The 144179-nt window shown below is 36.5% G+C and overlaps 2 long non-coding RNA genes across 2 annotated transcripts; both read left to right on the top strand.

Annotated features, from left to right (window-relative positions):
- Positions 1 to 39868: 39868 nt before the first annotated feature.
- Positions 39869 to 44302, top strand: LOC113833968. The gene is made up of 3 exons (XR_003482186.1): positions 39869 to 39908; positions 40887 to 40975; positions 42989 to 44302. It is a non-coding gene; the product is annotated as an uncharacterized LOC113833968 (long non-coding RNA).
- Positions 44303 to 54622: 10320 nt separating this feature from the next.
- LOC118238312 lies at positions 54623 to 95191 on the top strand. Its single transcript, XR_004768239.1, has 2 exons — positions 54623 to 54837; positions 93561 to 95191. It is a non-coding gene; the product is annotated as an uncharacterized LOC118238312 (long non-coding RNA).
- Positions 95192 to 144179: the final 48988 nt, after the last annotated feature.

Raw genomic sequence — 144179 nt, 5'->3', positions numbered from 1 at the left:
TACCCCCTAAGAAAATAGAGGCAGCTATTAAAAGTCTCACAATCAGCAAACGAACAAATACCAGGACCAGATAGTTTTCACAAAGAATTCTACCAGACTTTTAAGGAAGAGCTAATACTAATACTCTTCAAAGTAGTTCACAAAATTGAAACTGAAGGAACATTGCCAAATTTGTTCTATGAGGCCACAGTCACCGTGATCAACTGGCTTCATCCCAGTATTGCAGGGATAGTTCAACATATTAAAAACTGTCAATGTCACCCACAACTAATCACTGAACTGAACAGGAATCCAGTTGCAGAGAAGAACGAGTGATGAGCAAAAGAGCCCAGACAAGGCTGGTGAAACCCAAAGAAACAGCTGACCTGAACACCAGGGAGCTCTTGGTCCCCAGACTGATAGCTGGGAAATCAGTATTGCACTGATTCAGACCCCAGGAATATGGGTGTCAGTGAGGAGGCCTCAGAAATCTATGGGGCCTCCTGTAGTAGATCAGTACATATTCTTAGCATAGGTATGGACTTTGGGAGCCCATTCCACATAGAAGGATACTTCCTGAGCCAAGACAAACGGGGGTGGGCCTAGGCCCTATCCGAAAGGATATGACAGACTCTGAAGACCCCCCCTATGGAAGGCCTCACTCTCCCTGGGGAGCAGAAAGGGTATATGATATGTAGGGATTTAGTTGGGGGAATGGTAGGGGAGGAGGGGAGGGAAAGGGAACTGGGATTGACATGTAAAACTATCCTGTTTCTAATTCAAAGAAAAAAGGATATAATTGTAACTGTGGTACTGTTACTTTTATATTTGGATTTTCTTGTGTTTGGTACATAAATGTTTTTGCATTTTCTTTTTTATATAAATTCTCATATTTTCCTTTCAACACCTATGTAGTGCTTCCCTTAACTTTAATGATTTAATTTTATTAAAATATTAAATTATCTTTAAAAAGAATGGAGCTTTAAAGAGTTATTAAGTCAGAAGGCTCCTCATTTATGAGTGGAAAGAAGGGCTTTAAAAGGGGGGTTCATGAAGCATTCCATTCACTTGCCCTTCTGCCATGTGTGGACACAGTACTCCTCACTCCTTGAAAGGAGAGTGTCATACTCACTACAACCTGACAGTACTTTGACCATGGAATGCACAGTCTCTAAAAGTAAGAGAAAATAAAATTTTGTTCCTCTAAAAAAATCTGTCAATATAACTGACTATATAAACAAACTAAAAGTTAGAAAGACATGATAATCTCATTAGATGCTGAAAAAAATAACCTTTGAAAAATTCCAACTCCCCTTCATGATAGAAATCTTGGGGAGATCAGGGATACAAGGCACGTACCTAAATATAACAAAAAACAATATATCACAAGCCAGTAGCTAACATCAAATTAAAAGACAATAAACTCAATACAACTCTACTAAAACTAGAAACAAGACAAGCCTGTCCACTCTCTCCATACCTACTCAGTATACTACTTGTACTTTTAGTTAGAGCAACATAGCAATTGAAGAAAATCAAGGGGATACTGAAAAGAAGTCAAATTATCATTATTTGCAGATGATATGATAGTATACATATGTGATCCCAAAAATTCTACCAGATAACTCCTACAACTGAAAAACACCTTTTGTCAATCAAGTGGCTAGATATGAGATTTATTAAAAAAGATCAGCATCCCTGATTTTTATATGCATATGATAAATGGGATGAGAAAGAAATCAGGGAATCAATATCCTTTACAGTAGCCTAAAATAATGTAGAGTATCTTGGTATAATTAAATCAACACCAAGTGAAAGATCTATATGACAAGAACTTCATGTCTTTGAAGAAAGAAACTGGAAAAGCTATCAGAAGATGGAAAGATCTCACATGTTCATGAATCAGTAGAATTAACATAACTAAAATGGCTATCATTCATCTTATCAAAATCAATCTACAGATTCAATGCAATTCCCATTAAAATCCCAACACATTCCTTACAGATATTGAAAGAACATTACTCAACTTCATATGGAAAAACAAAAACACTTTAGAGCTAAAGCAATCCTGTACAATAAAGCAACTTAAGAGGTATCACCATCTCTGACTTCAAGCTCTACTACAGAGCATTAGTAATAAAAAACACATGGTATTGACATAAAAACAGACAGGCGGATAATTAGAATTGAATTGAAGACTCAGATGTAAATCCACACACCTTAAGGACACCTGGTTTTTGACAAAGAAGTCAAAATTATACAATGGCAAAAAGAAAACATCTTCAACAAATGGTGCTGTTATAACTGGATATGAGCATGTAGAAGAATGTAAATAGATCCGTAACTTTCATTCTGAACAAAACTCAAGTCCAAGTGGATAAAAGACATGAACGTAAAACCAGCCACACTGAAATCTGATAGAAAAGAAATTGGAAAATATCCTTGAATACTTGGCACAGGAAACAACTTCCTGAAAAGAGCACCAATGACAAAGACACTAAGATCAATATTTAATAAAGGAGACCTCTTGAAAATAAAAAAGTTTCTGTAAGGGAAAGGAAACTGTCATTTGATGGGGAAAATACTTCTGTGTATGTTTATAAATAAAATACTTGCTTGGCCAATGAGACAGCAGGTTAGGCTAGACTAGGAGTCAAAGAGGATTCTGGGAAATGTAGTAGAAAAGTTGTGTTCCAGACAGGAAATGACATAGCAAGGAGACTCATATTTAAGAAAAGGAAAAAGGAAGTGTCGCTCTCTTTTCCCCTCGGCTCCTGCTCCAGCAGCAGGATGTGATTCACCAGCAAGGAGGGATGCCAATAAGGCATCCGATAAGATAAGTCCCATAAAATATATAGATGTATGGTAACATCTATATATATTGAGACTGAGCTAACGAATGAAAATCCTAGTCATTGGCCAAGCAGCTTTGTAACTAATACAAGTCTCTCTGTGTATTCATTTGGGCCTAACTCGGGCGGGTGGCTGGCATAAAGCTCGCACGTGGTGGTGGGGCTCAGGAGGTTTTTGGCAGAAAGATTTATAGTAACAGTCATTAGGACAAAAAGGCAAACTAAAGAATGAGAAAAGGTCTTCACTAACTCCACATATATAAAAAACTCAAGAAGCTAGACATTAACAAACCAAATAATCAATTTAAAATGTTGTACAGTTCCAAACCAAGAATTCTCAACAGAGGAATCTCAAAGGGCCAAGAAACACTTAAAGAAATGTTCAGCATCCTTGGCCATCATGGAATACAAATCAAAGGACAGTGAGATTCCATCTTACACCTGTCAGATGACTAAGATTAAAAGCCATGCTAGAGAGGATGTGGAAAAGGGGAAACACTGTTACATTGTGGGTAGATGTAAAGACTTGTACAGCTATGTGTGTCAGGTTTTCAGAAAACTGGGAATCAATCTCCCATAAGACCTGGTTATACCCCTCTTGAGTTTATACCCAAACTCTGTTCAATCATACCACAAGGATACTTGCTTAAATATGTTCATGACAGCCTTGTTTGCAGTAGCCAGTACATAGAAATAACCTAGATATCCCTTGACTGATGAATGGATTAAAAATGTGGTATGTTTAAAGAGTGGAGTATTACTCAGCTGTTAAAGACAATGGCATTGTGATATTTGAAGGCAAATGGATAGAACTAGAAAAAATTATCCTTAGTGAGGGACCCCAGACCCAGAAAGACAAACATAGTATTTAATCACTCATAAGTGGATATCAGCTGTTAACTAAAGAATAATTATCTTATAATCCACAAACACAGAGACACTAGGTAACAAGGAGGACTAAAGGGCAGTCATCTAGATCTCCATGGGAAGGGGAATTAGAGGAGATTCCATTAGTGGCCTGGGGACAGGTGTGGATGAGAACACTGATGATCAGGTTGTGGGGGATGAAAGAGGAGAGAACTGAAGGAGACTACTGGAAAGGAAGGAATTTGGGGGTCAGCTAAAACCTGCCACAAGGGAATCTCCCAGGACTCTAAAAGATCGGCCTCAGCTGAGACTCCAGGAACAGCAGATGCAGAGCCTGCACTGACCATCTCTTGTGACCAGGCAAGAGTTAGAAGAGGAAATGGGAAACCAAACTAGTCACATAACCTTCTACTTAAAGTCTATCATGCCTATGGGATATGCTTGTGTAAAGAAGGCTTAGAGATTGATGGAGTGGCCAACCAATGAATAGTCTAGCCTAAAACCCATAGCAGAAGAATAAGCCCACTCTTGACACTTCCTGCAGCACCACAACCCACAGACTGCATGGCCCAGAGAACTAGGATAGAACCAAACATGACTGGAGGGGAAAATGTCAATGTATTGAGGCCTAATTATACTCTGTGGTGCTCATAGTTTGGTGCATAACCCGACTATCATAAGAGAGGCTTCATCAAATGGAACCAGATGAAGACATATAGCCAAACATTAGGCAGAGCACAAGGAAAACTGCAGCAAAGTGGGGACAAAGGATGGTAGGAGTCAGAGATGTCAAGGAAGCCATGAGAAAACCTACAGAATCAACTCACAGAGAGTGAACTGACAATGAGAGAACCTGCATGGAACTGACCCAGGCACTCTGCATACATGTTACATTTGTCTATTTGGTCCTCTTGTGGGGCACCTAGCAGTAGAAACAGGGACTGTCTCTGCCTCTTTCACTGGCTTTTGCGACTGTACTTCTCATACAGGATTGCCTTGCCCACCTTAATATATGGAGAGGTACTTAGACTTCCTGCAACTTGATATGGCATGTATTATTGATGCCCATGGGAAACCTGATCTTTGCTGAACAACAGTGGAAGAGGAGTGGAAGGTGCTAGGACAGTGGGGATGAGTGAGAGGGAATAGATGGAGTGGAAGAAGGAAAACCTGAGGCCTCCGGGCTGTAAAAATAAATAAACAAACAACTAAAATAAACTATGAACAAAATGTAAAGGAAAAGAGAAATTTGTTTTAAAAAAGTTCATGAGGGCCTGGACAGATTGCTAAGAGGTTAAGAGCACTGGCTGCTCTTCCAGAAGACCTGGGTTCAATTCCCAGCACCCAAATGGCAGCTCACAACTATCTGTAACTCCAGTTCCAGGAGAATTGACACCTTCATACCAATGCACATAAAATAAACATATATTATTTTAAAGTTTGTGATAATTTTGAGCAATACATTTTGAGCATATTAATACTCTCTTCCCCTAACTTCTCCCAGGTCCTCCTCACACACATATGCCCTCTTTAAAAAATAATAATACCCCAGTTGTTGGTTATGAGGCTATCTACTGAGTGTGATCAACTTACTAGGGGGAACACTCTTAAAGAAAACTGACTGTCCATTCCTCAGAACACACAAACTTTCTATATTTCCTCAGTTAGGGCACATGTACCCCTTTCCCATCTATTACAATGCTGATATCTTCAGCTCATGCAGGTCTTGTGCAGATAAGCACATATGCTATGAATATGGCCATATTTCCCCAAATTGGCTGATTATAGAAGCTAAGCAGAATAAGGCTTAGTTAAGACTTTCGAGGAAAATTATCTAATGTTAACACGTTTGTTTTGAAAGAAAGACACACCCTCATACAACCATTACCACTCCAAGTAAGTATTACTTTTTATGCTGGGTTTTAGAGATTTTTTAAATGTCCCACTTAAACTTATGTCCATGTAAAAACACATAACTCAGGCATGTTTGAAAGCAATTTTTTATAGATGCACTCAAGTTAAAATGATGTAGATGGTTAGGATTTGCTGTAGTCCAGTGATTAGTACCTTTATAAAAGAAAAGAGAATACATGGATGAAGAGCTAATCAAGAGGATATAGTGATGATGAAGCCAAAAGCCAAATAACACAATGCCCAATAAAGATAGCAACAGCTAGGGTAGGATAGCTCTAGATATTTCACAGAGAACATAGTTCTGCTGAAACTTTGACTTTGATCTTCTAGCCTCCATAATGAGTGAGAATAGTTTAATGCTCTGATAGTCATATATTTTTTATGCTAGTTTGTTATGACAGCACTAGAAAACCAATGCATATCATACCTCTACAAGCTATGATAGAGATAGGAAGCACATAACCTGGCATGTTTCATAACACCCACACAACATGTAGCAGGAGGATGTGAATAATACACAGATGATAAGGACACAGGGTTGTGATAATGCTGAACTCTCTCTACTTACCTATCATCAAGTAGATAATGTACAAGGAAAAATAACCTTGTTAAGGTAAATGGCACAAACTCCTCTTTATTTAAGATTGCTGATTGTTTAATAAAGGTTTGGCCACTTTAAAAATTATACCTCTTTTTAAAAAGTCACTCCCATCTTCTGAATACACTTAGGCAAAAAAGACATATATTTTCAGCATTGTGTAAGCATTATTTCAGAGAAAAAAGTCCGTTCACAAGCCTTTCTCATTTCATGCCTTTTCTTAAAGTCAACTTAAGTTGCTATTGTCAGGTTCTTCAGTATTTTACACCAGACTTCTAACTTCATTTACATTGAGGGTAAATATTGAGAAAATATGTTACTATTTTACTCCAAATTGCTACCATGAAAATCTTAGCTAAAGCAGGCAGACACAACTTTTTTTTTGTCATATACATTTGAATGTCTGAGAAGTGGAGAAGAATGTCTAAGATATTGATGTCTATGAGGCAACCAATCTTATCTGACAATTTCTAAAGACATACTCAACAAAATATAAAGTGCTGGTGATGTTAAGATTCAAATCATTAACCTTCCTCAGTAATTATACATGAATTACCCAGCTCATCAATACAGCAGAGATGCTCCGGAAACATTGCCCATAAGCTTTGCAGCCTCCTTTCTTAAAGCTAACCAAAGCTTTTAGGAAGCTAAGCTGGTAAAAGCAGCAACAGTTGCAAACACTCAGCAGTTAGCTGAGCATTGTTTGGATGGAGAGGAAAACTACTTCATTCATCACTTCTAAGATAGAATGTTTCCACTTGAGTAGCTCACAATATGTAATAAAAGTTTGGCTCAATTTTTTTTTCCTTGGGGGTGAGGAACACACTAGCAGTGGATTTTTTCAAGCTTAGAAAGTGAAGAAGTCTTCATTTATTTCCTTCTAAAATAAATCTTTTCGCTTTTGTTATGGTTTGGATCTGGAATGTGAATAACAGGCTCACACTTTTGAGTGCTTACTTCCCGGCTTATGGCATTATTTTGAAGGATTATGTAATTCTTAGGAAGAAGAGCCCAGATAGCCAACATAGGTGACTAGGGGCAAGTCTGTAAAGTCTATATTGATCCTGGTCCTCTCTACTTTCTCCAGGAATAGGACCATGTGAGATGCTACCACAGATTGAGTCATTGCACGCCATGATGCCATAAATCTCTGTCCTTGAGTTGCGGTGGTCATGTATTTTGTCACAGCCATAAGGACATCAGCTAAAGAACTCACCTTCAAAGCTGCCTCTGTCTATATTCTATACTAGTAACCTCACGAAAATTAGGGTGACAGAAAGTCAAGAACGATCTGAAGCTGCCACTTAGCAATAACGTATTTGTCACGTTTTTATTTTTATTTTTTTTTATTTTTAATGCCTTTGCCTAGCCAGTGTTGTAGGTACATTTCATTGATATAAATTACTTGAGTGTCTCATCTAATGGACTCAGTTCTCTTACTATTACAGCGTGATCATTATGAGTTACAGATCTACCTAGTCCTACCATTTAGAATAAAAATCACTATCCTCATGTTAGCACAAAAAAGCCCTTTATGAGCTACCAGTTAGTACAATTGGTAGTCTAATATGATTACTCAAACCTCATTGCCCCTTCTCTTCAATAGAAGCACTAAGCCATCAGATGACATCTGTAACACATTCCATCTCTACAGTGCCTTTTCCTGAAAACTCCTCTTTCAATACACAGACCTTATCCCATACTTACAATAAATGGATATTAAGTTATCCTGCAAAACTCCATTCACTTCTTCTCCTCCTCAGGGAATTCTTAACTGTCTAGGTTTTTTTTTTTAATATTCTACCACAGAGTAATTTTATTTAAATTCTTTAATTACTACTCATATTTATATATACATCCCCCATTCTCTTGCCCTCCCATCCTCCTATGTTCCCCACCAACCTCCCCAACCCATCCCCAAACTCCTCCCCAAGGATAGTGAGGCCCTCCACCAGGGACCTTCAAAGTCTGTCATATCATTTGGGGTAGGGCCTTGGCCCTCCTTGTTGTATCTTGGCTGCACTAGTATCCCTCCATAAGGAATGGGTTCCCAAATTCCATTTGTGCTCTAGGGTTAAAGACTGGCTCCACTGTTAGACGTCCCATAGACTGTCTTGGTCTCCTAGCTGGCACCCACATTCAGAGGGCTTGGTTTGGTCCAATGCTGTTTCCCCAGCTTTATGACTAGAGTCTCCATTCTCTCACGTGGTCAGGTCAACTGTTTCTGTGGGTTTCTGCAGCACCATCTTGACTCCTTTGCTCATCCCTCCTCCCTCTCCACAATTGGATTATAGGAGTATTGTTCAGTGCTTAGGTGTGAGTGTCTGCTTCTGCTTCGAACAGATACTGGATGAAGACTCTAGTAATAGTAACCAAGGTAGAAACCAACCTTATTATAGGGGAAGAGCATCAATGGCATTTTCTCCACCACTGCTTGGATTCTTAGTTGGGGTCATCCTTGTGGATCCCCTAAAATTTTCCCTGTGCCAGACCCCTCTCCATACCTGTACTATCTCCCTCTATCAAGGCATCTCCCAACTGTCTAGTTTTAATCTATCCAGTTAGGGACCTGAATATTTTACTCCATAACTGGGAAGAAATACCAGGTTATGTGAGTAGTACTATGCTATAAACTCTTTTCTTACATAGTGTGTCATATTTTGCGTTAGATTGTTAGCTGGGCAGTAGTGGTACATGCCTTTAGTACCAGTACTCAGGGGTCAGAGTCAGGCAGATCTTTGTGAGTTTGAGGTCACCCTCGTTTGCATAGTGAGTTCCAGGCCAGCCAGTGCTAGATAGAATAATTAACTTGAAACACACACACACACACACACACACACACACACACACACACACACACACACACAATCTTGTTAGATTGCTTTAAATGTGAAGTCCTAATATTGAAAATTTAAAAGTGTTGCTTCCTGAATTCCATTTAGAAATCTCAGTGTTCGACTTGGTGGCCATGCGGTTTACAGCTAATAATTTTCTAAGCCTCACACTGTGATTCAGTAATATTATTAACTTCTGGTGAAGAATTCCTTTGTTTTCTGGCCATTATGATTTTATATATAAAAACCAGAATTATATTGAAAGGAATTGTTTGTACACACAACTAATATCAAAAATAATGAGAGCCAAGAAAATATATGTCTGTTATAACCAAGCTTGGACAGAAAAATACATACACAATTCAGAATCATTTTCTGTGGCCCATTATAACGTTGCTTCTTCAGCCCAAGGAAGAAGTTGTACTAAGATTTCCCATTTGCCAGATCAGCCACACTATATATTAGCTGATGTTTGCCATCTAGCATTGCTATTCACCATCTTGGCTTTATCTATGGAAAGAATCCAAAGAATGGTTTGAAAACAACTTTATTTCCTATTTCAATGCACCTGATTATAAGAACAAATCACTAGAAGTTTATTTATATGTTAAATAGTTATTGAAATGAATATTGTGGAACAATCTTAAACAAGTACCACACAGGTCAAATATTTTGTGTTAAATTTTTATTCCATAAATTTATTTTTAAATTACTTTAAAATTCAACGACACTGCTGGTTAATTAGCACTCCAGATTCAAAGTATCATTACTGTTATTAAAGTGGAGTCATCAAATTATTCCAGTGAGATATACACTTCATATTTTCTTGAAAGATTATTTAATTTTTAGATGAAATGCCACTTGAAATCATATGATAGAAGTCATATCAAATCAATAAGTATAAATTTCATTTTTGTGTTTATTTGCTTTAAATGTTTTTGTAAAATACATTTGGATAATATTTCCCCCTTAATCCATATTTTCCCTACATTCTAGCCACTTAATTTATGTTCTTTCTCTCTTTATCTAAAAATATCCCCAAAACAAAACTGAAAACAAATAAATAAAAAAGCATAAAGAAAAAACTCAACACAACATATATAAAAGCATACAAATATAGTGGAGTTAGCATTCTTCGGCCAAATATTATGGTGCATCTGTCCTTCCATGAGTAGTGACAGTTATACCTATTACCACTACATTGAAGAAGAATTTTCCCTCTCCCAGAAGCTATTAATTGAAAATAGCTTCCTGGAGAGAGGTGAGAGTTTGTGCCTACTTCTCCTTCTCCATGATCGGTTTTTGTTTGACTTAAATTGTGCAGGTCTTGTTTGTGCTGCCATTGTCTCTATGAGTTCATTTGCACCCCAGCACTGTTGTTTAAGGAAGACACTAGTTTTTTGGAGTTGTCTAGCACATCAGGCTTTTATAATGTTTCTGTTTCCTCTTCCACATGGAACCATGATATATGAGAGGAGGGTGTAATAAAGATATCACCCTTAGAGATGAATACTCAAAAGTCTCTCATTCTCTATACATTGTCAGGTAACAGTAATGTGTCTTTGTGTTAATTACTATTTTTTTGCAAGACGTTTCCATGGCAAAGGTTGAGCAAGGTTGTGATCTATGGATATAACAGTATTTAATTGTGAGTAATTTTGTTGCTATGTACCTTATCTTAGCAGAATAATAGTAGTAGCTTTCTCCTAGGGCCAATGTCCTATCTAGTCCCAGGTTCTTGGTCATTTTATCAGTGTACGGAATGGGTTCAAACTCATAAGGTGGGTTTTAAATCTAATAAAAGGGGTGGGGGTTGGCTATTCTTGTAACATTTATGCCACTTCTACATCACTATATCTTGCAGGCAAGTAACTATTGTAGAATGAAGGGTTTGTGGATGGGTGAAATAGATGAGTATGTTTGCAAGCCAAATAGCATACCATTATCATGCTACCTTGCCAGTCCCAGATCCTAATAGTCAGTCTTTAAAGATTCTCTTCGAGTTCTGTTATTTACCATATTCCTCTTCCATGTGTGGTTATGCCATCTTACTCAGTGGTATATTTGTATGCAGCAAAAATTTGGTGGGTATTTTTCTTTCCAATTTAAGAAAACCATCTTCTAAAACTAACTCAACTCAATTTTTATGTGAAGTAATTTATAAAGCGCCCTGACTCTTTGAAAGGAGTCATGAGTTTCCCCTTCTCAGTGATGTGAACTTCAGTTTTTTCCTTTGTAGTATCCACTTTACAATAATGTTATTGGGTTTGAAAGTTCATATAAACTTCTCCTCCTATTCTAGCAGTCTGAAAATTGATTTAGACGATACTATTCTGAAGACAAATTCTTATCTGGAAGTGCCCTTGGGTATCCTTTCTTCTTGATTGTACATGTTGAGTCATCAGACTTATACTGGTGGAGACTGGTTTAGTTTGGGGACTATAAGTTGGAGAGGAAAGTAGAACAGAGGAAGCACTCAAATATTTGGTAAGAAAGTACAACCAAGTGTGCCACAGAAAGGATGACTATTGGTGAAGCTTGACTCCAGGGACATTTAAAGCAACAAGAGGTTTTCACTTATCTCATTTCAACTCTGCCCTATTTCCAGCCTCCTGACTACAGCATATGGCACTGCCATTTGCCTTGCTCATTGTTCTTTCCCCATTCTCTCATGTATGGGCAGAATTGTCTGCAAGCAAAATGTGCTGATGCCAACTGGTCCTCAGCTGTGTATAATAAGAGTTTCTTTCTTTCAGATAGATTAGTAAGTCTGATTTACTAATTGTGTCTTTGGTAGAAATGCAGAAATAATTGAATTTGAAATCTACTTACTGAACAGTGCTACTGGATAACTGCTACATGTTAAGCACTTGCACATGTACTTATATGTTTAATTCTAGCTGGGATGCCCATGGTGGGATAAAAGCAGCCACTCTAAGAAACATATATACATCTAAATACAAATACATCTAAATACATCTAAATACTCTACTATTTAGCCAACAACAAAATATTGGAATTTAAACCCATGTCTGAGTCCAAAATGGCATAGTGAAAAATAAGAAACTATGATAGCCAACCATCATTAGTACTTAGTGTAATCTGTCCTGGCAGAAGAGAAGATACTGTGCCTTTCCAATCTGACTATTGAAACAATGGTCCTCAAAGAATTAGTTTATGCAGGAATCACATGCTGGGAAAAGGAAAGTGCTGCAACCAGTCAGGGAATCTTATCTCCCAGGAAGAGTTTTCACACAATTCTAACAATGTTTTGGACAACAATTAAGGAAGAGTGAAGCTAAGGTGATGATGGGTGAACATACCTTAACCAGGACTTTTTAGTTATATAAACTATTATCATCTGTTAAACACCAAATCTCAAGTCAGGAATCAGAAGTTAGGCTTGGCAGTTTTATCATGTTTTATTTTTCTCTCTTCTTAATGTGGCCAATTTGAATACACCTTCAGCCTCTTTAACTCTTTCTTAGTTGCCATATGAGGATGGTTGGCCAAGCCTGTCTTGTGAGGACTACTAGGTTCCAAGCTCTGACCCTAACAACTATAATAACATCATTTGCCTTTCTAAAATTACCACAAAAAGCATAATGAAATGGTTTTATTTTCAGTTCCTTAGAAGAACTAGTTTCAGCAGCTGGCAGTGGTATCGAATACCTTCAACCCCAGCACTTGGGTGGCATCAGATGGATCTCTGCCAGCCTGGTCTACAGAGTGAGTTTCAGGACAGCCAGGACAATTTCATAGAGAAACCAGGTCTTGAAAAACAAGCACAAGAACAAAAAAATGAAAGAAATGAAAATCTAGCTTCAATACCATTAGGTAAGCAATGTGAGGCCACAAGGCCAGAAGATGAGGACATTTCATCACATGTTAAATATCAAGTCATTATGCCATATTGTCATATAATTAAAAAAATGAGTAAAGGATTTCAAGAGAGTTTCACATACTGGACAGTTACTGGCACATTCAGAATAAACAAAATGCTGATAAATGTTAACCACACTGGAGACATATTCCCACAATCTCCTGAAGCATGACTCTTATGCCACTGTTTTCTATACTCTTATTTTCAAATCCTGAATTACATTACCAGCACTCTCCAAAACCTCTGATGCAGAAGAAACAAGTAAGGGTTATTATCATTTTACATCAAGAAAATTTAGAAGACAGATGCTCTTTCTTGCATATGATTTTCTAAACTTACCCTGTAATTAGCTGTGAAAATGAGATTAGAAACTTCTAACACTCACATCCAAATCATTCCTTAATCTACGCTGTAATCATAGGCATTTGAAGCTTATATATCCACTATTATTTTAAATAGACTATAGAATCAAAACTCCCATTCTTCATTTGAAAAATCATTTAAAACAATTGACCTGGGCTATGTATGAGTGATGTTCATTGACTGCATCCTAAGGAGATAAAAATAGAATGTATAATTAATTAAACTGTGATCAGTAAACAATGTTCTGAACCTTACACATTAACTTTCTACTCCTGTGTCAATGCTAGATTTAAAGAAACATTAGGAATGATACCCAAATGCAAATGGATCCAATTGTATTCTAAGATTCACTTATTTGAAAATAGAAAAATGAAAGAGCTGTACCCTAAAACTCTGTTTACAATTTGAAGTATTTTTAATTTTAATCATTAAATTTAAATAGAGCCTCAGAGCTCAAAAGCATTGCATTTGATTTCATTGCATCAAAAGTGTTCTTTTTTTCTGTAGCATTGGGTATAATATGGAGAATCAGCTCCAGTGCACCCATTCAAAAGAGTAAGATTGACAGAATTAGACAAGTAAACAGGTATGTGTGAGAGCTCAGATGGCAATTTAAATACAAGCCTGAAACAATGAGGGTACAAGAACTAACCTCAGGAGCATGGCAGCTTAGCAAAAAGGCTGGTCTTCTCATTGTATTTGAGAAGAACAACTCATTAACTGAAGCCCATGAGAATATGTATAGACCTACTTCCACTGGAGTCATAGGGACTGGAAGATAATCTAGAAGGAGACACTTTTAGTAGGTAGTACACTTGCCCTGCATTATTTTGCATTACTACTAGGTAGTACTAGTTCTGCATGACTTTGACATACTGGAAATAACACAGAAATATATTTAGTGTATAGGTAGAGGAAAGGAAAACTGATCCTGGAATCACACAGCAAAGTAATGAAGCACTACCTTAAGAACTGTCTTGTGACATAATCTACACTCCAGCTGCATCTGACTCTTGTTTTGATAAGAGCTGAATGCATCTACCTAGCACACAATGCCTTCTGTACATTACTGGGAGAAAAAGTGGGTACCAACAAGGAACTAATCAGGAGTAATGCTTTGCTGAGAGCAGTTAGCCTTTGTTGTACTTAGACCATATCTGAAAGGGTCTCTACTCAAACTACTACCTCGGTGAACAGACAAAAAATGACAACATAATAATACACAGCAATAAGCAATAATTAGTCATGTCAAATAGCAATAGGCACTTGTGGAAGATTTCTCTACATCTTTAAACAGGAAAAATTTTGATGTTTGATTTTTCTGTGTTGATATTTTTATGTTGGCACAATGTCATCATAACACATGAAAATAAGACAGTTATTAATGTCTCTAGCCATTGCCCTTTTCCATTTACTCAATATAGTTAAATGTTAAAAATGTAGGTGTATTTTAGCTAGTTAAATGAGGAAAGATGCTGCTTTACTCTAACATATAAGAGAAAAAAGTTCATTTCTCAATAAAATTTCCTGGCTATTGTCAGTGTGGCATAATTTCCACCATTATTTGTTTGTTTGAAGGTGGTAGAGATATGAGCATGTGCATTATTAAGATAGTCTGAATATGGTAATGCTCATAATGAGATTTATTGTATACACCTCCTGGAATAAAGAGCAGACTGCTCAATTCTAAAGCATTTAAATGGCTGTAGGATAGTGAGATTCCATTATTTTTAATGGAACAAAATTTGTATTCTGGGTTTATTAGAAACTGAATGAGCTGAAGAAACAAGTTTCTTCTTATATCCCTCACATAAGGAGGTGGCTGGTATATGAAACATTTGGTTTTGCAGTGTCAAATGCATGGGTGGAATTTAAATGATTATAAATTAACATTAAATGGCCAATAAGGATGCAGGTGATTTTTTTTTAAGTTTGTTTGTACAGTTTCAGTAGTCCATGATTTCATAGCCAAGGTTCTAGCTTGAGAAATCTTTATCACATGCATATATAGCAGCAGGTGGCATCTGAGTTTTAAAGCTGCTTTAAACCCATCCCTCTAGTGCCTACGTCAGTGCTTTGTTTAGGATGGGAATGTGGTAAACCCATTCAACTAAAGCACACACACAAAAAAATGAAGCCTGATAAGATTGAGCTACAACTTGACAAGAAGATGCATCCCTAAGCTCTGAACCACAGTCAATAGGAATGGTTTTGACTTTCTCCTCTAATTCAGCAAAAGGAACCTAATGTCTCTGGAGGCACCAAGCATCCCATCTACTTATTTCTATCTAAGTGAGAAGTAGACTGAGGAGCCACAGTGAGCACTGGGAGCACGATGATGCTCTTGTGCTCCTGGGCCTCAAAGCCCGAATCAGGTGTGGCAATCTTCACAATGTCACTCTCAGCTTCCCCATCCTCCCTTTTCATCTGTTCAACGACATATAAAATCTCCCAGTCAAGTGCTTATTCTGCAACCCAACCAGCCTTTTAACTTTATTGTTACATTTTAGGTAAGGCCAATTTAATTTAAGTTTTCAACTGTGCTGATCTTTCACCACATTGCTCTGCAGTGAGGCTGTCCGCATGACTTTTCCTTCTCCATAGATCTGTTTCAGCAGATAAAGATTTAGAAGCCAGTCTTCCTCATGCTCTGTGCCTGAAATTCCCATAAAACTGTTCCCATCTTTTTGAAGATGACTTTCATGATCTTAGACATGTGTGTAAGTTAGGAAGGAGATTGGAATCCATGAACACTCCTCTGTGATAATTACCACACATATGACTGCACATATTTTCTCATAACATCTCTGCTAAGTAAAGTTACCTCTTATTGAAATAGACAAAAAAATTGTTGCAATAAGATTTTCTCCTTAACCAGATATTTTATTTTACTTTTTGGATAATATGTTTGTGCTTCTTTAAACACAATGAGTTTAAGAACTTAATATGTTGTACACACACACACACACACACACACACACACACACACACACACACACACAAATATACACACTATCCTATCCTTCACCATCCATAATTGCCCCCTCAATATCCCTTTTACTTTACACAAACTGAGCCTAGGGTTGAATCCTGGTATTTTTATTGGTATTTTGTTTGTTTTATTTTTAAAATACACTTTTATGCATGAGGGTAACAAACATATGAGCTAACAATTAACATAAGAAGTCAAATCACAGGAGGAATTAATGATCCAAAACTGGGGTTGATTGACCAATTTCAGTAAGTTCATTAATTGTTTTCTCGGGAGTTTCTTATACAGAGAGACAAAAAAAACTCAGCACTATGTGGTTTGTATGAGAGAGTTTGTGCCTTATCTAAAGATTTAAGTCCATAAAATGCCAAGAAATCTGTATATATTGAAGTCAGTTAAAATACTTCCACTTATTGTTTTATACCTGTATGAAACTCATTTTGTTTATTCATTCCTTCCTTATCCCTTGTCATGCTGGGCCTTGATTCAGAACAATGTACATGCTGGGCAAGTGATCTTCTGGTGGTCTATATCCTTATCACTTGAAGCAAATTTAAGATTCTTATATAAATAAATCTTTCCCCTCCCTTTAATATCACCAGCACCATTTTCACAGCTTCAACAATGAATAAACATTTGCCCAACCATCAATGGTATTTCTACTGTATAAAAGCTTTGAAATCCATAGATTAATATAAGTAATCCATAAGTAATGTATAGCTCATGAAAAAGTTATCAAGGTAAACAATCAAGACTTTTAGTAAGCTCACCTACAGACACAGTAAACCAGACATTGCTTTACCCAAATAAAGAACTGAAGATATCATTAGCTACAAAGACGTGTACATACCACATTGAATTTTACTCTTTCATTAATCTTCTAACAGGATTTGTATGGGAGAAATATGTTACCAACAAACAGCAGAGTCGCCTATGCCAGTTATCTCCCAAGGGTTCAGCATGAAATTAAGTGAGCAAAGATGGGTGCATGGGACGATATTCAGCATTTCTCACAGCCTCATAACTCCAATGTAACATTAAATAAACTATCAAATAAAGTAGCACAATCAATCAAATGTGTAGTTACAAAATTACATTCACTTCAAGGTAAATAATTTCCTTCTGGGATTCCATGGACCACACTGCAATCCTTTGTCTTTGCTAAGTGATCTGTGACTCTGCAAATATGTTTGCCTCTAACTTTATAAACAATATTCAGAGCATCAAGAATAAACTTTCTTCTTCTAAATAGAAACACAATGGATGTGGAAACCCTTTTCGGCTCCTGATATGCTGACAAAGCAGATAACCCTTCTCAGTTTGAAGAAACTCACTCAGCAGTGGTCTCTTCTCAGTCACATGTACTGATCTGGGGTCCTAGACTGGATGTTGCCTTCCTTTCAGAATGTTGATTCAATGTAGGACTCTGCAGCTACAATTTCATTTCCAATGTGTAAGACATGTTGTTTACCTATTCTTCCAAGATGCCCATCTTTAGATTCCTCCCTCTGCCTACTTTTGTACAGTTCCCGAGGATGGCACCATTTATGCTTATGCGACCTAATACCTTTAAGTCACTCTCCTCATCTAAATTCCCAATTCAGTCAACTATGGTTGATTACCTCCACTCTCTTAGAAGATGAACAGGTGCATCAAATTCAGGATTTCTAAAATACAACTTATTATTTTACCCTCAAATTCTGCTTTTCCTCCTGAAATTGCTACATTGGTGAGTAGAAGTTCCTCAGGCTTTCAGCAAGGATGAAATTGTCTATGTGTATCTTTCAAAGCTTTCACAGTTGAAAATTAGTTCTCCATACTGCTGTTACACATCATATCTATTTCCTTCTGTTTCCTACTCTGGACCACTGCCACTGCCTTTGTCGTCTTCAGACATCATTCCTCTAATGTATCTCCTCGTCTCAGGCTGACCCTCTAAAGATTATGGGTACAATGCTGCCAACAATATGTTTGTGGAAAAACAATTTTCTTTGTTTGTTTGTTTTTGTTTTTCAAGACAGGGTTTCTCTGTGGCTTTGGAGGCTGTCCTGGAACTAGCTCTTGTAGACCAGGCTGATCTCGAACTCACAGAGATCCTCCTACTTCTGCCTCCTGAGCCAGGATTAAAGGCGTGTGCCACCACTGCCTGGCTTGGAAAAAGAAATTTTTAATTATATTATTACTCATTCTGAAATATAACACCTCATCATTTTCTACTGGATAAAGTGGCAACTTATTTTCCCAGCCACAAGCTCTATGTAACCATATGTCTGCCTCAATCTCTAGTGCCTTTTGTGAAGCAAGATGCCTATACATCTAAAGATTCAAACTGCTTCAGTCAACATCTGAGGTAATTGGCTGCAAGGAATATATTCAATCAATAATCAAGTACACGGAAGAAAGCTGTAGCAGAAATAATTAATTTGCCACCAAAATACTTGCTTACAGTTCACTAGCATAAAATCATGGTTAGAAAAGTCACATTGCTTTTAATGTGCTTATGTTACAGGTGTTGGCTGATTGGAGGTGTAACTTTATGCCTCACTTTTGAGTTATGATGTCAAAGACTCATTTGCTTTTTTTAAATATTCTCTCTTTTCTATATCTGTTTTACAAGTACTGAGAACAAGTAGACACCAGGCTCATGTATGCCTTAGGAAGAGTGGTGAGATGTTGCTTGAAGAATAAGATCATTTTATCTCCAGCTGTTACTTAAAAACATGGATGTCTGTATGGTGCTACACTACTGACACTGTAGGGATCTAATTACACTAATGTAGTGTAACACAAATACAGTATATAAATTAGTCACATAAAATATATTCCTTCTATTGGAATGCTTCAATATAACCATATGATGGGGGTATTTTAAGTAAGTCACTCCAACATTTAATTTGATTAACTTTGAGATGTGTGTAGAATCTTCTTTCATTAAAAGATTTCATTTAAAACTTTTTATCATGATGCATACCAACAATTAGCTCAGATTAGACACATTGCTTCTTCTATGGAATTTCCATAATCTAAATTCCTTGCAAAGGACTGTAGAGCAAAGCTGAGATTTTGGTGAGTACAGTCTAATAGCACCATGTTCTCTAGTACAAGGACTTGACTCATAAAACACCTCTTGACAGAGAGGTTGGGTGAGTCTAAGGAAACAGTGTCTTCCAAACACAACAAAACCAATGCAAATATAAACTCACTGAGACTGTGGCAGCATGCAAGGGGTCTGCAGTTTCAACTCAGCTAGCGTCCTAGCAAGGAGAGTGGGAAGTGGTCCCATGTTGTTACCCCTAAGACTCTAGGCAAGACTCTAGCTCCATTTGGTATCCTCTTACAAAAAAAAAGTAAGTTTGCTCCAATGAAGTCTCACTGGGTATATTAACCACACTTTAAGCCCCTGACCAGCAGTAGATGGCTAACTTGAAACAAATTCAATGGTAGTTTATAGATTTTTTGTCTCATATCCTTTGTTTGGCCTTTTTTTGTTGTGGTTGTTTTGCTCGTTTATTATGATGTTTCTGTTTAAGTGGGTTTTCCTTTTGTGTGTGTTTGTTTTTTGTGTTTTCTTTTTCACTCTGGTTTGCTTTTTATTTACCTGTTTGTTTTCTAAACAGAGAAACAAAAAAGGGTGTGGAATCGGGTGGATAGGGAGGTGAGGAATGTCTGAGAAGTGTTGGGGGAGGGGAGACTGTTTTGATTTTGTTTTTGTTTTTATTAAGATCAGACTTGGTTTCTTTTTTTTTTTTCTGAGCAAAGTATGATATTTTATTTTTTAAGTCCCATTTCCCAATAGACAACCGTGTTATTTCCAAATATTAACTTTCAGAAAGTTTACACTAATCTTCACTGGGTACTTGTTATGCTGCAGATAATCCATAACAGACTGAAATAGGATGTTGCCTCAGCACTTTTGGAGAACAAAGTTGGCACTTCAGAAAACTATAGTTATGAAAGCATTCTGAAAGTGACACTTGGAGATTACAGAGTAGACATATTTATAACATCTGAATTACTGCATTAGATGAGCTCATATGAAGCTCAATAATAAGTTTCTAAAACCCCAACAAAATCCTAATTGATGAAATATTCTTTTGTCTCCTCTCCTTATCTCTAAATTCTCTTTTGTAAAATATGACCAAAGCATCGTAGAAATGGACGCAGCTTGTAGTATCCAGCCATTTTTCATGTGTCTTGAAAGTTATCATACTGTGACATTTTTTGTGCCCAAATTCTCAGTCCCAAAATCATGAAGAGACTCATTTCTATGCAAAAGCAGAGAGTCTTTCATTATTTAACAAGTTAACTTGGGTCTTCTTTCCCTCAGACATGGTAGATGGGAGAGAGAAGGACTTGGCTGAACCAGAAGGTAAAGAATCTATTGGGTAGAGCAAAAGGAGTGTCTAGGGGTACAAAACAGTCCCGGCATTGCTGCATATGTGGGCTTGGGCTACCTGTCCTGTGTTGATTGGTGAACAGGTTGCTTTGGCCTATAGGCCCTACCAGGATAGTTTTTATGCTCTGTATGTCACTGTTACACCATTGTTACATTAAGGCACTTCCAGAACCCATAAAGCACATCCAAAGCCCACCAGCTAACTTCTTGGTTCCTTGCCACATGGAGGTTATCTGGCTTCCTAGTGAAGGACAAGGTCAGGAAACTTAGCACATTTTGCTGAGTCAGAGGACTACATCTTGCTGGGTCTTTTCTGCAGACTGTCATGGCTGCCAAAGCAAGGGGCTGGGTGGGAGTTTGGTCCCTTCATATTCTAGACAAGAGATAGCATCATAGAGGGAGCCATTATATATTTAAAGAGAAATCTGGCATTAGGGAAATGGCCAGAGACCTACAAGGTTGACACCAACTAACAATCTAACCAATAGTCGAGAGGCTACCTTAAATGCCATTCTCAGATAATGAGATTGATTACTACCTTATATGCCATCCTAGAGCCTTCATCCAGTACCTGATGGAAGCAGAAGCAGACTCCTATAGCTAAACACTGAGCTAAACTCTGAAATGCAGTTTGCAGAGAGGGAGGAGTGATGAGCAAAGGGGTCAAGACCAGGCTGGTGAAACCTACAGAACCAGCTGACCTGCACAAGTGGGAGCTCATGAACCCCAGACTGATAGCTAGAAAACTAGCATAGGACTGATCCAGAACGCCTGTACCTGGGTGTCAGTGAGGAGGCCTTAGCAATCTATGGGGCCTCTGGTAATAGATCAGTGTTGATCCCTAGCAAAAGAATGGACTTTGGGAGCCCATTCCACATAGAGGGATACTCTCTCAGCCTAGACACACGGGGGAGGGCCTAGGCCCTGACCCAAATGATATGACATACTTTCAAGATTCCCCATGGAAGGCATCACCTCCCTGGGGAGCAGAAAGGCCATGGGATAGGGGGTCAGTGGGAGGCAGGGGAGGAGGGGGAGGAAGAGGGAATTGGAATTGACATTTAAAACAAGCTTGTTTCTAATTTAAATAAAAAAAAGTTTTATCCAGCACTCAGGATGCAGGGGCAGGCAGATTTCTGTGAGTTTGAGACCACCCTGGTGTATAAGAGCTAGTTTCAGAACAGGCTTCAAAGATACACAGAATTTTGTCTCAAAAAGCAAACAACAAATAAAAAAATTATAGGATCTAATGCAGATTCACCTTTCCTTGTAAACACAAACATCTAATAAAAAAAAATCTTGATCTCTGATTATATTCTATTGTCACCCTGAGTCTCAAATTGTTTCTCATAGCATAAGGCAAGTCCTGACAATAGATCCGAATGGGAGGAGTACAGAGTGGAGGTGGGGTCCTTGTCGACTTTCAAATACAGTGTAATCACACTGCACAAGCTCTCTGCTCTTCCTCCCACCTGCAGGCTTCTGGATGCATGCATTGATTTATGCTGGCTCAATCTTCCAACTTTTCATCAAGATCTTCAATATTCGGCACCTTCATTATGAGCTATGGTTTTCTCTATCATTAGAGAAACACAGTTAACTAAGCTCTCCTCAAACAGCAGTGATTACTTTCAAGTTCCTGAGCTTGTTGCAGTAGGCTTTACGACAAGGATTGATTTATTGCTTTTTAAATAGATTCTTAATCTGCAAATCAATAAAAATGCCTTCTTTCAGCAGTGGTACAGGGTGAATGACTCACCCTTGAAAGCAGAATGAACTAAAACTGCCTGTCTTCTTCTTTAGTACACTCAGATGAGACTGTGCTTTTCTCTGCTTAAGTTACTACCTCAAGTATGGGATTTCCTCTGAGTTCAGCCTGTTTTCTCTATAAATAAGCCTGGGACTGAACCCAACAAAGATGCTGTTTTAAAATCTACATTCTGTGTTATGGAGTGAGGAAGATTTGGCTCAAATATCGGGTAGTTGATCAAAAGAAAAGTTGAAAGGTGAAAACCCTCATTGTGGACAATATGTCCTACCAAAGATACAAAGATTTTGATGGGTTCTAAACTAGCAGAAAGTTTTGGAATTCAAACTTTGAATAATTGATTTAATAAAGACAATAAACTAAAAAAGAGTGAAATTATAGCTCACAAGTTCGTTTTTTCCATATGCCATTTCTTCTTCATGCTCTGCCAAAATAGCATTACATTGTAAACACTTCTTCCTGGATCATTTTAGAAATCTATGAAGCACAAAATGAAGAATCTTTTCAGGAAGCTTATGGGTAGAAGGCGTGTTTTGCATGCACAAGGCCTTGGTTTCAATCCCTAGTACTACAGCAAATACAATCCTTAAAGAAATCTGAAAAGGGACACAAACTGTACCAGAGCTATGGTTATTTATGATATATTATAGTGATAACAATGAACACAAACGTACATGGACACTCCGAACCATCGGGTTCCCAGATGCTTCCAAAGATCTGACTGAACCCCTGAACACGAGAGAGATCGAGCCCTGCTCCTCCTTGCCTTTTATCCTACCCATCTATGTACCTGTGACCACGCCGAATGGTACAGGTATCAGAGTTTCTCCCTACAGAAATCCTTTAGCCTTTAATTAGAAAACGTTTCCTTAAATTTTTCTAGGACCAGTGATAAATAAATTAGAAAAGCCCAAGATCCATGTAGCAATTATTCATGTGCTTCAAAATTTTTGGAAGTTTGTATTTAATTTGATGTCTCCATAGTATATATCCTTCCTAAATTATTTAAATGCAATAGCTGTTAAGATTTGGACCTTGCTTTAAAAGTTATGTCAACACAAGTAGCACTTTCATTTGGGTTATGCCATTAAATACTAAAATGTTTCAAATAACGTTTTTGGATCAAACAGTTTTGGAACAAAAGCACAGTTTAATGTGTGAAACTTGAGAAAATGCCTTCATCCTTTAGGAAAACATCCAAGTTGAGAGAAAGTAGTAGAAACATTATTCAGTTTAGGTAAACACAAATCAAATGTTTTTTTTTTTAATTGTAAAGTGTTTCATTTTGCTTTTTATTTTCTCTGCTCTTATTTTCTACTGGATGTAGTTAAAAGGACATTTGGTGTAGACCTGCTGTTCCTTTTCCACATACCATCATTCATAGACCACAAGAAAAAAAAGAGAATAGAAACATGGCATTAGGTTCTTTTGTGTAGCTGTATTTGGTAGCCGACTGGGGATAAAAGATATTTGAAAGTCTCCAACTATTTGAAAGAATCTTCATCTAAGAGGGCATGAATTAGAAAGAGAGCAAAGATTGCGGCATGTGGAAGGGCTTAGAGGAAGAAAAGAGAAGGAAGTGATGTGCTTACATTGTTATCTCAGAATGTAAAAAGGTTATTTAATAAAAAAGAATATTTAAAAAATGTATCTCTCATCTACTAATTAAAACAAAGAGAGGGAGAAGGAAAAACAAATAAAAGATGCCAAATTTTTATCTGACCTCCTAGCCTGTGGTCACTGTCCAATGACATTGATTCTTTGTATTGGCCCCCTGAGAGATACCATTTACATAAAGTTTCATGTACTAGAGCTCTAATCTTATTGCACTAAATAGATATTTTAGTTATCAATTAACAACTTTAATTAGACTATAAACAATGAATGATTATGACCATATTTCAATAAAATGGTGGGTAAGTGGGTACTTTACCCTTCATGACACAAATATTTTTGTTTTTATTTTATCATAAGTAACATTGGTTGATGAACTGGTTGATCCTAGAAAGATATCCACATTGTGATTTGATTGAGCACAGATTCTGGTTGACCAAACAGGATTTTCAAATTGTACAATTCTGAATTATTTACTACATCCCATATCAATTCCCCCAACATCTATGCAAAAGTATTCCTATGATGTCACAGCTCTTTACCCCTGAAATTTCAACTTTACATTAGTTTTACCTGAGACATATTTGAGAGCAAGAATCAATACATTCTATTTCCTCTTTGATTTTATCAAGAAGAATAATTGTTTTAAAAATCAGAAGTAGAGCAAAGGAGTAGCAGCCTACAATCCACACAGCCAAAGAAACTAGGAAACAAGGAGGGCCCTAAGAAAGACATACATGGTCCCCTGAGAAGGGGAAAGGGACAAGATCTCCTGAGCAAATTGGGAGCATGGGGGAGGGGAGAGGGAGCTAGGAGAAAGAGAAGGGGAAAAGAGGAGGGGAGAGGAGGACAGGAGAGAGAAAGAAGATCCAGTTAGGGGAAGAATAGAGGAGAGTGAAAAGACATATTATAATAGAGGGAGCCATTATAGGTTTAAGGAGAAATCTGGCACTAGGGAAATGGCCAGAGACCTACAAGGTTGACACCAACTAACAATCTAACCAATGGTCGAGAGGCTACCTTAAATGCCATTCTCAGATAATGAGATTGATTACCACCTTGTATGCCATCCTAAAGCCTTCATTCAGGAGATGATGGAAGCAGAAGCAGACAACTACAGCTAACTACTGAGCTGAACTCTGGAATTCAGTTGCAGAGAGGGAGTAGTAATGACCAAAGGGCTCAAGAACAGGCTGGAGAAACCCACAGAAACAGCTGATCTGCACAAGGGGGATCTCGGGGACCTCAGACTGATTACTGGGAAACCAGCATAGTACTGTTCCAGACCCCCTGAATGAGGATGTCAGTTTGGAGATCTGGTTAATCTATGGGACCTCTGGTAGTGGTGCAGTATTTATCCCTAGTACAAGAATGGACTTTGGGAGCCCATTCCACATAGAGGGATACTCTCTCAGCTTAGACACAAGGGGGAGGGCCTAGGCCCTGCCCCCAAATGGTGTGATATACTTTGAAGATCCTCCATGGAATCCCTCACCCTGCCTGGGGAGCCTAAAGGGGATGGAATAGGGATCAGTGGGGGCAGGGAGGAGGGGAGGGACAGGGACTTGGTATTGACATGTAAAAGAAACTGCTTGAGTCCAATCTTGTGTTGGACTGATATCACTATAGGCACTATTTTCTTGAGTAGTTCCATTATGAAATGAGAGTTTAAAACTTAACCTGTGTTTTCTTCTTGATTTTCCTCATGATTTTGACTATATGTAGCCTATATGTCAGTTTGGACACAAACTTAAAATCCTTCTCCAGGTACCTATATTCATTAAAATAGGCCTTTTATTTCCCCTTTCAGAAAACAGATACAAGTATCTGATGTTTCCACTTAATCATCATAAAATATCAATTAAAAAGTTAAACCTTAGTTCTAGAAACTCACGGTTTGCACCCTCATCCTAGGAGCACTATATCAACAAGGATACCTGCTTTATCTCCTTCTATACAGTTTTGTAATGGGAATAATAGCAGCATCTATGTCATGTGCTGAATGAGAAAACTAAATGAGACAATTGACACTAGATGCTTATCACACAGAAAACAGTAAATCAAGTTTACTATCTTATACTAATAGCTAATTAACTTAATTTTGATTGGGGCACTTTATTGTCCTCATTAAAAATATATATTAATCCATTACCTAATATTTATTGGCAAGACACTGTGGTAACTATCTTGGCCTTACAAGTATTTGCTATAAATAATTACCAAATCATTGTAAGTTCTGACTTCCTGAGGTCTGAATGGCTAAGCAGTTATTCTAATCATTCAAGACTCAAAGTGTAGGTGAATTCATTATCTGGAAAATGCCCATGCTACAGAGTATGGTTAACAAATGCCAAGAAGCTCAAAGATGGAGTTCAAAGATGTGTAACACACTGCACAAGAAGAGTGGTAACACTTTCATCATTGAAATCTGTTGACCTTGTACCAAAACTTGATAATATGATAATGACCACTTGTGAGATATTCATGTGGCACATGCCTTTAATCCTAGCACTCGGTAGTCAGAGGCAGGAGGATCTCTGTGAGTTTGAGGCCAGCCTGGTCTCCAGAGAGAGAAAGCCAGGATAGGCTCCAAAGCTACACAGAGAAATCCTGTCTCGGAAAAAACAAAAAAAAAAAAAAAAGGACCAGAGTTCAAATAATGTCCTCAAGCTATATAGCAAATGAAAAAGGCAATTTTAAGTTACACTTACCCATGTCACCTTTTAAACAGTTGGCCTTACTTGAAGATGCCATATTTATGTTACTTAATATAGCAGAAAAGGACTAGTAGTAACATATGTGCATGTCAGTATTGTGATCACGTGACTCAGAAAGCTGTGCTGCTTTATTAAATTAACAAACCAGTATAATGCCAAATGAACAAGTGAGGTCATTGGCAAGAGAGAATTTAGCATATTAGCATCCAACATTATAGAAAGGCTTTGAGGGTCTATTGAATCTGGTAATCTAGTTACTTCGATGTAAAAATTTCAGTATGTATCACCCTATTATATATGAAAATGAATCATTTAGAAAGTGTGGTAAATTCTCCCAAAGCTAGTGTCTTCATCTTGACTGACTTTGCAATATATTTTTAATATAGTTACTTAGGTCAGTTAACTTTTAGAAATTTCTATAATGCCCTATTTTCTGACTAAAAAATAAATTCATCAGGGAAATGAAATACCAGTACTGGATTAAAGAAATTACACCCAAAGTCACTCCAAATCTGTACTCAATTTTTACTGAACCCTTAAGGTCCATTCCCTTATTGGGCTAATGACTCCTTCTCTAGAAAAAACACTGCCATCTGACAATCAAAACTCATTATTTGGATAATTTGTCCAATCAGAATTTACCAACTCATCCTAGCAGACTCTTCCCTTTGTCCTTAAATCCCACTACTACAAAAATCACCTGTTTTCTCTCTGCCTTTAACCCTACCCACAGCTGGCTTGCCCCCTTGTGCTGAGAATTTGGTGTCTAGGTGTGTCTTGTATTGACTCAAAAGGGGCTGTTCTCCCTTACAAGGGCAATAATAACACATGTCATGTGTGGTAATATCTTGCTTATACAAATAAAGCCTATCAGAAGGTCAGAGAATGGAGCTTGCCACAAGCTAACCATAGAGATCTGGAGGTCTGTACGGATAGACAGGAAGTGAGTTAGTTGGACAAAAACAAGATATAAGCAGGGAGACACAGGAACTTGCTGGTTTGTTTGCTGAGATACTAAGAGATAAGGTGTGATGGTGGCTTGCTCCTTCTTCTCTTTGATCTCATAGCTTTTTCTTTATATGTGTATCTGGGTTTTTATTATCTAGACCAATTAAGAACTCTATTTACATTCATGTGGTCTTCTAATTCAAGAACAGAGTTCAAAGCTACTATAAAGTCTCACCAGATAACATGTGTATGATGTCCTCTTTACCACAGGCTGTGTCTAGTAGGCAGATAGCACATGTTCTCACTGAGTCAGAAAAAGCAGTTGGTTTTGATGACCTCTTTTACTATTACTTAGACCTATGAATTGTTGATTAGGTGGATGATAATGCAACATGAACAGTTAAGAATACAGAAATGACCAAAAATACTGTCATTAAACCTTGAATTCTATTTCAAGAAGCTGCTCATGGTGAAGGATAAGGGAACTGCTGTAATCATAGATACCCTGCCCGGAGTTCTTCCTGAGGTGGGCGCTGAGGGTGCTTCCTTCAAGATACCCCTCTTCCATGGTGCTGTCACAGCTCCTGTAACACCAGGATCCTTAAGGTGGGCCTAATTTAACAGCCTTTGTGTGTGTGTGTGTGTGTGTGTGTGTGTGTGTGTGTGTGTGAAGAAATTAGCATATACAAGCACATCCTAATTTTGTATCCTTGTAATTATATATACTTAACATGAGTTTCTGTCCTTCACTACAGATGCTTCTGTGAGGGGTGAGTTTGGAATCCCCTGATTCAGCATCTGTATTGCAATATTAGAGGAACCATTATCAAAAATTGCCCAGTTTTACTTTTTTTTTTTACTAGAATGGGGGAAAGACTCAAAAATTCTTTCTCTCTCTCTCTCTCTCTCTTTCTCTCTCTCTCTCTGTGTGTGTGTGTGTGTGTGTGTGTGTGTGTGTGTGTGTGTGTGTCAGAGATTGACATCAGTTTTCTTTTCTCATTCGCATTTTTCTTTCTTTTTTTTTTAGGGGGGGATTGAGACAGGGTTTCTCTGTGTAGCTTTGGAGCCTATCCTGGCACTCATTCTGGAGAACAGGCTGGTCTCGAACTCACAGAGATCTGCCTGCCTCTGCCTCCTGAGTGCTGGGAAAGGTGTGTGCCACCTACACCCGGCCCTCATTCACTCTCTTAACTCATCTTTTGGGACCAGTCTCTTACTGAAACCCAAACTCACTGATAATTCAGCTACACTGGCTTATAGTGGGGAATTACCAATATGGAGTCAGGTAGAAATATAAGGGTATTTAATAGGGAAAAGCCTTACTTACAGAGCAACCTAGCCAGCCAGCATGGTAGCGGTCTGTACAGCAACCAGCAAAGTGAAACTGAAAGTGCAAACGCAGTCACACTACATCATTCTGACCACGCCCTCACAAGCATGGTCAGGCACACCTGTAGCCAGCCCCTAAGTAGGCGTGGCTACATCTTCCCCTACACTGGCTAGTCAGTGAGCTTCAGCAATCTGCCTGTCTCTGCCCTCTCAGGGGTGGAATTCCAAACACATGTGTTGTGCCTAATGTTTTACCTGGCCTCTGGGATCTGAACTCAGTCCTCATGTATGTGACACAAACATTTGTATCAACAGAGCCATCTTTCTAGACTGAGAACAATTCTGTTTTATTCTTTAATTTTTCAGACTCTCACTCATAATAGCAGTGGCTCTTGGAAAATTCAGCCTTTCTCTTCTCAGAATCTCCCAAATTTTTTAAGAAATATATGCCAACCAGATTTAACAATCACAGGGGAGTCCTTCCAATTTGGAATAACAAAGTTAAGGTTGGCAGCTTTGTTATAAGTCTCTGTCAAGGAAAAACAAGTCACAGCATAATCATCTCTGAGATAAAACAATGTTCACTGTTTGATTAAAATCTCTAGAGCTCATCTCATCTTTTCATATCCCACGATTTACACAAAAAGCATGCATTATAAAAGCTAACAGAGCTGCATGTATGCCACTTATCATGAGATAACAGGCAATAGAAAATCATATTAGCTAGCAGACAATACAATGTCTGATAAAAAAATTTCAGTAACGATATTGAGTGCCTAAGATAAATTATTGTTATTCACGATTTCAGAAATGACTGAACACCTGCTGCTCTTCTAGAGGACCCAAGTTTGATTCCCAGGATCCAAGCTCCAAGCGATCTAATGACTCCTTCTGATCTTTGCAAGCATTCACACTTGTGTGCACATACTCACATGCATGCATACACATACACATACACATATAAAATAAACTTTAAACGACACCAATCACTGCTATTCTGTGGCTGAATTTACACAGGGAAGTAGGAAAAAATTTATGGCAGTCCTCCTTAGCCCAAACTCACAGCCTTAAATAACAAGAGCAACAAAAACTCCCTTTCATCTTCTGCTAGAAAGTAAGGAAAGCGAAGTTGGACATTGTCATAATGATACTAATTAGATGTCTCTAAAGTAACCTGGGTAATCGCCCAGAATTCCATTATGACTTAAAGGCCCCCTCCTTGTGAGCAGTCAGCTACATCTTCAGAATGGATTTGATATTTTACAGAGACAGCACCAGAACAAATGGGGCATTCACAGTATTCTTGGCCCTTGCTATGTAAATATGAGTTGTACATCCATTTACTTATGTTCCCTTTAGGCTTGTTCTGTCACTGAGAAAGTCCTAGGTCTAGAACCACTTCAAGCTAACACTCTGTGTATTACATGACATAGGCGTTCTATTTTTCCCATCACCAAGTTTTATAAAGAAAATTTGTATACTAAGTAGACCATGCTGATGATTTAGGATGGTGGAGCTGTTCAGTGTGCTACACTTTTACCTTTCCCCCTTTTGGCTGTCTGCAAGGGCTCACCTACTAGCTATGCCTCTCATTCGACTTCTCCTTTCCTCCTCTCTTCAGCATCTCCTGACACCCAGAATACATGCTCATTATTTAGGAAAAACAAGTTCTGTGTTGATTTTGCCAAAATCACATGTAATATATAAATCCCCCATTAACAAATTGATTTGAATATTATTTTCTTTTTTGACATAGGTCTCAACTAATCCCTGCTGGCTTTGAATTCATGGCAGTCTAAGTTCCTGACCTTTCCTCCCAAATGCTGACATTAGAAGGATGAGATATCACATCTAACTAAAACTATTTCCTTTCCATTATAAAAAGCTGAAGTTCTTCTCAGATGGCAGCTGATATGGTCTTTTGTGAAAAGGTCTTCTTTCATTTGCGTAAAGTACAGGAACTTATTTGCAGTGACTTATAGACTTTTTGTGTAATTGAAACTCTGAACTCACTGCAAGGAATTTTAACATATGAGTAATTCAGAAGAAATTTGTATTAAATTAAAAAACTAATAACGTTATTAAAATATGGTCATTGCATATATAATCTTTAATTGCATAAATATAGTGAATTCCATTAATAACATATATTGACACCATTTTATTAAATTTTGACAAATAATTAATTTTGCCATAGGATAATCAATAGCCTTAAATGGAAAAAACTCATATATGATATTGATTTGGAGCCAGGAAAGTCATTAAAAATGTTGCTTAGAGGAACAAATAGAATATAACATGAATATTGAAAAATATTAATTCCTTTTTTTTGGAATAAAACGACATGAGGAATTTTAATAATATTGACTTATAGAAAATTTCACACAGGAAATTTTCTTGTTCTGAAGAAGAATCTTTTGAAAATATTTGGTACCTTCGTAGCACTGAAAGAAAGTCATGTCTGTATTAAGTGTTAAACAAATGTTAGTGAGTGGAGTAAGTTAGGTCTTCTATGTGTATGGAGAAAAATCCTGAACAAAGCATGTGATAGCAGTCTAGGCAAACACAAAGACCAGAACTGTCTGCATATAGTTATATCTGAGACACCTGTGAGACAAGAGAAAGTGCTCCTGCCAAGACTCTACATAGAGATTTTCCTGTTCTGTTACTGACATCCAGATTCCACAGATCCCCTCCCTCTTCATCTCGTAGGTGTGTCTCAACCCAAGTCCACTCCAATTCTTGTGCCTCCTGCCCTTTTCAACTTTGCACTCAACTGTGTTTTATGTTTTCTCATTAAGAAATTATTAAAAGGTACTATGATTTCTTGGCTGTTTGTTCTTTGTTTATTCATGAGTTTCTGTTGTTTTTTGTTTGGAAATTAGTAAGTAGGTCATGGACAGTACTATGTATAAACTGTCCTTGGATAAACCAGATCTTTAATCAGAAGGAAGGGTTCTCTTGCAACAGCATTCTCAAGGAAGGATGCTTTGCTATGGACGGGAACTCTTAACCAAGGTGTCTGCAGATCTGAAAGCAGAGAATATCCTCTCCTGTACATTCTTACCTGGATCAAATAACTATGACTAGCTAGCACAAGACTTATAGAATCCTCCTCCTGTGCCACCTCCTATTTCTTTCCCAGGACCCTTCAGTCCCTGTATCCAATCTTCATTAGAAGGTGCAGTGACAGAACAGAAGCCCAGCAAACACAACAGGGGATGAGTAACATCCATAGTAATTAGTTAATTTTTGATGTGCTCAGCATGATAGCCACCTGTCCTGGGGAGACTGCTGGGGGACTTTGGGAAATTAATGTGACCTTTATCTGTAGCTTGGAGCACATGTTCCCACTCCCTGCTCTTACCATCAATGTGTGTGTGTGGGGGGTGGGGATAAAGACTGTGTTAATTATGAGCATGTCCCTCTCTGTGGAACACATGCAAACAAGGCTGATCAGTCTGTTCATAAGTAGAGATGGGGAGATTCACTCAGAGCTCACACAGAGCAACATACTCAAGGTGATTTCATGCTAAAAGGCACACTGTTAGGCAAGAGATCTTGAAAATAATTTTGTTTAGTCATCAGTTTCTTTTTCTTCCTGTAGGATAGTGAAGGCTATTTTGGCAGACGGAGAGGGTTCCAGAGAGTAACCAACTCCAGAAACCATAGGTAAACAAGAAAATTTGTTTCTAGTCTTCACACAATTTCAGTGTGGGTGGCCTGAGGAAATATTTGTTTCTCAGAAAAATGTGTTGTTGATTTCTCCCATAAAGTGTGTGTCCTTTTATCTAGTTGCTCTCAATAACTAGTAAACAATCACATAACATAATTATATGAAGATTTAAGACATAGCTATTATCTCTAGGTACCAAGTTAGAAAATAAACACTAGAGGGAAGAAAATATGTCCTATTGGTGCTGGAAATGAAAACAAAGTAAGAAAATAACATATAAGAACAACAAAGAAAACACCTCAGTACTGAGCCTAGGAGTCTCCCCAGGATTAAGCTCCACATTCTCTCTGATGCTAAGGATAGAAACAACCAGCTGTTGAACTTTGAAGTAATTGGTTCACAGCTGTGCTTATACTGAGATGGAAATATGGAAATACATTTGTACAGAGGAAGAGTTTTTTTTTTCCTTTTTGAGTTATAATGAGAGAGTTGTCAAATTAAACCCAAACTGCTGTAAGTAAAATAAATTACATGTGGAAATTCAGTTTCTGATATGTTCACTGGGTGGATACATTCGTTATGATTTCCAGAAAGAGCTCTCGTGTTAATCATCAAAAGCATGCTTATGTTATTCCCTTATGTTCCTATCAAGGAAGTAAGTGACCTGAAATGAGTTCTATGTGTTTTTGTATCATAAAATATGTAAGAACAGACTCAATGTAACACAGTGGATTTAAAGCATCTATTCAATGCATGGCCTCTTAGAGAGGGAAACAAAAGATGTTAGGACCACCTTCCTGGCTTTAGATATATTTGAAATATACTTGGGAAGGCAAGATTAGCACATTTGAAAGAAGGTGACAGAGAATACAGGGACAATAAGAATAGAAATCCATGGGAGCTGAAATAAGAAGTAAATGCTTTGTAGGAGAGAGAGAATAAGGCTTTAAAAGAGTTGATGTGGTGTAACAGAAAATCAGAGGAAACCATTTCTGAATCATATATGTATAAAGTCATGCATGCATCAGGAATGTGAGGTGAGGATGCAGGAGATGCATGATGAGTTTCTTAAGAGTGGTACTAATGCCTCTGAAACCAAGGAATTCATGTCCTGTGCTTAAAAAGACTCACAGACATAGTTTTGGTCCCATATGGGCTACTTAGAAACACACACACACACACACACACACACACACACACACACACACACACTTACTTCTGGTGACTCAAAATGGTCATATGATAGGGGTCAAAATTCATTTCAGAATAAATAGAAATCACACTGGTCCAAATGAAGACTTGGATCTTGATTTTAGCTATGACATCAAAATACTATGTAATCTCCAATATGATACTATTTAGGTTCTTGACACATGATAGGGGGATATTTTATTATATATTCATGAGATCAAATTATATTAAAGGAAAACACTAACTTGTAAGTGTTTGAAAACTTATACTGGATAGAATATCTCTGATGACTGATGGAAGCAGATGCAGAGATCCAGAGTTAAGCACTGGGCTGAGTTCTGGGAATCTTGCTAAAGAAAAGGAGGAGGGATTGTAGGAGTGGCCACAGGGGTGGCCGTTATGGTGGGGGAACCCACAGAGCCAGATGACCTGAGCTTGTGGGAGCTCATGGAATCTGGACCAACAGTTAGGGAACCTCCATGGGACCGACCTATACCTTCTGCCTGTGTGTTACAGTTGTGTAGCTTGGTCTTTTTATAAGGCTTCTAGCAGTGAGATCAGGGCCTGTCACTGGAGCCTCGCTGGCTTTTGGGAACCTTTTTCCCATGCTAGATTACTTTGACTAGCCTTGACACAAGGGGAAGAAGTTGGTCCTGCCATGCTTTGCTCAAACCCAAAGGAAGCCTTCCCTTTTAGTGTCTGAGTGGAGACAGAAGAGGAGCAGAAGGGAAGTGGGGAATGGGACTGAGGACAGACTGGGGAGAGAGGAGGGAGGTGAAACTGCATTGTTAAGTAAAAATAAATGAAAAAAGTTATTTAAATAAAATAAAAAATAAAGATATTTATATGATAATAAAAAAGTGATAGTTGCAATAAAAACAAACAAGCAGTTCTTAATTATTTTAATCTATACCTTTTTTAAAGAACAATATCCATTTAGTAAGTATATAACATTTGATGATGAAGGCTAGGGCTGAATTGCCTAGCCTTCTCAAATTCTTCATTTTATATGATAAGAACCTCTGTGTGAGGTGTGGATATGACTTAGTCCAAATTCCTAACAATGCCTAATGCACAGATAGTACTTAGAATTTCCCATGTTAGAAGTAATGCTTTAAGTTTGTATGTCTTGTTTATTACAATTCAGGATCCATTAACAAAATAGAAACACAGTCTTCTTCAACAGGTAAAATATTGCTTAAATTCATTTTAATATGACAACTGAATAAAAGATATTTAAAATAAAATCTATAGAACTGTTATAACTACTCTTTGGGAACCTACATGGAGTCCTAGTTCATCCAGAAATCAGCCAAGAATCAAAAAGACTATCAGTAGAAGTAGTAGGAGTTTATATTAGGATTCAGTAGAGGTCCAAGGCAAGCAAACAACCAGAGGGAGCTACTATTTAGCCATAGCTTCATGGAAATATTTTGGTAATTCACCAGCTGACCTTTCTATTGGGTGATTAAGAATTGTCATTCTTCTTTGCCTCTGTGTACTTGGTTTGTAAAATGGATCTAATCATGGTGCCTTCTTCATGGCTATACAAAAAAGGTTAATATATGTATGTCATTGAGTACACTATCTGATACATGAAAAGTATTCAGTGCAGCAGTGCCTATCATCCTCATCACCCCCCCCATCATCATCATCAACACCATCATTATCTCCTCAACTGTGATGGCTTTCTCAGGATTGCAGGAAAAATGCAAATCATTCAAAGTAATTTTTATGATAGGAAAGAGATCAACACAAGACATGTATTAATTTGCCCATACAAATCAAAAGATGAAAAAAATTAAAGCCTTGTAAAGACAGAGTAACCAGAAATGTACCCTTCTGCTTTGGCTTACCTGATGAGAAAAAGGAATCTACTTTAAACTCAGACTCCATGAGTCCATGAACTTTACATGCATGTTTGTCCTGTAGTCCACTATACCTACAGAGAAACCTCCCAAATGACTAAACTGTGTTATCTGAAGATGTGGCTTCTGCCTAAAATTTTGCATTAGCTCTGTAATTTTTAAGTCACATAAGCAGTTTGAAAAGATTTAAAATGTCACTGTTATTGCTGATTCAGTTTTCAATACAATTACCTATAGAAATTTTTTATCCAGTTGCAACTCATTGACAATCTGATCCTCCTACTATAATTAGACTCTGGTGATGGACTCACTCTGAATATTAATGCCAGAAAACCAGACTTAGGAAAAAACTGGGTAGAAGAGAGTTTCATTATCTATCAGTGATTGCAGACATTAGCTTTATAGTTATAGAAATTGTTCTTCATAAAGTGGAGAATTTATAATACATGTAAATAATTCCATATTTTCACTTATTGTAATTAGTCAGTTTCTTGCTAAGTCTACTTGATCGGTCTACTCCAGCATAGCCTCCTGTTGCATGATTTCTAATTGGTCTTAACAATAAAAACCCTGAGTCAGATATAGGGGTAAATGCTGAAAGATCAGAGAGACAAAGTAGCAAGTCACAGCCACACCTTACCTTCATAACTTCCCAGCTGAGATGAGAGCAAGTTTCTATCTCCTCCTGCCTTATATCCCTCTCTCAGTTCAGTTTAGCTCCATCACTTCCTTTCTGTCTGTACAGACCTCCCTACCCCTATAGTTAACTAGTGGCTGTGGCTTGCTCAGGCAAGCTTTATTCAATGGAGTAAAAACAAGATATCACCACAGTCTCCCAAACTTGGCACTTGTTTTAAATTAAATTAGTTAGAAGCCACAGGAATTTAACACAAATTCAAGTAAATTAGTTTTGATCATGTATTATACATAGAAATCAAAAATCCATTATTTCTTTCTATCCCTTCATTTTTAAAAAGTGTGTGTGTGTGTGTGTGTGTGTGTGTGTGTGTGTGTGTGTGTGTGTAAATGGAGTCTTAATTGATCTAAGTAATAAAAACCCAGAGTCAGACATAGAGTAAAATACTGAGAGATCAGAAAGAAGGAACAAGTCACTAAGGAGTAAGTCCACACCTTACCTCCTTAGTGTCTCAGCAGACAAGAGAACAATTCCTGTTTCTCCCTGCCTATATCTTGTTTCTGCCCAGCTATCTCACTTCCTGTCTGTCTTTACAGACCGCCAGAGCTCTATGATTGGCTAGTGGCAAGCTCCATTCTCTTCAGATAGGTTTTATTTGTACATGCAAGATATTTCTCTCTCTCTCTCTCTCTCTCTCTCTCTCTCTCTCTCTCTGTGTGTGTGTGTGTGTGTGTGTGTGTGTGTGTGTGTGTGTGTGTGTGTGTGTCCATATGAGGTCCAAAGGCTGCTGTTAGGGGTCTTACTTAGATCTTAGTGATTTGTCATCCCCAGCTCTGGGATTTCAGGAACATGTAGAAATTTGTATATGGGTTCTGGGAGCTCTCAAGTCCTTACACTATGTTTCAAGTAATTTACCAACTATACCACCTCCTGAGCTTCTTTTACTTTCTTAATTTTTTTGTGTATATATGGTGTGTACATGTGTTTGAGTATCTTCATGTGTAGAGGCCAGAGGTAGGCATCAGAATATCTTTCTCAATGTATTCTTCAGTTTGTGTTTTCAGACAGTGTCTCTCACTGAACCTGAAGCCACAACTTCTTATAGACTGGCTGACCACTGAATCTTAAGTGTCCTCCTCTCTCTTCCATCCCCAGGTTTTACGTAGATGTTAGAATTCTAAACTCAGGTCCTCATATTTGCACAGGATACACTTTACAAATTAAACCTTTTCCCCACACCCTCATTGTATGCAGTAAGGAGAACATTGACTCTTGTAAGATCTCTTTGAATGCTAGGTATATTTTGCAGCACATAGCTATGTGTGCACAAGTGAAACACACAGATGTGTAAATAAGTGCACTAAAATTTTAAATCTTTCATAAAAGACAAATAAAAATATAAACTCACAGGAAAAATTACATAAATGAAAATAGTTAAAATAATATAATTAATTTAACATTAAGGTGCTGGCTTGGAATCCAATTTGAAATAATTTAAAGATGTAACCTGAGCTTCCAAAAGGCTGAATGTTACACATTTTCTTTTCTAAGTTACAGTAGGAACTAATAGGGATTATGAGTGAATATATTGATTGTACACATTTGAAAAATAACATCTTTTACAATTCCATGACTACAAGAGAATCATAGGATATAAGATCTGTTGTGCTTTAAGAAAAAAAGAAAGCAAATATAGCAGTCTCAACCTCAGAAACAATCCACACTCAGAGAAAGGTTCAGTGGAAACCCAAGAAACTAGCCTTGAAAGGTATGAACCTTTAGCAGGAAGGGTGAAGCAACACCATTTCTTAAATATGCTTTCTTATTTCCATTGCATAGTTTTAGCTTCTTTGTCAAAGATCAGGTGTTCATAGGTGTGTGGGTTAATATCAGGGACTTCAATTCAATTCCATTGTTCTACCTGTCTGTTTTTGTGCCAATACCAAGCTGTTTTCATTATTATAGCTCTATAGTAGAGCTTGAAGTCAGGGATGGTGATGGCTCCAGAGGTTCCTTTATGGTACATGTTTGTTTTGTCTATCCTGGGCTTATTGCTTTTCCATATAAAGTTGAATATTGTTCTTTCAAGGTCTGTGAAGAATTGTGGTGGTATTCTGATGAGGATTGAATTGAATCTGTAGATTCCTTTTGCCAAGATTGCCATCTTTACTATATTGATCCTATTTATCCAAGGCTCTTTCCATTTTCTGGTACCTTCTTTAATATCTTTCTTTAAAGTCTCAAAGTTCTTGTTATATAGGTCTTTCACTTGTTTGGTTAGCATTACTTCAAGATATTTTATGTTGTTTGTGGCTATTGTAAAGGGTGATGTTTCTCTGATTTCTTGCTCAGGCCATTTATTGTCTGTATATAGTAGGGCTACTGATTTTTTTTTTTTTAGTTAATCTTGTATTCTGACACTTTTGCTGAAGGTGTTTATCAGCTATAGGATTTCCCTGGTAGAATTTTTTGGGTCACTTATGTAAACTATCATATCATCTGCAAATAGTGAAAGTTTGAATTCCTCCTTTTCAGTTTGTATCCCCTTGTTCTCCTTTTGTTGTCTTATTGCTCTAGCTAGAACTTCAAGTACAATATTGAAGAGATATGAAGAAAGTGGACAGCCTTGTCTTGTTCCTGATTTTAGAGGAATTGCATTGAATTTCTCTCCATTTAGTTTGATGTTGGCTGTTGGTTTGCTGTATATTGTCTTTATTATGTTTAGGTAAGTTGCTAATCATCCTTGATAACTCCAGGACTTTATCATGAAGGGGTGTTGCATTTTGTCAAAGGTATTTTCAGCGTCTAGTGAGATGATCATGTGGTTTTTCTTTTCCAGTTTGTTTTTATGGTGAATTACACTGATGGATTTTTGTATGTTGAACCATCCCTGCATCCCTGGGATGAAACCTCCTTCATGGTGGATGATTTTTCTGAGGTGTGCTTGGATTCCTTTTCCAGTATTTTATTGAGTATTTTTGCATAAATGTTCATGAAGGATATTGGTCTGTATTTCTCTTTCTTAGTTGTGTCTTTGTATGGCTTGGGTACCAAGGAAATTGTAAATAGATTAGCAATGACCCTTCTGCTTCTATTCTGTGGAACATTTTGCCGAGTATAGGTTGATGGGGAATGTACTTCTGTGTATGTTCACCTTATTGATTGTTGAATAAAGTACTGTTTGGCCAATGAGGCATCAAGTTAAGTGGGACTAGGAGTCAAAGAGGATTCTGGGAAATGTAGGAGAGAAGTGACGATCCAGGCAGGAAATGACATGGCAGGGAGACTCATACACAAACAAGGGAAGAAGGAAGTGGGCCCTCTCTTCCTCCAGATTCGCCATGTAATCCACCGGTAAGGGAGGATGCCAATGGAAGGTGTCCAGTAAGATAAGTCTTATAACACAAATAGATTTATGGTAATTAAGACTGAGCTAACAGATGAGAATCCTAGTCATTGGCCAAGCAGCATTTGTACCTAATGTAAGTCTCTGTGCATAAATTGGGGGCCCTAACTCGGTGGGCAGAATTCAGGGGGCTGGCAGAGACTGTCTATGTGGCAGTAGGGCTTAGGCAGCTTTTGGCGGAAAGATTTATTGTAATACAATTGGTATTAGCTGTTCTTTGAATTTCTGGTAGAATTCTGCACTGAAACCATCTGTCCCTGGGCATTTTGGGGTTGGGAGACTTTTGATGACTGCCTCTAACTCATTAGGGGTTAAAATAGGTCTATTTAAGTAGCTTATCTGCTTTTGATTTATTTTTGTTAAGTAGTATCTATCCAAAAAATTGTCCATTTCCTTTAGATACCTTCTTCTCAGAGATTCTAATTCTTTGCCATAGTGGATAAAGCAGTGCTAAAGATGGGATGGCAAATAGCTCTATGGTAGGGTATTGAGTACCTTGGGTGGATGCCCAGGAGTGAAATGGCAGAATCACAGGGTAGTTCTATGTTTTTAGAAATCTCCAAACTGATTTCCACAATGGCTCTGTTAATTCCCCCTCAACCAACATTGAATAGGGGTTTCTTTTTCCCAGCATCATCTGCAATGCTCCGAATTTTTGAACAAAGTTCAATAACAGGTTGTACTCAAAAACGAGTAACCAGGGGCTAAACAAACCTGGAACATAATTTCATGGGTCAGGAGACTTACCTGATTTTTGACTGGGCACTGAGTATGAATAACAGTTTACAGGTAAGAAACTGGAACATTGATGTGCCTACTGAGCACATTCACACCAAGCAGCAACTGAACTGATATTTCCTAACCCTGGTTTCTAGAGACACCAGCTGTTGTCTCTGTCCTGCTGAGGCCACAGGTGGAGGTTAACTGGACAATAGCAAGGGAATAATTATGTCTAGTGGGCCAGACAAAAGTCCCTATTGGTATTTATTCTTTTTGTTATAAGGTTTTTATTCCTTTTTGATAAGTGTGATAAAGCTGAATGTTTCTTTTAAAGCATCTTCCTCTCTGTTAAGACGAGCCTGAGGATGCTGACTGAGTTTGTATCGTGTAGAATGCAGCTTGTGGACTCTCTACTGCCAGAAGGTAGCAATTATTTAGTCTGAAACACTGTTCCTAATATCACCATTTTTACAACTAGTGATTTGCTGTCATGATTAGGTAGATTTTAAAAATTACTGTATTTCTTATCCAGCTATCTGCAAGCTTAAAATAATCATTTATTCATTAGCAAATGTAATATTTATTTTAACTGTTTTTTTCTACTTTGAGTTTCTACACGGGATTTGTGTTTATTCAATTGCCTTTAATTCCTATTAGTAAGGCACCAATCTCTTGTTCTCCATTATATCTCTAGCAGATTTCCTTTAATTTTCCTTCTATTTAATTCATAACTTTCTAGTCTTAACAGACATTGGATGCCGTATTATGTGTTCAATCTCAATGAGATTACATATCCAATGTCCTGGTTGTCTTTTTGCAATAAGGTATAGTTATCTGGGATGAGGAACGTCAGTGGAGAAAATGCCTGCATCAGATTGCCTATAAGCATGTCTGTGGAGCATTTCCTAATGATTGATGTGGAAGCTCCCAGCTCAGTTCGGGTGGTGCCACCCCTGGGCAGGTGACCTGAGTGGTATAAAACAGCAGGTTGAGCAAGCTATGAGGAGCAAGCCAATAAGCACTATTCCTCCACGGCTTCTACTTTAGCTTTTATCTCCCATCTCCAGGTTGTTGCCTTGTATCCCATCATGAAGTTCCTCTATGATGGACTGTAAACTAAATGCTGAAATAAACCCTTTGCTACACAATCACTTAATGCGATGTTATTTCCAGCATATTCTCTAAAGTAGCTTCACATATTGCACACCTCTAACTTCACAAATGATGTTTGAGTATACACAAGTTAACAAATGTGCCAGCTACAATATTACAGTCTGAATGGATACAATAGTTTAATTACAGTTTTTATCGTGTGTGTGTGTGTGTGTGTGTGTGTGTGTGTGTGTGTGTGTGTGTGTATTTGTGTATATGTGCACACTTTTTTCTGATAGTATAAGTGGGTGTGGGAGTCAGAGTGCATGTCCTGGTGGAATTAAACTTAGGTTGACAGGCTTGTAGGAGAGTCATCTGCCCAACTCCAAACTACTTCATATAGTGCCAATAAAATCAGAGAAATGAATGTAATGCAGTGATTCCTGAAGTTAAGGATGGAAGAGGCCCCTCCATATGAGGACTACGTGCCCATTGTGACAATGAAGGAGCAGGAAGCAGACAACCTTCTTTGAATGAGAAGGGAGAATAATGCTCCCTGCCACATTTTAAAATGGATGTTATTTTATAAAATTAATCTCTTATGGCTAAACAGCAAGAAGCAAATGCCTGGTGATATAAATTCTCAGGAGAATGTCTGCCTTTTTGGCAATTAAATTCCTAATTGTTCTTCCTATTATTGGAATTTCTTTCTCTTATGTACTACAAATATATCTGGATGCCAACTATGCTGAAAATGCTCCTCTCTCGATTGAGCCAAGATATTATATAAACCAATATATAAAGAAAGGAAATGGAAATGTGTATCTCTAATAAACAGAATGGACATATATATATATATATATATATATATATATATATATATTCATGCATTTGGAAACTACAGAATATGCTACATTAATTTTTTTCATGGGAAATGTCTTTGTAATAAATGGCTGAACAAAGAAGAAATCCAAAGCTATCATAAACAAACATATGTTGTTACTAGTAAGAGGACTTGACAAGTAGATGGTTAATCGTTTATGAAGACAGATGCTGCCCTAGAGTTCAGCCAAAGCTGACTAAGAACTACAAGTAACTATTGATTTTCCAGACAGAAGAGTGGTTTAATGTGTAAACTACCTTGTCACATTTTGACTCTTGCAGTAGAACTTAGAATTAAGTGGAGGTCAAAGTGCTGTGTCCATAGGTCCATCAAAAACATAATTTCCTTGTTAATGATATTTTGCTTATAGGGATGTACTCTTTCTTAAAAGTTCAAGTGTTTAATTTAGTAATTTGGTTTTTAACTTGTTATATAATGCATTTGTTCTATCTTTTGCACAGGTCAGAGCTTGCTGTAATGGATCTGACTTAAGCTGACTAGAACAGGCATGGGCATGAAGCATGGCACAGAGGCTCACATCCAGATGGAGGCACACATCAGGAATGGCCCTTGGCTGGTTATTCTGACTTAAAGTTTACTTACCCACAAAATTCTTTTTGAGATTTTCCTAATGCTGCCATTTTATAGATTTTCTTAAACTTGCCTCCCTGGAAGAGTGAGCATAATTATGGGACTCTTAATTTTAAGTGCCCCCAATCAGCCCATAGTGCTAAATTCATCCTTAGGTTAGATCATTATAAATTTTTGAAACATGTGGTTGATATACAAAGCCTGATATGGACACTTCTGTGTAATCTCAGGGGCATTGGAAGACTTTGCAACAGTCTTCCCTTCCATGAAGCAGACAATAGTATGACCAAACATAGATGAGCAGTAGACAAATTGCATTAACCAGGAAATATAAATTCTGAATATGTAACAGATCACAGAGTCTTCTTGGCGGGGTCTCTGGAAATTGCTTCTGGAATATACAGCTTCTTTCCTCAGATCTGGTCCTATTTTCATCACAGCAAAACTCTTTACTGAAGTGAAATTCCAGATTAAAGTACAATAAGCAAATAAATTGATTCTGAAACTGGAGAAAGTAGATTAGGGCCACATTCTGGAAGTTCCTTGTGTATGGTCACAGAATCTTTTGACTCCTCCAAATCTAACTTAGAAAGTACCTTTGCTAAAACATCACTTGGCTCACTTGGGTTCACAAAGCTGTTAAATGCAGGCTGATACTTTCATCTCTGTCTGCACTTTGTGTGTTTCTCCTTCACATTAGACCACTGGTTCACCTCTCCATAGAGGTATGTTGATTGCCAGAGGAGCATCTGTTTAGAAACCAACTGTAACTAAACTATTTTATTTCCCTTCAAACTCAAAGGTGCAATTATATTAATAATGGAGGCATCTTATTGTCGCTTTTAAACAGTGATTTTACAGATCACACAAAAGACACTTAAAAGTCTCCGTTTTTTTGTTTGTTTGTTTGTTTGTTTTTGCATGAACTTGCAGTCACTTAGGATACCAGGAAGAACAGTTATCAATTATGGTGAGGCTTTACTCCGAACCAGAGGAGACCATCTTATGGAAGTAGATTGCTCTTTTCAAACATTGAGGCCTTCTGCGAGTCACCTCATAGAACCAGAACTGAGACTTACTATAGTCAAATATACTGGACCATGCCCAGAATGCTCAATTATGTATGAGTTTAGTGCTTGCCCTGAAGCTTCCATTGAAACATAAAGATCATGTCAATGAAAATAGTCAAACTTGCATCCTGGAGACCTTTTGTCTTTTCTTCTTAGTGTACAATCTGTTTGAATTTGTTTTCTCTGCATTTCAGCATCAGGTATCTTTACAACTGGTATATTGGGTGGGTGACTGAACAACCTTTTGAGGGCTTCCAGACCAAAGCTTTGTTCTTTTTACTCTAGCTGCAAGAATATGGCCAGAAGACAATTTACCAGTGTTATCTTAATCACAGCATGTTTTTCCTCCACTATCATCACTTTTGGTGTCTATGGGAGTTCAGGAAATGTTCTTTTTACATTGATTTGTTTTTGCGATTCTGGAGATTAACCTATGGCCTTTTACAAAAAGTCCATCAGCCAACCAGTGAGCTACATGCCTAGCCTGGAAAGGGTAGGATTTCTAATAAAAGACTTTTTCAGTTATTCAAGAAAGAATACTGTCCAGTTAACACAAAACAGTAAGTTAGCAATATGGAATGTCCAGATTCATATGTCTCACTCCAAGTTCAAACTTGAGAAACAATTCTTTTGAAAGCAACCAAATGTTAATTGAGAGGAATATGTAAAAACTTTATATAGCTATTACCATAGTCATTACAAAGATCAATACCATTATGTAAGTCTATGGTGTCATTATAAGTACTGATTAATTATTGAGGCCTGTTTCAAAAATGAGAAGATGAATTTTAAAGCTACACAAAATAGCACTGAAAGAAAAATCAAAGGTAATATTCAGGGAGCCATTTTCTATCCCTAGAAAAATACACCTGATGTCCATTGATGTATGCAGAAAAATGGGTAAACTGAAGGAACTTCTACATTTGTCACTAACCATTCATGACTCTCTGGGGTTATTCAGAATTTCAATGGTGTCAGTAGCAGTTGCTGAGATTCACTTTTACTCATCTCAAACTTGAAGGCAATTAGCAAGTCCAGAGCAAATGAAACCTTCATTCCTTGAGTGTTACTGTTTCTCTCAAGATCTCCCCAAGTCCCTGGCGTGTGCTGTCCTTGACATGCTCTGAGAATATCAAAGGTCACTTTACCTAAGTCGATGTTTGGGTTTCAGTATGCATAATAAAAGACACTTTGTTCATGAATGCACAAAGCATGTCTCAATAATGAAGCTAGAAAGATGACTAACTTGTTCAGGCATTTACTCAATATTGCCAATCAATGGCACATTTAAATTTTTTTTTTAATCCATAGAACTGAAGCTACCATTACCCAGAGAGGATGTCAGTATTCTGCTCCTCTTTTTGGATGATCTTCGTTTCCTTAAAAAGTCATTTGGTAAGGTAGTTGCCACATCTCTGGCTCTGAACACTATGACTAGAAAATAGTTTTGTACTTTAAAATAAATGTCTTGGCTTTTCTCCAACATTTATTTTCAATAAATGCTGAAGCATTTATCTTGCAGCAGGAGACCATTATCCAGTCACAATGCTCAATTCCTTTGACATTATCTCTTAAGTAAAACAGTAGCGTTAAGAAAAAAGGACATGTTGATTGAAAGGCTTGGTGCGTGTGCTGGGTATGCGAACAAACACTGTGGGTGAAAATCACCCCTTTAATCATCCCAGGAAGTGGAAAAAGCACATTTTTTTTCTTTTCAGCACACTGTGTTAATGGGGTTTGGGGACAGGGGTTAGGGTAAAGCAGTTTAGAAAATATAGATTCTAGCATTTTCCTCAGTGAATGGCATTTCCACTCCCTTTATCACTTTGGTTATTTGTGTAGCTTCTCTTGAATATTTTGCTGTAACATGGCTTGGGTTTTCTATGAGGATCTTCAGGAATCCCGGCTAAGCTGTTCTCTATATGCCATCAGTCTGTAGTAGGACAGCCTATGCCCTGCTTCTCTTTGCCGAGTAATCACTGGGGAGTTTTTAACTAAATATTAGTGAAATCAGGGTAGGTTTCATGTTTGAATTCACTGGTGAATAAGAGTACAGGTTCAAAATCAGACTTGCTGTCTTTATTTTCTTGTCATTTATGATAACTGTGGGGTGGGTGACCTGACAAGTGACCCCAAGAAGAGAGATCAGTCATGAAATAAATAGGCCACCACAGATAGACATGCCTTTAAGAAAAGAAAAAAAAAAACCTTCAGATGCAGGTACGATCAGATGATTTTTCTGTTTAAATATTTCAAGCACTTAATCCCCTGCCATCTGTTCAGTGTTTTCAGAACTTTTTGATATAAAATGGAAAGAAAGTTGCTTCCATAGACTAGCAACATACATCACAGCTAGCTATACTCTTGACATCCTCCATTTGGAACATAGATGATTAGCTGGAAGCAAGCTACTATTTCCTAGTGGGGGAACTTTGGGAAAGAAATTTAAGACAAGTGCTTTGGAGCCAGGCATGGTTGGTCAAACCCATAGTTTCTACAGTCAAAAGAAGTTTGAGGCCAGCTTGAACTACCTAGTGAATCCCTCCGTCTGACATATGAGAAGAAGTTTTGTCTTCCAATAAGACAGGTATACAAATATATCCTAGTGTGGATAGTTTTGAAAGTTTAAAAATTCTATGCCAAATACAGTAAATTCAATTTTCTGTGGGGTAATCTTGGATGTTTCCCTATTTCTTTAAGGAAATATTTTTCTGGGGACCATGCTTCACAGCTCTGATCAAGCCTATTGGCCTTACAGAGATGCTTGGGCTGATTCCCAGGGTAATGATCTTTCTCTTTCCTAATTTATAATTCAAATTGTTTCGGCCACATAAATAGCATATGGCCCATGGAGAAAGGTCTGCATCTTGCAGACTTCAGTGGATCTGCAGGACTTAGTAGAGGCCCTCACATTTTGTAGGAAGCCATCTCATGATCACAGAACACAAGGAGACAGGATTGTCACTCACACAGGCTCATTGTGGTCTCAGTGAGCCAGCTTCTCCTGATGATGTCAACCTGGTCCCTGTAACTGTTCCTTTGATGGTTCTTTTCAGATAAGCAAACCCTTGAAAAGATAAGGAAAAAAGGGAGCCCAAAGCAGTGCCATAGCATTGGCAATGATGCTGTATGATCGGGAAACTCCATGTTCACCCTCAGGAGGAATATGTGTAACACCTCTTTCTAATCTCAGCATTATGCAAAATGTGCATCTTGTGAGCAAGTTGCATTTTGCCATAATAAAGAATATATCTTAAATTGGATTTTTTAATGTGTTTCACATTTGTCCAGTTAAAAAACTCAGAAAAAGAAAACTTGATTGTCCAATTTTGTAGGTGCAGAGGCAAACAATATGTGTATCTCCCTACTGATTTGATTTTGGGGCCTACTTTCATCAAAAAAATATCTATGCACCTGTCAGTAGCTCTAGTCATTCTCAAGCCATAGTCATAATATTGTAAAGTGCCCTTCACAGCTTTATTGCCATGAAGCCTGGCCACACTCTCAAATGACATTCCAGGAGTCTTGCCTTGAGTATTTTCCAAGTTCTCAGTTTGAAAATTATCTATATGTATGTACAGGGAATCTTCATTAACAGGCTGTAAATCTTTCTTTAATACTTTCTTTTCTACATTTCCTTTCTTTAATATTTTCTTTTATGGAACTGTTGGCTATACAGCCATTGCAGAATTCAAAGTCTTGGTTCTCTTGTCTGAGCCTTAAGTCCTAAAATAGTAGAACACACCACCATACCAGGCCCTGTAACTTACATTTTTCTCTTTTCTGTGAGAAAACAATATAACCTATATATTAGAAGCTTTATAAAAAAACAAACATGGAAAATGTTTGTTGTAAAGTGATGTTTTGTACATCCTTATGTGAAGACTTCTAAACCATTTTTTAATCTTATGATATGTTTGTATTCAACTAGCTCACATGTGAAATGTTAAAAAGTGTTTCTCTTACTTTCAAAATACTTTCTTGAATTCTAGAATAAATATGTAGACAAAGATGACAAGGATTTATATAGGCACATACATATATTCACAAATATTCACATACAAATAGATATACACAAATCCACACACATCCTCTCACATATGCATACACTTATATAAATATAGTAGCCATTCAATTGTCAACTCTTTTTACAGGTGCCTGCATTAATGGTGGATCCCATGTGTGAGAATGGGTGTTCAATCATTACAAAGGCAAGACAAAAGCCAATACATGGTCAAGTGACATTTTATTTGATGTTCCTGGTGGGGGGGGGTCTGAGAGAATACTCCTTTTCAGGCCATCTTTTGAAAATTTTCCAGTGAACGGTATCTAACACCTAAGGCAAAATCATTATTAAAATTTTCTGATCCTGAAAAAAATTCTAATTTGTTTTGTTTTATGAAATTTTATATTATTTGGATCCCAGAATCAATCAACTGAAAACTCCTTTGTGCTGTTGCCCTTACACAAAACAGCTGGACATATTTAGCTTGAAAACATTTTTAGGTTTCTAACATATTATAAGAGAAATAAAACCAACTTGGCATAACTTCCCAAGCATGTGGGTAACAATTTCTTATAATCATGTCAGACAAATGATAATTATAAGTCATGTGAACCTGTGAACATTTACATTAGACTATTGGAGTTCACAGAACAACCTTCAATTTCTCAATGTTTAAAAACTAAATTATTCAAGAGGAATGTAGTGTTGGGTTTGTAAGGAAAAGGGTGAGAATAAGCCATGCATGCAGAGACCCTGAGGGGATTTCCTCATTAGCTTTCTGATTGTGACTTGAGTGTTCATCTAGCTGCTTCATACTAAGTAGGAAATGTACCATAAAACTAACTTACACAAAAGGGGACACACCTTCTTTGGCTTGGTGACTTCGTCTTTCTTCATCTGAATTCTCACTTGCAGTTATGAAATCTGAATTCTTAAGAATGTTAATGCAAGAAGAGATTGTGTGGATGCCCTCTGGTGGACAAAGATATTGCTAACCCCTCAACAGAAAAGTCCAGGCATGACCAACCCCTTCCTAGTATAGTTAAACTTTATGTTTTTTCCTAAATTTCCTATCTATGTGTTTATAATATAGCAATTTAATTGACATCAGGAAAAGTGAAAAATAATTTAATAGTTGTTGTCAAATTCCAGTTTTTCACATTCAGAAGTCAATATTTAAGTTTCATGAAAAATATATTTTGGCTGAATATGGGTGTAAGTTTATAATCTCCCTATTTGGGAGTAAGAAGTAAAGGGATCGAAAGTTTGCTGCCAATCTGGGTTACATGGCAAGACAAAACACAAGCAAAGGACAAACAAATAGCTGGTACCTTTCCATGTGCATGTGGGAAAAGCCTAGGTTGGTTTAGAGTCACAAGTTACTGACTCAGCACTTCATAGCAAGGCTGTTGGACATCTAATGTAACCAGACTTCATTCAATGCAACAGACTTGGCTGGGTTCAGTCCTTTTCTGGTGGTTGTAGCACAACTGTGGGGGGAAATCCAGGTACTAGTAGCTTCACAATGCTGGATGACAGCTAATCTGACCAGTTTCTTTTATCTATTTCTGTCACATGGGGTTTTCACCCTTGTTCACTTCAGTCATGTTTCTTTTTCTTTTATTTTTTTTAACTTCACCTATTTACTTTATATTCCATCTACAGCCTACCCACATCCTCCCCTCTGAGACCCTATTTATCACACATTGCCCCCCTCCCATCCCCTCTTCCTCTGTCTCCATCCAGGAATGGGAATGTCTCCTATGAGTATCAACAAAACATGATATGTCATGTTGCACTAATACTAAAGCACTCCCCATTTATTAAGGCTGGGCATGATGAAGGAGTATGATGCCTAGGGTCCCAAAAGGCAGTAAAAGAGTTGGAGACTGTCCCTGTTCCTGATGTTAGGAAACTCATTTGAGGACCAAGCCACACAATTGTAACACGTATATAAAGAGTGCCCAGGTTCAGTCTCATGCAACCTCCTGCTTGTCAGTTCAGTCTTTTGGGGCACGTGTGAGTCCAAAGTTAGTTGATTGTTTAAACCTTCTGGTGATGTCCTTAACACCTCTGTCAGCCATGCTTATTCTTTTTATTTTTTATGTTGTTGTTATTGCTTCATAAAGCATTTAGAGACTAAGATATGTTTTATGGTTTAAATGAGAACAGAAAAATTAAAAGTAAACCAAAACAAGGGCCAGCAAGATGGCTGATCTGGCAAAGGTGCTTGCTGCCAAGTAAAATAACCTCATGTTGATTCATGAAACCCCACAAGGAGTTATCCACAGGAGTAATGGCTAACCCCATAAGTAAAACATCTTTAAAAGCAAAACAAAGCAATAAATATATTAGATTCTGTTATTGCATAATCTCTTCATACAAAGTCAGCACCTCAAAACGGTATCTTTTATTATTTCACAGCATTGCAGGTTGTAGCCAGGCTTTGCTCTACTCTCATGGAATCACAAATGTGAAAGCAAAGTCTTTGACTTTGGTCAGATCATGCTGTAGGATCTGAGGAAGCTTCTTTCTACACTAGTTTTATTGGTTGAATTCCATTTCAATGCTAGAACTAAGGACTTTCTTGTCTAACTTTTGGATAAACATAGCCTTCAGTCCGTGGAAGCTCAAATCAATTGGACTACACACACACACCACACACACACACACACACACACACACACACACAGATTATAAACGGGCAATAGTAATAACAAAGTCAATTAAGACTCTACTGCTGAAATGTATGCTAGAGGTGACCAAGACTATATATATATATATATATATATATATATATATATATATATATATATAAAATCTGTGTGTATGTGTGTGTGTATAGATACATATAGTATACATAGTTTGTTTTATATTTATGGATACATACACATACAATATATATGCACATATATATGTTTAAGATAGAAATAATAATAGGTTGGTGTGTGAATAGTGCTGTATGTGATTAAGGGTGACTTTAAGAGCTACTTTGGGGCATTGGTTGAAGTGGTTGACTAGATGGAGTTACTATTGTCTGAGATAGACTAAGCAAGAAGATTTAGACATTCATCTTTGGGTATGTTGCATAAATCATATAGGCAGCTAGACATTTAACCATGAATTATAAGACAGAGAAATAATGTGGAATTATACCTATGGAAATCACTGGCATGGAGGGTATCCCAAACAAAAGTACTAGATAAAAACACAAAGCATAGTCAAAGTTAAAAGGAAAACCAGTGATTGAGACTGCAGCATTTCAGCATTAAGACATCAGAACTATGATGAAAAATGAGTAGGCAAGATACTAAAAGAGAAGCAAGAACGCATGATATCACAGACTCTATGAGAAAAAATGGATCAAGGAGAAAGGGGTGATCAACTGTGTCACATGTCACCAATAAGATGAAATAAAATTGTCCTGAGATGGGTCATTAGCTTGTGCAATTTCAGCACATTGCTGACATGAATACAGCAAGTGGTTGAATGATAGGAGTAAAGATCTGAATAGAGAAACTTTAAGATAGAACATGAGAAGGATCATGGAAAATTAGTACGAATGATACTGTGCACTTGCTATAATAATGAGCCAAGGAAGGGGGTAGTGTAACTGGCAGAAAAAAGCAGGCAAAGGGAAATTATGTCCCAATGGTTAGACAAATAGACTAGAGACAAGATAAAAAGATGTTGAAGAGACAGTATTGCTAGAAAGACCCCTTTGACATGGTAGTTGAAGGGCAATCCAGGACAGCCCTTGTTGGGCTAAAATACTAAATGTCTTTCATGCCTACAAAAATTTGATTACAACTTAAAACAAGCCAAGTGAAATACAAAGTCACTTTCGAGATCATTAGATTATTCTCATTATAAAAATGTCACTCATTGCCCACAGTTTACTAAACTTCAAGATGCTTTTTTTTTATTTTAAGCACATTTAAATATAGTAAGTCTTATACAGAATGAAGAATGTGTAAATTGTGTTGTTTAGTCTATTGCAGTGAGCATAAGATATTGAGGACCCTTGCAGCTGGTCAAAGTACTAAGAATATGCTATTGTTGGATGCTCAATCCTTCATAGGCTATCTATAAAATATCTTATAAGTTTCAGGGAATATAATGGCAGAGGAAGCAGAAAAACTGTAGGAGATAGAGGAAAGGTTAGGTCTTACAACATAATTTCATCTGTCCATCACACTAGTAGCTAATACTTGATTAAAATAGGTACTTGTTACCAACCCATTAAGGGTGGAAGAGGAACACTGAAGCTGATTCTTCCATTAGGAGCTATTAGCAGTTAGGGAAGATGGCATGCTTCTGTAAATAATCTCTCTTCTATGGTTCTGAAATCAACCTTGACTAATATTATCAGATCATACAAACAAACAAATACAGATCCATACAAACAAAATATGTATGGAAGCAAAGTGGGGATTAGCTAGGAAGAAGGTGGGGACAGCAGGAGTGTTAGTGCATCAGAGTGGGTAATGGGGGCGATTCAAATTAAAATACCTTTTATACATGTGTGAAAATGTCATAAAAAATCCACAATTATGTATAATTCAATATGGAAATTTTAGAAAGAAAATACACAACACTGTAACATTTTGAGTCAGTAGATCATCCTGGTTTGGGTTTCATGTAACAGTGATGAGCATTTCAGTTTTTCCTGAATGCCTCATTGACATAAAGTCAGGTGCATTTTGTTGGATTTTCTCCAAATTCCATTACAAGAAATAATAATGAATTCAATAGAAAAAAGAAGAGACAGAACCGCTAACTTGTTCCTTTAAGATGAGATACAGAATTGGTGTCTTGTCATCCATCAGAAAGATGGTCAACAGAAAATGAGAAGGGACGGTATATCTAAAATATGCCAATGCAGCCAGATACCTGAGTCTCAGAAGCAGCAATACACTTATGCTTGCTTTCATTCACATTTACTAATCCATCTGTAGACATTCGTTCTAAACTCCTTTCTAATTATAAATGATAGGGCTTTTGAATTTAGAAAGGCCTTGCTTTAGGTTTCCCTGTGCCCACCATGGTGATCTGCTCCACAGATGCTATGAACATACATGTGCACATAGGGTGACACTGCTCCATTTGGTGGGAGTTAATATGTGCGCATTATGTTCTTCCATTGGACAGAGGTTCTTTTATCTCTTGGCATAATGTTGAATTTATAATAATACAGTTTGTTTCAGTTTATTAATTTTTCTCCCTTTCTTATTAGAAAGAAAATTATTTTACATGTCAATCCCAGGTCCCTCTCCCTCCCCTCCTCCCCTGCCCCCCCCCAACTAACGCCCTACCTATCCCATACCCTTTCTGCTCCCCAGGGAGGGTCAGTCCTTCCATAGGGATCTTCAAAGTCTGTCATATTCTTTGGGATAGGGCCTAGGCCAACCCCCTTTGTGTAGGCTCAGGGAGTATCCCTCCATTTGGCATGGGCTCCTAAAGTCCATTCCTATGGTAACCATAAGTACTGATCCACTACAAGAGGCCCCATAGATTTCCAAGGTCTCCTCACTGACACCCACATTCAGGGGGTCTGCATCAGTCCCATGCTGGTTTCCCAGCTATCAGTCTGGGGACCAAGCGTTTCTCCTTGTTCAGGTCAGATGTTTCTGTGGGTTTCACCAGCCTGGTATTGACCCCTTTGCTCATCAGTCCTCCTTTTCTGCATCTGGATTTCAGTTCAAGGTTTAGCTGTGGGAGTCTGCTTCTACTTCCATCAGCTACTGTATGAAAGCTATACAATGGCATATGAATTAGTCATTAATCTCATCAGGAGAGGACATTTAAGGTATCATCTCCTCTGTTGCTTAGATTATTAGTTGGTGTCATCTTTGTAGCTCTCCAGACATTTCTCTAGTGCCTCATTTCTCTTTGAACTTACAACGTCTCCCTCTATTTATACTATCTCTTTTTCTCCTAAAGGTTTACCGTCTTTCAGTGACCACAGACAGAAAATGTTTATGGCACCATTAGGCCTAAAATAAGGAAATCTTAAGTGTTTGGTACATTTTTTTTCAAATGGCTTTAGTGAATATGACAAGAAACCATATGTAAATCCTTTTGACTCTTTTGAAAGATCTGAAATGTGGCCAATGTACTTAGAAGACAGTGTAAGAGTCAGAAAACACTTTAAGTTACAAGTGAAGGAGAGGATGCAGCAGAGTGATGACAGGCACAGGTAATACTGCCAGACAATGCAGTATCACAGTGAAGTGAAGCTTGCTTCTTGGGGGCTTTAAAATAAAAAGAAGAAAGCCCACCATCACTCAGGAGACAATAGTGGTCTTGGTGTTACTGATCTTACTCTTCTTTGTGGTTTTCCTAGCACACTAATTCTTCTTTTAATAGAAGAAGTGTTTTATATAATATTTTTGACCATGTATTTCCTATTTCCATTTTCTCGACTCCTTACAGATTCTCTCTGCCTGCCCTACCCATCATAATTTTTTCTCTCATTTGTTGGGCACAGATGACACACTATTTGGAGTTCATTCTCTCCTCTGCTACTGGCCTCTTGGGCAAAGAACTGCCCCCACCCCGACTGCTAACCTTGGTCATGCTGTCCTAACTGTGCTTGCAGGAGATAAACTTAAAGAAGACTGCTTAACCCTGCCCAGTCAAAGTAAGACAGTTTTTCAATTTCCCTGCTTCTGAGATGGTCCATCTGATACTTTAGGCCTTAGCCAATGTTGGTCCCCCTGTGATACTGTGAGACTTTGGGTGACTGTACAGGTAGCCTGCTGTTTCTGTCTTTGTTTGCACCTTTTGGGAGTAGCACACTTGAACTTCCTGCCTACCCTAGTATTGTTATTTTCCTTCTCAGGTCTTTGATGAGGTTGAAGACCAGTCATAGCTATATCCTCTGTTAGATAGACAAGACTTAGACTTTTCAGATTAAGACTGACATATAGTATGTATCTATTGCTCAATGTTGTTCTCACTGGAAGTAGGTTTTAATTTGTGTATGTTTACCTTTCCTTTTCCTGGAATATACTTGACATTTTGTTGTCATAGTTGCATATAGCTTTTCATCAGGCTTAAAACCTTCTTGCTCTTTCTGGCTCTCTTTCCTGCTGTTCCCCTGGGGCAGACAAGACTTTTCCTATCTTTCTCTTCTGTGTTCCTTCTGGCTCTGTGTATTTTTACCTTTTTGTTTTCTCTTTCCTTCCCCCCTCCACTTTCTAACAAATCTTCTCACCAAAAAAAAAAAAATCCAAATAAACAAACAAAAAACAAAACCTTTTTCTTTATACTAAAAGAGGAATTGTAGCCATGTCTTGCCAATGAACCTGTAATGGTGGACATACCCCCTTGGATGTGGCTCTAGGCAGACAGAAGCAGGAAGAGCAAAGCTTGAGGCATGGTCTCACTTGTGTGGGCTTTTTTTCTTGTGTCAGCTGGTCTGACAGGAAGGGCAGAGAAGCACTCCTAGGGTTATTTATTGTTATCTGTGTAAGTGTTCCCCAATAAACACCCATTTAACTTTTATCTAGAGTCTAGTGAAATCTTTACACCTTCATCTTCACTCATTTTAATAATAAACACAATGGAAGTTTAACCATAAAATAAACAAAAAAAATCAAAGAAAGTCTTTGTCTGTCTCTTCCTTTCCTCCCCCATCCCTCCCTCTCTTTGCTTTCCTCTCTCCCTTTCTCCTTTCCTCCCTCCCTCCTTCCTTCCCCCCCCCCTCTCTCTCTCTCTCTCTCACACACACACACACACACACACACACACACACACACACACACCAAAAACTCCCTGCACAAACACATAATTAGAAACAAAAACAAGCAAACAAAAGAACAAAATACCAGTAAGATGGCTCTATATTAAACAACTGGCATTTTAGATACATTAAAGGGTATTTAATGGGTAAACTTGAAAGATACATCTTTGTTGCACTTTAGGGGCAATATTCTATCTGCCATAACTGTTTCTGTGTTGTGTTTTCTGTTAGCTCTACTATCAGAGCCTTGGAAATATATTCTTTCCTAACAAGTAAGCTGTTTCTTTGGGGTCCAGGTGAATCTACGTCTTTCTCATTCACATAAAATTCTAATTTTCTGGAGAGATTTTAGAAACAAAAAATTAAAAGCAGTTCCTGAGTACACTGCCTGGAAAAACTTGTTGTCTAAGAATTTTCATGTGCTCTGCCATTACTCTTTTCATTCTTGTTCATTAGTATTTAAAACACTGTGGTAGATATAGTAGACATGCTCATTTTTCTCCAATTATTTGTAAATTGTTTATATCCTGTCTCTTCTCATTTTAAATGTATGGATGGAAATAATCTGAATTATACCATATACTTTCCATTTTCCCAGGTACTTATATGAATTGACTTTAAGAAGCGTATATTATTTTTGGTTATGCAAAGATAATTGTTTAATATAATTAAATCATTGGAAGTAAGGTACATGTTCTGATATTTGTAGTTCTATATTTATATTCAAAGGTTTATTTGTTTTATGTATATGAGTGTTTTATCTGTTTGCATGTCTGTGAGCCATAAACATGTATGTTGCCAGTGGAGAGCAGAAGAGGGTATCAGATCCCTGGGAATTGGAGTTTCAGATAGTTGTGTACCATCATGTAGGTGTTGGGAACTGAATCTAGTCCACCGGAAGAGAGGCCAGTGTTCTTAAATTCTAAGCCATCTCTTCAATTGCTCTACAATTTTTCAATAATTTAAACACATAGTTTCAGTTCAAACAAGGTGAATTTAGAAAACTGTTTTGACATCCCAATGAGCTCAAAATTGAAATGAATGCCAACTCTTTGTTTTCAAAGAGAACCCTCCCAGTTCTCCTTGTACTTCTGAAAATAGTACCATGGAACACACTAATTGTCACAAAAGGATTGACAGGTTGAGTTTCCAGAAAACCTTCTTATCACCAGAGTCCTGGCAGATGCATGGGGTCCTAAGAGGATAACAGGTAGGTATAGAGAAAATCCAGTGCCTGCATCTGATTCAGGGCTTGTTATTAATCCACTGCATTTCTTCTGAGTACCAATCATTAACACTACTCAGCACTCATTTATTAATTGCATCTCTGTTCAAGGAACCCAACAAAACAAAATAAAACAAAACACCCTAGTTCCTAGAAGCTCACAGTCAAAGGTGACTGCTTCCATGGTGACTGCTGCATTTCTATTAATCTGTAAGCTGTACGGGCAGAACACGTACAAAGTTCCATGATAGGAAACACTGCTTACTTCAGATTTTGCTGTATTTGCATTTGCTATGAATGTTGTGGAAATTATGAGATAGAATTGCCAAAATTCTGTCAGTAGACAGCCATTATCTCACACAGTGAATATTGCTTGTCATCTGAGAGTCAACAGATGTCGACCTTAGGGTGGCAACTTTTCCTTCATTACATGAACCTAGTCAACACTATCCTCAAGTTTTATATAAAACACACTATCCAATTAGAAAATCAGCTTTTAAGAAGTGAGGTCTAGGGTTAAAATCTCATTTAAACTGCATTAGTCTAAATGTGGCTTTGGGCTGTTTATATTAGCTGAATCTATTTATGATTTCTCTAAAGGAGAAGAAAGGACACTTTGAAGACTACAGATAAATTGATTTAATGGCATGCATGAGTTCACATTCAATTTCTATAAAAATAGCTTTTGATGGGAGGTTGTGAAGATTTTTGACAAAGATCTCTGTTCATCTAAGTCTTGACTCTGTAGCTACACTGTTTGCAAACATGCAGCTGAAGTAGTGTCCAAGAGCACTGCTGGCATGTAGCAATTATTGCCCAAATTAAGATCAATTCATAACCCCCTAAACCTCATCATTATTCATGTGCAAGTGTGGTTCAATTCCTTGCCCCATTCTACTCTTTAGGTAACTATATAGCTTAGTTTTAAGCTAATTTGCTTCAGATGACTTTCCTTAATCAGAGTGTTTTTAATGCTGATTGGAAGCTGGTATTGGCATTGGACTCAGTTTCAATTTCAGGGTTCTCTGCTTTTATTTACTCAGCGGGTCTACTCAATGTCTACCTAGGAGAGGCAGTGTGTTGGGCCCATTTGAGGCCAGGAAGGGACAATCTATGTTCCTTCCTGTCTCTGTACCTCATAAGTTGCAATGCACAGAATATGTCAACATCCCATTTGTAGTATCAATGTTGTGTGTATTTTCTTAGGTAGTCTCTCCTGACAGGGTTTCAGTAATCTGTTATCAGTCATTCCACTAAATAGAAGTTTTCTGGTTTCATTGTAGCAGTCATTTGTCTAAAAGAAGTAATAATAATTTTCAAGTACAATATTTATAGTCAGTTTACAGTATTTTGATTTTAACTCTGTCTTTAATGGAAGGAAGTCTAAAAATCTGACAGTTTGATAATTCTCATTGTGGACATTGATTAGCTGCAGAATACCATTTCCTGTAGACTGACAGTTGTGTGACATAGGGGGAAATAGATGATTGTCAAGCCATACAGGAAAACCGAAAATAGAGTAACTTTACCCAGTTAAATAAAAAAAAATACAGGGGTAGAATATAATTTGTTATTTTAAAACTAGATTGAATCTGCATAGTCAAAGATGCATTTTCTGAAAGTAAATGTTTGAAGCGACTTAGTGACTTCACTAGACCAAGTGCGTGGCTGTTCCAGTGAGCATGTGGATTTGGATTTAATGGCATCAACCTGAAGACATCAATTGAGAAACCATTTGAGAGGTAGTTTGGTACTGGAAAATACCCAGCAATAGCCATTTGATGACATTATAAAATGGTGTTAAGAATAAACTAGTAAAGGTGTAGTGTAGCCACCAGAATGAAAATAGGGAGAGAGATCAGATTAATTAAAACAGTATCTGGTCTGGGTTATAAGATTTTGCAATTCCCTCAAAGTATGGTGAAGGCTCTGTAGCTGAGGCACTTTTGTTCTTTCATGATGCATATATGGATAAAAGAGGATGTCTAAACTTGTTATGTGAGGAAGCATTTGACATGCTGAGACAATTATGATTTTTTAATTGTATTGTTCCTCTGGTAAGACATCTTTTTTCCCCTGAGACAGGATTTCTCTGTGGCTTTGGAGGCTGTCCTGGAACTAGCTCTTGTAGACCAGGCTGGTCTCAGACTCACAGAGATCCATCTGCCACTGCCTCCTGAGTGCTGGGATTAAAGGCATGCGCCACCAACTCCCAGCTGGTAAGACATCTTATAAACTGCCTGACAGTCAAATAAAATGATAAACACAAGAGAATTGCTATGCAGAATGGACATGACAGGGTGAGTGATATTCTAATATATGGTTCAATACTTGTATCCATGAAGTCTTCAATATATTCTGTATATGAAGCACAGATTTTTTTTTAAATATCACATTTAAGCATGGTCTTTTTAAGTGACCATTGATTTGGTTACCATGGATTGAATGCTTAAAACAAAATCATAATCAGAAATGAAATTTCCACAGCACCCTCTATTCATCTAATTCTATTTTTATTCTTAAAGATGAAAATACCAAATATTCTCATTCAATTTGTACAATGCATTGCTACCAGGGATAATTTTTCAAATATGCATACTCATTACTTGGTAATGTTTTATTACTGCTTATTAAAATTCCATAATTTAGATGAAATTTGGGTTTGTGAAGATAGGTAATAGCAATGTCCATATGAGCAATAAGATCTGATTTTGAATTTTCAACATCCATCTAAAAACTAGTCATGGTTGCAGCTATCTGTGGCCCAAGTATCTGGAGGCAGAGAAAAGGGTATTTAGGAGGTTACAGGCCAGCAAGCCTGGGAAAAGTATGGTTTTGGTTTACTTAGAGACTTTGATTTTAAAAAAAGTAAGATAAAAAGGAATAGTACAAACACCTGACATTCTCCTCCTGGGTAAAGGTACACAAAAAACAGATGTACACATTTAACACCACCCCTCACACAAATAAAAAGAAAATTCAGTTTAAAAAGAAAGATGAAACTAAATTTCCTAAAAATTTATAGGCATTTGCATACCCTACATTTAGCCTTCCATGAAATGCCCAAGTTTTATATCTAATAACTTTTGTTCACATTTTTGTCTAATCCTATACTTTTTAATCCACAGCCAATAGAATTCTGGTTTTAATATTGTATCATTCAAACCAAGGGCAAATATTTTCTTATATGCATTTGTAAGATTTTGTTTATCCAATTGTGCTTTCTTTATAATAACTGTAATGTCAATTGTTTGTAATGAAACTACTGGTGTATGCTTATGACATGTGTGAAGCTCTTTTAAAAACAAGTGTACAGGAATGAAGAAGAAGCAAATATCCTGTCTTCATTGACTTCTGTAGAATGTTTTCAATACTTATCCATTCACCAAAATAATTCACAAAGCCCTTTTATATGAGACACCTTCATTGATTCTTCAAACAAATCACATCAAATTTATCTGTAAACAGGGGCAGATGGTATTTTTGCATTTGAGAATGAGTGGAATTAAACTTCAACCATTAAATTGGAAAAAATTATTTCACTTTTATAACAGAAATGGAGAGAAGATATATAATTGGTAATACCACTTATCATATATTGTCTTCTTCAAACTATTTCATAATTGTGAATCGATAACACCAAATCAATAACTTTAGATTGCACCTTTAATGTAAGCACACAGACATAAAAATCACAAGACTGTTACACTGGCAACTCTGAAAACATATTGAAGATTTTTCTTCATATTTGTAGAGACTATATTTAAAATTACAACCCAACTACAAATAGCAACATAGCATGATATCTTCAGTTCAGGGATGGCAAGTTTCAGGGATGACATGTATGACAGGAAGAATGGAATCCCTTGTGATCCTTCTTTGTTAACATTGCCACAAAACATCAATTAATGTGTCTTGTGTAACTTAAATTCAAAAATCAGGTAACAAAAAAAAAAAAACACACACTTTTCTGTTGTTGAAATTCACGCCTACCCTAGGTAAAATTGTAGCTGACTCTCAGTGGACTACATGATAACCTAGCATGTCAATAAGCTTTATGAAACTCTGTGCTAATTTTATAATCTATATATAATTATTCCCATAATAGAATATCAAATAAATAATTCACTATCAAGTTTAATTGTAATAGAATATTAGATTAACTACGTAAAGATGGATTACATTTGTTTATGTTGTAGAATATTTGTTAAAGTGTGTAAAGATGGTATTGCTGTTTTACCTTGCCTGCCTGTGCTCTTACAAAGGGCATCAAATCCCAGACTAAGAGATCTGAAACCCATGAACCTGCAAAAGACCTTATCTGTTTTACTAAGAAATCAAATATACTTTACTAATAGTAACAGGTCTTCATTTAAAGATTACAGAAAATGCATCATGCCCATCACAGATTCTGACACCATTGGCTTTAACGTTTTGTGGGTAGAATTGACTTTGCTTAAAGTGTGGATGTCAGCACACCTAATAAATTTGTACTATATAGAGATTTCCTGTTGAAGGGAGAAGTATTAGGAGGCAGACAAGGTCCAGCCCCTAAAGTGAGATATTCAGCAACCATTCCAATTCAGATCAATCCAGGTTTCATGCAGAGACCAGTGAACCTTTAGAATATCCACAAGTAAAATCTTAAAATCAATTGCTCTGATGCTCATTTTAACAGTTGAGAGAACTTATGTTTAGTCCTAATAGATAACATGCTTGATGTTGATGCTTAGTTACTTACTATGAATGAGAATTCTAAGCACTATTGTCCCATTAACTCAACTACAGGCACTATCCATTGCAGTAAATTTTGGCCTTCTTTGGCACAGTCTTTTATGGAAAGTTTCCACTGAAGGCAATTTATATTTTATGTCTTAATTCACATTATTAATATGATGCCAAAATTTTCATGTCTAGCACTTCAGATGAAGTCTAAGAAGTCTGTCTTAAGTTGCCAGACACTTTACATTGATAATAGATATATAGATTACCAAATAGTAAACAGATACTTTCCTCTTCTGGAAAAAGCCCAACAGCATGTATATGTGCAAAGTCTTTGCAGACATGCAGCCATTCAAAATGTATGTGCCGGTATTTGTTCTACATAGATTATATTATAAAATAAAGTTATCAATGTATCTTTCCTAAAGGCTTTTATACTCTAATACAACCCATAAGACACTATAAACATGCTAAAGAGAGAAGAAAAAACTCTTTAATATTGCTTAATGTTGGGGAAGGAAGCATACTGTAATCTATAGGCCATCACAAAAGGCAATTCAGGGGTCCATTGTGCAAATCTGTGAAAAATGCAACAGAATATCCATACTTATATATACAGAAATGGTGTTCCAAGAGGATGAGGGAAAGGAAAAGGGCGGGGATGGCAATTGTTGGGTCAGAGGCAGAGTAAGGAGTAGACTTGGTGTAGACAGAATGAGAGAAATTAGTCGAGGTGAGAAAGGAAAAGGCAGCAGACAATGTCAGAAGAAGGAAGAAAGAGATGCTTTTATATATAAGGGCATGTAGGCATTAAGGGTTGGGATGAGAATGGATGTGCTCAGACTTCAGTTTTTAATATCCTGTCTGTGCTGTGAGCAAAATTTGGTATAGACAGAATAATAACAGACATGAAATTAGGGGGAGGGGCTCTTTCAATGATCTAAGACCTGATGGTAGCTTCTAAGATCTGATGGTGGTTTAGAAGAGTGCTGAGAAGGTTCAGGTCCAGTTATATTTTGAATGTATAACTCATGGGGTTCTGATGGACTGGGTACACTATGACTGGGAATATTTAAGCATGACTTACATCAGCTGAGAAATAGAAGAAAAGATTTTGTATATAATGTGTTAATATATGCAGAAAATTATATATTAAGGTTTGGTAAGTATTCTCAATACAAAACAAGAAATGGTGTATTACATTTTTTGAAAGTTTTATAGCATAGAGTAGTTGCCAAGAAGTTAAGACTATGATTCTATATTTCATAATTGAAAACACTGACTTAGCCTCATATTCATTAGTGCCTACACTATAACCAAGAGTACAGTGCTTGACAGATATGGTGATCTAAATATCTTCATGGATATCTTTGTTTGTTTTCCACAGCTAAGATTATAGAATACTAAATAAGCGAAAAGACAATTTAGGGCAGGATCCAAAGAAGGTTTGGATCCTTTTATTTTCCAGTCTGGCACTCTATAGCTTATCCCACTTCCTCGGTGAGTGTCTCAGAAAGATGGCTGTATAATTGATGGCTTTGTCCTCCAAACAATAGTTCTTAGAATGTGTTAACTCTGGGAAAATAGCAGATAATTTGGAAGGAAATGTGAATAAAGCAGCTCATTCCTAGAATTTGGAAGGCAGAGGTGGGAGGATGGTCACAAATTAGAGGCCAGCCTCGTCCATATAATGAATACCATTTCCAGAGGACTTGGGGATACATAGTGAGACCCCAACCCTGCTCTCTAAACAAAGCAAAGCAAAACAACCCACTTCGTTTGATAGCCATAGTATGACCCTGTCTCAAAAAGAAATTAATAGCAATCCATGTTAGTTAATTAGAATTGTAATAGCTGTAGAGTTACTACATTGAAATACTCTTTTGATAATATAATGCAGCATTGATTCTTGATATTGACATATGCAATTTCTGAATCACTGATGAAAACAGCAATCTGGCAAACAACAAAACTGACAATCAATGTGACTGTCAGTAACATGAGGACATAATTTCTAGGAATAACCATGGCACATAAAAAATTAAAATGGAAAATTGTCCACATCACAACCATGAGGTTATATTTATGGAAAAACTAAAAAATAATTAATATAATGAATATTTCACTAACAAATAAAAATACTAAAGGCATCATAAGGTATATAACTCATTCTAGAAATGCAGCCTTACATGTTGAGGTGCTTTAAACAGGAATCCTTTTGGGTGAGGATTTATGGGATATTTTATTTTCTCTTTGAAAAGTATTGATTTTGAAGCCTTATAAATAAACAGCCCTGACCTATCTATTTGTAAATCATTGAGAGCAGGCTGCCCGTAGACATCAAATGATTTTCATTTCCTGGAGGTGAATCTTATTGAAGAGAAAGCAAAGGGAAATCTTAATTTCTAACACCATGTGCAATTCCAAGAATTTTGCATTTAGAGAGATGGCAGGCAGGTATGAGAAAGGAGGTATTTTAGAGTTGTAAAGTGAATGGCAGGTTATAAAACAAACCCAAACAACAAAATTCATAGGACACATAACTAGGTAACCCTGGTTCATACCAACCATATTTATTATATAATGGTGATTCTAATATGTAAAATTATACAACATTTAGTAACAGATTACTAAGAATATGAAAAAATAATTGTACATGAATGAAAAACAGATTATATAAAAAGAGATAAAATAGATCTTTTGACCCCAGTAAATGATAATTCAATAAAAATAAAAAACAGCTAAATTATTAAGGATAAAAAACCCAAATTGATCTTTAAAGGGATATTGTCATCTGTTGACTTTTGTATACTTTTTCTATTTACTTCTGTACTAGGTTAGCAATTTTGAGACATAAAAATAAAAGCTATTATTATACAAATTTTAATAGATTATATCCTTAATATGTCCCAAAATTATAAAATTAAACATCACTATAATTCTTTCTCAAACTTTCTAGCAAATCTATGTATTTATTCAAGTTACCTACTTGCTAGTTCAACTTTAGCTCCATAATTTCCTAATTGGTGGTAAAATGGAAGAAATGTGGAATACAACAATACATTCCACAACAATGAAGTTCATGAAAACAAAAAATATGAATTCCTTATTCTATAGAGATAAACTAAGAAAACTGATTTACCATTACAGTGGAGTTATTGCAATCTATGCAGTTTTATGTACAGTTTTATATTTTGTTAAGGCATATTCAAAGTTTCCACTAGAAAATATTAGGGTTTTGTATAAATTATAATATGGGGAAATTTAATTAGAAGAAAATGAATAACAATACAGACAATCATTATTTCAAGATTACATTGTGTTAGTTGGTTTTGGGAAAGAAAACTTGTATGGCCAAGGTTGTCTACCCTCTGATAGATGGGATTATAGGCCTGGGACAACTAGTATATTAGGTGCTGATGATTAATCTCTGGGCTTCATGTACGCTAGGGAAGCTCTCTCCTAACTGAGCTCTGTCCCTTGTCTAAGTTCATTAGTTTATTTAATCGATTAGAGTAAAACACTGAGCAAATTAAGAACATGGGAAGGGGAAGGGAGCTACAAGAATGAGAAGGGAAGAAAAGAGAGGATGCAGAGGTCATGAGGGAGCAGAAAGTTTGAGTCAGATGTAGATTAGAAGAAAGGATATGTGATAGGTAGGGTTTTTAGTTGAGGGGGTAGGGGAGGAAGGGGAGCGAGAAGGGAACTGGGATTGTCATGTAATTCAATCTTGTTTGTAATTCCAATAAAAAAGGACACAAGTACAAAGAATTTTTTTAAAAAATTGAAAGATTTCAAGTGGTAAAGAAGAAAATGGTCAAATTCAACCTAATGGATGTTTTGGTCTAAAACATCTCAAATATGTTATACTACCAATTAAATATGCAATTTTAACATCAATTTGGGAAAAATTTACAAATTCTATGCAAAATAAAGTTTGTGTTAGTAAAATTTTAAATGTAATATATTTGAATGGCTATCATGGAAACTTTGTTGCCAGGATATAACGTGATAACAAATTAGATCCTGGGACTTTGCAAAAGTGAACTATCCCTATTAAAACTGCCAAAGAAGTGTTCAGGTAAGAAAAGAGCTGCCATTTCTAAGTGCAGAGAGGACATCATGCCTTCACGTATATACAAACATAAATTGAGACACAATGTGAAAATCATTAAATCACAGTAATAAGAAAATTTGGCATTTCTACAGTCCATTCTTTGATTATGTTGAATTCTTAGCATAAGCTAATAGAATCGGCTTTTTTGTCTTTCTCTAAGATGTCAGGCAGACATCTTTGGAATGCTTAATTTAACAGTATTCCAGATGAGGAATAGGGTGGAACTTACACTGACCTAAGGGGAGGATTGCCTGAGTGATTAAATCATTGAAAATACACACTTGGCCTTTAAGATCTGAAACATACTCAGAATGCCTCCTGTTTCAGTTTGCAAGCATATTTTCCAAACTCCTTGACAACTTTTATTTTAATATTTCAACCAAGCAAAGCAAACCAACTGATCAAGGCTCCTACAAGTAAAATTAGTCCTGTGTATGTATGTCACTCCTCCACTTATTAACTGTGTGTCCTAGTGAGTTTGTTTAACTTATTTGAGCTTTAGCTTCTTCAGTTGTGGAAGCTCTGGCTTAAGCTGTGTGTGACTCTGAGATTGATCTGAATCAAAGTGTAATGTCACAGAGCAAATCTGGCACAGACAAGCTACAGAGGGCAATCAGTATTAGCTCTCTCATCCTTATTGATTTCCATCTACTGTGACATTCTGAGCAATACTGCTATTTGCTTCTAGGCTGAGCCAGTCACCAATGCAGTGATTTTCACATGTCTTAGATAAGAAATAAGGCCTCTAGGAAGAAGTGTTAGAGCAGTAGAGGGAGAGTGAGAACTTTGAGACTATTGTGCTATTTGGAGGGACTGATGAAAATCATAGTAGTGGACTAGGTTGAATTGCTGGTGATCACACTGTGAGTAAAGTTCCATCAGTGAAGTGTCAAGAAAATGTTTCTGCCTTTAGGTTTTACAATACTGTTGCAATGAGTGTTAGTAGAATGACTTACTGTGCAATTGCCATTTGGAAAAATTTTAGAATTGTCACACTCTAGGAAGGAACCCGAGTCCTCAATCTCACCTATGTGACATGGAGTCCTGTTTTCCCCCTTACCTATACAAGCTCTCAACATTACCACATTTGACAATATTCTCTTCTGAGAAATCAGCATGGTAGTGTATGTTTCTATCCACAATGCCTCCTTTCTAGAACTACTACTTCCAGAGAGCTATACAGCCTACAGGTCAAAAACAGAAGTCAACAACCATAGTATAACTCATTGTGTCCGATCTACACTAGTCACAAAATATTGTGCAGGTATATGTACTCCCAGGTTTCAAAGTTGTGCCAAACCTCTTGTGACAGTTTCTTAAGTTTATTTTGGTTTTGGTAACTTTTTTGTGTATGTACACATGTGTGTTCATGAGTGTTCAACATGTGAGCGTATGTGAATATATATACATGTGGAGGGCAAAGGACAGTCTCTGGTATATACTTTTCTGCTTTTGGGGAAATGTAGGGTCTCTTAATGGTGTAGAACTGGTTAAGTAGACTAAGTTGATTGGCAAGTGAGCTCAGGGATTTGCCTGTCTTGATCTCCCAAATGCTGTGGTCACAATTATCTTGTCAAAACATTTAGCTGAGGGGATAATTTTTTTAAAACAGAATATTTCCTGACATTTATAAATTTCGTATAACTATTTACCATTACTTTTTGTGTTAGTTTCTCTTTGCTTCTGCATATATTATTAGACACATGGTAGGTAAAACAAAATAAATTAATTGTTTTACAATTTTGGAGATTTTGGAGGTCACCAGTTGAATGCAAGCTAAATAAAGCTACAAAGTGTGAACAGGATTCTTTCCTCTGGAGGCTCAGAGGGAGAATCCACTGTTGTCATTCTGAGGTCACAATATCTGCTACTGTCATCAAACTTCCTCTGCTGTTCTCTGATGAAGATATATGTGTTGGCATGGAAGGTCTGTTTGGATAATGCAGGCAATCTTGGTACTTTGATAAATTCAATTACAAATGTAATAATTGTATAAGTTAAGACTCACTGACATCAAAAAATAAGTATCTTTGAAGGCTTTACTCAGCCCAATAGAGACTCCTAAATTTCTTGCTAAAATATTTATAACTCCTCATCTGTTTGTTGACTCTATATATTATGAATATAATATTTAATCATTTATAATGCAAACATGTCTCTAAATTGGCCTTTTATCTTTAATTGTGCTCATAGCTTGAACCATTATAAATAGTACTCCAAAGTAACTTAGTTTAATAGGACAAAGCTGTTAGGAATAATGATGAAGAATTTCAAACGGATTAAATCTTAGGTATTAATACAACAGAGAATAACAGAGAATAACATTTATTCCTGTTAGGTTAAGAGACTTAAGTCATAGTAAATAATAAATAATGGCTACCCATTTAGAGTGTTATCAAGATTACCTAAGATCTTTTAAAGCACCCCTGTACTTTCAATAATGTACTTGCCTGAGGGAGTAGGCAAGCCCTATACTGCTTTGGGCATGGCCTGTAGTGTCATTCATTTTTACTGGATGACCTATGTGCTTTCATGGGCTTACGACTGACCATCAAACTGTTGTTATGGATGTAAGGGTGTACTATCACTAAAATGAAAACAGAAGAGACATTAAAGAAATTTGAATATAGTTAGTGTAAAAGATTTCTCAAGTGAATATTTTGAGAACTATTCAATAAAAAGACTAAGTGATGGTGGGAAGGGATGTTCTGGGGGTATGTTGGAAGTGGAATATGAGAGTTAGATATGATCAAGATACATTTATGAATTTTTCAAAGAAAAAATAAAAATATTCCCAAGAATGCTAAGTGATAACTTCAATAATAAGGAATTTGAAAAAAGGTAGCCCAGGTAAATACATGTATATGGTAAAACTCGATTGTGCAATGAATGTGTGTGTACATATAAACATGAGTCTTTCAAATGAAAATTTAAGAAAGATTTTGTCTGTTTTAGAAATTTGCTATATTTGATGAAAAGAATTTTGCATCTGAAATACAAATATGTTCATTATACAGCCAAAGTAAGAATCCACCCAGTGTTCTCCATGAAAAAATAGAAAGTTTTATATTGTCACACTCTAAGAAACTTCAGTGGAATATTATTTAGCTTAGAAAGGAATACACATCTTACAATGACTTTACATATGTGAACATTCAATACAGCATGCTGAGTGAAATAAAGAAACAAGTAAAAACAATTGTTAACCAGCACCATTTGTTTAAAGACTACAGAGCAGTCAAATTCATGAACAAGAAGCAGGATGATGGTTACCAATGGTGCAAAAGCAGGGTAATTCTGTAATCTGTGCAGAATTCAGTCTAGGTCAGAGCAGAGTTCTGGAGCTCGGTCATGAGAAGAAAGGCTGAGTGGTGCTGAAACATTCAGAGTCAGTGGATTGAAGAATTTTAAGAGTTAAAATAGCAATTTTTATGCTATGTATATTTTGCTACAATAAAATAAAATAGAATGTGACAATTGAAGGAATGTCACTGGACGGTGACAGAATTCAATCATTTTCATGATACAAAGCTTAAGGATACTGAAATTGCTTGAAGAAGGCCTTATCGTCATTAGATCTTAACATTTTATTATACCGATTCATTTTTATTATACTACATATTTCAGTGCTGAAATGTCTGAATTCTCTGTTCAGTGTATGGGCTAGCAAAAATACTACATTTATATTCTCATTCCTGCAGTAGTCTGTATGGTGTGTAAAACAGCTTGTTTCCCACGTGAATGGCTAGAATTCCATTACTACAGAAGTGGTTCAGGAAGTTTGCACTTGTTTCCAGAGGTAGGCAGTTTTACTAGGATTACTAAAAGCCAGTCTCTCATTTATCAAGCAAATTATGTTTTAAATTACAATATGTATGCTAGTATTTCATAAGCTCTAGGAAATTACAAATTAAATTTTACTTATGAAATCAAACCTTCTAATGTAACTTTAAACAAATTTGACTGTAAGTATTTAATTACTGGTATACTACATAAATTGGCATTTGATATAGTGAAACATTTCTCAATACCCAGATGATGCTAAGATTGGGAGTAAAGGAGTCCCTATCTTAGAAATGACTCTAGTCTTAAAAGAAGCAAATATTAATACTTTCCAAAAGCTTTAACAATGTACCAAGCCTGGAGTAGAAAACCTTGGATCTCTTACTAGAAAGTGGCATTCGCTTAAATCTTAGCACAAAACAAAAAATAAAAAGGTCAACTCCAATTCCACTCTCATTTATACACAGTGAAATACATGTGCTTTATTTTTATTAAGAAACTCCAGCCGGGTGTTGGTGGTGCATACCTTCAATCCCAGCACTCAGGAGGCAGAGGCAGACGATCTCTGTGAGTTCAAGACCAGCCTGGTCTACAAGAGCTAGTACCAGGACAGCCTCCAAAGCCACAGAGAAACCCTGTCTTGAAAAACAAAACAAAACAAAAAAACAAAAAAAAAACAAAAAAAACAAAAAAAAAGAAAAGAAAAGGAAAGGAAAGGAAAAAGAAAGAAACTCAGTAATCATGTATCATTAAATACTAAGAGAATTCATAGATGTGCTCTGATTCCAAATTTCAGTCTTTACTGAAAGAAAAAATCTAATTCAAAAAGAAAATCAAAATATCCTTCCTGATAAAAATATCAGCAAATTAGATGTCAGATAGAGAACTGATATCAGCCGTGTTAATGTGGGAATAAAACAGTTTTCAAACATGGACATAAACTTGTTCATGGAACTTATTCAACTCTGTAAATGACTTCTATACACATGTTCATGTACATTCATATAGAGACACAGATTTGAAATACTGTGTACAAGTCAGAAGAACTGAAACCACACAAAATGAAGTAGAAATTCTGTATTAATAGGAAATATTTTTCATTTTAATTTGCTTCTGGTCTCAGAGATGTCATAAAAGCTGTCTATGAGATTCTCATAATAAAATTTTGGTATTTGTCACCTAATGAGGAGCAAGAATAACAATGATAAGAGCTTTAGTTTGGGGCCTATTAGTGCTGAGCCAGTCACTGTAAAGAAAGTCTCAGTTCATACAAGCAGCTCCACAAGTGGGGTGATTCCAGGTCTCACTGGCTTCTTCTGGTGGCTGGTCTGGACTTTGCACATTATGATAGCTACATTTGTCATGGAATGCTCCTGATTTCACTATCATATCCCTGGTTAAGGTGAAACAGCTTTCTCTAAGGTTGCTTACCTGCTCTGTATGTTCTTCCCTAAGATCTTTGGTTTCTTTATTAATTGAGTTATTTTATATTGCTCATTATCTTGGACAATAATTTCTCATCAGACATCTACAATTATAGTTGCTTATGGCTTTTCTTCCTTGTCTCTTGGAAGATTTCACACTCATGAAGTAGGTATCTTTAATAAGTCATGGACCATGCTTTGTTTTGTATTGGAATTGTCCATCCATGCCTGTTATGTTTGGGATATCACTCATTTTGAATAAAATAAATATGTGTAAGTATATAAAATTTATATGTCATCATCAATAGTTAAGCACATTATTGTTTTACTATTCTACAAAAATCTTCTTACCCATTAGACTTAATAATAGGAACATTATTTTTTATTTTACCTTGACTTATTTCTTTTTTTATTTTGTATGATGACCTGGGAAAACTATTTATATTATTCTCTTTCTTCATGAACAGCTTTTAATTTCTCTTTGTATAAAGATTGACTGGAAAAATATTCAAAGCAAAAGAGCACTAAAAAATCCTAAATCCTTCAATTCTCAAAGTGTGTATTTCTGAGAAATACTGTTGTGCCATTTCTTTCTCAAGGCATTATTTTGCAGGTGAAGAGCCTATTGCTTAGTTTATGCTCTTGATTTCCTTTTGTTGGTTTATGCATGGAAGAGGGTTCAGGGAACTCTGTCCTTATGCTTGACAACCAATTGGGGCTGCCTCCCTCCTGGATTCATTGTTTTAACTTTTCCTTAAATTTCACTGTGTGACATTCTGGAATATTGGAATATCTTGGATCATTTGGGAAATTTGCTTTAAAAAAAAGTATTCTTGGAATTGCCATGGATGCTCAAGAGAGGGGTGTGCATTTCTGATAATTGTAATTATGGAGACAGCATAGTGTATAATAAATATATTGTGTTATATAAAACTTCAGAACTTGTCCATTGAGCTATGTTGTTAGCATTAGAATATCCCATTGCTGTTTTCTGGGGAAGACTTAGATGCTATTCACAGACTGGCCTAGAAGCTGAAATGACAGGAAGAAAATCTCTTGTCAGCTTTAAGGAACCCTCTGGTCTCTTAGAAAGAGGAACACCTTGCATGTGCCAAATAGCCACCTGGGAACAACATGTTCATGGGGTGGAAAGCTTGGGAATTCTTTTATGTCAACCTATATCTTTAGGCCTTCAGCATAGACTCAACTAATTTAAGATGGGCCTTGTTTTGCCTTGACATCAGCAAATAATTAATATGAAATGAAATGTGGAATTCCCAGTGATATCACTGAGGGAGTAGCCCTTCAAAAATGTAGTGGTTCATTTCTGGCTCATGGATTTTCAGATTACCAACCCTGTTACTGCATTGCAAGGCTCAGCTTTCAAAACTGCTGAGCAGCATTGTAAAAATGGCAATCTTGCCAAAAGCAATCTACAGATTCAATGCATTGCCCATCAAAATTCCTGCACAATTCTTCACAGACCTTGAAAGAACAATACTCATCTTTATATGGAGAAACAAAAGACCCAGAAAAGGCAAAACAACCCTGTACAATAAAGGAACTTCAGGGGGCATCACCACTTCTGACTTCAAGCTCTATTATTGAGCTATATGGTCCTGAAAACAGCTTGGTATTGGAACAAAAATAAACAGGTAGACCAATGGAATCCAATTGAAATCCCTGATATTAATCCACATACCTATGAACACCTGAATTTTGACAAAGAAGATAAAGATATACAATGGAATAAAGAAAGCATCTTCAACAAATTGTGCTGGCATAGCTGGGTGCTAGCACTTAGAAGACTGCAGATATATCCATGTCTATTGACATGCACAAAACTTAAGTCTGAATGGAAGAAAGACCTCAGCATAAATCCAGACACACTGAACCTCTTAGAAGAGAAAGGGGTAAGTACCCTTGAATTAATTGGTACAGGAGACAGCTTCCTGAACATTACACCTTTAGCACAGACACTGAAATCGACAATTAATAAATAGGACCCCCTGAAACTGAGAAGCTTCTGTAAGGCAATGGACACAGTCAACAAGACAAAACAACAGCCCACAGATTGGGAAAAGATATTCACCAACTGAATACCCGACAGAGGGCTGATCACCAAAATTTACAAAGACCTCAAGAAACTAGTCTCCAAAACATCAAAATATCCAATTAAAAAGTGGGGTACAGAACTAAATAGACAGTTCTCAGTACAGGTATCTAAAATGGCTGAAAGACACATAAGAAAGTGTTCAACATCCTTAGTCATCAGCGAAATGCAAATCAAAAAACCTCTGAGATATCATCTTATTCCAGTCAGAATGGCTCAAACAAAAACACCAATGATAACTTATGATGGAGAGGATGTGGAGAAAGGGGAGCACTTCTACACTGCTGCTGGGAGTGCCAACTTGTACAGCCACTTTGGAAATCAGTATGGCAATCCCTTAGGGAAAAGGGAATCAGTCTACCACAAGTTCCACTCTTAGGCATATACCCAAAAGAAGCACATTCATACAACAAGGACATCTGTTCAACAATGTTCATAGCAGCATTGTTTGTGAACTTGAAAGCAACCTAGTTGCCCGTCAAATGAATAATGGATATAGAAAATGTGGTACATTTACACAATGGAGTACTACTCAATTGGAAAAAATCAATGGAATCTTGAAATGGATGGAATTAGAAGAAACCATTCTGAATGGGGTAACAGTCACAAAAAAAACATGGTATGCACTCACTCATATATGTATTTTACACATAGAGCAAAGAATTACGACACCACCAGAGAAGGTAGGCAACAAGGAGGACTCTAAGAGAGACATACATGGTCCCCCAGATAAGGGGAAAGGGACAAGATCTCCTGTGTAGTTCAAGCTCTCTAAATTGTCCTTTTCAGAATGCTCCATCAAGACTCTTGTGCTTCTAGTGCTTTCCAACTCTGATAGAACATTGTAAGTTGCCAAGTGTGATCAACAACTGTGTCTAGTCAAAAGCAATAGAATTGTTTACAAGATGTATATTTAACAAATGTTGATTCATTTTGGCTTCAGTAGTGGAAAGAGAATTTAAACAAAGTGCTTTAAAATGGCACTCCCTATTTCAACAAACCTATTTCAGAACAGAAAGACCAGGGAACAGAGTCATGTTTTATCACCCCTTTATCATCTTTGCACATTTCTTAAAGATTTGATGAATATGTCAGTAAAGTGAAGTAATTTGGCCAGGAAATATATTTGCAATCAGATATTAGCATGTTTTATACACATGGCTGCACTAATTGTTAATTGAAGCGGTCACAAAATTTGAAGAATTACTTTACTTGTATTTATTAGTGAGAACATGTTTGTTCTGAAGTAGCATTTAACCCTAAACTTTCACAGCCAAACAGCAAAGGTGTCAGTTCACAACAGATACCCAAGAACCACTCAAGAGGAACAGCTGTCATGAACCACAACAGTCACTGTTATACAAAGAAGAGAACACTTGGTGTTTTATTTCTGCAAGAATAATTAAATACTTGCCCTGGTATATCAGAAACCTCTCTTCATTTTGAGTCGGAATTAATAAGAAATTTCTGTCATATACAAAAAATTTAATAAACCTATGCTTGGTTATACTTGGCAGGCAAGTGCAGTATCCTACAAGCCACCTTGACTTTAGGCTGTGATGGAAATGAACACATTTGATACACTCCAAACATTTCATTCACAGGAAGATGCATTTTCCCCCAAAGGGGAAAAACAGTAGCAACAAAATGACCTTACATATTTCACTATTTTATTTTTCCAAGATAATCTATTGCTATAAAATTTGTACATCTTTACATTTTATGTGTCATTTAAAAGATAAATAAAGCAAAGTTGTCAAATAAATCCAGGTTTGGCTAGGTTCTTATAATGACTTTTATAAATTATTTGAGAATTTCATATAATGTGTTGTGAGCATATTCACCACTATCCCAATTCCTCCACCATTTCTTGCCCCATTCACCCAGAACCACTTTCTGTCTGATTGTGCTGTCCCTCACTGCCTTCGCATACAGAATGTAGTAGCTGAAAATCCTGCATATTGGGCTTGAGCTGGAGTGTGGTAGATATATGAGGGATCACATCATTAAGGAAAGTTGACTTTTCTTATCCGAGTAGGAACCAGATGACAGGAGCTCATTAGCTCTCAGTGAGGCTTTGTACTACCTCCTGTGAGTTCTGGAATTTTTGTCTGGCTTGAACTTGTATGGGTCTTGTGCATGCTGACACAATCACTGTGAAATGATATTTGCATTCACCGTGTGTGTTTTATAAATAGTTTCCGTGAAGTCACCCACCACTTCTATTTCTTAAAACCTTTCCACCTTACAATCACCCCCTCTTCCTCACTGATCAGTGAAGCTTGAGGGGAGGGATGCAACACAGACTTGTCAATTTGGTCACTCCAAAGTCTCTTATTTGTATAATGACCAGTTCTGTACATTGCCATCCACTGCAAGAAGCTTCTCTAATTGGGACTGGATTTAGTTGGATTTTAATTGAGATGCAGCTTATCACAGGATTCTTTGTTCAGTTTTCCTTGGGATTAATTTTTTTATGTCAGAAGGTGACATTTAAATAAAAACAAGCGTGAATATTACAATCTGAGGTCTTTATTCAACTTGGCCACAACATTTGTATATTCATTGAATCTGCAGTTAAAATCTGCACACATTTCCACTCACATTACAAAACCCTTTACTAGATTTGGGGACTTATGATAAGGTTTCTAATAATTTTACTTTCTCGAATGTAAACAAGAAGACTCCTTGACAGTTCTAATTGATTGCTTTTTATAAATGACAGTCATTACTATGTCTTGTCATGTGCAGGTGCTGACTGTTGCCAACTCCACACAATAAATTGAGGCCTCATGACTGACTAGGGCCATTGGGACCTGCCATTGTGATGACTTTTTCATGCTTCAATGTGTTCACTCATATATTGTAATGATGCTTTTTTTGACAACTTGGAAACATACCGAGTGTAGAAGACACTAAAATGTAAAAATACCTCTGTAATAATCCTGCACTTCTCAAGTACTTTCTGAAGTTATTAGGGATAGGGATGGGGCTCACTGGTAGAAGACTTGCCTAGTATGTGAATAATTCCAAGTTTATCCCCAGCTTTGAAAAATCTAAGCAAAAGAAAAAACAAACAAACAAACAACAAACAAGCATTTGTCCATAGCTCTTCTCAAAATTTCCTGACTTATAAACAGACAGTAATCATGGAATTTTTCAGATGTGGTATTTCAAATTGTGAAATCTCCATGATTTTTCTTCTGTTAGTTGGAAAATAGATATTGTGTTGCCTTCCTCTATCTTTTTTGTAGGTTGAGCAACACAATGTCACAATGTAGATATAATATCCCCAAAGAAAGAAGATGACTTTAACATTTGTTCTGTTTGAACACCATTGTTGGATACTTTTACCTGCATGCAGACATTATAAAGACTAAGAGATTTAAGCCAAACCTCTATGCTAGCTAAGTCTCCCCCAGGATGACATTCTCACCTCCCTTTAGGGAAGAGCCTTCATGGTCCCAGAGGTTTGATAAAACAGTGAAAAGTGAGACAAATGATAAAAGAGCAAAGCATGTAATGTCTATCAGGCAGCTTAGAACACTAGTAATGCTATCCTTGAATAGCAACATAGCAAGTCAAATATTTCACATACATTTTCAGGAAAGCATGTGAAGGAAGGTCACTGGCTCTTTTAATACAAAAATATTTCATCCTGCAGGTCTTCTATCCACTTTAATATGACCGTATGTACAGATGTTCAACCCAGAATAGCCCTTCCAGATAGAATTCAGGAAAGGGTGAGGGGGAAGGCACCCCCTAAAGCACTCACCATTCTGTACTTATTATATACATTAGTTCAATTCATCTTCTTAACTCTGAAATGGATAACACCTTTAAATTCCATTTTCAACTTGAAATTGCAACTCTCTGTTATTAAAGTGAATGCAGCAGAGATAAATGAAAGGCAAAGGTACAGGTATAGCTCGAGTCCTACATATGATGCAGTTTCTTACTCTAAACATCTGAGCATTGGCTGCAATAGGAAGCTTCCCTAACCACCTCCACTTCTGTGGTCTCTTCATATATTTGCTTGAGTTTCTGAAAATGGTGCTTTGAACTCTGTATCTTTCCTACCTTAGAATAAAAGAATTATTTGAAAGATAAGTTTTCAGTTTTTCCAATTGAAAAAAAAGCAAAACAAAAAATGCTCATAACTATCTGTGTTGAGCTTAGATGGAACATATGCTCAGTTATAGTGACAACTTCCAATATATATTTGCAATGCATGGTGCCTTCTAGCTTTCTGATCTGTAGCTGTGAGCAACTGGTACAGAGGTGGAGACATTGGGCAGGCACCAGTGACACGGACAATATATGGATAATTTATCCCTGGGAGAGCAAACCTGCTATGCTTCACATGAAGTCAAAGAACTCCATCACTAACAAGGAGTTGTGAAACTGTCTAGCAACATGTTTTAGTAGAGAAACCAGAATAAACAGTTAGGTAATTCCCTGGAAAAATAAGTGTTGATTGTTACAGGCACACTGGAGCCTGCAAGAGTACAATGCAAGACTCTCAGAATTCATTATGATCTCTAAGAAATTGTTCCCCCAAATACCAAGAAGTTCCTCATGGGAGAGTAAGACTAGGAAGATGAATAGCAGACAGGAACATATCAGAGACAATAAAAACATCAATTTTCTAAAAGGTGAAACTTTTGTGTGTAAATAAAACTATGCCAATGTTGGGATAAGAGTTCCTGTGTACATTTTCTAATTAGGACCTTTACATAAAAAATAGAAAAGGCAGTCAGAAGCAGGCTTTGGATATCTTAATTCCTAGGCAGTTGACTGTATCCATTTGAGAGTTAAGAAAGATCAAGTACAATTAGCTCCCTTGTGCAGTGAGCCTAGTTTGGTCTCCTGGAGTCTCCATAATTGTAGGTATAGGTTTCATGAGTTTTCACAAGCTTGGACTATGGAAGGGGCCCTGGCAGAAGGACGGCATTATGAACCTGGTACATGAGCTAACTTGTTGGAGCCCACTCCCTGTGGTGGGATGCTATGCTCAGTTTTAATGCATGGGAGAGGGGCTGGCACTGCCCAATATATTGTGTCAGACTATGTTGACTCCTCATGGGAGCCCTTACCCGTGAGGAAGAATGAACTGGGGGTGGGATGAGAGGAAGGTAAGGGTGTCAGGAACAGGTGTGGGAGGGAGAACTGTGGTTAAAATATAAAATGGAAGTAAAAACTGAAAAATATGACAAAAAAAAGAAAGCTCAAGGAGTGCCTTAGCCTCATTAGTGCAGCATGGCAATGGAGATTCCCTTCATGTGATAGAGAAGAGAAGCAAACATTTGTGTCAAATTTGTAGATCTGAGCCTTTCAGAAACTTCTGTCCAGCACAGCTCGGCTGGAAAAAAGCAGAGGCCATGGTGGTTATGTGCCTGGCCAATGCCAGGAGGTAGCAAGAACCTTATTATGATCACATGGTTACAAATTTGGTTTCTTTTCAGGAAGTTTCTATAAAGCACAGTTTAGGACTCTTGTCACACTAACATTCCTGAGCATATTTTATGCCCCCCACTGGATTTAAATTAATCAGCTCATTTTGAAATTAAAGTAAATTATTAGAACACTTAATATTTGATTAATTTATACATAAGGTATAGAAATATTTTCATTTTAAAGCAAAAAAAATGTTTTTCTTTCTCCACTATTTTTGTAGCATGGCTTCAGTGGACATTGTATTCTTAGCTAAAATGTCCTTCTGCTATTTGCCCTTTCAGGCTTTTTGTAAATATCTACTTTAAATAGATGAATATAAAATGTATTGTCTGTGCTGGGCACTTTTGAGAGCAAAAGTTCATGCTATTGTTAGTATTCTTTCTCTCTATAAAATACATTAACACTGTCATGGGGCATCAGTCATATCTTCAGTTCAAGTATCTGCCAGGCACAAAAGGGGAAAGCTGCCTTCAATCATGTACTTGCTCTAATATAAATTTATAAGAAAGTATAATTTAAAAATGCATTCTAATAGGAAATCTTTAAATATAACTGATGCAAAATTGCATGGGGTTTAAAATAAATAAATTTTATGGGCATTAGTCAAAGTACATGATATATTGCAACACAAATTATATTGGTAAATTTTTAACGTGTTGTCTGTGCTCATTGAGGCCTGAGTCTGAAAACATGAGGCAGTCACCCCGTCTCCCATTAGCCTCAGTCTCAAACAGGTTTGTTTAAAGTACCCTCCAAAACTCCCTGTGCTGGGTATGCTACCATTGTCCTTTTACAGGGAAGAAAATCTTCTCAAAAGGATAAGGATGTCAAAACATCACTCCTTGGAGAATAAGTTGAAGGTAAACCATTTCCCGTAGAGGTTATTACTGTTTATTGCACTTTAGAGAGATTCCTATAGTGGGGATGAGAAACGGTAAGTTCATTTCAGGAGAATCTACTCTACTCTACCTGGAAATCTCTCTGTCAGTACAGAAGAATATCTCCTTCAGCAGGGCTTCCTCAGTCTTTCCTATTCAATGATGCAAACCCAATCTACTAATGTTATTGATCTATCTGCTACTGCTAGTGTTCTTTAGCTTTTGCTCCTACATGATTAATCAACTTACTTACTCAAACCCCAAAGTAGATCAATCCCCACACATAGCATATATGTTTGCTAATGTATTTTAAATTTTTTGAAAATAATATATGAGAAAGAATAACTTAAATATGGCTTTCTGAGATAATGAGTAAAAAGATTTAACAGTATTATCACCATTTCAGAAAAAAGGCCAAGAAAGTGCATATTCTCCTGTGTGTGACTCTGTGTGTGCATGTGTATTTGTGTATTCAGCTTACAACTGGAGGCTGTGGGATTCTTTGTGAGATTAAGCAAGTAATTTAATATTGATTGCCTCAGCTTTATCATAAATGAAGCAGATAAAATGATGTCATTCTCATTATATAATGTTGTACAGGCAAAGTTAGTATTTATAAGATGTATAAAATAAAAACAACATAGAGTCATATAGTATGACATAGATAGCCACTGCTTTTGGACTGTGATGCTGAAGATAGAACATTATATTTTCTGATAATTTATTTTTAATAGCATTAATTTTCATTTTTACCTCTCTTGGCTTGTCGTGTAGATAGTGACATGTAGCTATCATTAGCAAACACATACATGTATATGTGTATTATTATACTGTGAATTAAACCACTTAATGCCATATTTAGCATTCAGTCCTTCATTCTAGCAAAAGATGAGAAATAGAACCTTGGATATCAAATGATAGTGTATATTTACTTGTTTCCATCCATCATTTTATTATTTATTTGTTCATGTACCCTGTAGTTAATATGCTTTTACTGTGTGCCAGGCAGGACCTAATGATTCTGTAGGGAAATTTTCTAGACTAAGTTGCCACTTACAGCTTTTTTGCTTTTAGTAAAAAGAGTTGGACAGATAAACAAATTTCACAAAGATGTGGTTGGTAAGAGCTCAAAGGAAAAAGAAAAGAGGAAACTATTAGCTTTAAGATCATTAATGGTGAAGGAGGGTCATGGTAGTAAAACCCATTGTGCTAGAATGAGCCCTGAGCAGTGCCTTGAAGGTTACTAAGAAAAAAAAATAACTGTTGATTCGAGGGAGATCTGTGCAGATAGAGGTCCTCAAATTCTGAGAGCTTCTGGGAGAGTGTAGAAGCCAGAAAACCTTAAGACCTCAAGCAATAAAAGAGTGGGAAGGAGGATGCCCTTTTGGAAGCAGAGTGAACAACTTGGAAAGATGCCATGTGGAGGCATTGAATGGAGGGATTGGAGCAAAGATGGCAGGAGCTGGAATAAACAATTCCACTATTTCCTTTAGTTATCATGGGGCACAGAGAACAAGTCTGAACTGTAGACGAAACATGCCTGTTTAACTGAGAGTCTGTCCTCTTGTGCCATCTTTATAAACAGCTTCCTAAATATCCTTCAGCGCTCATAGCGTAAGCATGTGAGGCAGGGAACAGGGGTGATATGTTTACAGTTGGTTTGTTCAATTAATGAGTATTACTTTGTGTTGTGACAGTTGAAAGAGAAAGGAAAGAGTAGGTAATTCTACATGGATGCTTCTCATCTCAGCATTGCAGTCAGTTACACCTACCTCATGGAATCCACACAAACATGGTGCTTCACCTGAGGCACAGACATAGTGATTTCAAGTTCTGAATTTACAGCAGCTGTGAGAGTGTGGAAGAATCATGTAATTTGTTTCTCATTCTCCTCATTCATAACATAGTAACTACCCACAAGCTGGTATGTGTGGCTGTTGCTTGTACACAGTAATCCAATGGAAGTAGTATTGATAATGAGGTTTGTAATGAAATGGATGGATTGTGTATTGGAATTTATCAAAATATCTTGATAACTAGATGGTCTTTCTTCAAAATACCACTCATAGTTGTCTTGGTGGTAAATAGATCATTTTAAGTGCACAAATTGTTTTACTTAAAATTGCTAAAATGTTCCTGAAAATAAAGGCTGGATGGTGGGCTGAGAGGCATACTTTGTATATAGTACCAATTTATCTGACTTCTGATTTTAAATAAATGTCCAATTTGAAGGAGATTCAGTGTATGATAAGTCATAATATTTTGTAAAAGATTCACATAACTAGGTATCAAAAAAGAGGCTAAAAAGTATTTGGATTTTAAATGACATCTATAAAGGGGGGAAAGTCATCTTTGAACAACAGCGATGTGATTAGCAAAAACAAAATAGTAGTCTACAATTTTTGGCTAATAGGCATAACATGAAATCTACTGTATCAGGCTATTTCTTCCACTAGAGAACCCTAATTAGAAATCTCCAATTATGTATGCACATGCCAAAATATGAGTACTCCAGCAAATGAACAATTTACATATACAATATTTTTAATCAAAGCACCTATTTGATTGTACAATTATCTGTTTTGCAACACAAAATTTGAATTCTGTTCTTGTAATTCTGCATTTATACAGGTGCCCAATTATATTGTTGGTGCAACTTAGAAATGCCTGCTTGATGTACTATGATGTCACCTTTCTTCCATTTATAATAAAATGGATAAAATTTGTCTTGAATCATAAAACAGAACACACTGGATCAACATAGAAAATGCATCTTCTTTCTACTTATAACAGGAGAACTCTGTTTCACTTCTATTCTCTGTTAAGAAAGCAAAATTATGGGTTTTTTACTCATTCAATTTGTTACTTTCTCCCTTCTTATTTGGAATTTGCTTCAAATTTTGAAGATGACTCTGGTTCACAGGGAGAAACCTTCAGTGGCAATCATATTGAGTTCACTCAATTTTCCACATTGTTAGTCCCTAAATGATGGGAGTAGGCTGTTGATCTCTGCCACTAGTAAGCAATAGAGAAACTTTAGAGCTGGTAAAATACCAGATTTATAGTCCTGAAGACAGATGTTCTCTGTGGAGATGCTGGTAAATGCCTTGAGAAGCAGTGAGGCAGAACTGTATTTCATTGTGGTCTTTCTGGACAATCAAGATTCTCCTTGGCTCTCTGTGAGCGAGGTACAGACAACTGGGTGACCTGCTCACAGTGACAGAACTCTGGGTAAGTGAGATGTTGCTTTCTAGTTATTTCATATGGGCAAGTTAACAGGGATATAGGATGCTTCAGTTGCAAAGTGAGTCACCACCTCATTTAGGGGCTCCATATTTCATATGGGCTACTGTAACCTCAACAGTCTCTTGTTATTGGAATCTTTCAGAAAAGAACTTCACTCTATGCCTATTACACATTCTTGAGGATTACACTGAGACATGATGTGACAACACAAGCACAAAGGCACTGGATTTTCTTCTCACTATTTGTGAGTAAATGTGTGCAGGAAAGGAGTTTCTGAATTACGCATTGGTGGTGGCACAGGCCCCCAGCACTCATGAGGGAGAAGTAAGCAAATCTCTGTGAGTTCAAGGCCAGCTTTGTCTACAGAAAGAGTTCCATGAAAGACAGCCAGAGATACACACAGAGAAACTGTCTCGAAAAAAACAGAATAAAAGAAGGAAAACCAGCTGATAAATCTCCAGCCTGGATCTTTGCTTTGGTTCCAGGCATGTTTGTAACGAAACTATAAAAGAATCCTTTCAATGCCTCTGGATTCTTTAAATGTACTTTGTCATCCCTCTCAATATAGAGTTTTCTATAACATTTAATCTTAGGTATGAGATGACTCAATGCTATTAGCATACACATAGATCAAACTATCTGTGGTCTCACCAATAAAAACCCTTTATTTTGCTTTTAGTTTCTCTCTGACATAGGGATACTCGACATATCTTCACTGTACTGGCACTCACCAGGAAGGCCAGGGTAGCCTCAGATTTACAGAGATACCCAACCCCCAGGGTGGTGCTATGTGTACAGAATGCTGAAATGATTAAAGGCAAGCACCCCAATGCCTGCCTCTGCTTTATTTTTCAGTCTTTGCTTTTAACCCTCCAAGAGAGCAAATGTACTATTGTAGTAAAAACTACTACTGGATTGAGCTATGGTCAGGGGACTGGTTCTAAGACCTTCTGTGGAAACCAAATCCTACAGACACTCATCATTTATTTGAAATTCAGAGTATTTGCACATATTATCCTGTATATGATTTACAATGCCTACCAGTGTCAATATCAGTATCATACTGCTAAATCATCTAGAGTATAAAGACAAAGGAAAAACCAGGAACTTCTCCAGGGAAAATATAATCAGTCTTTTCTTAACTAGTCTCACCCTAACAATAGACCTCTAATGCAGCTTCCACAACTACCAAAGGCTGACAACGTACTTAAGAGGTCAGAATCAATGATCTAGTGTCAGAGTTTCAACCATGTCTCCAGGTATTCTTGCTGTTGTGTAGTCTCTCTCTGCATTGATTCTTAGCTCAACTATGTCAATTAATATGACTCAACTAGAGCACTTGCATTAGGCTTATTCTTCATAACTTTCATGGAACTGGCCTGTGCAACGGAGGATACTCTGCTAGAATGATATATCACTTGAAATGCCTCTGGAGTATGTTCTACCATGTAGGAAGAGAGGGCATAGAGGAGAATGTCATCTCCAGGGACTTAAAGTGGCCTCATGAGGGACTGACCAACACCTAATGAACAGAGTACTTTGTTCAGTAAAATGTGCTGTTCTCAGCATCATGAGAATCATGATCTCAGAAAAAATGTTATGCTTGTGAGAACAGCACATGGGTACTACCTTGAGCTAGTGCAGTGAACAGTACTGATTGGCACAATTTGGATCTGTTGCATGCTCTGTTATGCTCTTTATATGGCGACTAGTGAATTGTTTATCTCACTTCCATTGGGACACTCTGAAAAATAATTGCAGCATCACACAGGACATGGGATGACCTAAATAAATAATCAATGTGAATAATTTAGCATAATTGCTGAGTCAGAGTAGCACTTGATGAATGATAGCAGTTATATTAATTACAATACCAGTCATTATTACCATTATGATAGGTTCTACAACTACCAGTACCAATGTCTACATTGACAAGGCTACTTACAACCAAAGGTATTTCAAGTGTCCTTAATATCCATCACCATAGAGAAAATGAATCTATTTATTACAATTTTATTTATTTATTTATTTATTTATTTATTTGTGTTCCCCTTCTTGATTTCTGAACAAGTTGAAGAATCAGACTAGCAGCTTCCTTGACCATTAGCAATGGTATGTAAAACCAGAAGGGGAAAAGTCAAGTATAGTCTCAAGAATGCAATGGTAATAATGTCTGCTTGGTTAAGATTATAGACTCCCTGTTAGCACTGCTTTTACTTTCTGTAATTTTTCTATTGCAGTACAATGATATGAACACGTTTAAATAGGTTGAAGTACTAAAATATGTTTAAATACCATCTTACATTTCACTCATTTTAGTATTAGTTCACTCAATGATATTGACTTTTGAGATTCCTTAAATTTACCTTGGATTAACTAGAAATGGAAGTGAAAGTGGTCATGAGGGAGCTAGTTCCATATCCAGGTCTTTTCATGTGTAGTTTAACCAAAACTGGGCAGTTTGCTCTAGTCAAATACAGTCAAATAGAGTCCTTTCTAAGAACACAAAAATATATTTTAAAACTAATATAATAAATCCAAGTCAAATATGTGAAAATTAATTTTCTTAATACACAGAGGAAGAAAAGGTGAGAATAGTTTGATGTGGTTCTTTCCAGAGTGTCCATTAGACCAGTGGCTTTGACATCATCACTTAAGAATTTCCTGAAATTTGGGCTCCATCATTAGATCCACTTCACCAGAACTGACATGTACAAAGTTAACTAAGGCAATTCTCATGTATATTATTATTGATAATCTCTGATACAATAAATAATTTTTCTACATCTATTCCTCTTTAAACCATGTTTCTTATAGCATCCTATGTAGAACTTTATTCATTTAGCTAACTGAACATTTATGCAGACTTTTTTTCATCCTGTTTTCTTTCTACTGTGCTTCTATTTTGGCCATCTCATTTTATGTCAAGCAATTTAGGAAGAGGAAAAGGGGAGTCTATATAAAAGATCCCTACTTAAATTTCCTATGTATTGCATTGCTTAAGAGAAAACTTACACACTTTTCCTTTTAATTTTCTTTTAATTTTTACTACACCACAACATGAGTAACTTTATTAAAGTCATGCAGCATGAGAAAAGTAGAGAAACACTGCCCTACATTTTCGTTCACTATACTACCTTGTATTTTAATATTTCTAAACTGGTAAATCCAATGCAGTGAAAGTTTATCATCCAGTAGAGAGTCTTCTTTTAAGCCCATCAGTATGAAAAGAATTATCAATATGAGTTCAAAAGTATATAGAAGTATAGTGATACCATGTTTACGTAAAGTCACAAACAAAAAGAGCAACTTCACTGAGATGAATTAAGTTGATAAGAGCTATGACTCTAATATTAATGCTTGATAACAAATTATCTAAACTTGAAGTAAATTAAGTAAGTTAAGATATATTTTCTTTTCATCTTACAAATTAGTAGAGAAAACAAAGCTTGATTGTGTCACCATGTTTGGGTGTTTTGCTATTGATACAAACTAATATATCTGAGAGATACATTAGTTTTCTAATTGAAAGATCTGATGTAGCTTGAATAAGTTAAAACTTCTCTGAAAACAACATTGTCTCATGGCAAAGTTGTTTCCCAACCTTTCCAAGTTTATTTTTAAATGGAAGGAAACAAAAGGCAAAACCTAGTACTGTAAAATGCATTATGGATTTCTTGCAAGGTAACTTATTAGTAGCATAACCCCAATTAATGCAAGCTAATAAAATTATTTAAATGTTAGAATAAAAAGCATTCCACACATGTTGGAGGAGGGGAAGAAAGAGGAGGAAAGAAGGAAGCAGAAAAAGACCTAGGAGAAGCAGAAGGAGTGACTCACCTCAGTTGTTTAGTTAATGGACAGGCACCATCATCTGCAAAAACAAAAAATTGTTGTTATAATATGATCATGAATACCATAAAAAGTGCAATTGTTTTAGAATGCATTTTGCAAATCTGTAAGGATAAAATAGAACAAGTAAATAACTGGTCTGGTCTTACATATTTATGTATTCTATCATCACCATTTTAGAATCAGGCGACTTAACCCATTGTTTGTCAAATTTATTTTCAGAAATATATCAGATGCATGTATATATTGCATAAAATTTTATAACACACATGTTTAAAAGGTAGGCAAAACCACAGAGAGGCATATATAACAGTGTTGGTCCGGGTATGAACACAATCTTTAAATACCTTAATATACAGCTCTGATACTTTGCTTTTATGAGTTATGATCCTAACAAAAGATGCCAAAGTAAATAATGTAGTGTTTAGAGTGTCCAGTCACGTACATATTCTCTAACTTTATAAGATTGTTTCTTTATAATCTATCTCCCACTATTTTTCATTATGCATTTTCTTAAAACTTCTGTCCTTCCTTTTTTCTTTCCTTTGTCTGTCCTTTCTTATTTTGTTCCTTACTTTCCCCTTCCCTCTCTCTTTCACTTCATTCAACCTTCTTTCTTCTTCCCTTTCTTTTTTCTGATCTCACCTGTTATTTCCCTCCTTTTTTTCTTTCACAGTTTTTTTGGTTTACTCCTTATGCCCTATTTCAGTTTCACTCATCATATAGGGACAAGTTAAATGATGTCTTCATGGTGACACTTATCTTGATAGCCAGGGAAGAAATTACTCTATAGGTATTTTGTCAATACTTAGTACTTTTACTTTAGTAATTTGATGGTATCTTGTGTTGTAGACATGGGTATTGGTGCCTTTACCTTGTTCATCATATGAAGCGGAAGAATTCCTGCTATGCTTCTGAAATGGTGGATGCATTGAGTTGTAACTCTGGAGATGTAGACATGTCAGCAGGAGTATGTTAATGAAGTCACCCAAAATTAACTCATGAGGTCATGTGTAATAGTAAAACGTTTATGCTTTTTAAGATCTATTTGTAGCCTGGAGAGATGGTCCAGCAATTAAAAGCACTGACTGTTCCTCCAGAGGACTTGGGTTCAGATCCCAGCACCCACATGGTTACTCACAACTGTCTATAAATCCGGTTCCAGAGGGATCTGACTTGTTCTGACCACCATGGGTACAGACAAAACATCAATGTATATAATAAAAATAAGTAAATTAAAAAAATTTTATATGTAAGTGTTTGTATGTGTGTCCCACATGTTTATAAGTGCCTGTAATGCCAGCAAGTGACATCGTATGATCTTGAGTTGGAACTATATGAATAATCCCAGTTGTTAAAGAATTTACTATAACTAACAAATACAAAAATTCTGCTACAACCTTTCTCTTCTTCACTGTATTATGTTCTGTGACTATTTTCTTCTGTCACAACCAGTTAGGTTGAATTCTCCCAGTTCTCTTGCTGAATGGATTACTTTCAAATGTTTTCTGCCAATATTTGCAAGGAAAGCACAACTACTCCATTATTTTATAAGGAGCTACACTGATTCAAACTAGGAAAGATTAAAAACTTAATCCAAATAATTTACCTGACCCTTGATCAGGAAAAAATAGGTTTGTCTAGATTTTCAGCTGACATTCTAGGTGTCTTATGCCTCAAATATTTGAAGAGCTTTGGACTTTTATCCATTTTCCTCATTCTTTTATTCTTTTAACCTTATATTTTGAGAATCACAATAGTCAATCTCTATATCTCTAATCACTTTCATATCTGCATTATATTATTAAAAGTATTTAACTGTGTACTAACTCAAATGAGCCAACAACAGGATAATATTATTAGTTAAAATATATAGGGATAATTCATTCAAAACTTCCTTAATCATTTGTTGAGCAAAGACTTTTGTTTATTAAAGAATTGTATTGCAACTATCCACATCTCATATGTTGTACTGGGAATTTCAGAGAAGATGATAACCATGCATATCTCTCCTACTTCCTATGTTGTGCTATGGAGAAGACAGGAAAGAAACTGCATATACAGCTAAACACAAGACAAGGAGAAATTGCAATTATTGAAACAGGAATTTGACTCAGCAGACAAATGCTTAAATTGGGTAGTCAATAATCAAATCAGAATAATACAGAGAAAACCATCTTTGCAAGATGGGAATTAATAGGTAAGCAATGAATAAAGCCAAAATATTACTAGTACAAAATATTACTAGTATCTAGTACAAAAAGGAATGATAATGGTAAAACTGGGGATGTATGTGGAAACAGAATACAGACTACATGGAAGACCATTGATATAAAGTTTGCATATGGCTTAAGGGTCTTGAAGTACCGCTGGAAAGTTTTAAATGATAGGTACATGTCATTTGTGTTTGTCATATAAATAGGAGCTGGTATGTTATAAGAAATATAGAAAAGTTGCAATGGAAGAGCAGGTTACATTTTGAAACTTCAAGGTAAAAATTAGTAGTGACTCATATATCTAGTCAGAAGAAATAAGGAGAGTCATGTCATATACATCAAAGGAACAACCCACCAAGAGAATGCTACAATTCTAGAGTAATCACACCAAAAACAGGTGTACTAAATTTCATACAACAAATATTATTAGATCAAAAAAAATGTCCTGTAGATCAAACCCAAGAGAGTGATGGTGGGTTATTTTCCTATCTCCTCTTACCAATAGACAAGATATCTGAACAAAAGCCAAACAGGGAAACATTGAAGTTAAATGACATAATAAACTGAATAGATCCAATAGACATCTATAGAACATTTTATTCAAACATGAAAAAATGAACATACTTTCCGCTATTCATGAAAATTTCTCCAAAATAGACCATGTATGAAGATAGAAAACAAGTCTTAATAAATATAGGAAAACTGAAATACCATCTGATATTCTGACCACACTGTAATCAATCTCTATATCAACAACAATGGAAAATAAATACAATGCAAAAACTCATGGAGATTTAACAGCATATTACTAAATTAAAATCATGTGGTGGAAGAAATCATGAAGGGTATTTAAAAACATCTTAGGATTTAATGGAAATGGAAACTCAACCTACCAAAATTTATAGGACACAAAGAAGATATCCTTCAGAACAAAGTCTATATCACTAAGTGCCCACATAAAAAATATGGAGAGCTCTCATATTAATAACTGTATGAGGTCATAGAAAAAAATAGTAAACAACATGCAAACATTGTAGATTAGAAGAGTTGAAAATTAGGGCTGAAATTGATTAAACAGAAATGAAATAAAAATAACAGAATCAAGAGCTGGTTCTTTGAAAAGTTTAACAAGACTGACAAATTTTAGCTAAATTAACCAGCAGGAAAATAGAGTATCCAGATTAATAAAATCAGAGATAAAAAGAGGTATTACAACAAATATTGAGGAATTTTGAAGTTAAAGGAACACATTTTAAATTCTATACTCCACCAAACTGGAAGATCGAAAAGAAGTAGAAGAATTTCTAAAAGTGTATGACTTGCCAACATTAAATGAAGATGAAGTAAAAACTTTAAGCAGGGCCACACAAACCAATAAAACAGCAGTAGTAATTCAAAAAATCTCCCAAATACAAAAGCTTCAGGCCAGATTAACTCAGCACAAAGATCTACCAGACCTTCAAAGAAGAAGTAGTACCAGAACTTTTCAAATTACTTGTGAGGAAAGATGCTCAAATTTCTATTTATGAAGCCAAAATTCCCATGATACTTTAACCAGATAAAGACGTAGTGAAAAAGTTAAATTATAGGCCAATTCTCCCTTATGTACATAGTAAAACTAATTCTCAATAAAATGTTACCAAATTTTTTCAGTAAAATTCAATAGCATATCAAAGGTCACCCTTCGCAATCACATCAGCTTCACCTCACAAATTCAGAGAAACTTTAACATACACAAATGAATCAATGTCATCCATCTCATAGTAGCATTTTAGTCAGAATGTATTATATGAGAGAATAATATATTTTCAATTTAAAAAGTCATATCATTTGTAAACAAGGGTACTTGCATTTCTTTCTTTCCTATTCATTTACTCTTCTCTGATCCCACCCCCCCTCTGTCTATGTATTCAAGGACCATGTTGAAAACAAACCAAAAAAGAGGCTATCCTTTGCATTTTTCCCACTTAACATAATGTTGGCTAGTTGTATATTGTCTCTATTATTTTGAGGTATTCTCTCATGTTGCTAGATTTTCCAAGACTGTTACTGAGGACACAGATAAAAGTCCACATTCTTATAGTTACCTATTTTTTTTTATAAAATGGCCGATAAGCATGCATTAGAGAAAACATAAAATTTTTAACAAATATTTGCTAGTCAAACTGTAAGCAAGATGCAGAGGAATAAAATTAAATCTTTACCTCCCACCTGCATAAAATTCAATTTCAAATGGATCAAAGACCTCAACATAAGGCCTTATACCCCAAATCTGATAGAAGAAAAATGAGGGAATACAATCTAACTTACAGGCACAGGAAATGACTTTCTGTACAGGACATGGATAGGTCAAGTGTTAAGACCAATGTTGACAAATGGGTCCTCATGAAATGAGAAATCATCTGGAGAACAAAGAACCAATAATTTGTATAAAGAGGCAGCCTACAGAATGGGAAAAATGTCTTTACCAGCCTTAAACATGCAGAGAGTTTCTGTCTAGAATATACAAAAACTGTAAAACCAAACATGAAGAAAATAAACAACCAAAATAAAAATTGAAACATGGAACTAAATACAAGATTTGTAAAAGAAACAATATGACTGAGAAATTGCTAGTTAAAACTGCTTTGAGACTTCGTCTTAACACAGTCTGAATGGTTAAGAAGTTTTTAGCATGAATATCTTTATGGAAGACATGTATTCACTATTATCATAGTGTAGATTGTTGCGGAGTTTCTACAAAAAGCAAGAAATAGCTATCAAATAACACAGTTTTAGCACTTCTTGGTCTGTTCCCAATGGAATCTATCCTGCTATAGAGATACCAGACCAACCAAGTCCAATGCTGCTCTGTTCATAATAGCCAAGAAATTGAAAAGGCCTAGTGGTCAATCATGGATGAATCAATAATAAAAATGTGGTTCTTATGCACAATAGAATACTATCCAGCTGTAAAACAACATTTTCTGGGATTTTGTTTTTTACTTTTTTTTTTTTATTAAATGGAGAGTGAAGGATGTCTCTACAATTTTGTTCAAATGACTGCAGAACCTGGAAAAGCTGTTGCTGCTATTGATGCATAACATACTGCCATTATTGGTCATTTTATATAAATATACATATATAATTTGAATTTTTGGAAACTTTATCTGTGCTGTCAAGTTTGGAAAAAAGTATCACAGTTTACCGCGTTCAGTTGGCATTGTACAAAAATTAACAGCCATATTGTTCTAGAAATGTTGAACTTAATTTTTTCTATTTGTACAGGGGTAACTCACTGTATTAAATATGTAAAGTCTTAAAAAAAGAAGGGATTTTGAGAGCCCATCGCATATTAAAGAATGCTCTCTTGACCTGGACACATGGGGAAGAGCCTAGGCCTGGCCCAGGATGATGTGGTAGACTTTGGGGAGCCCCTTTTGAGGGCCTTACCCTGCCTGGGGAGTAGAGGGGGGATGGCTAGGGGGAGGTGGGATGTTGGGGGGAAGGAGAGGAAGAGGGAGAAGAAATTGACATCTGAAGCAAGCTTGTTCCTAATTTGAACTAATAAAATAAAATAAAAATAAAAAAAATATATTCGCCAGTAAATGAAAACACCTGGAAATAGTCATCCTGAGTTACGCAGTACTCAGAAAAACATATGTCTCTTTCTCTATCACATGAGGCTACTGTTTTTTTTTTTATCTTTAGGTATGTTCATTTCAATTGTAGCAATCATCAAAGATAAAAAATCACTAGTGGGTGGTTGGGATGTTCAAAGTAAGGGTGGTAGACTACAAAGGCATGGATGGAGAAAGACGAATAACAGAACAGAAAGGGTTAAACTGGGTTTGGAGTTAAAGGTAGAAAAGAGAGTGTGGGGGTAAAGTAACTAACAACAAAGACCTTTGAAAATGTTGTAGAAAAACCTACTTCTGTAAGTTTTCTAAAATGTACTCTTAAGCATATATGGGCTAAAATGTAGTTATCCTATAATGAGGAGACAATGCCTCCCCAAGATACCACAGTGTATTAGATAAAAGACCCAGTGTTAGACATAAATTAAATCTTTTCTAGCTTTAAATCTTTTCTAGTTCATCAGTGAGGTCCCATAAATCCCCCAGACATTACAGGGTTTTGTTATTGCTCTTAGTTACTATCTTCAATCTTGATCATACGACCCTATTGCTGAAGATTCCACATGCCTGAGTCATAAAACATAAGAAAAATTAAGCTGGTACTAACTTGGAGGCTTCAGTCCTACTGCTTAGCTTTCATAGTGGTGGAAGACACTGTATTCATTACCAGAGAAGAAATGTAATTATCAATATCACCTAGCTGTGAGCACTGAGAATTACAGTAATGATTGGAGTGGAAAGGCATAGTCACTGATGCATTCATGACACAAATGTTAGAAAAGTAATCAAAGACCTCTGATTAGACTTCAAGTCTGCTCTATAGATCAAACCCATGCCATTTACTATTAACTATATCCCAAGTCTGACTCTGACTAGGCCATAGGCCCTAAGAGAAGATCCACTCCCACTATTCTGGCAAATGTACATAGTAATAAGATGTTCTCTGCATTCTTATCATTATACCCACAGAAGAATACATCTCTCAACTCTCTTCATAGAAGTTTCTTTTTGGAGAAGATGGCAATTAATAAAGAAACACACAACCAGTCAATGTTAACATGCAAAGAATAAGAGACTTCGAGAGACTCCCCATGCTAAAGTAGATGACCTCATTCCTATGAGCATAAAGACAGCACTGGATGGATTCATTAGATATTAATTTTAAAAAATGAGAGAATGAATCTAGGATATACTGATGTGGAAGCTGTGGAGGTAAAGAGGGGTAGACTTGATCAAAACATATTGTGCATGTATGAATATGAAACAAAATATTACTATAGCTAATGGCTGTTTAGATCAAAGTGCAGTTGGCAATGGAAATACGTGGATAAATGCTGACGATATGTTGTAGATAGCATCAACAGGAGTTACTGAGGAATTAAATTGTGTAGTGATTTAAAAATGAATAAAGGATGACTGTTGATTTAAGATTTTAGTAACTGAATAGGGATTAGAAATGTATAGAATGTATTAAAGGGTCAAAGAATATGCACAGAAAATAGAGGTTGAATATATCTATGTTAAGGTTTATTACATATCACCTTTACTCTAGACATATTAGGGTAAGATATTTCTAGTCTATATGAAGGCAAATCTCAATGTATAAAGTAAGCGGGAAAATCTGTCTTCAGTGGGAAATTTGTGGCTGTCAATGCACACTGTACAAACTGGAAATCATTATCATAAAGATATGCTTTCTATGGATGTTCAGAGTGGGGGAAACCAACTTATTAAGGAGAGGGGAGCTTAGGCTGGAGATTAGGAGCCAGCCCACATAGCAGTGCAAACAGGAGATTGCAAATTAAGAACTTAAAGACAAAGTACAATCCAGTTAGTTGTGTGGCACTGATCAAGATGGAAAGATTGCAATCTTTACCAGTTCCCAGCTTCATGCTACAATTTGATGGGAGCCATAATGAACACAGCTCATTGGCTTACAGTTAGGACTCCATAAAATTATATTTTTTTCTTTGCCGTTTCTGGAATAACCACACAACATGGTAACACTAATGATGTGCCAGCTATACACAAATCTTCATTATTGTAGACAGGGAGCATTTTTGAAGGCTGTCATTTGGCCTTCATTTCTATCCAATTCCTTTAATATCTTAAAAGCCCAGTGATTACTTATTTTCTATGGAAACAAAATGGTTGATGGTTTTTTTTTAACTGTATGTTTCATAATAATTAAAACTGTACCTGCAGCTTATTATCATGTGGTTACTTTCTTTGGTCCCCGTTTGCATTAGTGTGTGGAAAACTGGAATGGCTTCTTAAGGCAGTGTGGTCTCAGATTCCATTAGGGTTCCAACCTCTACAAAAGTATGTGTATTGAAACAACACAAATTGAATGGGAGTAGAAGAGGTCAGGTAAAATAAAGCATAGTGAGGCATCATGTAAATGGACAGTACTGGAAACAAATCTCACCAAAACCTGTGCTCCCTCACCCACTTAATAGTATTAGCCAGGGAAACTCTCCCTCCATTTTAATCAATAAGTTATAAATTTAAGATCTGTGTTGTAATAACGTTTCAATTTTATTTGTTCAATGTAGGAATTCTTCGTTGAGGCTAAATAAAACATGCTTTCTAGAAAACAATATTATACTTTGTACAAAATTGATTTTAATGCTTTTTAACTACAGAGTGACAGTTTACTAGGACGTATTTTTACTGTTTTCATTGTCTCATCTAATTTTATTTTTCATTTTCCAAAATCATTTGTACAAGCCTGTGGGAAATGGTGGTGTTTATCCTCTGGCTTCTCTTTCTTCTGAGATAATTTGTAATTTGCTAACACACTGTAAACGCTACAGCTTTGCATAACTTCTGAATGGTTAATCTGTTTGTCCTCGAAATTACCAGATTATTCATTTAAATTTGCCATCATTTTCCTTGCACATTAAAAATGTACTCAAGATAAGTTTAGTATGCAATGTTAAGGGCTAACATAAAATTCACTTTTTTATCCTTTAGAGGAGCAAACAATATTGAAAACACTGAGTACCTAAGAAATGATTTCAATGAGAATTGTGAATGCCTAAGAGGGTAGATATTTTCAATACATATTAAAATTATGCCCTCAAAATTGTTGTGACCAGTTATTTAGGCCAAAGTTGAATTTGGGTTTAGGAACAAAAAAAGTCAATCTTTTTTTCTTGTCCTTCGTTTCTTCTTTCCTTCCTTCCTTCCTTCCTTCCTTCCTTCCTTCCTTCCTTCCTTCTTTTCTTTCTCTCTCCCTCCTCTTTCTTTGTTTTGTTTCTAATTAGAAGCTCTAGTATGTAAACTCGTGGTAACCATGCAGCTGTGGTTCTGTTCAATGAGGAAATGATATAATGAATACTGAATAGAAGACACGGGAAGACAGGGTCATACGATGGTTAAAACATGAGCCTTAAGAAACAGCGAACATATCCTTCAACTACATTCAGGTATCTTCCTACTTCCTACAATAAGGAATTCTATTAAAGCATTCATTTGTCTTCCCAATGGAGGCCAGTCTCCCTTTCTTTAGAACTACACATTTTTAGTCATGGGGTAATTTGATAAATGTTTTAACTTTCAAAACTAATCTTGTAAGGAGAGAGGAAAAGGCAGTGGTGAGAACATGAAGCAGAAATGAGACAACACATGTGAGTAAAATGTATGTTGAAACCTGACAGGGAACATGGGAGAGGCAGTTGGAAGGCAGTCTTGGAAAATAAGTCAGACATAAACTCTATCCATGTACAACCCCCTTCACTGCAAATTCTGACTTGAAAATCTAGGGTAACATGTACTAAAAACCTTAACAGAGTAGATAAAAAAATGTTGGCATAGATTTTAATTATTCTTGACATATGAAGAAGAGGGTAACAAACTTACTGAAATACTGTGCCATTATAAGATACCATATCACAAAATATCCATGAACAGAAACTGTAGGACAGTGTGATTGATGCACAGAAAAAAATATAAGCAACAAGAGAAATTAGCACTGGCTGTACCAATGAGCATGGGATCTGAGAGCTGATTGAACCACTGAAGGGGGAACTGAGTACCAGCTGAGTCACTGTAGTGGGGAATAAGTGTTGACTGAGCCACAGCTAATGCTCTCACATTTTCATTTCGATGTTAGTTCATAGCCACCTTGGCAGAAGAAAAATGATCATATATTCCAATAGGATGTTCCTTTAAATATTTGCATCAAGTGGGCCATATACTCAACTAAACCAGTAAAACTTTAAAACAAGTGAAATGCTTTGTGTTCAGAAGTAGCAAAGCCAGCCATAAATAATTGGAGCTTTCACCAGCTGCTTTGCTCCTCCGTGGTCCTCCCTGCTGTGAATTGCTGTGCACATTCTCACAGACAGTCATACCTGCACTACTTATTCAAAGTCATAGAACCCTGTGATGGGATATAAAAGCTGGTTGACATTGTTTCAATTTACGATTCCATTTCAATTAAAAACATAATAAGGTAATTTCTATGTGCTTCCAATTTTCTTAATAAATGATGTAATACAATACTCAACAACACCAACAAAACCAACTTTGCTACATTGATGGATTGTACCAGGAAAGAACAGAAATTTGGGTTTTATATAATAATAGGCCTATCTGCTAGCTATACGTTTCAGCTTATTTTCTTCACTTCAACAAGGGTTCCTGATAAAAAAAGCTTAAAGCAGATAATGACATCCTTTACTATGCCCAGTAGGAGATGAATCTCTCAATATTTTAACCATATGCTTCTTGTCACCTGATTCTTTGTATTTTCTTTTAAGTAATAGAAATACCCCAGTCTGGCATTTTGCCTGACTTTTGTGATAGTATTCAATATATTATAAAATGTAAGAAAAGCTTGCAAAACTATGATGAACATGAAAATAGAAGACATACTTTGACCAAAATAGTGAGCAACTTAGAAGTATGTTCTGTATTGTGCTATTCTGCTCTACAATATTCTCAATTAACAAAGACAAATGAGTATCATCATTACTGTGTTTTCTGGTTTTATCTGTATGATTTATGGAGTGTGAAGAGTAGTGTGTGTGTGTGTGTGTGTGTGTGTGTGTGTGTGTGTGTGTGTATTCTTTGATGTGTGCTGCTGTATTTACCAGGGAAGCTAAGCTGCAAGCTTTGAGAGCTTTGAGGACTTTCCTTTCTTTGATTCCATCTTGTTTTAGAGGAGTTGAAATTACAGACACATGCCAATGTGCCTGATTTTATTTCAGTTCTGGGAATTCAAACTCATATCCAAGCTTGCATAGCAGGCTTTTTACCCAGTAATCTGTCTCAATAGCACCTTTGTCTGATTTAAATCGAAAGACACATATGTCACATATTCATGAACAGATCTCATCAGTTTTATAATCAGAAATATGGCACCTATGACACTGCTTTATGTACCTGTCATTTATGTCTTATATGATGTTCTCAAGAACCATTCAATAGCAATTATAATAATATTTAACAATGAACTTATTATATTGGATTTATTTCTTTGCAGACTGAACCTAGGCACTCATACATGTTAGGCAAGGACTTATTGCTGAGCTACAATCCCAGCACTGTTTTCACACTGTTTTTAAAAAATGTATTTGAAAAAATGTATTTGTTTCACTTTATTTTAAGTTTTCCAAATCTTCACTTATGTGTGTGAGTGACCAGTGAACATATTATATAATAGGATTGTTTATGCATTATTATAATTCAATTACAATATATATATATATATATATATATATATATATAATGTATATATGTATACATATAGACCTAGCCCCAAGAATTGTCATATCCTCATATTAATACAACTCAAAAATAGCAACCCATATGGTGAGTTATAGAAACAATTGTGTAGGGCTGGAGAGATGACTTAGAGTTTACAAGTTCTCATTGCTCTTGCAGAGGTCCTGAGTTCAATTCCCAGCTACTATATGGTAGTTTACAACATCCATAATGATATCTATTGCCCTCTTCTGGCCTGCAGGGCTATATGTAGGCAAAATACTGTATACACAATAAATAAACAAATCTTTTTTAAAAAAGAAGAAAGAAACAGTTGTGTAAAAGCTCTCAAGGGGGATTCTGATACTCTTATCATTCAAAAACTTAATAGGAAAACAAAACAAGCAAAAGCTGCCTGAGACCTGAGACGAGTCCACACTATAAAACTTACAAGTCACAGGGGTAAAAGAAAACATCATATTAGTGGAAACAAGAAACATAAAAAAGTACATTCCAGAAATACCAGAAAACTAAGGACTGATTGTTTCCAAATCCTAATGGACTCACAGGGGAGCATTTCAGGCTCAAATTTACTGGATGGCTAGATCATGAAGATTTTATTCCATATAGAAATTTGAACTTGAATTTTTCCCAAGGTTTCAAATATTTTTCCAGTACTCACAATATGGTTAAATCAAAGTAAAAAGCCTTTCATCTTATATTGGTTCCAAATATTTTATATGAAATATATGAATGCTTCCTCTTGACCTGCCTACCAGAATTTGCTACCTTTAAGAGAAAAAAATGTAAAATCCATTTTGTATTAAAGAATCTGTTCGTCAAACATATTTGTAAGATAATACACAGCAGAGGAAATCATAATAGGGTTCACTAAGCAGCCTTACACAAATTCAATAAGTACTAGATTTCTCTAAAGACATTGCCAGTTGTTCAGATGAATGAAGTGAGCTTCTTGACCAGAGGTTACTGGCACAAATCAATAGACAGCCGTGTGCACTCAGCCCATATCATATTTCAATAACAGGTGCTTGGAATTCAGCACACAGCTCAACCATAAATCACAGAAAGAAATGATATTAAAAGTTAGATTTGAACTCAGCAATCAATGGAAATATGCACCAAAGATGAAATACATCTAGACATACACTAAGGAGATTTGTGTCCCTGCCATCCATGTTTTGTAGTTTCATTTCCTACAAGCATTTTGTGAAAAGAGCAAAATCCAGAGTAAACCAGATCCCAACTTACAGATTGCTTAATTTGCTGATTGAGGTAAGGAGGTACGATTGTTGTTCATATGGGGCAGAAAAGCTTTTAAACAGGAAGCTGAAGGACTGGTAGTTCAGAAAGACACTATAAAACAACTGCTACTATGTGAATTTGACACTGTATTTTAGTTATAATTATATATGCATATATCTCATATGCTTGGATAATGACAGTGTTTTATTTTTTTATTTTTTTTAAGTTTTTTTCCTGGATTTTTTTTATTAAATTATTAATATTTTCACATGTACTATATGATCACAACATGGATCACCCAGTGAGATTGCTTGTGAACCCAAGTGGCAGAAATACAAATGGCCATGACTTCCAGTCATGCTACTGGAAGAAGTTGCTGTGATGAACAGACTGGGTTATGTTCAGTGACCTAAATTGGGGCTTAGAAAAAGTAGGTGTGTTCTTGCCTTTAGCAAAATAGGACAAGTGTATGTATTTATTTTCCGACACATCTGCAAAACTTTGTGAGTGTGTGTGTGTGTGTGTGTGTGTGTGTGTGTGTGTGTGTGTGTGTGTGTGTGTGTGACTATAAAAGTAAATGTGCCATTAACCTGAAAAACAAATGAACTGTAAGGTGGATTTCCATCAAAATGGGAATGAAAAGGATTAAATGTTAAATCAAAGACTGGAGCATACTTTGTCTCCCTTTACAGTTTTTCTAGTAATACATTAGGATGCTCAATACATACCCTGAGGATACAGGGTGTCATTGTCTGTTGTCCCCATGACAGTCAAAGCAGGATAAGAACAAAGCTTTGTGTCTGCAACTGGGCTTACTGACATTACCACCTCAATAGGAAATAAACCCCGAGCTGAAAGACAATGCTATTTTCTTAATAATTCTGTGGGCTTGTATAAAAGCACATCTGTGACTATAACCATTAATATAATTGGCTAAAGATGTCAATAGATATTCTTTTTCTAAAAATACAACACAATGAGACTTGTGCCTACTACCCTGGTAAACAATGAAATCATTGTGTATGGGTGGCATTGCCTTCCCTAGCATTGCAAAACTGAGAGCTAAACTGCTTCATGTTGCAAAAGTGATGTCTGCCAACTGATGTCTGAGGAAAGGGATTAAATGGGTAAGTTTCATTACCACCAGAGGTAAGAGGTGAGAGTGCCTATATGCAACATGTTCCTCTTCATATTCCAAATTAACCCAAGAACTCACATTAGCCCAAGGAATTATACCACTCTGCAGAAATGCACTCTATGTGGAAAGAAGCAACATATCAAATTTATAGTAAGTCAGTGACACTCAGAACTAAGGGACATCCATACTTAGTTCTAAGGCAACACTCATTTGACAAGCATAGAAGCTAGGGTTAGGGGTTGAAGAACTATACTACAGAAACAGACACATTTTTTCTTTTCTTTTTCTACATTTGCTATTGTCAGGGTCTCTGCTAGTGCCATGGCCATTAGAGTAAAGATCCATGGAGGGAAGAAGTCTGTTCTAGTCAGCATGATTCAGTAGCCATTGTTGGGTCAAACTTTAGGAATATGACTCAGGGTAGTTTATTTTAGGCACATTTAGCAGAGCACAATTTGGTGAAATTTTTTCTGGTGATAATTAGCTCAATCCCGCATGCACAGTAAGGCATATATACATCCCCTTGAAAAGCAAAAAGCTAAATAAAGATCAGATATGACTACATTGAAACTCTTTGTAAAGTAAATGTGATACCTTCCATAGAGACACATTCTACATATTGGCTAAGAAAAACAGCTTATGATAAGGGTATGTTGATGGGGAAGTACTTCTGTGTATGTTTATCTTTTTCATTGTTAAATAAAATACTGTTTGGCCAATGAGACAGCAAGTAGACGGGACTAGGAGTCAAAGAGGATTCTGGGAAATGTAGTAGAGAAGTGCTGATCCAGGCAGGAAGTGACATAGCAAGGAGACTCATATTTAAGCAAAGGAGAAACAGGAAGTGCCCTCTTTTCTCATCCACTCCTGCTCCAGCGGCACGATGTGATCCACAGCAAGGAGGGACGCCAATAAGGCATCCGATAAGATAAGTCTTATAACATTTATAGATTTATGATAGTTAAGACTGAGCTAGCAGATGAGAATCCTAGTCATTGGCCAAGCAGCTTTGTACCTAATACAAGTTTCTGTGTATTCATTTGGGCCTAACTCGGGCGGGTGGCTCGTATAAAGCACACACGTGCGGTGGGGCTCCGTGGCTTCTGGCGGAAAGATTCATCATAACAGTATGAGGGAGTGTCTGGTGTGGTCTCTAGCCATACAGATAGTGCAGAAGTCACCAGGCTAGTAAAGATGTCTGTTTCCAGCATTTTGGGAAGAAAATAGATTATGCATTCCTTCATTTGAAGGGACAACCCTGTATTTTACCATTCCAGGTTGCTCTAGTGGTTATCTATATACACAAAGAACTTCTGCTTCCTAGCTATTTCTGAAAACAGCATCATCATGGGAGACCACCTAGCTTCTCAAATAGACAGGCCCAAGGCTATATCTGTGGAGCTGTCTATGTGCCTTAGTTTTCTTTCCTGTGTCTATTCTACATTAATCCTATGTATGTGGGCTCATACCCATGATCACAACACCAAGGAGGAAAAGGCAAGAGGATTACTTTTAGTTTGAGTCCAACATGGTCTCTATCATGAGTTTTAGTCCATAGTGAAAATCTTGAAAAAAAAGCTTCTAAACAAGAACAGTATCAAATTATAGTGTTATAAAGGCTCATCTCAGAGCTCCTACCTTCAAGAGTTATTCCATCCTTCATTACTTTTCATTTCTTATTCTCCACAACTGTTGTCTTAGTCCTCAGCTGCTCTGTTAAGTTAATTCTGCTATTCATACCACACTAGAAAGGTGTTTCGCTTGACTATCCCACTTCTGCAAGAAAGTTATTTTCATTTACACCCACTTACATTCTTTTAAATATATATTTTTTCATAGGAACACATAGACATCTCTCTTATGCACTATACTTCAGAAGTGTCCAATCTGTCAACAAATTTCTTCAACCATTTGATGTAATAAACAAATCAATAGTCTACTCTATGGGCATGGTAAAATTTTGGTTACTTTTTAAACTCTTTGATGAAAAAGTTCTGACACAGTGACTTAGAGAAGGGGTGCAACGGAGTAATTTGAATAAATGACAGATGCAGTTTAAGGGCATATTTTAGGTATTGGAATATAGCAGCAAACTGTTAACTGTGACAAATGTGACAAAGACCATCAATGCAAGGTTATTTCTTGGGATCAGTTGGGATGAGAGCATTATTTTGAGCAGCTGTTAAATACTTCAAAGCATCGACTTTTAAATCACATTTCTTCATTTGATTGGTTACTAGTTTAAAAGAAGTTATTTGGACAAATATAAGTAAATGAAATGTTATAATGGGCTATGTTGTCAACATTTTACTGGGTAAAAGTTTATTTATTCATCGCTGTCTATAAAACCAAAGTTGAAGTCATCACAAACATAAACTTTCAGGATAAGAGCCATGGATACCAAAACCCATGTTAGTAGTCAATGGGACTTTAGTTGTAATCTTGTTTCTCTAGTTTTTAATATCATGGCCATGGAATATAAATCAGATTTTTTAAAAAAAAAATCTGATTCCATGGTTTGTAAGGTCTTTGAAGGATGTTATCAGTACATTTCTATATTAATAAATGAACTTTCAGGAATGAAATGGGCACCTTTTAAACCGCAGGTTTTATTATACTGACCTCGCCCTATCTAACAATACAACCACTAATACTATTGTAATCTTGGACTTCAGGAGACAAATCTACATTTTTGAAGAAGAAATCAAATTTCTAGGGAAAGCAGAATATTCCATTGTAGCACCATTTTCCCATCTTAAAATACATCCTGTATAGCTATGTTGAGAATTTACCTACTATTATTTAAAACAATCTTTGATTGGATTCAAGCTCCCTTCCTACACCCTCTCAAAGGACAATCCAAACTCTTCAATTATCTTTTTCACATACATCTCAAAAGGTATTTTGAGTGCTTGAAAGGCCATAATTCTTTCTCTACCTAAAGTTTTGAATTCCTTCTGATGAAATTACCACACTTTGTAGAATAGTGCCGTGTCACAGAAACAATAGCATCAATTAACCTCCCCTGCCTTCAGTCAGGTTCTTTCTTTTCCTTCATAAAAGTTAATTTGGTGCTTTTGAAAGAAGTAAGATTGGAGGGGATAGGGAATCAGGGTCTTTACGTCATAAAATAGGTACTGACTAGAATGAGTGGAAATATCCTTAAAATTGCTGGCTTCAGAATCTCAGATACATGTACATGGTACATTCAGTCCAGGGAATCATTGGCATGATGATAATCAGAGCTTTTCAACATCCATGAAAGTTAGTTTTTTAATTAAAAAAATATTGTCATCAATTCTTAGGTGTATTGTGTAATAGAGATTTAGAATTATCTTGTCCAATCACATGGAGGAGAGAGTTCTATCAGGATAATAATCCATTGAAGTCTTAAAATGTGATCTTAAAATATCTTTCATTTAGTAAACAATTCTGAATCTATCATCTGCCCGTTTTGATTTCCCAACTGAAATGGAGACTAATAAGAGCATTCCCAGCAATCTATGTGCTCATGGAGGAAAAGTTTGAAACTCAAAACCAGAAAAACCTTAAGATAATTTACAGGCTGACACCATGGGCACAGCCTGGTTTTTAGAAGAGACCCACATGAGGGTCAATGCTTTTCAGGCATCCTTAGTCATTTATTTCTCAATGAACTGGAATTTATGTATTACACGGTCAGTTTTGTTCAGGTAACAGTGAATGCTATTGCAAGCACCCCTCCACAGGAATGAATGATCTATAGAAAAACAGAGGTAATGAGTCATCAAGTTACTTTTGTATCATTTAACAAGCCATTTTTGATGAAGTGAACTATGATCAAAGAATGTATTTGCTACTGTAGTGGATTACACTCCACTCTCTAAAGACAATTGGGTTTATTTAATAAAAAATAACAAACTTTTATTCATCACCTATTCTATATAAGAATCCATAAGAGTACTATCAGAGATTCAAAAGTCACAGTACTTGTCCCATAAATTTGAAGTGAAAACCAGATTTAAGTAACTCTTAGAAGGTTCTTTAAGACCTGCTCTAGAATACTAGAACAGCAGAAGTCCTGGAAGATAGAGGGAGTGTTCTCGAAAGCCTTTTAAAGAGGGAAAGTAGATTGCATTACCATCAGTAGAACTGATGAGAAGAGATATTCTTTTGCAAGGAGGACAGATGGAGACCAAAGGAGAAGGACTGAGTGCTTTGTGCTTAAGTAATACATATATTTAATTACCAAATGGGATGCTGGTGGATGCTAGTTTAAACAGAAGAGGATATGAAATCTTACCTCCTATTTTTCTCAACTCAACCTGCTAAGGCACTGGCCTTGATTAAGTCCCACAAATAACACTTGCCTGAATGTAGAATGAAACCTCTCTAGGTTAGAGGTTTCTATGAGCTTCCTACCTAGTTTTCTCTTCTCCAGTTAGGCATCTTTAGAAGTGATCTTTTCTGATTGAAAGTGAAGGCTTTGCTTCAAAATGAAAAACTGATTCTGCAACCATTGGAAGTGTGATCTTTCAATGTAGGACTAGGAGTGAAGGTTTTCATTCTGTAATAAGGGGAAGAATCGAGTCCCATGTCTCTAACTTACATCTGTACTATCTAATGAATTTCGTGGCCTGCATGACTTCTACTTTTCTCAAAGGATGTTTTGTTAACTCAATAAAATAATGATATAAATAAAATAAATACACAAGATGGTAGCAGGGTCTAATCAATACAGAATGAGTGTCAATGCTCAGGGGATGGAAAATTCCTTTTTGCTCTGGGGTTTAAAACAAAATTTGTCTCTAGTACTAAGTTTGCTTCCTAAGGTCTATTCAGTTACCTGGCATTTTGTCCTCCAATATCCTAGCATGCTGAGATATCTCTGGCGAAGAATTCTCCACTTGTGTCTCTCCCCTCATTTGTCAGTGTCCTTCAATTTATTATGTCATTTCCACTTGACAGAACAAAAACTCGGGCAATGATTGGCCCAACAGATTTTTCAGCTAGCAGGTACATAGCAGAATAAAACCTGCACTTTGTTTGCTTTGATAAAGAGCTCATATTTTATACCCATGGTCTCGCTAGTCTTTAATATTCTTTAGGAAGAAATATTTTACTTTAGCTAGTTCAATTACAGTAGCTAAAGATGTGCATTTTTTATCTACTGCTCATGAGTTTTCCCATACCTTCTTTCCTTCCTTTTGGGAACTAACCTGAGTTTCTATTTATAACTTATACATTTCAAGTAAAGTCAATGAATAAAATTAACCAATAGCCAAAAACCTAAACAACCTCTTCCTTCCAGGATCAAAACTTGATTTTTCAAGTAATGGGATGTTAGTGAGTCATTGGAGGTGACATTAGATGGTGGCATGTGCAATAGTTTCTAATATAAACTAATAGGACAGCAGCAGAAAATGTGATTTTTAAAAGTAACTTGGACAGCTGTCACAGATAGAAATTAAATGGAATGCTAATCTCCTATAAAGTCTGGCCTAAAGTAAATTCAGATAAATACAGATTTATTCCACATATCTGTAAACTTCTATTATGTTGGATGCAATTCCAAAATTTTACATACAAACAGAAAATTCAGGTAAAAACATTAGAGCTTTGTGTTTTATTACAAACATAATTATTTACATTGGTTGCAAATCTGAAAATACTTGAAACAGCTATATTCTCAGAATAGCATAATTCAGTTTTGACAGAAAAAAGAATAAAATCCAGTTTATAGTTCCTATTTAGCCAGAGCATGTGGCTTTTACTGTGATATTCAGAAGGGAAAAAATTCTGACCAAAAGTAAGAATAAAAAAATGTATCATGCAAATTCTCTCTCTCTCTTTCTGTCTCCACACACACACACACACACACACACACACACACACACACACACACACACACCACACTTTAGGAGGCCAATTAGTATCTTCACCTTTCCAGAAAATGAAATGAGGAGAACAGCTTTGCTTTCTCCCCAGAACCTGTATTAGGAGGAAATGGAGTAGTCAGTAAGAATTCTGAACCTGTACATGTGTCACAAACATTTTGAGATCACTTTGCCATGGGAAAGGACTTCAGTTCTTTTCAACTGATTAAGAAATGTTACTTGGGCATTTCTCAGAGTGTCAGGGGTGCTCCCTTCTTTCCACTCCCCTTCCATTTTCTATGTCCTCTCTTTCCCTTCTTTCCTTTCTCTTTCCACTTTCGCCTCTTTCTCTTCTCCCCATCTTTTCCTTTCTCCTTCCTTCCCCTCCTTTCATCTCTTCTGTTCATCCTCTCCATGAGAATTCCTTAACAATCTATTTCTTCTATACAATATAGTCTGCTTCTTGTAGCGCAAATTTCTCCTGTTATCTGAAACATCTGACTTCGTGTTTGCTTGAGAATCTTTAAAAGTCCATTCTGTGTATGTTATGTGTAATCTTATATCTTACAAGTCATTCAAAACAGCTATTTCCATGTTGCACAACAGAGTTCAAAGGACATGCTCAGTAATAAAATTATGAATGAATCCATTACTGCATTAAAAAGCCTGCCTGAATTTCCTGTTTAAGTATACTAATTCAAAAGAAGTGATTTGTTTATCCCAAGATGTATCTATCCCAGAAATAGGCATATAGACATCACACCAAGGAAAACAGTCAAGTCTTACTGGTGGGGTTATGGTTCAGGTTTTTCTTGAACATTAAGTTATTGAAAGATCAAGTGCTATTTGAATGTGGGTATATTTGTAAAATCAAATAGTAGTAAGAATTTTCCTTTGGCTTAGGCAAAATCACATTTTCAAAACTAAATTTAATAGCTAGAAAAGATATGCATTTTTTTAAATTTTCAAGACAGTGTTTCTTCATGCAACAGCTCTGGCTGTCCTGGACTCACTTTGTAGACCAGGCAATCCTTGAAGTCACAGAGATACACCTGCCTCTGTCTCCAGAGTACTGGGATTAAAGGAGTACACCGCCACCACCACCACAACCAGTGGGCTTAGAAAAAAAATTATAATTAATTTCTTTATTTTAAAATCTTACCACATCTTTCCCTCCCTCCTCTACTCTCACTCTCTGTCCCTCATTCCAGGGAGTGAGGGGAGACATAAAGGTTGGGGACCTAGTCTGGGGCTTCTCCTAATTTGCATTAAACAGCACATTCCTATCATAAGGCTTCTATTACAAGCCTAATTACCTGGCAGCAGGGGGGGGGAAGCTTAAGGTGGCTGTGTCCAGGGCTACACTAGAGATAAGGCATCTAGGCATAAAGATATTCTCCAGATAAGGTCAGGTAGAGAGCAGAAAGCCCTACCACCAGGGAAACTGAGAACACCATGTGTCCTGCTGAGCTCAGAGAGAGCTTCCAGGCCATGGTAGACTGTAACCTCTGACCAGTAGGACTTCCCAACACCATGCAAGTTCCATGGTGGTTCGTTCAGATTTTCTAAGTTCCCATGAGCCAAAAGAGGATTTCTGTCAGTTTTCTTGAGATGTTCCTGACCTCTCAGTTTCCTATAGTTCCTTCTCTCTCCCCTCAGCAGGACTCCTAGAGGGAGGCACAGTATTTAACCATGGGTCTCTGAATTTTTTATCTTCAATCACTAGGTTAATGTTCTCTGATTACAACCTGGATAGTAACCAATCCCATCAGAGAGAATGGCCAGTTCAGGCTGTGCATCATACTTAGCCATCAAGGAAATGCAAATAAAAAAGACTCTGAGATCCTTTTTATACCCATCAGAATGGTTAAGTTAAAAACAAAAATGACAGCTTATTCTGGAGAGGATCTTGAGCAAGAATACTCCTCCACTGCTGGTCAGATTGCAAACTTGTACAGCAATTTTGGAAATTAGTATGTCAATTTCTCAGAAAATTGGGAATCAATCTAACTCAAGACCCAGGGATACACCAAAATAGTAACCAGTCATACCACAAAGACACTTGCTCCTGTCTTCACAAATAACCCCCACTAATATTCCTGACTGCAGTAGAAAGTATTTCAACTTTTAAAAATCCAAAGGATAATAAAATAGAAACTATCACCCTTAGTGATTCAAGCCAGAAACAGGTTACATTCCAGCATCTATGCACATCTGCTTGTTGGTAAAGGCTACTCATACTTAGTTAAATTATTTAATAGAAAGCATATTTCTTGTTGCTGAAAATAGAAAGCAAGGGTTTTAATTTTGTTCAACTGATAGAGCCTGCCCCATTTGTCACTGTGATAGATTCTACCACATCTGCCAGGGCACTTAAAGCAATGCCTCTAGGTCATTATGATGCCATATATTTACAATACCAATATTTGGAAAATACACCCTGATGTCTTATAAACTTTGATATCTTGTACTGACCAATCTCAATCTCACTACAAAACAGGTAACAGTGCTGACATGTATACATGTTTCTTCAATTTCTACTTCATTATATTACTGAAAATGGAAATGACTTATTATCCATACATGAGAAACTGAGCAAGTAGTTTTGAGTGTATATGGCATAGAATGTCACACAACACTATTGTGCTTGGAAGACCCTGTGATGGTGCACCCCTTTATCTCACCACTCAGGAGGCAGAGGCAGGCAGACCCCTGTGAGTTTGAGTTCAAATTGGTCCACGAATCAAGTTCTATGACAGCCAGACTGTTACACAGAGAAACCATCTCCAAAAAACAAAGCAAAAGAGAAAGTTCCTGTTGTTCTTATATTTGTTTGACCCATTTGTATCAGATGTACTCGATCACATGTTGGTGGGATGTACATGGGTAAAAAATACACCACACCAGGATTCATGCTTGCTCCTGGTTGGACTGGATAGGAAATATGGTGTCCTTATGTGGTTGCCTTTTTAAGCCTCTGTAAATCATGACTTGGGGCCACTTCAGGATACTCAAGAAGGACCTGGCCAGAGCCCATCAATCTGGCCAGTATTTAATTAAAACATTACTAAAATTTTGCTTTAAATTGTGTTGTAGTCTCATTCTCAACTGAATGGATTAACAGCAACTTCTTAAATATTTCTAGGAGACACAACCACATAGGCAATTCTCCATTTCTTTGACTCTTATTACATCTTTTTACTACTCTTCTGAGAAAGATAATATTATTTCTTGATGAAAATATTTAATCAGTGTTATATAGGACATAAACAAAAAGCAGAATAGAGACAGGTGGTGTTTGCCTTTGTTCACAGCAGTCAGGAGGGAATGAAAGGAAGATCTTTATGTGTTAGAGATTAGTCTGGTCCACATAGTGAGTTCCAGACCAGCCAAGGCTACATATGGTATATAGTGAGTGAAAGCAAGACCTCCCCAAATAATCACAAATAATAAACACATGAAAAGAAGCATCATTAATGTTAAAACAATAATGAAAACCCTAAACAATATTTTAGGCTATTTCAGCTTCCCCTTCTCTTAGGCACCAAGAGAAGTGTCTAAGACTAGATAAACCATAAACTATTTCTGAGCATGAGCTAGAAAAGATGAATTGCTTTAAATGTCATTGTGTGCTTCACCTGTGGTACTACCAATTTCAAATGCTGCAAAATGTTTTCTCATTCTTTGTTCCTAGTAAAAGATAATCTGAGCTCAGGAACACACCCCACGCTTCTCAGCCAGGAAACCCACTTGGGATTTAATGTTCTTTTTTATAAGCTTTGTCACAGCATTTTACAGTGAACACTGAACTAACCAAAGGTAAAAATGACACTGCCCAAAAGAAAAGATTTGTGAAATGCAGTTAGCTGTGCTTTCCTTAAAGGAACTTGGGTATGGCAGCTAATGGGAATTGACTCTAGCCAGCCAAGAGCTATGCCATATTTTAACCACCCCTGGCAAAAGACAGACACTCAAGTATTATATCTTCTTCATAAGAGTTTTTAGATGGTGACAAAGGGCACATGGTAAAATGTTCATTGGAAAATAATAGTCTAACCCAGATATGTTTTAAAAAGAAAAGTTTGTAGAGTGTATTAGCATTTTACAAATGAAAAGACAGCAGAATATAAAGGAATAATCAGTATTGTGGGGGTTTAATGTGTGGATATGGTCACACATCTGAGAATAATGTCTGCAACATTCCCTGAACATGTTGTGATTTGCACAAAGCATAAAGCATGTTTTCATTGTATTTAACATTCTTCAAAATCAACAAACTGAATCAATTTATCTTTATTTTGCAGAAGAGGGAGCTGAAACATAAAAGCAGGTTAAGTTGCTTCCAATAGGGCTCAGAGCTTAGTATCCAATGGTGTAATGAGAGTTTTGATTCTCAGACACCATGTTTATATGAAATACTATTTGTGTACAGAATTTAAGTTGAATCATTTCCGTATCTATCTTGGTTGAGAAGTTTATACCAATCCAAAACTCTTGTTTACATTAAGTAGAAATTGTTTATAACAATACATACAAGGAAGCATATTTAAAACACTAAAAGTCTTTTTTTGTATATTCTAGGACTTTAAGTGAATAATTTGTAAAGAAAGAGAGCTTCCTGTCAGCCAGATCAAAACTCTACCACTCTATTCCTAGGGAATTCAATAGAATTTTGCTAAGTAGTCACAATGTTGCAGTTGTGAGAACAGGAAGACACTCAAGCAACAAAATCTTTCTATACTGTCAAACAGCTAGTAATGTAAAGCTTAGAGTGTGCTAAAGAAGAGGCCACTGAATGGAAATAGAGAAGAGTAATAAAGCTATCCCAGCATGCTCAGTGTACAGCATTTTCCTTCTGATACCTTTGAAGTTCAAAATCTTTATCAGGTCCAAAAATATGAAGCCAAACACTCCAGCAGGTGAAAAAGTAAATGGTGCTATAGCCATCTTTAGTTTACTAAGGATTTAATTTCATTGAAGAATCAATTTGGAAGAATACAATTTGAAAATATGACAATATCCTTTCAGGGGATCTCCAGAGGAAAACAGAATCTGTGGGGAAGTTGGAGGCAAAGAAGGGTAGTCTTACAAAGTCTAATACCATTCTTTTGGTCTGTAAGTCCTGGCTGGAGGAAGACATTCTCTTCTTACTGCAACTACCTACTAGAGGACAGATGGACATCACTGTACTTATATAGTTTTATAACACCCAATGATTGTCTGTGACATACTAAAAGAAAAATTCACAACCTGCATGGATTAAGATTTGAAGGTGCAGAATGCTCCTGATGGGGGTAAGACAGAAAGGGAGAGCAAGGAAAGAGATAATCTTGATTGAGGGGGTTATTATAGGGCTAGCAAGAAACCTGGCACTAAGAAAATTCCTGGGAATCCACAAGTATGACGCTAAGAATTACCGGAGAGGGTGCTTAAACTGTCCTTCCCTTGAAATCAGATTCATGAATACATGAATTTTCATCATAGAGCCTTAATCCAGCAACTGATGGAACAGATGCAGAGATCCACAGCTAAGCACAGGGCCAAGCTCCCAGAGGACAGTCTGAGAAGGAGGATTGATAATATGAGTAATTTGGTCAAGATCATTTTGGTAATGCCCACAGAAACAACGGACCTGAGCTAGTGGGAGCTCACTGACTCTAGATTGACAGTCAGGGAACCTATATAAGATAAAATTGGGCCCTCTGAATAGGTGACAGTTGTATGGCTTGGGCAGTCTCTGAGGCCACTGGCAGTGAGACTGGATTTATCCCTAGCCCTTGAACTGTTTTTTTTTGGAGCCCATTTTCTTTGGAGGGATACCTTGCTCACCCTAGATATTAGGGTGGGGGGCTAGGTTTTGCCTTAAAGAGATATGCCAGACTTCCTTGACTCTCCATGATAAGCCTTGCTCTCCCTGAGGAGTGAATGGGGGTGAGGTGGGAGGAAGTTGGAGGGAGCAGGAGGGGAGTGAGTGGAAATTTAGATCGGATTTAAAATGAGAAAAGATTGTTTTAAAATAAAAAATACATGATTAAAAAGATTTGAAGGAAGGACATGACAGGAGGCAGAAAGGTTTTGGTGAGAAGAAATTATTTGGTAAAAGACAATTATCAGACCCAAACTTGCTTTCCTCTCAATATGGAAAGGTTAAGTAAACCAGGGAAAGAGCACTGCTCTTTCTGAAGTACTCTTACTGAAGTAAACCAGCATTTTGAACATGGACTTCTTAGTCTCCAGAATTATGATAAGTCTGGTTGCACAAGCAATCTGGCCCATGAAATTTCATTTCTAGTGTCCAGAGGTGATTAATGCATCCATTGTTAAATATGAGAATTAAACAAACAATATGATGAACCTTGATGCTTATATAGAGACAAGGAAAAAGCAAAAATGAAAATTAAGTGTCATTAAAATGTCTCAGACGGCAATAAAGATAAGTATATGAGAATGATTAAATCTAGTAAAATACTGAAAATTCTAAAATGTAATAAACATTAAAAAACAAGAGCTCAATATAATATTTTGAACAGCAAACAGATAGTAGGCAAGGTAGAACTGAAAAAAGAATTGATGCTTTTAAAAATAAAGACACATAAATATTTTCAGTGATATTCAGAAGAAAAAACATGGTAAAACCAACAAAACAAATGTACAAGAGAAATGTATAAGCAATGACAGTATCTGACACACAACATACATGTAACCAGAATAACTGTGTGCTGTATTCTATAGCAAACCTCTGCAGGCATTCAGAACAAAGGCATCATTTCCTAGTAGTGGAAATGTTGGCAACTTGAGAGTCTTCCTAATAGGCTACTCTAGAATTTCAGGGTGCCAAAGAGAGAGCAACTTTTCCAAGGTCATGTTCCAATCTGAGAAGAAATAGATGCTTTATTCAAGATTATAACTATCTGGACCCCTGTAAAGTTTGATGCTCTAGCTGTAACTCTCTAGACCTGAGCTCTTTGTTATCCCTTCTGAATACTTACACTCCTCTTTTACCCACTTTTGTTTATCCTCCTTCCTGTAGTGGTGCCACTCCAGAAAACCTTTCTCACTCATTGTCTCAGAATAAGTTTTTCAGGGACTAAGCTTGTAACAAGAATATTGCAAGACACTAAGATAGAGGTTTGGATTTGGTTGACTTATCAGCTGTCTGGCAGTGAGAGTTTTACCACTGATGAAAGCCAAGCTCTATACTGATCAATGCCATGTGACAGGAAAGTCATTAAATGACTTCTGAGTTCAAGCTTTCCATTGATGAGTTCATGCTTGGTAGTGAGATTTCAAACAAAAAAAAAGCTACAATAAAGAAGAATAGAACACAAGAAGTGAGGGAGAGATAAATGAAGGAATAGCACAACATTCTAGAAACAGACAAGTTATTTATCCTATTGAGGATATTGTGGATTCCAGAAGAATCACAGTAGGTATCATCTTCTGGAAAATGGGAAAATCAAATGTTCTGAGTCTTTAAAAAAAATCAGAACCTCTCCTCTGTTGCTTAGATTGTTAGTTGGTGTCATCTTTGTAGCTCTCCAGACATTTCCCTAGTGCCTGATATCTCTTTGAACTTATAATGTCTCCCTCTATTATATTATATTATCTCTTACCTTGTTCTCTTCTGTTCTTCCCCCAACTCAACCTCCTTGTCCCATCATGTCTTCCTCACCTCTCCTCTTCACCCCTTCTCATTCTCCTAGTTCCCTCTTCCCTCTCCCCATGCTGCCACTTTTCTCAGGAGATCTTTGCCCTTTCCCCTTCTCCAGGGGACTATGTATGTCTCTCTTAGGGTCTTCCTCGTATACCAGCCTCTCCCGCAGCCTGGGCTGCAGGCTGGTAATCCCTTACTCTATGTCTAACATCCACATATGAGTGAATACATACAATACCTGTATTTTTTTTGTGACTGGGTTACCTCACTCAGAATGGTTTCTTCTAGTTCCATCCATTTGCCTTCGAATTTCAAGATTCCATTGCCTTTTTTCCCACTGAGTAGTACTCCATTGTGTAAATGTATGACAATTTTTCTATCCTTTCTTCAGGTGAGGGGCATCTAGGTTGTTTCCAGGTTCTGGCTATTACAAATAATGCTGCTATGAACATAGTTGAACAAATGACCTTGTTGGATGAATGAGCTTCATTTGTGGATATGCCTAAGTGTGGAATTGCTGGATCTTGTGGTAGACTGATTCCCATTTTCCTGAGGAATCGCCCTACAGATTTCCAGAGTGGCTGTACTAGTTGGCACTCCCACCAGCAGTGGAGGAGTGTTCCCTTTTCTCCACAACATCTCTAGCATAAACTGTCACTGGTGTTTTTGATTTTAGCCATTCTGACAGGTGTAAGATGGTATCTCAGAGTTGTTTTGATTTGCATTTCCCTGGTGGCTAAGGATGTTGAACACTTTCTTTTGTGTCTGTCAGCCATTTTAGATTCCTCTATTGAGAATTGTCTATTTAGTTATGTACCCCAATTTTAATTGGATTATTTGATGTTTTGGATTAGCTTCTAGAGCTGTTTGTAAAGTTTGGAGATCAGCCCTCTCAGATGAGGGGCTGGTGAATGCCCTCTCCTGATAATGATATTGATGACTAATTCATATGCCATCGTATAGCCTTACTAGAGCAGCTGGTGGAAGTAGAAGCAGACACCCACAGCTAAACATTGAATTGAAATCCATATGCAGAGGAGGACTGATGAGCAAAGGGGTCCATACCAGGCTGGTGAAACCCACAGAAACAGATGACCTCAACAAGGGAAAACTCTTGGTCCCCAGACTGATGCCTGGGAAACCAGCATCGGACTGATCCAGCCCCCCTGAATGTTGGTGTCAGTGAGGAGACCTTGGAAATCTATGGAGCCTCTTGTAGTGGATAAGTACTTATGGTTACCATAGGAATGGACTTTAGGAGCCCATCCCACATGGAGGGATACTCCCTGAGCATAGACACAAGGGGCTTGGCCTAGGACCTATCCCAAAGACTATGACAAACTTTGAAGACCCCCTATGGAAGGCCTCACCATCCCTGGGGAGCAGAAAGGGTATGGGTTGGGTAGGGTGTTAGTTGGGGTGCAGGGGAGGAGGGGAGGGAGAGGGACCTGAGATTGACATGTAAAATAATTTTCTTCAAATACAAAAAGGAGGGAATAAAAAAAAAAAGAAAAAAACTGACCCTTCAGGATCATGGGCAGAAGTTTTATTTGTACCTTAGGGGTGATTTTCCATGTGGCAATAGTATATTAGTATAGCTACATAGATCATATTATAAGATGTAACTCATATGTTGTAATATGGTTAACATCTGAATATGCTATATACTGTATATGTGCAATAGAATTTGTGATTGCATTTTTGTATATATTATATATTTTGTATATATAAAGGGCATATACACAGACAGTCAACTAACATAGTCAACTAATAACCACAGACGGAAAGCATTCAAAGAATAAAACACTGCATTAATATTGAGTATGGAGACATTATCCTAGTCATTATTCCCAGTCAACTCAACATTTCCTCTACTTTTAGAGTGTCAGTTTCATGCCTGATGCTATGATACTCTGACAAAAGTAGCTTAAGAGAGAAAACATTTATTCTGACTCAGAGTCAAGGTTAAAATATGTCCTTGAAAGGGATTTAAGACAGTAGGACCTTGAAACAGATGGTTAAATCACATAAATAATCAGGAAGCAGAAGATTATGAGTACATGTTGCTGTACAGCTCACTTTTGACTTAAAACGTTCAAGATGCTAGCCACAGAATTGTTCCTTCCATATTGGACTTGTATTCTCACCTCATTTAGTGCAATCAGACAACCACTGGGAGTCGTGATTAAAGATACATCCCTTGGGTGGTTTTAGATGATGTCAAGTTGGCAACACTGATCATCACATAAATATTTACATTAACATTGAATTAAGGAATAAACTGAATGAATAGGATCATACCATGTATGGAAAGATGCATATTAATTATATGCAAGCAAATACTATACCATTTGTCATAAAATTCAGAATATCTACAGGTTTTGGAATCCACAAGATGTAATGGAACTGAAAAAGCTAAACACATACACATATAAACAAAAATAACACATACATTTTATATTGAGTGTCCTGTTGTACTGGATAGTTTACATACTGATCCATTACAAGGAAAATATGTGGACGAAGAAACATAAATAATAAACCCTGATGTAAACTTACACTTCTGAACTTTGTATTTGAAATTACATTAACATTAAAGCAGAAACACAGTGTAGGCAATGAGGCTTCTGGGAATACTTCTTTAAGCACACTGTGGGTCATTATCTTCAGTCAATATTAAGTATGAATTTTTTTCAGCAGTTACTTCCGAGGAAGATATAAAATCACACCAAGTTGATTTTTATGTAGTGTTAATGTAATGAAAAAAATGAACAAAAACTCAAAGTGAGCTAAAATAAAATGATCAACTGAAGTTACAGAAGCAATACATGATTGAGAATTTTTGTCTGAGATTCTGAGAGATTCTTCAAACCAAATTGAGTTAAAATGTGGTAGCAGTCCTGAAATCTAGCATTAGAAGCAAGAAAAGCCTCAGCCATAAATACAGATGTGTCACATCTGAAGAATGTAAGTTCTAATTTATGTCGTCTCAATCACTAATGGTGCATAGTTTTATTTTAATGTAAGACATAGTTCTAAAATCTAGTTAATGTGACATATTTCTAAAATCTAGTTAATGTGGTATGAAAAAGAGGGAAATGACTCGTTAGCTGATTAAAGACTGATTCTCTAGATACCTGGTTCAATCTGTCCCTGATGGTAGCCCAGTCCCTCAGTTTGAAAAATGGCAAAAAATAGCTGATTTTGTGATTTGCTGGACCCATATTTTTATTTACTTTGCAACTTCCAGAACGGATCTTTTGTTCTATTGAGTAGCACTGAAATAAAAATCCCCTACTTTGGGGAAAAATGCTTTGTTCAAATAGATATTAGCTACCATATTTAGGATTTCACAGTGCTGTGTAGTATGTATGGAACTTTAAAGTATTCTTTAATGAATGATAGAGCCACTTTAATACCCAGTAAAGGAATAAGCCTCCAACATTCAAAGAATCAGTTTAATTTGATTCCCTATATTTCCTGTACCATAACAAAAAAAGGATTATAGTCAATGCCTACGAGAGACAAAAAGAGTTTTAGCAAGACCAGGAAATCACTATAATTCCCAGAGATATAGACAGTGCTTGGCTTTCAAACACTAAGGACAATCTCCAGATTTGGAGGCCACTGAAATGGGAAGTTGAGCAGAATTAAAAGAGGTAGAATATGTGTGCCCTTGTGCTCATATATGTGTTGGGGAGCACAAATGACTGGAAAGGTAAATGAGAGGCAATGAAGGACACGGAAAAATGATGAAGAACTTTCAAAGCAAATTCATGCTTATTGTAAGAAATTTAAAAATTCCTAAGCTTCCTCCCAACATATTTTCAAGGATTGAAGAAGCAGACAGATGCTTAGAATAAGTTTGAATGTTATCAAGAACAGTTGAAGCTTAGCAAGTTGTAGATTCTAGATAACTAGGAAATAAATTTTCCTTCCATAACTGACATAGAAAGTTGGAAGAAATTTTTTGAGAATTTACCACTGACCCACTTTGCAGGGCAATGGTTAAATTTAAGATAACTGTGTTAAGCAGGTTTCCTCAGGTCATTCCTTCAAAGGGATTAACAAAGGCAGTTTACCAAGATATATATCTTGGTATATATATATATATATATATATATATATATATATATATATATGTGTGTGTGTGTGTGTGTGTGTGTGTGTGTGTGTGTGTGTGTGTGTGTGTGTGTGTGTTCTTGTTTCATCTGTTTTAGCTATAAATAATAATTAAATGGAAAGCAGAAATATACAAGTTAAAGGAAAACATACATTGCTATTAAGTCTAACTAACCCACAAATTATGCCTTTGGTTTAATATCAAGCTTTGTCCTGTCCTATTTCTCTCATACCACTCAATAATGTGGCGCTCTCCTAAGAATCAAAACTCTGTCATTACAGTTTGAAAAGAAGCATAGTATTTTCTCTTATATACCTTCAGACTCACATGTAACTCTGGTCAATCTTTCTTGTTGCAATTTTAATTTCAATTCCAAAATAAATTCCACTGTATTTGAAGGCAAAACATCAAATCAAAAATTTCTACTTGAAAATTTAATGACCATAAAAATTGAGTCTGATAAAGGCCAACCTGTGATATTCCCAAGAATCTAATTTGTCAAAAACTTGAGCAGTTTTTTTCTGATAAGCCCTAAAACGTTATCCACTTACACTTTTGACACAGCCCAGTTAAAATAAGAAGAATCACTTGAAAATCTACCTAACCCAAAATATGCCTTGTTAAAAATATCCAAAAAGGCTGCATTACAGGGACATCTTTAGTCTTTCATACTTAAAGCAAACTCTTGAGAACATTGTTCAAAATTGGCCTTTCAGCTGGTCCTTGTAGTCCAGAGGTTCTCAAGCTTCCCAATGCTGTGGCTTTTTAATATAGTCCCTCATATTTTGGTAACCTCAAATCATAAAACTATTTACATTGCTACTTTATAACTATAATTTTGCTACTTTTATGAATTAAAATATAAATATATATCTTTTCACATGATTTTAGGAGTCCTCTGTGAAAGGCTTGGTAGTCACCCAAAGGGGTTACTACCTAGAGATTTAGAAACACTATTGTGGAGGCAAAAGGAGGTACTTAAGCCCCTTCTAAGCAGCAGGAAGCTTATACCAGACACAGATATGTCTTAAAAAGCAGGGTGAAAATCCAAGTTGATTCGTTTGTAACAAATGAACTTTCACTACGATGGGTCCTTCAATCATCTGGTGCTAGGATTCGAGATTGATAATTAATATTATTGCAAATATTGTCTATACTTCTGAGACTACACAATATCAAAACCAGAACACATTTTAACCTACAAGGTGCCTACTTTTAAAATCATTTTTGTTGCCAGGTGTTGGTGATGCATGCCTTCGGCAAAGGCAGGTGGATCTCTGTGAGTCGAGACCAGCCTGGTCTACAAGAGCTAGTCCCAAGACAGCCTCCAAAGTCACAGAGAAACTCTGTCTCAAAAAAACAAAAAAAATCATTTATGTTAAAGTTATCAAAAGGAGCATTTTATTTTGGCTGTCAATGAGCTAAAGTGTAAGTAATGTTTGATGTTTTAACCTCTAATGTTTAATGTTGATTATAAATTTGAATAGATACAGAATCGCTTAGGAAGCAAACCTCAATGTATTTCTGAGGGAGTTTATAGATTGGTTCCACTAAGATGAGAAGATCCATCCTAAATATGGATGGCACCCATCTAAGCACTGAGCTTCTGCACTGAATAAAAAGGGAAAACCAGAAAAAAAGCACCAGCAACCATTGTTGACTGCAGATGCAATGCTACAGCTTACTCATGCACTTACTGCCATGCTCCCCTGCTATAATGAACTATACCTTCCAACTCTAAGTCCGAGGCTGACTTTGTCAGATATTTTGTCAAAGCAACAAAAAAATTGATGTCATAAAATTGGTACAGCGGGAATATTTTATGGCAAACCTAATTCTATAGTTCTTGTGTCCTTGGAACTTGTTTGCAGGAGGAAGGTGGAATAGTTTGGAACTTAGTGTAAGAAAAGCTCAACATAGAATACTTTAAGCTAAGCTTCTTGTGCTGCTAGCAATTTGGAAGAGCATAATGCTCCCCAAAAATATGGATAATAAAGTCCTACCTTTGAAGATCTGTAGGGACAAAAGTACTATTAGAAATTGAAATAGGGACAATAAACATGATATTCTGTCAAAGAAATGGATTCCTGAGAACGTGAGGCTGAAATCGGAAATGATGGACTGATTTGTTTTTGAAGGTACTCAGGTGATTAATTGGACATGTGTCATGGCTAATACTTACTTCTCTTATGTAGGTCTACAGAAGGAGAGAAAAACAACAAAAGCAAATGATGAGAAATAATTTCTTTGGGGAGGAGTTTTAAATTGCAGGCATAGCATGTTCTGAGAAAAGAGTGTTTACTGTTAAAATATCATATCATTAGAGAAAACTCTACTTTGTTGGTTTGAATGATGATGTCCTTCATAAACTCAAATATTTGAATCCTTCGTTATCAGGGAATGGAAATATTGGGAAAGGATTAGGAGGTCTGGCCTTTTTGGAGGAGGTATGGCCTTGTTGGAGGAAATATGGCCCTGGGAGTAGGCTTAGAGTTTTCACATGCTCAAGGAAGCCCCTACCCCAGTATGTATATTGTCTGCAGATCAGGATGATGTAATCACTCAGTTACTTCTCCAGCATCATGACTGCCTATCAACTGCCACAATACAACTAAGATTATAATGGATTGATCTGAAACTGTAAGAAAGCCCTAATTAGAGGATTTATAAGACAAGTTGTGTTCATCTTGTTGTCTCCTCACAGTGATGGAAGTGTAACTAAGACACCTTCCATTCTGTCTTAGGATATAAGGGGGTTTATACTCAAAGTTAGGGAATTGCAACTTATGTAGGACAATGGAATCTCGACCAGGTAAAATTATATTCATAGAGTGGAGATTGATGGACAGATCAAATTGTGTGAGGTGTAAACCCTCTGGAATCCAGATATTATATTATAATACCCAAATGCCAAACATGAAACTTCAGATTTTGGAGACTTCCCTGTTGAATTTCCCTTGCTTTGTAATGGAATTTCCTTGCTATGCTTCTATCCCTCCCTTTTAGAATGGGAATGCTTACTCTACTTCTGGCTAGAAGTGTAGAACTTGATTTGTGGCAACAAGCATGTTCACTGTTAACTGATTGCCTAAGTCCCAAAGGAGGACATAAGCTCATACTGTGGAGTCTGTTGAAGTTAGATTGAATGTACTTTTCATTATAAGATGGATGTGAGTTTATGGGGGAGGTAGAAAGTAAAAGCATAACGTTATATATTTGTCAAGATTATAAGCTACAGAATGTGATTGCTAATACTGATTGTCAACATGACACCATACAAAGTCACCTAGGAAACAGACCTCTGCACATATCCCAGTGAGTTTCTGGAATGGGTTAATTAAGATGGGAGTAGCATCCTTTGGGTAGCATTAGAGGGCCTGTTGCACTACACTGAACAAAAAGTACAGACCTATTTAAACACAGGAATTTCTGACAGTTTTCTTACTGTAGATACAACATGCTCTCATGCTCCTGCTGCAATCCTCCTCTCCATTGTTAACTGCACTCTCCAACAGTGAACTGAAATAAACTTTTCTTCAGTTGCTTCTGTCATATTTTCTATATCACAGCAACCATAAATGTAGTTAATCCACACCACAAATTCAGACAATGTTCACATCAGATGGCCCTGATTTAAACTAGCCCTTATTGTCATTAGACCTTAAAAACACAGCCTCATAAAATGCCTTGTTTTAACAAAACACAAAGCATAAGGGTATCGTTTTGCTGGGCATTGGTTATGAAATCCCAACACTAGGGAGGCAGAGGCAGGTGGATCTCTGTAATTTCAAGGCCAGCCTTATCTACACAGTGAATTCCAGGACAGGCTCCAAAGTCATAGAGAAACCCTGTCTCAAAAAACAAAAAAATGATAAGGCTATCCAGTTAAAGGTACAATGTATTTAAAAATTCATAATTAGATAGAGTATAAATCTATAATTAAAAATTAGAGCAATCAAATTATTTTAATCTGTCTTTTCTGATTTTGACTAATTTTGGATAAAACTTTTTGTTAACAAATACTGTGAGGGTTTGAATGAGAAATGAACCCCTAGGCTCACAGATTTGCATGATGGTTTCTAAGTTGGTAGATCAGTTAGGAAGTGTTTAGCTTTATGAACTTGTCCTTGTTAGAGGATTTTTAAGAGTAAGTGTATCACTGGGCTATGCTTAGAGGTTTAAAATACCCATGACAAGCCCAATCTCTCTCTCTCTCTCTCTCTCTCTCTCTCTCTCTCTCTCTCTCTCTCTCTCTCTCTCTCTCTCTCTCTCTCTTTATGGGCCACCTACAGATGAAGATGTAAGCTCTCAGTTAATGATCAATGCCATACCTGCCTACTAACTGCCATGCTCTTCTCCATAATGGAAATAGGCTCATTATCTGAAATGGTAAGCAAGGCCCTCAAATGGTTTTCTTCATAAGTTGCCTTGGTCATGGTACTTCATCATAGCAATAGAACAGTAACAAAGACAAATATTAAGTAGAAATGAGTTTTTTCTTTCATTTAACTTCACTACCTTTGAGCTACTATTAGACAACTCATTAAAATTTCAAGTATCATTTATAATTGTTTTCCAAAAAGCTCCTATTCTCCAGAGAATTTATCTATTGTTAATATCTATAAATTATTGGAGGTAAATGAAATAATTAAGTAACATAATATTAATATTTTCTTTTTAACAGTTACAATTAATAATATATTTATCATCTCAGTCAAGTTTGAAAACTATTTTACCTTCAGAAATTTATTCTATAAATTTAGAAAAATAAAAAAGCTCACATTTGAGACCTTAAACTCAAATGGCATGGCCACAGAGGCTCAGTGTTGGTACTAAGGAAAAAATCCAGTAGAAGAGTGGGCACCACTTTCAGACAGTGCATTCATTTATTCCTTGGTTTCCTAGTTTGCATTGCTTCCTGGGTCTTTTGCTCCATTCTCACTTCCTTTACATCACTTGGGTAACACAGATTTTAATTTCAAAATTGGCTCACATTCAGACTCTGATATAATTTACTACTCACATAAGTGTTTTTAAATCAGGGTCATTTTTTTTTGTACTTGACATAGAAAGGGGTCTCATATCATTTTCAAAACTAAAGGAAATCACATGTTAGACTAGTCATTGTGCACACAAATTTTTTCTTTGTATGTTAGAAATCACCATATCTCTGTTCCTCTTACACTTATTAATGCTCACTCCATTCAGTATAATTAGTGTCCTGAAGGGCTATGCAGAAACATGCCACCTCAGCTGTGTGTGGGATTCTGATTCTGCCATCACTCCAGCACTTCCAGCCTGCAAGCACATATGTTGACCCTGGAGCAGTGTAGAGTAGAGTTGGCTATTAAAACTCCTCTTCTGTGCTTCGGGTGAGAAATTCTGAGATGTATTTAAACCTTTAGAAGTTTCAGTGCAATAAGGCCCAACTGATGATTTCACTGTTAAGTTTGCTTTCACCCTTGGCTTCCATCATTTCATTTGTCTTCCAAGATCCTGTCCCTCATGTCCCCAGAGAAGAGCCTACACAGAAGCACATGCCTTACTCTGTTCTTCAAGTGAGGAGAACTAGGACTTTGGATATGTTGAAACCTTATTAAATGCTTACAACTGATGCTGGCTAGTGGTGAATTAAGGGTTAAGAATTAAATTCTCAACAGTGTCATCCTGAACTTTCAAATTTGTAAAGGCATACTAAAATAATTCATTTAGTTATCTTGGTAATATACAGCTATTTTAATAAATTTTCTATTTATAAAGATGCTAGTTACAAGAAGTCCTTAATGATGGCATATGTCTGAATTTTCTGTCCAGATATACTGAATTTCAGAAAACAAAGTCTCCATGAAGAAAGCAGAAGTTGGAATATTTTATGAACATTTAAATATTTAGCAGAGTCATTAATTTTACACAGCACATATGCATACATTTTCAGTGGAGCAAGTCTGTGCAGCAGATTTTTCCACACCAGTTCCCAGACTTAGGGCTTGCAACCCCACTGTCAGTAAAGCAAATAAATGCACTAAAGCAGGAAAAGCCTGTGTAGGACACATACCTGAGGGCAATAGCAAAGAAAAGGAACGACAGGCACTGTGTAAGTGGTCTCCATCTTTTTATACATTGTCTAGTATACATTACATGATAGAGATATTTTCCTAACAAAAGAAATACTGTCTTTCTTAAAGTGAAAATATTAAGTCTAATTTTAGTGATGCTAAATCATTGCTTTGTTATACTTCATGCATATTGTGCCTTTATTTGACAGAAGATAATGCTAACACTAAAAGGCAAACCTTGAACTATCAGAAAACAAACTATTTAACATAACGTATTTTTATTTAAGTAAGTATTACTACTTGAAATAATAGATTTGTATTTTATCTGCTCCTATTGGAACTTATTCCAAATTATATTATGGCTCATTTTATTGAAATATTTACTTCTTTATTTTTTGAGACTATAATATGATTACATCATTTCCCTCCTCTTTATTACCTACAAATCTTCTCTATATCCCTTCTTAATGTTCTCAAACTTATGCACTGCCTTTTTTAACATCAATTTTTTACATACGTGTGTGTGTGTGTGTGTGTGTGAGAGAGAGAGAGAGAGAGAGAGAGAGAGAGAGACTGAGAGAGAGAGACAGAGACAGAGACAGAGACAGAGAGACTGTGTTTATTCCTAAATGTACTCTGTATATTGTTATTTGTCTGATTGTTTTCAGGCCTGACATCTGGTAATGGATAATTAATTACACTAAATACAATTTATAATGTTTGATGGCTGTGTCAGAAGAGATTATTGATCACTCACTTGTAATCACAAGCATGTCCTCAGGGTTTAGGTATGTTATTGCCTTTTTGACCCTACCTGAAAGACTCAGAGACTTGAGTGAGTTTTAACATATGTGTTTTAAACTTTTATATTTCCATTTTATTCTTTATTAATTTGGCAGATTTTTCTATTTTAGCAGTTATGTTTAAATTTTCTCCATCTTGAGAATTATACTGTCACACATTTTAGAATCTTCTGAATCTCTGCAATGTAAGATAACACTTCTGATTCATATTTCTAATACACATATATTGTAACATTTCTTTTAGATTGTAATGATAGAGTAATGTGATGTCATCCAAGACAGGCCTATTGCTCTAGTGTCAAACTTCACTGCATGAGGTTGGGTTGTGTTATATGAACTTGAAAAACTCCTATTGGTCAGCAAATTATTATGGATTTACTTATTTCAGGTGCTCTTGCTGATTCTTGGATTCCTCTCTTACTGTGCTACAACTATCAAAGCAGCATGAACCAGGAAATTTGACCAACCTAAATCTGTCATCTGATAGTCCATCCGTGGCCTTCCTTTCTGCCTTGTTGTTAACTGTCTTCAGGTTTACATAACATTTTTCTTTGTGTGTCTCTGTGTCCACATTTTGTCTATGTTTCAAGTAACCAGGGATGTTGCCACCTTAATCCCCTTTATTTGGATATGAATATCATCTGTTTTATAATTATAATACATGCCAAGGTAATATGATTTAAGATATCAACATGTGAATTTTGATAGTACAAAATTCAACTTATCCCTGGGGCTTCAACCTAAAGATTATTGTTTATTTAACAGATCTCTAAAAGATGAAATTTATTTTGAGTTATAGTTATTAACTGTGTGTGCAATACACATGTGTGCCCATCCTCTGTAAGAGTAGTAGATGCTCTTAAATGATATGCTATCTCTCCAGATTAAACAATTCTTTTAAAAATAAAAGAGTAAAGCATCATCTTACAGACTCTATACATAACTAGGAAGAAAAATCAAGGAATTTTTTTCAGTTATTATAGAATATTTAATGAAACAAAATTCTTCAGAGGTTTTTGAGTTTGTATGATCCTAAGGTCATAATAAACTTTGTAGCTTTGCTATCATAAAATAATTCATAAGATTATACATTATATGAGTTAATTGGTATTTGGCAATAAAACCTTTTCCTACTTCTAAGTTTAGAAATTTGATGTGTAGCTTTATGAAAATGATTTCATTATGTAATGTGAATTCTAATATTAGAAGTTATTATTTTAGAAATTAAACATTATCTTTATAAGACTTCCTTAATTTTTTTAGACAAGGATTCATACTGAAGCCAAGACTAGCTTCAAAACTTATGGCAATCCTTCTAGGCATTCATGATGATATAACATACTTTGTACACCACTAGAGAATAAAAGTAATCATCAATATTACCAGCTTCAAACCCTGTGACTTCCAAAAGCAACCTACCTGAAAGATATACTGTTGCGATAATGAAACAAATATGATTTGAGTAACCAACCACTTTTTATTTAATGGAATTTAAGGCCTACTCCAAGAGATAGAATCCATACTTGACACTGCTAAAATGTTAGAAATGTGAAACTAGATAATTAAAGTTAAACCAACTTTTAATCTGTTATAGAAATATAGCAAAAAAATTACTTGTAATGATATATCAATATACACATAGATCATTGCCTAATTTATGTCCCCATTAGAGTCACTTCTTCTTGCCAAAGATGGTAGTTAACACAGAGGCATACAACTGGCCAATGTGCAGATAGTGAGAGACTTTGCAACACTCAACGTTAGTGCTATGTCTTCATCAAATGCTCTTCTCAAAGCTCTGGAAACTCTGTGGCTGAGGAGGTGGAAGGATTGTATGAGTCAGAGGTAGAAGAATATTCCAAGGCATCAGTGTCTTCTAGACATAATAGGACTGTTATACATAGGAAGTCCCAGATAGTATGGCAGCACAAACAGACATGCATAGGTTGACACCAGACAAAACCTGCCATGGAAAGGGGAAGTAGACACAAAGTCTGCTAACCAAGAAGCTATTTGTATTTGACTTGCTGAGAAAGGGAAAAAGTTTTCTCCAATGGAATTTCACTGTGTGTACATCAACCACATCCCAGGACAGGTGTCCTGCACAAGCATAGTTGGCCAATAGAAAGGGACCCAGTGTGTGTTTGTGTGTGTGTGTGTGTGGGGGGTTGTTTTGTTTTGTTATTTTTGCCTTCATGTTTTTTTTTGTTCATTTGTTTGTTTGTTGGGTTGATTGGTTTTGGTTTTGAGATACACACACACTCACACACACACACACACACACACACACACACACACACACACACACACACACAGAGAGAGAGAGAGAGAGAGAGAGAGAGAGAGAGAGAGAGCATAAATTCAGTTGAGTAGGATGTAGGAGAAGTTGGAGGATGGGAAAGATAATGATCAAAATATAGTATATTGTAGGAAGCACAGCATTGAGTAAGCATTGTAGAAATCAGAATTGTTAAGCATGCAGGCCTGCTTCCTTCAAGGGAAGAAAATATGACATCTGGTCATTCAGAAGGCTGGAGTGAAAATGTTCAAATAACCTAGTGATCTTTTGCTACTCTGCTGGGAAAAAGCATCCACTAGATTTTCCCCCAGATCCTGAGAATTCTTTAGGCCCTCATCTTGGGCTTTTTATCTCAGTGAATAAAACTTACCCTTATGAAAAAGACCTTATGAAAGAGACCTGGTACTTTGTACCCTTTATCAATAGGATCCTCCTTCTGCTTATTATAAATTTGTCCTCTTTGCCCTATCCTTAAGCACTATTTCTCAGTAAATAGAACTCATTCTCCTGATAAAGCTCAAAAAACAATATCCGTGTGTCAACTGATTTTTTTTAAAAAAGAAAGGTCAATATTCCATGTTCATTTCTTCAACTACGTGTGTGGTCTCAGATGTCAGTTGCCATCAATAAGATGAATTTAGGTTGGTTTTTCAAGAAGAGTAATGGTTCCAGAAACGTCAGTAGTAGAAAATTCTTCTTTAAATATTATTACCCATAAAACTCTGTCTTCAGTTACAAGGCCCTCTTTCCTGATTGCCACAGGAGGCAGATGGGGGTGGTTATGGGGTCAGCTCTGTTGTTCACATAATATCTGTGCTCCCACAACAGGGGCAGCTCTACTGTGCTGCCCAGATTGCAAGCAGAGGCTGTGTTATTGAGGGTCAGGCCTAGTTTGCTCACACTTATGACTGCAGGGCCACCTCTCTCACCTGACCCAGATGCTAATGGATGAGGCAGAAAGGGTATCTTTCCATCACCCATGACACCACATGAAAGAAAAGAGTGAACAGGATCAGCTCTCCTGCTCTTGTGCCCTCAAGGCCACTCAACTGTGTCCTGTACCATAAGGTAAGCTCTAGTTTGCTTTCCAGGTGAGTGTACACCTATATTGAGTGGTTGTCTTCTGGGGCAGAGCATGGGGGAAGTGAATGCTCCCCTAAAGGCTAGGGCCAGCTCACCTGCTGGAATATCCAGTGAGTATCAGGGATAGCCATCTCAGGGCCAGTGAAGGACTGAGAAGGCTGAAACAGCTTGGTTCCAATGACCCCTGTGTCTAGTATTTACTGAAAATACAGTAAAAACCAGTTTTCTCATGAGAAATAGACACAAATAGAATATCAATACTATAGCAAGGGCAAAGTACAATGATCTGTAACTTTTACATACTTGTTCATAGTACTGGGCATTTCTTAGGGCATGCTCTGAGTATCAGGCCCCATATATCAGGCCCCACCAAGCAACTAGTCATGTATAAACAGAGGGCTAAGTTAAACTGTTATGCAGGCTTGACCTCAGCAAGTACCCATCACACCCACAGGGAGATCTGCTCTGACACTGTTCTGTCAGGCTTCACACTGCCGGAAATGACTATGTACTTATTCCTCAACATCAAGCAGATAATGCATATTGTCTTCTTTATTTTGAGGAATAATGAAATGTTCAGTGAGGTAAGTCTGCACAGTAAACATGTTACTAAAGATGCTCTCTGCTGATGACTACCTGGTGGTAGGATTCCATGTCACTGGAAATAAGTCAGTTCAGTGTCCATGAGGGAGAGACATAGGAGGCTATAAAATAATGAAATCTAAAGAAAACACTGGACGGATGATAAGAAGATAGCAGGTAAACTAGTAGATGCGCTTCCATGAAAAACAAAGGAGAGAGATTGCCACAAAAAGAGGGAGTAGAAAATGACTCAGTCAGTAAAGCCCAAGGCAAGAGTGCAAGGGAAGGGCTTCTGGAAGCAGGAAGGATGCCTGTGAGAAGCTGGTTGTCCAGTGAAAGTTCTGGGCCCTGCTGTCCATCAAACCCAATTTCTAGAATCATGAAGCTCTTTTGGCAGAGCCTAAATGTCAGCTTTTGTACTGAGATCTGAATCCATGTAGGCCAATGGGGCACAATATAGAGTGCATGTTGAAAAGAAAAAAAATCTACTTTTTCAAAACGGATAAATTTGGCATGAATGCCCTTTTGAATATTTATGTTCACAAAAGGTATCATTGCATGTAGTGCCATTAACACCACTCACCATGACATCAGTCCTTGACATAATAACAGAATGATGCTATGTAAAGGAATACTGTTGTAAGTGACAATCCTTCTGCTAAAGCAAGCCATACATATCATGGCATTTTAGTATTGCAAGGATGTTTTATTCAGCTTGGAATTGTCCTTACCTATTCCCCAAATTAGTAGTTAGCACATCTCAAGACATAGCTTATTAAACACAGGCTCACTTCCAGCTAAGCTCCGGAGCATATGTGTGCTCTCAGAGTTAGGATTTTATAATGATACCAGACTCCTGTAATTTTATTACAGCCACAGTTCCTTTTGCCTCAGCTCATTACAAAGACAAATATCTGTTAGTGACAGGTGACTTTTCATCCTGACGCAGCAGCACTGCTGGTGCCTGAGCCCCTGAGATATTCTGTTTTGCACTTGAAATTAGTTTCTCTGTTACAGCTTTGAACGTGTGATAAGAAAATAGATACAGTAATTTAGATAAACACCACTAAATGTCTTGACTGAAATACAGCACAGATGAAGGTACAAACAGCTGAGATGATTAAGGCTGTCAAGTTATTTGGGGTACTGTTACAGAATAAAAGAGAGGAAGACTATTATTTATCCAAGAATGAGTTTAATTAAGGATGTCCTATTAGAGTTTATTTCCAAGCTTATTTGAAATTGTAGATCAGAGAATGGTGCCCCTGACCAATGCTGTGTTGGAAATGCCTTCTTTTAAGGGGCTTCTAATACTTCAATACAAAATTTTGTTCTTTCTAGGAATAAAAAATATAATGCATTTATAAACATAAAGAAATCTAATGATTTATGTTTTGTAATCCTGTTAATGTATGGTATATTTATGTCCTATTATAGCATATATGCTTATTTATGCATGCATATTTTAATCGATCTATATACATACATCTATATCTACACATATACAGACATGCATTTATCCTGCTTAATAACTACTTTTCTGTTTTTAAAAGTGGCTTGAAATACATCCTTTCCCAACTTCACTAAGGAAGTTATTATTGTACTGATTTTAAAGTAAGTTGCTTTGTAAGCAACTATACAATAATCTTGAAATTAGTTTTATTTGCTTTTGTTGTTGAAATATGATATATGCTACTCAACATATAGAATATACTAATGGCTTCATTTATGTGATTTTTATTCGTGAAGGTAATGAATAAAAGGTCCAGAAAAATAGTAAAATGTCTCATCTGTTTGTCAGATGTACTGAATATTTTCTGTACTGCACATTTTTAAAATGACTTTCATTCAATACTATATGTGAAATCTTCAAGCCACAGTCTTTTCTCCATGGTCCCATATTTAATACTTAAATCCATTCCATGGTGAGATACTATGCACAGAATTACACTTTGGAGTTCAAACATACTAATTAAATTGGAATAATTAATTTTTTATGGATATGGCACATTTTCAGCATTAAAGTATAAGATTTAAGTATTAATTAAAGTATTTGTTCCCTTGGTATCTCTGTAAGAGATTTTACAATCCCTAGTAAAAATGGGATAGGCGTTACATGTAAAGAATGAAATAAGAATAATGGCCTTTCCCTCACTCAGACACTCCTGGATATTGCTTTTTGAAGATTCACAGAGGCCTCTCAATCACCATTCCACATAGGCTCTTGCACATTTGCACATCCATGTCTCATGTTTATAATAACCAAGAAATAGAACCAAACTATGGTTAGAACCAAACTATTCATACCAAATGTGGTATGAATATACAATTTCATTTTACTTAGCCATGAAGAAGAATAAAATCATATTTGTAAGAAAATGGATGGCACTAGAAATTATACTAAATAAAATGAGACTAGAAACATCAATATCCATACCATGTCTCCTATGAAAACTAGACTTAAATTTAAGTGTGTGTGTCACAAATAAAAGTGAAAATTGGCTGTGATGGGGAGGATGGAATCTTGGGAAGGAGGACAATGGAATACATATGCATGAATGCAGAAAGAGGGAATGTCTGTGTGAGAGAGCTCAAACCTGCAGTACGGGGTGGAGGGACCAGAGAAGTAACAAATCTGAATAGTTAAAATCGCCATAAAAAAACCATCAGATTGTTAGCTTACAAAAGTAACAAAAACCACATCTATCCTAGCAATGTGTAGTATTTCATATAGGTTATAACTCATTGATCTTAGGCCAGAAAAAAAATCAAATGGGGTGGGGGAATGCTTTTTGGAAACCACAAAAGAATTCAGTGAGCTCAGACCTTCCATTCTGTGGGCATGGAATCTATGGTGCTGGTTGAAACCTTGGCATACACTATGGTTATATTAGAACCAGTAATTTGTGGTGAAGAAGTTCTATCCTATTTGGTGATCAACAGCACCTCCAGGTACTGACATGTCAATCTTGGGAGTGAAGATTCAGTTACCTAGGAGCTGAGCTCACTGTCATTAGCTTTAATAAATTTGTGTGTGACTGGAGATTATTAGAAAACATCTCTCTCTATTTCTACATACAAATTAAAGTATTTATGTATTTACAAAGTATGCTAATATGGAAGTCTATGATAGTTGCAGATTATGTTCAATGTAAACAAGTATTTGATGAGTGCAATGTCAGGTTAATAATGTAAGAATGGCATGGAAGCTGCAGAGTTAATCCAAGTTGATAATACTATTTTGCAACCTTATTTTCTTTTCTCATAGTTGTACATTTGGCAAGTGTTTTACTTTCTAATTTTATTACATATATCTTCAAATATTTGAAATTATTTCTATATCTAAATTAAGTATAAATGTGCAAGGAATGAACAAATACAGAAGTAAACTAATAGTCACCATGACAAACTGAAAAGATGTCACATTTGCACTGTTTTTAATTTTAGTTGATGCATTCTACTTGGCATTAGCTTTTAACTAGAAACTCCTCTGGTTGATAAATGAGTCAGTCACCCTAGGACCCCTCCAACTCTCTATATAGTAATTCCAAAGCCACATGTTAATCTCTTGCATATAATACATGGTTTGTTCACCTATGTTTCTTCATTCAAATGGACAATAGTAATTGTTACTGTTACATCTATTACATCATCTGTTACATGTGTCACTTGAGAATATCTGCTTCTTTAGATCTTAAACAGTGGTCTTCCATATCTGTATTTTTTCAAATGACTAGTTAATGCTTGAGTGGGATTCTCTTTTGATGTCATACTGCAGCCTTGGAGGCTTAACTAGAGACAAAAAGGTACAGATGGATGCTATTAGTTTTAGCATCAAGAGCCCTTAATTGTTGAGACATGTTAATCAGTAAGAAAAGATCACTTAGTACAAGGATATGGAACAGTCACAGGATAGAAAGAAATTAGAAAAATAAGATCAAGGTAGCAGGATTTTCCTTTAAATTGATTCTACTAAATTCAAATGATTGCCTTTTATCTCAAATAATGCCATTTTATTTATACTTATCCATCTAGTTTGTGAATAAAATTTTCAAAATACTTGAAATATAAGCATTGAAATGTCAAAAACATTGCTATATTTAATTAATGTATGCTACTAAGATATTAATTGATGAAAGATCTATTGTAAGGGTTGATAAAGAAGTTAGTATGTGTCTGTGTCTATGTATGTATGAAGCACAATGTTAAAGTTAGAAAATCAAAGTTTGACAAAGATCACCTCTGAGATTCATTTAGCGTTACATTTAATTAGCCACTGATTCACAGTCCTATAGCATTTTTACACATTGTCCTCCCAAATGTTGAGGCTCTAATGATGTTGTGCTGACAATATCTCTTCTTGGCTAGAAGATAGAAAAACATAGCTGATAGGTTTCTTATTTCCCCATTGTAACCATTTTGGTGACCCATGTGTGAGAAAAGAAATGCCCTTTTTGAGACTGTTATGTTGGGTCTGGGGTTCTACCTCCTTCACACATTCTAAGACTTGCATGAGTTCTTTAAAGAAGGAATCAGTGTATCCTTTGACAAGTGAGTCGATATACACAAACTCTACTCCTCATTTACTTATTGCTCAAGAGGAATTGATTGAGGATTTACTATCGAGCCGTAATCACATAATAACATTGAGAGGTATGTTACATGAAACCATGATCCTCTCAGAGTTATAGTGAAGGGAAACATATGAAACCTGTTAAAAACGTAAATTGTATGCTGTTTGCTGACATGTGCTATGGAGAATGGAATTGAATTTTAAATGGCTCTCATGGAAAGCTTCATTGAAAAGGTTGCTTTTGATCAAACACTAAACAACGTGAATAGCAAGCCTGGGAGGAGAAGGTTCCAGGAAAAGGGAAAGATGAATCTAAAGGAACTGAGGTTAGGATTTGTCTAGAATGTGCAAGAAGTAGTGAGGAGGTCAGTGCTGCTGGTGCAGATAAAAGATTGAGTAGATGCAGGTAAGAGCAGTAAGGTACCTGTGCCCAGGCTCATGGGCCCAGGGTGTATCAGCTTTTCTTCTCAATTGGCCTGTCATGATAGAGGAGCATGTACCTGGTGTACTCCTTTCACTGTCCTGTGACTTCAATAGGAATGAATTGGTAAGAACTGTGAAGCAGGAGTCCCCGGTTGAAATAGGAGTATGATTGGTTATATGTGTCTAGAGCATAAAAGAGTTGAATTACATTTAGTGTCACAGTGAAATCACAAAACTAGACTGTTCCATGGGTAGAAAGAAAGGTTTGCTGGGGATCAAATTGCAAAAGCTATCTCTCAGGGGACAGAGAGATGAGCAAAATGGCCTTTATATGATGTAGGGTGGGGTCTTTGAGCTAATACAGGCTGTTCAGAATGACCAGAAAGTAGATGCTTTTCCAGTAATCAGACAAGGACCTTTAGGCTTGTTTATCCAATAACATTCCTTCAGTTCACCCAGCTAAAGCTCTTCTGTTTAGGTCAATGTCACCACCATTGCCATTTGAAGGTGGGGTGGGGCTTGTGCTTTGGACTTAACAGCAACAAACATGTAATAAATACTTTCTAGCCAGAGACTGTTTTAAGAGGTAAGGGTAAATAAAATGGATCAACCTCATGTACAAGGGCCTGACATCTAGCAGTGTCCACTAGAATCAATGCAGTTAAACATTCTCAATGCACTTTGAAGAAGTCTTGAAAATGTGCTCTTTTCATTAGAATGATTAAAAACAAAACACACAAACAAACAAATGTCTGGCTAATGGCTGAGGCTGCTATTCGTTGCTGCATCTCCCATCAACATCTCAGTAAAACATCAGTGAAAACAGCGAATGCTTTATCTAAAAATGTTAATCATCTGCACAGATGTCTCCTCTTTCTGAAGAATTCCTATTTTCACTTTCAGCTTCGCAAAGCATGTCTCTTTATGGACCATGTTATTAATGAAATGGAAAAGAATGTGCAGGAAAGCCTGCTGTTGTCTGAAATTATCTTTACTTCTATACTGCCACTGGCAATAACTGTCTCTTCTCCAGGATTCCGGAACAGTGAATTCTTTTCTACACCAGATTAAAAGCAAACAATAAAAAACAAAACAGAACAACTACCACAGGGAAAGAATATAACTCACCAATTTGGGATTAAACTTTTGTTGTTTCATTTTGAGATGCACTGATGTGTACAATTCCAGCAATTCAATTTGTTTTTAATAATACAAGATTATTTCAAAGATTATCAACAGATTATTTGATGATTAAGACAGTTTTCCTGGGGCTGGTGAGATGGTTCAATGGGTAATGTGCTTGCTGCAGGAAGATGAGGAACTATGCTGGGATTCCAGACACCCACATAAAAGATAAGTACGATGCCATGTGTCTGGAACCATAGCTCTAAGGAAAGGCATCGGGAGGATTCTTAGGGCTCACCTAGGTTGGCCAAATCATTAAGATCCAAATTCAGGAAAACACCCTATCTGAAAAGATAAAGGGGATTGTAATACAGAAGAACTGACATTGGCGGCAGACCTCTGCATGCAAGTGCACTTACTACACACACACACACACACACACACACACACACACACACACACACACACAGAGAGAGAGAGAGAGAGAGAGAGAGAGAGAGAGAGAGAGAGAGAGAGAGTTGGGGGGCAGAAGACTTTCCCCAAACTTAATTTATTGGGTGAGAAATTTTATATGTTGTAAGCACAGAATTTCAATGGTCACATGGATTTGTTTTTATGTTAACTCCAGTGATGGAATTCATTGGGTTGGATCCAACTCACCTCTGCATGGTCTCTGATAACCTTATTTCTGACTGTCTCTCTCCAAACCCTGTCTGTTCAGAATCTCTGAACAAAGAAACGGTGCCAAGAAGCCCAGTTACTACTGTAGCTTCCTCTCTTGAAGTAGCCAACCACCCAAGCCTCCACCTAAGCTTTCAGTTTTTGACCATACTTGGGCACAAATCCAGATTATGGTGAACACATTATGACTCCTGGTCTTCACCCCATATACTCCTCTTGCTTTCCTTTGGGGGAGTAACTTCTCTGCCCTCAATGTCTTGGACCAGAGAACCTGCCCTGGAGTTGCTCTGCTCAAATATTCCTGTTGTTATATACTTTTTTAGTTCTGCTTGATGTGGCTTACTGTATGGGCAGAGGAATTTGAAAGGGAGTAGGCAGAAAACCTATTAGAATTATCTTCTCCCCATTGGATGAGGTTCTACCTCACAATCTTCTCTGACTGGCTAGTCTGAAAACAATTGGTGTACAGAAAGGCAACAACAAAAACAAACAAACAGACAAAACAACTAATGTCAATGCTGCAAGGAAAAAGGGTCACTATTCCAGTCCATCAAATTTCTGTAATGCAGCAACCTTCTTTCATATAAACAAAGGTTTTATTAGTTGTGGGATTAAATATTTTTACATAAAAAGACGTGCAAGAGAGAGGTAAAAAGATGTGAATTTCTCTCCTAATAACAACTTATAGAAAAGATTCACTTTGCCATAGATGTCTGGGAAATAGAGACTGTCCTGACCAGTCATAAACTCTGAGTTAGAAAGAGCCAACCTCAAATCTGTGAGGTGTTCAATCACCCTTATTTTTCTAAAGATTAGTGCTTCCAATTCTAAGGGATATGAGCAGAAGCATGCACTTCTCTTCATTCACATGTCCTAGAAACTGAGGTTAAATGCTTCACATGCATTTAAATGTGTGCATATGTAATTTTCTGTAGGTCCTTAGAAATTACCATAAGCCATATATGATAGCAATTGTTTTTTACCAATTACTTCAGTAAAACCAGGTATTATTATTCTTTTCATTAAAAAGGAAAAAATAAATTCTCCTTCTATTCATAGATATACTTCTTTGTTAGATGTAACATGAGTACTGAGTATTGCCATTATCAAACTCCCTCAGGAATTTGTAGAAGTCCAGGGCATTTTATAATGTTAATGATTCTCCTAATAAAATCATATTTTAATCTCCATAAAATATCAAAACATGTTAATTGTGAGTAAATATGCATACACACACACACATATATATATATATATATATATACACACACATGTGCACATACATTCAGTTATTTAAGTCATTTACAAGACAAAGAACCCACATAGGTAAAACTGGAGTGCAAGCAAAAATTTTAGATGCTTAGTGAATACCAAAGTCAGCTTTATCAAAAGCTTATTATCTCCAAATCTTGCTATGCTTGAACTTGTGTTTTTATGAGGTGCAGTGCTCAGGAGATAAACGCTGAACATCACCATATGAGGACTGTGTTAGAAGATCCCTGCAAAGCTTGGACCTGAAGGAACCGAGTCTGGAAACTTTAAATAAAACTAGACATAGAGACTATGAGGAGGAAATTTATAACTTTTCATTTTAGCGTTGAACAGCAAGACAGAAAAAGAAAACTAATAAAAGAGACTTCTCCAAATGTTAATAGTCACATGTTGGTATTCCTGAAAGTGTTCATTTTGTTCCAACCCCTGTGCTACCTGCAGGAGAGATATCATGATCCCATTCTGGTGCATTCCATCCATAACTGTAAGAAAAATGGCAACATTTTATTCAAGTATGTGCAACTTCAATAAGGCCTCCAACTGATTTCCAGATAAACATTTCTGGAACACAAGCTGGTGGTGGAAAAGATCACAAAGGATGGCTTCAAGAAGGATGCCAGCAGATGTTAGGGGAAGAAGTAAACACCAAAGATCCTGGATGGAGAAAATAAGGAGCCAATTGAGGAGGTGCTTGTGTTCCAGTAAACATCTGATATGTTAGCAAGATGCTAGAGAGCCTCAGATAAACAAACTACACTTTAACTAGATGGTTTACAAAGGGAAAATGCATGTAATTGGCTTTAGAAATTCCACAGAATGCATTAAAATGGTAGAGTAGGTTTAAGAGAATAAATTAAATGAGCAAGAGCACTGTGGCTCAGAGAAGACCCAGTGTAAAGGAAGCTGTGATGATGCTGCAGGACCACTTACTTCCATTTAGAGCATCAGAGAAGGTTGGAATATAAAATACATATGTAATGGAAAATGCTTATAGAATGTTGAAACATACTAGATGTCAGTTGCAAAAGCTGCCAAGTGTCATGGGAGGAAAAGGAAACAGAATTGTGCAGAAGCTACTTTATAGTAGTAGAGCTAAATAGCAAAAATATAAAAGGTTTCAAAAGCAGCAGAAATACACAAGATGGATCAAAAATAATTAAATACTGTGCTTCAATAAAATGATGATGGCAAAGTAATATGTTCCATGTGATAGGAGAAAACCAATTTTAACCTAGAATATTATACATTTAAAATTTTCTTTAAAAATGGAAACAAGATTGCTTAGTCAATGGTGATGTCTGGTGCCAAGCCTGGACAAACTAATTTCATCCTCCATATCTGATTGGTAGAAGGAAAGAATAGACAAAGGCATGTTGAACCCTGACCTCCAGAGACAAAGATACATGCAGAGAGGGACACACAGTTAACAAACAAACACATATTATAAAACATACAAACAAAACACTACGGTTTACCTGCAGATATTCCTCACTAAAATAGATTTCAATCAAAATAAACCTATCCAAATCAAAAGTCCAAAATTCAAGAATGAATGACAGACAAAACATTCATTAATATGTCCATATATATGTAAATATAGAGCAGAAAACATATGTCAACATTTTGGCTAAAGCTAACAAGAGAGGAAATAAAAGTGAGTATTAAAAAGGTCATTAAACATATAAAGAACAAAAAAAAAATCTCACAGCAGCTATCATCTCTCTTTAAAGAGTTGTCATTTATTTATTTATTTTCTTGGACAAGGTCTGACCATAGATCTCTGGCTGTCCTAGAATTCACTGTGCCGACCAGACTGGCCTCAAACTTCAATAGATCTTCTTGCCTCTGCCACTCTAGTCATGAGATTAAATTACATTTGACTCAGTAGTCTTTCTTAAATCCCTTCAGTTTTCATAAATTGTTTATTTGACTCTCTGACTTGCTAAGAATTCATACACTTTGATTAAAATCAAAGGTAGACCCAATGCAGCTGAGAGTAAAGAATTAAAATTAAATTCTTCAAATTAATCTGAATCTACAATATTTCAAACAATTACTTCAGCTTTCTCTTTTAGTAAATAATGTAAGGGAATATAAATCTCTAAAAGGTTTCTAAAACAAATTAGGTGAATACCACAGCAGTCTTCCATCCTCAAGTGCTCCAATTTCAATATACCCCTCGATATCAGTGTTTGTCAACCTTCCTAATGCTGCAGTCCTTTACAGACCTTCATGTTGTGGTGACCCACATCATTTTCCTTGAAGTTTCATAACTGTAAGTTTGCTACTGTTGTGACTCATATTGTAAACACCTGTGTATTCTGATGGTCTTTATGCTACCCCTGTGAAAACAACAACCAAAAATTTCATAACCCACAGGTTGAGAAGCACTGCTCCTAATGCAATATATGGTCCAACTGCTTTTCCATGACTCCATTTTTTAATTATCTGCCTTAATTCTCCACATCTGTATCATCTGTCTGAATTCCACATCTTCTTTTCCTTCCAGTTTCACTAACATTCACTTGCGATGTTCCCCCCATTTGTATTTAGATGCTTTGTGTTGTGGTTATTTTATGGATATGAGTGTTCATGTCTGTGAACCAAGTGTGTGCCTGGTGCCCAGTGAGGCTAGCAAACAGCATTGGACCCCTGGGAACTGGAAGTTCAGATCGTTGTGAGCTGCCAGGTGGGTTTTGGGAGTCAACCCAGGCCCTATGCATGAACAGTGCATGCTTTAGCACCTCAGCCGTCACTCCAGTCACCTCATTTGTATTTTTTTATTTTAAGGAAAGTTCACAATAGAATATGAACAACATAAATTGGTTAAATTATTTTCTTCCTCCATTTTGCAGGGAGGACACAAAGGTGGGGAGGTAGACCAGGGAGGAATGGGAAGTGTTCATGATCCGGGTGCATTACATGAAATTTCTAAATAATCATTAAAAAATATTATTTTGGAAAATATAAAAAAATCAGAGAAAAATGATACAAGAGCCATTAAGTTGGCAAAACAGGCAAAGGCACTTTCCAAGCCTGATGATGTATTATCTTCAGGATCTACATGCCAGTTGTCTTTACACACACACACACACACACACACACACACAAATGCCCATGTACACACACATAAAAATAAATAAGAAAAATAAAGCTATAGGTTAATAACATGCACAAAACAATGCTTGTTATCTGGCATATAAAATGAATATATTTGTTTATTTTCTACAGTATATAGAAATTAAATATTTCCATTATTATAAATTTGCATTGTAAATTGGCTGTATTTCCCTACTCCCAGTGCAGCTGTTGTCAGGCAACCCCTGTGAGGTCAGTGAACATGGACTTGGAAAGAAATGCCAGTGTGACCTGTCTCCAGCACATGATGTCAATGTTTCACCAGAACAGTGTTGGTGCCCATTGTTATCAGGGTACCTGAAGATTTGTTAAAAATCTAGTTATTCTATATTTTGCAAAACTTCATCAAATAAACTATGGACGAACTTTTACTCAAGTCCCCATTACAGTTGAGAAACTAGAATACTCCCATGAGGAACAATTTTCAAGACAAATATTTTTTTCCAAATAAAAGTTTCAGTATTCAAATGAAAATTTTCATGCACTCTAAACAAAGAGATTTACTTTACACAGTTCTAACCTATAGATTATGTACAGATCACAAGCTCATTCTTGACACTTGTGTGCATGCCTGTTTGCATATATACATCTGTGTAGTTACCTTGTGTGATGAAAGTGTTGATAACTCAATGTTTCAGGAAAACTTAATTTAGCACTTACTGTATGTTGGTCCCAATATGAAATAGTTGGGTGAAAGCAGGTGAATCATATTTCACTCACATCTTTGTCATCCATGTGTATTTATGCACATGTTACATGCTAATTTTCATGAAAAAATGTGTACAAATCTTATTTATCATTTCTTATTTGAATTAGAAATAAGATTGGATTACATGATAATCCCAGTTCCCTTCTCCCTCCCTTCCTCACCTACCACCCCCACAACTAATACCCTACCTATCACATATCCTTTCTGCTAATCTACACCTGACTCAACCTTTCTGCCCCCTCATGACCTCTGAATTCTTCCTCTTCTTCCTTTCTCACTCTCGTAGCTCCCTCCCCCCATTCCCATGCTCTCAATTTGCTCAGGGGATCATGACCCTTTCTGCTTCTCCATGGGACAAAGTTTGTCTCCTTTAGGGTCCTCCTTGTTTGCTAGTTTCTCTGGCAGTGTGGATTGTAGGGTGGTAATCCTTTACTCTATGTCTAAAATCCACATATGAGTGAATACATATCATGTTTTTCTTTTTGTGATTGGGTTACCTCACTCAGGATGGTTTCTTCCAGTTCCATCCATTTTCCTGCAAATTTCAAGATTCCATTTTTTCATGCTGAGTAGTACTCCATTGGGTAAATGTACCACATTTTCTCTATCCATTATTTGGTTGAGGGGCATCTAGGGTGTTTCCATTTTCCGGCTATTTTAATAGTGCTGCTATGAACATTGTTGAACATATGTACTTGTTGTATAATTGTGCTTCTATTGTGTATATGCCTATGAGTGGAATTGCTGGATGTTGTGGTAGACTGATTCCCATTTTCTTGAGGAGTCGCCATAGTGATTTCCAAAGTGGCTGTACAAGTTGGCACTCCCACCAGCGGTGGAGAAGTGTTCCCCTTTCTCCACATCCTCTCCAGCTTGAACTGTCGTTTGTGTTTTTGATTTTAGCCAATCTGACGGGAGTAAGATGGTATCTCAGGGTTGTTTTGATTATCATTTCCCTGATGTCTAAGGATGTTGAACATTTTCTTATGTGTCTTTCAGCCATTTTAGATTCCTCGATTGAGAATTGTCTATTTAGTTCTGTACCCTACTTTTTAATTGGATTGTTTGGTGTTTTGGAGACTAACTTCTTGGGTTCTTTGTATATTTTGGAGATCAGCCCTCTGTCACATGTGGCATTGGTGAATATCTTTTCCCAGTCTGTGGGCTGCCATTTTGTCCTGCTGACTGTCGTTTGCTTTACAGAAACTTCTCAATTTCAAGAGCTCCCATTTATCAGTTGTTGATCTCAGTGTCTGTACTACTGGTGTTTTATGTTCAGGAAGAGATCTCCTGTACCAATTAATTCAAGGGTATTTCCCACTTTATCTTCTAATAGGTTCTAATATCTTCTAACTTTGAAGCACAATGGTCTAATAAGATACAAGAGGTTATTCCATTTTTTCATCTATTGAGGTTGGCTTTGTTGCTCAGTATATGGTGGATTTTAAAGAAGGGCTCCATGTGGTGCTAAGAAGAAGTTATAATCTGTGTGTTTGGATGGAATGTTCTTTAGATTTCTGTTAAACCCAATTGGGTCATAACTTCTGTTAGTTATTTTATTTCTTTGTTAAGATTCTGTCTGGTGGTCCTATCTAGTGGAGGTAGTGGGGTATTGAAATTTCCAACTATAAGTATGTGAGGTTTTGTGTGATTTGAGTTTTAGTCATGTTTCCTTTACGAACGTGGGTGATTTATTTATTTGCGACATCAATATTCAGAATTGAGACTTCAACCTGTTGGACATTCCTGTGATGAATATGAAATGACCTTCTTTATCTCTTTTTATTAATTTTAGTTTGAAGTCTAATTTATTATATATTATGATAGCAACACAAGCTTGTGTCTTGGGTCCATTTGATTGGAAAATCTTTTCCTAACCCTTTACTCTGAGGTAATGTCTGTCTTTGAAGTTGAGGTGTATTTCTTGTATGCAATAGGAGGATGGGTTTTGTCTTTGTGTCCCTTCTGTTAGCCTTTGTCTTTTGATATGTGAGTTAAGACCATTAATACTGAGGAAAATTAAGGATGATTGAGTGTTAATTCTGAACAAGGTTGTCAGTTTAGAGGCCTGGGCAATCTATGGGGCCTCTGGCAGTGGATCCCAGTAGGAATGGACTTTGGGAGCCTATTCTACATAGAGGGATACTCTTTCAGGTTAGACACACAGGGGAGGGCTTAGGCCCTGCTCCAAATGATGTGAAAGACCTTGAAGATAACCCAAGGAAGGACTCACCCTCCTTGGGGAGCAGAAAAGGGATGGTATAGAGGGTTGGTGGGGGTCAGGGGAGGAGGGGAGGGAAAGGGAAATGGGACTGACATATAAAACAAGCTTGTTTCTAATTTAAATTTTAAAGAGGAAAAAAAGAAAACAGACTAAGTAAGCCATGGGAAGCAAGCAATAAGCAGGATTCTCCATAGACTGCTTCAGTTCCTGCCTCCAGGCTCCTGCCTTGATTTCCTTCCCTGACTTTTGATGGTGGATTATAGTTTCCAAGAGGAAAGCAAAACAAACTAACAATAACTACAAAACTATTTCTCCTCAAATAATTTTGGGCTATATTTTATCACAGCAATAGAAAGAAGGCAAGGTAAGAACCTGACAGTATATCAAGTGAACCTGCAGCAAAAACAACACTGAAATGTTCATTTATCTTTTTGCTAATAAAGGTTTATATGACAGTGCTAAAATAAAAGAATATGATAGTTTAAACATATTTTGTCATTCCTTGTCCTCACAGTGAAAGCCACAATACCATTTAGCAGCAGTGGAAGTTAATTATGTTAGAACTGATTTTCTATGACGGTTCATGTTGAGCATCAACTTCACAGGTTTTAGTGATGCATAAATATGGAAATACTTCTTGCATTCTAACAGACTAGAATTTTTGTCAGACCCTAACTGCAAGTTAATAACATACTTTGAGGTCACCTAAGATGGCTGCCCCACAATGTACTCAGCCTGTTTGCTTAATCTGCCTTTAAAACAACAAAGTAGCCTTTACGTACCTTGCATTTCACAGGTACAATCTAAGTGGAAACATAGCTATAATCTTATATACTTGTGCATGCCCCTGACCCTGAGAGCAATTGAATATGTGT

The sequence above is a fragment of the Cricetulus griseus genome, chromosome 2, assembly GCF_003668045.3.
Source record: "Cricetulus griseus strain 17A/GY chromosome 2, alternate assembly CriGri-PICRH-1.0, whole genome shotgun sequence".
In the NCBI taxonomy this organism is placed as follows: domain Eukaryota; kingdom Metazoa; phylum Chordata; class Mammalia; order Rodentia; family Cricetidae; genus Cricetulus; species Cricetulus griseus.
This window is presented reverse-complemented; position numbering and strand designations above follow the sequence as displayed.